General features: G+C 37.6%; 2 protein-coding genes across 2 annotated transcripts; both read right to left on the bottom strand.

The window, feature by feature from the left end:
- Nucleotides 1-31,165: 31,165 nt before the first annotated feature.
- On the bottom strand, nt 31,166-33,136 carry LOC149161561 (uncharacterized). The gene is made up of 3 exons (XM_089434917.1): nt 33,075-33,136; nt 32,111-32,900; nt 31,166-31,792 (listed from the first exon to the last, which is right to left on the bottom strand). The coding sequence occupies exons 1-3, from the start codon at nt 33,134-33,136 to the stop codon at nt 31,166-31,168; spliced, it is 1,479 nt and encodes a 492-aa protein (XP_089291043.1).
- A 12,454-nt stretch (nt 33,137-45,590) lies between these two features.
- Nucleotides 45,591-107,083, bottom strand: LOC149161562 (uncharacterized). The gene is made up of 5 exons (XM_089434918.1): nt 106,680-107,083; nt 106,349-106,433; nt 99,783-99,899; nt 46,183-46,276; nt 45,591-46,066 (listed from the first exon to the last, which is right to left on the bottom strand). The coding sequence occupies exons 1-5, from the start codon at nt 107,081-107,083 to the stop codon at nt 45,591-45,593; spliced, it is 1,176 nt and encodes a 391-aa protein (XP_089291044.1).
- Between the last annotated feature and the right edge of the window lie 37,096 nt (nt 107,084-144,179).

The raw sequence follows: 144,179 nt of genomic DNA on the forward strand, positions 1-144,179 counted from the left end.
CTTTAGGTATATGGAAAATTCACTTGTTATAACAAAAACCAACTCTCCATTAATCGATAAATTTTCTTACTTCTATGTTACACCTAAAAGAAAACATAGAGAGATGACTCTCCAGTTCCTAGGCTTTATAGCTAATTTCATTGGTGAGGCTACCTAATTAGTATCTTGAGATATTTTTCCAAGTAATATTGTTGGACCCCAGTACTATATCAAATACAAATATCACTTAACACTCCGTTATGTATAAAACCCTACAAACCATCACTTTTTCACTCAACCAATGAAATTATTTTATCTTTGCCTCCAAAGGAATTTGACTATTCTATCAATGTTTTAATAATCAGATTGGAATAATACTCCCATAGTAGTGGTACTCATAAACAAATAAACTTAAACAAAATTGTGTCACAATGATTGCATCAGTATGATTCTTAAGTAAACCTTTTTGAATGGAGTCAACAATATAGTGACTTTGGGTATATCTAAAAATAATTCATTCAATCTACTAATGACAATTCTATTTAAGTGAAGAATAATGATCCCATAAAATCTTCGGTAATCCCATGGCTTCAAATCAAAACATGGCCAATTTATAGAACCAACAAGGCCCCACTAGTTTAAATAACTAAGAATAGATCTAACCTAGTTAACACTAAAATCTAAAAGATAATGTGGTTGATGTTAATTTTGCACTCCACATTCTGAATACAATAATGAAAAAAAGGAGAAGTTTTGAAAATATTAGGTAATCACCTGAATATCCATATACCATATCCAAATGTTTACTTGACCAAGGAGGAGTTTAGAGACCCTCAATTGTAGATCACTTACATGTTTTGGAATAATAACTGCCCACACTTTCGATCTTAATTCATGGAACTATTTTCCAAAAGTAAATATGAAGACATTTGATGGTTAAGATCTCTTGCGGTGGGTTACAAAAATGAAACATTATTTCAATCTCTATGGTGGTACTAATATGGTCTTGTATCTAGATATTGAATGTCCAATGTGAATGTATTTAACAATGGATGGGATTTGAATATGACGATTTTCACCTAGAGAGAATGATCAGATACATCTGTGTTGCAATAATTTTCTTTAGAGGGTGCTTTTTCTTCTTAAAGGCCTCTCTCTCACACAAAATAGAGTTTAAGATGAAGTGTATTTAACCCTTAAAATGAAATAGTTCCAATAAATATGAGGATTATTGTTTAGATGATGAAGCAAGATAAATGGTCTCCAATCACATTCCTACATCATAAAATTGCAAAATTTCTTCTTCGTCGAATATTACCCCATGACTCTTATTTATAGGAAGAATACAAGCTCCTCAAAGGAATACTTCAATAAATCTAGATGATAATCTAATTTACATTAATTCTACACACCACATTTTGAAAACTACAATGATAAAACAAGGAGAATTTTGAAAATATTAGGTGATCATTTGAATATCCATATAACATATTCAAACGCTGACACAACCAAGGAGGAGTTTAGATACCCTAAATTTTAGGCCAGTAACACGTTTTCGAATAATAATTACCCGCACTTTCAAGATCACAATTCATGACACTATTTTCCAAAGGTCAACATGAATAAATTTGATGGGTTGGATCTCTTTGGATGGGTTACAAAATTGAAACATTATTTCTCTCTCTATGGTGTTACTAACATGGGCCTACATATAGATATTATATGTCTAATTTGAAAGTATTTACCAATGGATGGGATTTTAATATGATGATTTTCACTCATAGAGATTGATCGGGTGCATGTGTGTTGCAATAGTTTTCTTTAGAGGGTCCTTCTATTTCTTAAAGGCCTCTCTCTCTCTCTCTCTCATAAAATAGAGTGTATGAAGAAATTCCTTGCACCCTTCAAGGAAAGAGTTCAAAAAAGAATGTGGGTTATTGTTGAGATGAGAAATCAATATAGATGGTCTCCAATCACATTCCTACATCATAAAAATGAAAAATTTCTCCTTCTTCGAATCTTACCCCATGGGTCTATTTATAGGAAGAATAAAACTCCTAGAAGGACTACCTGTAATGTGAATCCTCATCATTTAAAGTGGGGATCCTAAGGTTTTACATTATTTTGATAGTCACTTTGCAAGAAAAATGTAGTATGCATGAGCTTTAATAGCCTAGAGATACTTGAGGTAGGCTTTGGTTCCTTAAATACACCAAATGACTCATATTCAAGTGTGTGAACAAGCTTGTGGGTATTTCGAAGGAAATTCCATGTAAGTCATGCAAGCTTCGATGAAGGATAGTTTCGCAAATTTATGAATACCCACTTTTCAAAGTTTTACGAAACTGTGTTGGGGTGTTGTAAGGTAGCGATCAAGTATCCTTGTTATGCAAAATTGATGATGATTTTTTACTATCACCTAAATATCATTGTGAGTAAAATTTATGTGATACATGAAATTTGGGGGTGGGGTGCTATGAAAATGGAAAAATACAAGTTGGGAAATATCATCTCAATTCTCACATGTTTTATATTAAAAAAGAAATCATGATATAATTATTGGAGTGTAATTGTTACATATTTTGTGTCCATTCACCAAGGATTTCAAAGAATTATATGAGAGATTCATGTAGAAGGGGTAGAAAATCACCCTTAAGGGGATTGCATGTATTTCACTAAAATATTATCACATGTCATTGCATGGATAATTTTTTTATCACCTATCATTATATAGAGAATTTCTTGGAAAAATTCCACATTAGTGTTATTGCATAATTCAATGCTATACAAGTAATTGACACCACACCACAAGAGGTTCATCCAATTGTGGTTTGTTCTCTCCAACCATCAATAAGGATTCGAAACAAAACAAGTTCTTCCACCTTCATGTGGGAAGCATGACCATGTAGTTCTCCTCATTCTAGGTAGCTAACCACCCAATTCACATCCTTATGGAACTATTTCGCTTAGAAAAATTGCATTTTAAAATATAATATAGTAATTATTGGAGGGAGTGGTAATATGCCCAAATACTAGTTTGTAATCATCATAAATGGTAATGGTATTAAATAAATAACCTACTTGGCACTTGTTTCTTATTTTTGGTCTTTGAAATCATCAAGGATAAACTTCCTATCCTAGTTATTGATGACCTCTTGGATGAGCATGAAGTTAGTTCTTTCAATAAACTTGAGCTTCTTTTTAACTACTAGTAGATTAGGTGGAAATAAGTAGACATGAAAAATGTCTCTCTTCATACATATGAAGGTCATTATGAGTTATTAGTGATTATTTTTGGCCTTTGCATTGTTCCATCAACCACTCCAAGCCTCATGAACAAAATATTTCACCCAGTGCATGTAGTTTTATACTCTTATTTTTAATTATATTCGATTTCACAACAAAACATGGGAATACTACATAGATAAAGTTGAAAAAGCATTGTGAGTCCAACATGATCACAAATTATTCATAAATTTTTCAAAGTGTGCTTTTGGGGATTAAAAGTTTGAATAACTAGGTCACATTTTATGTTGTGGAGGAGAACAAGTTTATTCTACAAAAGTTACAACTACGCAAGATTTTCCCCATCCTCAAACCTTGAAGAGATAACATGGATTCTTAGGAATTATGAGATACTATAGGAATTTTGTGATAAAAGCATGCAAATTTGTTTTTCCCAATATTCTCATTACTAAAAGATGATGACCTATTTTTTTAATGCGACCACTAAATATACATTTTTAGCTTTACAAGATTCCATGTGCAATTCTATAGTATTGATTATGTGAGCTTTCATTGAGAGAGTTTTCCTGGAATGTAATTACCAAGGTATATGTATTGGAGTACTATTCATGTTATGTTTACCCATATTAGGTTAGCTTGAGAAGGCCCATTAATAATGACTAGAAAATGAAATTATCATTAACATCATCCACATGCTTCTTGAATATCCAAACCCTTCTAAGGGGTATACATGGAAGGTAGATATATTGTGATATGGTCTTGAAAAGAATTATTCCTTAAAGAAAATAATGTTAGAGGAATTTCATTCATCACTTATAATAGGTCACTTTGGATTTCATACCATGTGAATGAACTAATTTCTAGTTCATTTGGGAGGGAATTAAAACCAACCGTTGGAAATTAACAAATAAATATAAGGGGGAAAGTGAAGGTACCATAGGCATTGCAACTTTCTATCAATTCCAACACACATATGAACCAAAATTGCTATGGATTTTGTAGTGGGACCTCTACAAAAAAACAATAAATATGTGATCATCATGGTAGTTGACCATGATGCTAAATATCCTCACCTTAGTTCCCTACCACATCCATTCACCCCCTCCATTCCCCATCTCTTCCCTTATAACAATTTTAAATTACATGGAATGCCTACTTCTAGGGTCTAAAATTGGAACCCTACATTCAATAGCAAAGATTAGTAGGATTTTCTTAAAATATTGGGTACCCCACTAAAAATAAGCATTGCATATCATGCGTAAGAAAACAATGAAAAGGAAATGGCTAAAATTTCCTAGAAGCATGTTTGATATGGTTTGCCTAAACAAAATCACATCAATCGGAACAATGACTTCCCCTTGTGGAATGGTTCTATAATACCTGTTATCATGGAGCTACCAAAGTTATCCAATATGAAGATGCTTATTGAAAAGAACTATTTTCATTGACTTCATATTTACAAAATGCTCGCAAAGTTAAAGTTGTGGATCACACACTCGACACTAGAGAATCCATTTTTTCCTCCTCAAGGACAATTTTGTTATGACTCAAAATATAATAAAGCAATAAAAAAAATCATTACTTTTAAATTAATTTGCAACAATGGGTTAGGATTTCTTCACCTTCAACCCTATAAGAAATACATCAATCAAATGATTTGACAAGTTTCCTACAAAGTGGTTCTTGTATCTAGTTGTAAGATTCATCAAATATTTCATTATTATTGTCTAATGAAGGTTATGGGATTTAAGTGCAAGGTGAAAATTGGCCTACCGAAACTTTATCAAGAGGTCTCCATTTGGCATCAACTAGAAATAGTTTTCAATACTAGAGAATATTTTCACTAACACATGATTGATGAAGTATTGATCTAGTGGAAATATACGCCACCTTAAAATGATACATGGGAACCAACCATGATCTGGAAACAATCTCCACATGTTTATCCTTAAGGACAATGACTCTTTGAAAGGGGAAGTGAAACTATTTTTCTACTCTAACCTCCCTATTTTATGTTATGTAGGAGTTAGTTAATTGTTTTATCTGACTATCCTAGTCAAATAAGTCCCACTGGATAATAGTGGATAGTTATTTAATGTGAAAGTGTCCACTTTATAAGGTCCAGTAGGTAGTTTTCACCCATCAATGACAAGACAACAAGTAGCTAGGTCTTTAGTTGTGGAAAAGCTATTCCAAGAGAGATGAGACTATGGAATGTTTATTTTGTGTTTTGTATTTAGAGCTTTGCTAAGTGAAAGGTGTTAGGTCCCTATACTACTAGTGTAACCCCTTATTGTTATTAGTACAAACCCCTTATTATATTGTTGTGCCCATGTAGTCCCCATATCGTTATTATTGTGCCCCATAGAAGCCCACTATTGTTATTATTGTGCCCTTCAATTATTATTGTTATGTCGGCTCTCATTATATTATGACCCCTTAGACTCCTATATATAGAAAGGAGGTCTTCTCATTTGTATCCTCTAAGAATTGTTTATTTGTGTAATGTAAAGGAGGTTTCCCCCTCGAAGAGGCTTATCTCTAAGGCATTGATCTATCTTTTCTATCCTTTTGTGAACTCGTTTCATAACATTTGGTATCAGAGCTTTGGATTCTAGGGTTTCACTGCTCCAAACAAGTAATCGTGGCATTTTCTCTATAATTTTTTTTTTGCGATGTTTCAGACGCTAAAAAAAACCCATTTGGTCCGAAATCATTCTGAACCTTGGGTCTGAATTTCATAGCTTTTCGTGCTATATTTGTGGAGATATGATCTAAGGAATTTCACCTTTTTGTAGACTCCTGAGTTACATTACAAACAGGTGACCTGGGGAAAATAGCCATAACTTTTGCTTTGAGCATCAAATTGAAATTTCATCAAAAGTTACAGAAAGAGGACAAATTGTAGTTTTCTGTGCATAGTTCTTAGATCCAAAGGGCGAAACAGTGACACATGGCACGTTGTACAAGTTTGCTCTACTGAAACATTATATAATGATGTCATCTTAGGAGATTGGGCCTAACTCTTTCTTGGAGAATCAAATTCTGATCAGACTTCTGGGGTTAGAAAGAGGACTCAGAGGGCTACTACAGGAGACAATTTCAGCACTTTGAGATTTGAAAGTACAAGGTTACAGTCATTTCAAGATTGAGCTCCTAAAATCAAGAAAATCCGATATGACGAAGTTTGATGGAAACGATCCAGTAAATTGGATACATAGATGGAGCAATATTTTGATCTACATGGTGTACAAATGTACAAAAGGGATGTGTTGCATCTTCATATTTAGAACCACATCATATTTTATGGATAAAGGACTTTGGTCTCATAAACAACTTGTTAGGTGGTCAATTTTCACGGAGGAAATGATAGAACATTATGAGGATACAAAGAGCAACACCTTCTTTATAGCATGATCCGAATTGGATCCATAAAGAGTAATCAAAAGAACCATGGTTGTACCAGGTCAGGATAGACTTCAAAGAATTCAGAAGAGTGACCAAAAACACCTCTAAACCAGTGGTAGTTGGTAGCAAACGTGGAACGACGAGGACCTTGGTCAAAGTGCACTAACCGAGGTCCATGGAGAGGCCCAGATTGTGAAATGAAGGGAATTTTTGATGCGCTAATCACACATCGCTCGGTGAAAACCATCAAAATGGAGAAGCCCCAAGTGCTCGGTCGTGTGGGAGCCAAGAAAATTGTGGGACAAAAGGTTAAGAGCTTAAGGCGGGACTCGCTCCAAAATCAGAGGTATTGATCGGGGGCATCCTTGGGCGGTAAGCAATTTTGGAGAAAGTGGGGCGATTCCACTCAGCGCCAACACGTGGCAAGTGGAGGAGAGAGAAAACCACCGCTCATCGCGCGCTAACGATCAAGCAAGTCAACCGCACGAAATGAGCGGATGGTGTTGGATCTAGGGGATCTAGATCTAACAGTTGATATCATGCCTGACGTTAAGACTAGATCTAACAAGGGAATAAGCCGCGATTTAGAAGAATTTGAGGTCCACTTTGATCGCCAAGGTGGCAAAAGACTCATTCCACGACGTAACGAAGAATTGAACTGACTAAGCAGGCTGGTGCAGTTCACAGGAGGACAAGTGGCCACTCCCTGTGAGCCTGATGATCACACCGAAACAGGGAGCTACAAATGTAGCTGCAAGCAGGCGATCCAACGGAGGCATAAGAGGAAGCGAACCACCATGAGCTTGAATGGCTTTAAAGCCATGAATAGAGAATAGAAAGGATAGAGGGGAACACCGAAGATAGAAGATAGAAGACAGATAAGAGAAGAGCCGGTGAAGCAAAAAGCAGAAAGAAGATAGAGGGCGAGGCTAACTAAAGGCAGCGTCGAGCACTAGAGAGCTTGAGAGATTCAAGCCATCTCTGATAGGATATTTCAGACCATAGAGGTCAAAGAGCTAGCAAGGAAAAGAGTCTGTGTACTCTAGTGGTTTGGGGAATCTAAGAACTACCCTGCCAAGCCAATCTATTTCAGGAAGACTCATATTGAGCTCCTTCATTGTAATTCTCTGCTTCAAGACATAATAAAATAAGACCACCACTGAGAGCTGGACCGGATATTTAGCCCTAGAGGATAGGGTGAACTCCTTATTAATTTCTTGTGTTCTTGTATTTGCTTACTGTATTTCTCTGTTGTTTTCCATTTCAAGTGTCTGTGTATCTGCAATCTGATCGATCCGTTGCTTTAGGCTGTAAGGTTAGACAAGCTTGTGTTGGTTTAATTGTTGAATGCTCACTAGATCAAAGCTAAAATTAGGAGAAGGAGAGTTGGTCGAAACTAATCCTGAGATTGGGAGAGTCTATCCTCAGAAGACCATGTTGGAGGAAGGTTCTGTAGGGCGAGACCCTCAATTCATATAAAGTTTCCTAGCTATAAATTTTATGGTAGAAGAAATGTATAGGAACTTTAGAAAGCATATGGATGAATATTCATCGGGTTCTAAACAAGATAAAGAAGAAGATGAATCTCATACCCGTGACCACTCAAAAGGAAAAGGGAAAGAGGAAAACTTTCTCGCACCTCCTAATAGCCCTGTGCATAATAATAAAGCATCCTTGATTAAGCTAGATGTTAAATTTGATTTGCCCACATATGACGGAGAGCTAAATGCTAAAAAGTTCGACAATTGGATTAGACAAATTGATGTGTATTTCAAAGTGCAGAACATCAAGTCAAACAAGAGCAAAGTTCAGCTGGCAAGCCTACGCCTAGGAGGCACTACCGTGGTTTGGTGGGAAGGTAGAATCCAAGCTGACATGAAAAGACATGGTAAGACCATCTCTGTATGGAGTGAATTTGTTTCTACCATCAAGAAATGATTCTATCCATTGGCCTACATGAAACAAGCAATGATGAGTTGGAAAACTCTTCGGTAGTTGAAAGGGCAAAGTGTGCAAGGGTATACTCAAGAATTTTGAAAGAGAACATTGATTCTAGGGATCTCATTAGACTCACCAGGGAATATTTTAAAGTACATTGGTGGTCTACATAGCTACATGAGGCATACCATCCTCATGTTTAATCCCACTAGTATAGATGAGGTATTTGTACAAGCTACTCATCTAGAGGCTAGAGAAAAGAATGGAAATCCAGAAGTTGAGGGACCATCCAAACCCACTACAAGCAAGAGTAAGGAGAAAAGAAAGCACAAGTGGAAAGAAAGGAAGGCTAACACTACACAAAAAGGTAAAACTTCATGCACTCACTGTAAAAAGGATGGGCATGATGATGAGCACTGTTGGATTCTTCATCTAGGGCTGAGACCTAAGAAGTCCGAGGGCAAGAAGAAGAAGACTACTGCAGCTATTCAGAAAGATTTGGGGTCAGACTCGCAAGATGAAACAATCATTGCAGCCAGAGGTATAAAAGGTAAGAATTCTAAAGCATCTACTAGTAATTTTTCTCAATCTATTATTGATGAACAAAATGAGAGAAAAAGACATGAGTTTTTCCATATTCGAGTTGTTTCCAAACATCAAAAGATTGATACTTTGTTTGATAGTGTCTCATAAGTAAATTTGATTTCTGAAGAAATTATAAAGAAATTGGGCTTAAGAACTACACCTCACAAGAAACCATACCCATTAGGATGGTTGAATGGTAAAGCACAACTACAAGTGACTAGACAGTGCAAACTCAAGTTTTCCTTTAGGTCAGCATTTCTAGATGAGGTTGAGATAGACACAATTCCTTTGGATATATGTGGAATTATTTTAGGGGGTCCTTACTTGTATGATAGAAAAGATATTTTCTATAGAGCTGAGAAAAAGTATCTACTTGTTAAATATGGAATCGAATACTTTGTAAGAGCTCATAAGCTTAAGAATAATTATACTCTCATAAATTCAAGGCAGATGAAAAGAATGATAAATTCATGAAAACAATTCTTACTAATGGTTGTAAAGGAAAAGAAACCTGATAAAACCAATGTATTTGAGGGCTGTAATGCTAAGCAAGAAGATGATATAGAAAAGATTGCTTCAGAGTATGATGTTCTATTTCAAGAACCTAAAGGTCTGCCACCCAAAAAGGAAATAGTACATGATATTATTTTGCAACAAGATGTTCCATTGCCTAGTATTGGAATGTATAGGTTGTCTGCTTTACAGAATGCTGAGATCGAGAAGTAGGTGTAGTAGTTGCTCGAGAAGGGGTTCATCAGGCCTAGCACATCACCATGTGGGTCACCAATCGTTCTGGTGAGAATGAAAGATGGCTCGTGGAGAATGTGCATTGACTACTGAGCACTGAATAGGATAGCAATTAAAAATCATTATCCCCTTCCTTGCATAGATGATCTTTTAGATCAATTAAAGGAAGTTGTTTATTTCACCAAGCTCGATTTTCACAGTGGATACCATCAGGTCAGAGTTGCAGAGCAAGATACATGGAAGACTGCTTTCAAAACAAAGCACGGATTGTATGAGTGGCTAGTTATGCCTTTTGGCTTGACCAATGCCCCTGCTACCTTCATGAGTTTAATGAATGATGTACTTAGACCTTTTCTTGATGATTTTGTTATTGTATATCTAGATGACATTCTGATTTTTAGTAAAATGTGGGAGGAACACTTAAAGCATGTTAAGCAGACATTAGATGTTTTGAAAAGAGAAAAGCTTTATGTTAAACTCTCCAAATGTGAATTTGGCAAAACCTCTCTAAATTATTTGAGTCACATAGTAGGGGGTGGTGAATTGAAAAGAGATCCCTCTAAAGTGGCAATCATTGTAAACTGGCCTAAACCCATGTTTGCTACAGAAGTGAGAAGCTTCTTAGGAGCAGCACAATATTGGAGGAAGTTCATCTCTAACTTTTCGTTAATTGCAGCTCCCTTACATGCTTTGACGGTATTAAATAAGGTGTTTCAGTGGGGAGGCAAACATCAGAAAGCCTTCGACACCTTGAAAGAAAATATTAGTACAACACCTATACTAGCACTGCCTGATCTATGAAGACCATTTGAGATCCAAGCAGATGCCAGTGACTATGCCATGGGAGCAGTGTTGGCACAGCAAGATAAACCCATATGTTATCATTCTAAGACTTTTAGTCTTGCAGTAGTTAACTATCCTACATATGATAAAGAATTATATGCATTAGTTCAGAGTGTGAAAAAGTGGAAATGTTATCTAATGGGCAATGAGATAGTAATACATACTGATCATCAACCACTTCAATATCTACACTCCCAAACTAAGTTGCCGCAATCAAGACATTATAGGTGGATGGGTTTTCTACAATAGTTTCATTTAGTCATCAGATATAAAAAGGGCATACATAAAAAAGTTGCGGACATGTTACCTGGACCCATTATAAATGCATCTACTATACTTAAGAATAATTTTGTACTACATGAAAGCTACATTGAACAATATGCTCAAGATATAGACTTTAAATATGTATATGCAACTTTGACTCAAGGCAAAAGGGTAGAAGAATTGGATTATCATGTGAAGGAACGACTCTTATATCATTGTGGGAAACTTTGCATTTCACAAATAGAAAGAGTAAAGATAATTAGAGAGGCACATACTTCTCTAATATCAGGTCACTTTGGGGTAGGTAAAATAGTTGCACAACTACAAAGATTTTCTTATTGGAAAAAAATGAATGAGACAGTTTCTAGATATGTGCGAGGGTGTACCATGTGTGCCAAAAGCAAGCCTAGTAATAGAAAACTAGGCCTGTACACTCCATTACCGGTTCCTTCTCACCCTTGGGAAAGTGTTTCCATGGATTTTTTTGGGGGACTGCCTAAGTCTAGAAAAGGTCATGATTATATGTATGTGGTTGTGGATAGGTTCAGTAAAATGTGCATTTTGATACCTTGTAATAAGAAGGTTACAGTTGAACAAATTGTAAAACTATTCTTTGAACAAGTATGGGTTCATTTTGGGTTACCCACTTCTATTGTATCTGATCGAGACATCTGATTTTTGGGGAAGTTTTGGTCAAGTCTATGGCAGCTGATGGACACCCAACTGAAGAAAAGCACAACTTTTCATCCACAAACCAATGGCCAGACAGAAGTAGTTAACATAACAGTGATCCAATTACTCAGAGGATATTGCAGCAAACATCCTAAGCTTTGGGATGAACACTTGTGTTATGTGCAGCATGCTTCTAACAGAGCAAAACATTCTTCTACACAGAGATCTCCTTTTGAAACCTTTTTTGCTTTCACACCAAGGTCTCCTTTGGATTTTGTCTTTGGCAAAGATACCATGGTTGATGGACACAATGAAGTGGACAAGGCAACTAGGTTCATTGAACAAATCTAGGAGATCCACCAGGCAGTACAAGAATAGCTAGAAAAGAGCCAAACCAAATATAAGGCAAGACATGACAAGCATCGGATGGAGCATAGTTTTCAAGTTGGCGACTAGGTATGGATGTATATTAACAAGGATAGGATGCAAGGTGAAGGTAAAAAGCTAAAGCCTATCAGGTATGGACATTTTAGGATACTTGAGAAAATTGGTGAAAATGATTTTCACCTTGATCTACCAGCTTACATGCACATCTACTCTATCTTAAATGGAGACTGCTTGAGATTGTTTGAACCTTCAATGATTGAGGATCCTGAAGAGCAAAGTCAATTACCTTCTATTAATGACCTGCTACCTGAATATTTGAATGAATAGCAGGAAGACATAGTCCTGTACAGGAAGATGAGGACAACGTGCAGAGGAGATGTTGAGTACCTCAGAATTGGACTGAAAGGTTCAAAGCCGAGTAGTGCAAAGTTGATTGAGATTGGGCAAGTGAGACAACAGTACCCTCACTTAGTCAATGCTTGAAAGAAAGTCAACTTTTGGTGGTCCAAAAGTTTTTTAGTGGGAAGGCCATGCTCTGAATTGAATCCATAAAGAATAATCAAAAGAACCGTGGTTGTACCAGGTTGGGACAGACTTCAAAGAGTTCAGAACAATGATTAAAAACACCTCTAAATCAGTGGCAATTGGCAGCTAGCGTGGAACAATGAGGACCTCAGTCAAAGCACATTGACCGAGGCCCATGGAGACTACGCAGGAGGTAAAATTAGCCCATGGGAGGCCTAGATCAGGAAACAGAGGGAGTTTTTGATGCGCGATTAGCGCTTAATCGCGCATCGTTGGGCGAAAACCCTCAAAATGGAGAAGCCCTAACAGCTCGGTCATGTGGGAGCCAGGAAAACCGTGGGACAAAAGGCTAAGAGCTAAAGGCGGGACCCACTCCAAAACCGGTGGTATTGATCGGGGGCATCCTTGGGCGGTAAGCAGTTTTGGTGAAAGCAGAGCGATTCCACTCAGCGCTCGACGCATGGCAAGTGGAGGAGAGAGAAAACTGCCACTCATCGCGTGCTAACAGTCGAGAAAGTCAACAACGTGAAATGAGTGGATGGCGTTGGATCTGGGGGATCCAGATCTGACAGTTGATATCACGCCCGATGGTAAGACCAGATTTAACGAGGGAATAAGTCGTGATTTAGAAGAATTTGAGGTCCTCTTTGACCGCCAAGGTGGCGGAAGACTCATTCCACGATGTAACCGAAGAATTGAACCGACTAAGCAGGTTGGCGCAGTTCGCAAGAGGACAAGTGGTCACTCCCTCTGAGCTTGATGATGACACCGAAATAGGGAGCTACAAGCACAGCTGCAAGTAGGCAATCCGATAGAGGCAGAAGAGGAAGCGAACTGCCATGAGCTTAAAAGGCTTTAAAGCCACGAACAGAGAACAGAAGGGACAGAGGGGAACACCGAAGACAGAATATGGAAGACAGAAAAGAGAAGAACTAGTGAAGCAAAAAACAGAAAGAAGATAGAGGGCCGAGCTGACCAAAGGCAGTGTCGAGCACCAGAGAGCTTGAGAGATTCAAGCCATCCCTGAGAGGATTTGTCAGACTAGAGAAGTCAAAGAGCTGGCAAGGAAAAGAGTCTGTGTACTCTAGTGGTTTGGGAAATCTAAGAACCACCCTGCCAAGCCAATCTGTTTCAGGAAGGCTCATATTGGGCTCCTTCATTATAATTCTCTACTTCAAGACACAATAAAATAAGGCCACCACTGAGAGCTGGACCAGAGATGTAGCCCTGGAGGATAGGGTGAACTCCTTATTAATTTCTTGTGTTCTTGTATTTGCTTACTGTATTTCTCTGTCATTTTCCATTTCAAGTGTCTATTTATTTGCAATCTGATCGATCCGTTGCTTAAATAACATAGACACACACCAGCACATGAGTCTGTAATACCTTCATTTAATAAATCTTTAAGTGAGGTCACTTATAGGGTGATTATCAGATCATAGCAACACCACACCAATTGGAAGAAAAAAGAGAAAAAGGGCTTTGTTACAAAGTGGAAAGAAAAATTATGGCAAGAAGGAAGTCTACCCCTCACAACTATAAAGATGGAAGTGTTGTTTCTCCTAGCCTTCCACAACCTACAAGGGTTACACCACAACAATTTGAAGAAAAAAGAGAAAAGGGACTTTATTACAATTGTGATAACAAATACATTAAAGGTCATAAGTGTGCTAAGAACAAAATATTTTACATTGATTGTGGAGAGGAGGAAGTAAAGGATCGAGAAATGTCAAAAGAAGAGTATATACACCAGGAACCAACCCCAGAGAAATAAGAAATGAATCCGGCCATATCTTGTAAAGAATTGGAAAGAATTACCACTCCTAAAACTCTCAAGATAGAAGGACATATCAAGAAGAAAAAGGTTCAAGAAGTGAAAGATCACATCTAGAAAGAAGAAATGAATCCGACCATATCTTGTAATGCATTGGATCGAATTAGTACTCCTCAAACTATCAATATAGGAGGACATATCAAGAAGAAAAATGTTCAAGAATTGAAAGATCACATCGAGTCTCAAGAAATCAATCCGACCATATCTTGTATTGCATTGGAAGAAATTACCACTCCTCAAACTACCAAGATAGAAGGGCATATCAAGAAGAAAAAGGTAAGAGTGTTAATTTATTCGGGAAGTACCCATAATTTTCTTGATTTTAAGATAGCCAAGGAATTGAATTGCTTCGTATATCCAGCACTGGAGTGTCAAGTGATGGTTCCAAGTGGAGAAACCATAAACTGCTCTGGAAAGTGCCATAATATCAAGCTATCCATGGGAGAATATGTATTGAATAGCCCAATTCTTTCCATTCCAATGGGTGGTGCTGATTTTTTACTAGGAGTCCAATGGCTACAATCTTTAGGTATGATAACTTTTAATTTTCAAGAACTTTTCTTGAATTTTTTTGGGAAGGAAATGAAGTCGAATTGAGGGGTATCGAAGGAAAACCTAGAAGGGTAATCAACTCTAACAACATGACAAAGCTTCTAAATAAAGAACAACAGGGTGTAATTGCACAATTATGTTCATTAGAGGATCCCACATCAAAATCATGTATTTCTCCATATCTCCAAAATGTTTTGGACAATCATTCCAAGCTATTTGAGACTCCCAAAGGCCTCCCACCTTTTCGTGATCATGATCACACTATTCATTTGATTCCACAAAATGTTCCTCCAAACATCAGGCCTTACATATATCCATATGCCCAAAGGAGTGGGAACTCATTCAAAACATGCAGAAGATCCCAGTTCAAACAATATTGCGAGAACTTGACAAGGAAAAATCATATTGGAACCTGAAGTAGTCACAGAACCGAGAAATCGAAAGCTACAAAATAGATCAATTTCAGAGTATCTCATAAAGTGGAAGAACGTACCTACTAAAGATTCCACATGGGAGGACAAGAATTTATACAGAAGCATGAAGAACTACTCAAACGTTGAGGACAACACTTTTTGAAGGAGAGGGGCATGTTAGCTCCCTATACTACTAGTGTAACCCCTTATTGTTATTAATACAACCCTCTTATTATATTCTTGTGCCCATGTAGTCCCCATATTGTTATTATTGTGCCCTTACATTATTATTGTTATCTGATATCTGATTATATTATGACCCCTTAGACTCCTATATATAGAAAGGAGGTCTTGTTGTTTGTATCATATAAGAATTGTTTATTTGTGTAATGTAAAGGAGGTTGCCCCATCGAAGAGGCTTATTTCTAGGGCGTTGATCTATCTTTTCTATCCTTTTGTGAGCTGGTTTCATCACAAAAGGTAACCTTGCCTTAAAAGGAAAGTGAAAAATTATTTCCTTTTCATTATCAATATACAAGGGTATCATACAAATTTTATCTTGTTGTTGTTTTCTTTTGGTTGTTTTGCAATTATTTTCTCTATACAGGTGGTTGTCTTTCAATTTTCAATGTTTAAGGAACACTACATTTCATGGAATGACAAAATGTATTGCTATATAATATCATTTCATTCAAGACATGGTAGAGCATGGAAAATTGATACTGAAGATAGTTGACACTTTGCATAATGTTGTGGATGCATTGACGAAATTGGTAAGTATAGGTAAATTCAAGCGGTGATGTAAGTCTATGGCTCTTATGGCCCTTAGTAGTTTACTCATAGCAAGATGCATTCTCCCTTAGGTTCTAGCAAGAGATATGAAAAGTTGGAGAATGTTTGGACATGAATGTCATACACATTCTAGTTGTGTATAAAAGTAATGATCTCAATAAAATTTCAAATAGTAGTATGGAATAAATGTTTAAAAGAATAGGTAACAAATAATCACTAATAATATGCAATGGATGCTAAACAATGGTAGGAAATTAATGGTGAGTTGAAAAATTGGGCAAATCAACCATTTGTCGTTTCCAATGTGGATTTGGAAAACCATAAATGGTTGATGAGATCATTATGTCTATTTATTGGGTGCTTGGGTAAGAGGAATGCGAGTGAGGATTTTAACTTATTGTTTTGCTGCTGAAATTTCTCTAGAACCCTTATATTGTTGAATACTCTTGCTTAGAGTATAAAAACTCTATAATCTGTTTTGAATAACATATCTAAAAACTCGATTATATATTTTGGATAATATATTGAACAAAGCAGAGGAATTTTTTTTCACAAAACATTTCCCCATAAAATTATTGTATAATAGTTTATAACATTTTTTTTTTAACTTATGATTTACAACTATATGTTTAAATTTTTCTAAACATTTTCCTCTCGGGAAAAATGCAATGTACATCTTCATTTCGTTTTATATACTAATGTAATAAAAAGTAATTAAATACTACACACACGAAAAAAATCATCCAACACATGTAAAAAAAATTAATTTAAATAAACATTCATAAATTAATTATATATAGAATTGTATTTATTCTAGAAAAATTAAATAATTATACATACCTCACTCACACCATCAACATTATCCTAAAACAATATTGGGGCGTCTCTAGAAATATAGATTTAGTTAATGTTATCATAAGGCCTTCGGTTGGATTAGTTAGAGCATTTGATCTTAATCTGACATAATGATATATTATGTCATCTATTTATTTTTGAAATCTTAATTTACCATCTTTAGAAAATCCGTGTATAATATCTACTTTATTTCAATGTTATCATAAAATGTTACATCAAATAAATTAGAATACTAATTTATAATAATAAGGTTTAGATTTGTAGTTGTTGGAAAAGCATTCACCATATGGCCACGACTCGTCTTCAAATGCGTGGGAAATTTTGTAAAATTTTATACATCTGGACAGAGTTGTTGGTCCTTTCGTTTTGATTAAAAAATATTATGGCGTTATAGCAACCAGGATGTCGCAACCAATCCATTTATTTAGTACACAAAAAAAATACGAACGGTGGGGAATTTAATGTGATTTGCGTAAGTTAGAAGGGAATAGATGATAAAGAGTGAAGATCATTTATTGGTTAGTTAATAGTTTGAAACTATTTTGAATTTAAGTAAATTTCATCATTATAAAATGTAAAAGTTTTGGAGCAAATTGATAGTTTTGCAAGTTGATGAGTTTATGTTACTAGTTGTATTTGGTATTAGTTTTTGGGATTGAGGTAAGTGTTAATATGTGTGATGTCTTTGAAATTAGGTTGTTGAGTTAATATTGTGATAAATAGTTACTATTAGGTTTATTTAAATGTTTTAAATGAAAGTGGAATAATGTCTTATTTTAAAATTTTCTTTATACATTTCATTTATATGAATGGTATTTACATTCTATTAATATTAACTTATCTTGTAATGAACATAATTATGTTGGTATCATAACTTAAGTCATCATAAAATAAGGGACATGGTTGTAGTGTCAATTTCATTATTGTTACATGTTTAATCTATTATGGTCTTGCATTATGTTACATTTTGGGAATGCCTTATAAGTGAAACTTTTCATGTAAATAGATATTAATATGAAGATGCTAGAACATAATGATTTTATTAAATGTTTAAGTGGACCATGATTTATATTTTGACTCTAATCAAACTAATCACATCAAGTGTGAGACTTCTATAGTATGAGGAGTGACTCACAAAGACATACTTATAGCACTTGTTCAATGGATGAATTTACCTTTTGTGAAATATGAAGCTATATGGATTGAGTGGGAAATGCATAAGTTTAAGGACCATTTTATTTTTTACAACATCAATAATATTTTTTGGGTGAACTTGCCAACAAGCTTGTAAGAATGTTTGTCAAGGTGTTATTATAGGCAAATTGCCCTTCAAAGATAGGGTTAGTTTTTGGTATAAAATCTCAATTAGACCTCACACCACTTGGATATGAGACTCATCCAAATTACAACCTAACATCCATTACAAAAATAATTTTATATGATGATGGAATATGTAGAGTGCAGTGTGTAGTATGAAGTTAATCTATGTTTTGAAATAAAACTATTCTAACCTATCCTAGTTAGGAATAGACTAATTAAAAAAATACAAAGTAAACCATAAACTTGTATTTTCACTTCCCAAACATTTAGCTATTAGAGAAAAGAATGAAATCATAAATGATCAATGATAGACGTGACCAAATTAGTCAAAAACAAGAAGTCATTCATAACCTCTTATTTACCAACTTCGAATAATGATACCAAAAGAATAATTAAAAAGAAAACCATAAACTTACATATGAATATTCCACACATGATTGATATAGCCTTACAATAGTAGATATGACAATACAAATATAGGGAATAGTCCACAACAAACATATCACAAAACACCAATGACTCCTCCTCCATAATGGTCCTAAATTTTCCGTCAAATTATCAAATAGTTCTAAAAAAATACAACAACCAACAACCCCTTCAACTAGGTACTCTTGGATACATATAGTCATTGAATTGCAATTGTTTCTTTAGAGTTGCAATTGTTTTTTAACTTCCGATTGGAATATCTAACTTTTGGAATTCTTTAGTTCTCTCTTTTCCTAAATTTGTACGTATGATCGAAAAGAAATAACATACTTAGTCCTAGGCCTTGTATTGAAAATAGGTGACCAATACTTCATGTTGGGAAGTAATAGCCAATACTACCTAAATAGTAGATTTTCTTAAGAAATTTTGTAAGTGGTTGCATCTTTAGTCATGAGGCTCATTTCTCTTTTGGTCTAGGTTCACTTCGCTGATGGACCCTTTTCATTTCCTAGCTTTCTTTATTTCGATACATGGGTATTGTACTTCATTGACATCGACAACATTATATATTAATATTCTTAGTATTTCAAAGGAACAAAGTACCTATGGGGAGACAAATATCAAAAATTAAAATGATCTCATAGTTCCCTTGGCTGAACAAGGGTGGTAAGGTTTTGCATTTGATAATTTCGCTATGTTAACCATTCAATTCTTGAAATCAATTCTTTTGTGCTAAGAGTGGGAGTGTTGTATGTTATGCTTAATAGATGATTCCTTTAATTGTATATTTTTAAATTTAAAACCCTTTTAAAAAATTAAAAAATTCTTCACATTAAGGGGAGATTTCCCTTTGTCATCATGAAAGAAAGTTTCTAGTGATATGATAGGTTGCAACCAAGGGAAGTTTAGGTTATGGATTTTGCTGCAAATAAAAGTATTTTAAGTGCAACATATCACAATGAAGAAAAATCATGTGTGATGCAAAGGATAATTTTACAAGTTTTGAAGCAATTTGTAAGGGCCAAAACAAATTTCTCAAATGTTGAGGAAAATGTCAAAGTAATCATTTGATGAGACAAACCAGCTTCAATGATAAAAGAACCAAGACAAACTTCATAACCAAACACTTCAAAATAAACAAAGACAATGTATAGTAATGTCCATGAAACTCCACAAACATCCACATAAAAGGAGCCCCATGCTCTTTTTTCCTCCCTCAGATGTTGAAGTAAAAGATAATAAGCATGATTCTTGCTAGTTGAGTAGAAGGATGAAGGAACATCTACTATTTGTTTGGAGAGATGAATAGACTAATTTAGTGGTTTGCAGTGAAATTAAAGCAATGATTATCATCAACTGAGAAACAATTTATAAAAGTCTATAATGAAATGTGGTAAAAATGTTTTTGGGAGAAAAATATATTTTCATTCATCTACGAAAGACCAATAATTCTCAATAATAGAAAGGAATTATAAAAACTTTATAATAAAAGTTTAAAATGATATTGGTAGAAAAAGAGATATTTACATTTATCCATAGATAAAAGCACAAAACCTTACCATGAGAAGTACCATTGTTTGACCCTATAACACTTAACATTTAATCATAACTGGTGAACTTCAAAATATAGTAGGTAAAAACAAAATATGCCCATCTTTCTCATTAGAAAACTCTAAAACCTAAAGATAATTAACAAAATATTAAACTCTACTTTAATATAAGATTTTGATTTTTCCTTATTATCGCATAATATTGTTTTGTTGTAGTAAAATATCACTTTATATTCTGTAGCAGTGTTTGTGTTTTTATATTCAAGAAAAAATATATAAAACCTATGTCTATTGTTGTTGTGAATTATTATGGTCTTTATGTTGAAAAGATAAGTGTTTTGGTTGGAAATTTTAGATAGTGTAATTTTTCGAAGGAGAATGTTCTTTTTATTAGAGATTTAAATTTTACAATCTTGCGTTTGGAGATTTGGGGTGTTAATTCCGGAGATCCTTTGATTGGGCTTTTTCGATATTAGATAGAAGAGGAGAGTATTGCTGACATGGAGCCGTCAAAGATGCTCCTTAATTTGAAAAATAATTACATAGACGATTAATAAGTAGGGAAGAGGTTGGGTCACTTTCTGGTGGAGGCCAACTTTCTGTTAAGGATTGGTTTGTTGGGATCCTTATTGGGTTGGGATAATATTTATGATCATAAACCTATATTTGTAGAATTGGGGGAGCTGAAAAATGAAGTTTCATTTTCATTTAAATCGACGATAAATGGAGGGTGTTTCTTTTGATTTTATGGGGAGGTTGGTATGGAGACATGTTAATACCTCCTAAGTTATGGATTAGATTATGGAAATATGAGAAATTTGAAGGTGCCACTTGTGTATTGGGTTAAAAAGAAGAAATTGGAGGAACATGGCCTGTTGGACTATATAGAAAGAGTGACTATATAGAAAAAGAGATATCTTCATTTTTTTTCAAGGGTTCATGAAGGAATTTTAATATATTTTGAAAGGGGTAGGGTCAAGATGCTCGAGAAAAGGAAGGAAGGTTTGATGAGGGAGGTGGAAATTTCTTGAAAACTAGAAAGAATGCCTCTTTGGATTGTGGATGTGTGAAAGAATACTAAGTATTTTCATAACTATGCCAATAATAGAAGGGTTTTAAATCACATTTGGGAACTTTTGTTGTTGGATGGGTTGAGGGCTTTGGTCTCTGATGATGATTTAGCTCAAGAAGGTGCCACTTATTCTTAAAGTCTATTCTCTGATTCAGGAATAAAAAATATCGAGGATCATATGCAAGTTCTCAAGTCTTATCCTAGCTTCCTTTCAAAATAGGATGTACATTGGATTAGCGGGTCGATATCGAAAGTGGATATTTTCAATATTATAAAACAAATTTTGAAGGAAACAATTTTAGGGTCCTAATGGCTGGACAGTGGATCTATTTCTACACTCTTTTGATATTATGAGGAAAAATATAGTGGAGGTAGATGAGGATTCAATAAGGGGGACTTACGTGTATAGTATCCTTAATTCCTCCTTTCGAGCTCTAATTCATAAAAGTGTAGATCCAAGGTATTTCAGTGACTTTGTCCTACATCTTTATATAACTTTTTGTATAAAGTAATTTCAAAATTATTAGCAAATATATTAAAAGTGGGGCTCTCCAAGTATATTTCTTCAGCTCAGATGATGTTTTTAAACAATTTCTTGATTCATAATGCTCTAGGTGTCATTGAGCAAGTAATGCATCCTACTAAAGGAAAGAAGATTCCCACTCTTTTAATGAGGATTGATTTAAAAGAATCTTATGATAAATTCCATTGGTAATTCCTTAGATTGGTTCTTTCGCAGATTGAATTGAGTTTTGATAGTGTCTCCTAGATTATGGTTTAGATTAGATTAACAATCTTTTTTTGTCTTGATTAGTGGAGAACCTTTTGATTCGCGATGGGAATTAGATAAGGGTGTCCACTATCTACTTTCTTGTTTCTTCTTATGATAGAAGAGTTAAGTAGGATGATCCAATAAGAAAAGGATGAAGGAAGAATTTATTGTGTGACAGTCGGAAAAGATCTATTCATTACTCAAATTTGTTGAAACCACTCAGCCATATTAAACACACACAATGGATTAACACACAATAATCAAACCAACAACACACAAAAGACAAACTAGTGGAAAAGGCAGAGAGCCATCATGAGGTCTCTCATATTCAAGTAATTCTCTCTTATTCAAATAATTTAATAATACATTTAAATACATGAGCAAGTGGTCTTAAGATAGTGCGTCTATTTTAGACTCACTTGGTTGAGATAATTTCTCAACTTACACACTAATTTAGGAGAACTAGTTGGAGAGAATCTCTCCTCCTAACTAAACTCCTTAGTTTGAGAAACTAACTCTCATGATTTAATTTAATTAATTATTTTATTTGGATTTATAATTGTTCTTAAGAGAGTGAGGCTAACATTCCCCCCGTCAATGATAAATCCAAAAAAAACAAGGAACAATCTTCCAAGTTCTCAAGTTGCTCCCAAAAAATCACTTTCCTGAAAAAACCACCAAATCTAGATGCTGAAGAAACTGCAATATGAAGAGACTATTAGTCATATGCATGACTAATTCATCTCGGAATGACGCTTGAAAACTCCATCATGTGTCAAGCCGCAAAAGGATCCAACTGTCCTTTGCTTGAAAAAATCATCCCGTGTCCACTGACACAATTTGATGAACACCCAGTGGCGTATTTGTTGATGATGATCGTCCACTCACTGAAGATGTCGAAAAACAACTCAATGTTTCTTTTTCTATGATGAAAGTTGCTTACTGTTGCTTTTGCTGTCGGTCGCCACTCGCGAATGAAGATGACCACTGGCTGCTTCGCTGATGTTGTCGATACTTTCAATATCACAACCACTTGTCAATTTCATTGACATTTCCCCCCAATTTTCAATTGAAAGGAGAGTCAATCATCTGCATTTGATATATGAACTCCCCCCACTTCAGGTGTAGGAGAGTTTCATTGGTGTACTCCCCTGTTCAACTGCACGAGAGTACCATTTTCATTTGACTGTTGGCTGCAATATGTGTGAGTGAATCAAATTGTAAAACTTGTACAATCTTCTAGTTGTGGATGACCATTCCCATGGATCAAACCGTGAATAATTTATCTTCAATCTAGCAGGATGGTCTTGTTTGCAACATTTCTCTAATGAATGATTCTACTTGCCACAATGGTGACAAGGATGGAGATCAAAACAGTAATCTTCCAGATGACCGGTTCATTGACAATGAGATCATTTCGGTTTGTCTGCAACTTGAGTTTTCATGCATTTATGTTTGTCTGCACTTTCAATTTGTGTGCATTGATGTCTGTCTGCAACTTGCGGAAAACTTGCTGAGGTGATATTTTCAAGTAATTTGGCACTGACGAACTAAATGGGCTTTGAATAATCAAGGATATGTAAGTTGTCTTCATCTTTGACATATCCCAAGCCGCGTCGATTTTGATTACTTTGGATTTCTTCCCATGGCTTGATGATGGGTTTGGAAGAAATGTGCACTGGAAAAAATTCAACATTTGAAGTTGGTTGGATGAATGAAGTCGAATGATCAGCTATCTTTGGATTGGTCAAAGACTTGGAAGCAACACACTTCTCTTGCAACTCATTTCTTTGTAGTTGCGACTCTAGTTGAAGGAACTCAATCATGTCATGTGCATGTTGAATATGCACATGAATATCAACAAGAGTTGCTTTGCTGATTTGTACCATACCTTCATTAGTTGAGAGGATCAAATTGTTAAGAATCTTTAACAACTAAATACTTGTCACCATGTGAACTTGTTTACTTTGAAGGCAGGCTCACTTGGTGTAGAAGTCGTGCATGAAAATTGTGCACTTGAGTTGATCACTGAAATGACAGGCTCGCTTGTACTGTTGCTGATTGTTGCATGCTTTCTTGCTTTCACACTTGCTTGCTTTCATGCTCGCTTGATGCTTGTAATATTTGTACTTTCTTGAACTCACACTCTTGATGGATCAGAAGAAGGGTGTCGAATACTATCGAAAATGCACCCAACAGAAATGCTTACAATGATTTGAATGACTCAGTTAAAAAACGATGGATTCACCTGGTTTAATTGATTCCCTCTCAATTCAAAGCATGATTGTCGGTTTCAACCGAGAATGCACCCTTACAATTTAGCTTAATTTGGCTTTGATTACAATCCAACATACAAATTATGTTTTCCAAGTTACAATTTTGTATTGAGCTTTTTAAAGAAGTGGTGCAAGTGCAATTGCCAAAACATTGTTGTTGAATGGCTGCAAAAATTGTTGATGTAGATGACAACTTCATTAGATGTGGCTGGAGAAATGTCTTGACTGGAGATGCTTGATTTTGTAGCATCCTTAACTTGATTTCTTTGGTTACATAATGTGAAATGTTGTAGCAACTTTTATCAAATCGATGATGTGATGCTTTGTGCTTATGAACTTAATTGATTATGGGAACTATAATTTCAGGAGCTTGATTGATGACTTGTAGATGTAAATGTTTCTTATGTGCATGTAGTTGTTTTGTTGAAGCATAAGAAAAAGAGCATTTTACAAAATCGACACAAGTCATGCACACACATACACATGATGTTCCTAAGATCCCCTTATTCAATTTTGGGCGGATCTAGGACACAAGCACTACAAAAATTATGTCTTTATTAAATATTGAAGTACATCAATTTTCACCTTCCTTCATCATGAAATAAATTGCGCAAACAATGAAAATGCTATGCTCCTTGAATCTTCTGGAAACACTAACTTTAGACAATAGATTTTCAATCTCAACATATCTACACTTTTTAAAAATCACTCATGTCTCCCATCTACAGCAATAAAACACAAACATATTCCTTCTCTTCATGCTCTCTATGAATATTGTGTCTCTCTCAACTCTATACGCAAAATTCTCTTCCTCTGGCTTTCAACTTCTAGTCCTCTAATTGCAAAATGTTGGAAGTTTCAACTCTTTTGGCTCCACACAATAAAATTTCACACGCCAAGCTCCACACATTCATTAAAAGTCTTGCTACAGGAAAATTATATTTCATTTAATATTCTGTCATCAAATGATCAAAGGCATTGAACACATCTCTTTACCGAAACAACTATACAACAAGAGATCTGCATTTACATTTGAGAGTCTATCTTCTTGCAAAAACCATTAGACACAATTATAGATCTGCGTCTGTACACTTCCCAATACCAATTAGGCAATGAGTAGGAGGAAACCACTGAATCATAGCTAGTGGCAGATTTCATTTTTCTTTCATTCTACATCAAAACCCTTAATTTTCACATACTCGTAATTTCTGGCTTGACTTCCTCTTATGTTAAGCAGCAATTTTTTGTGCATATTAGCAGCTTTGAGCCACTTTGGTTTGTCAAATACCAAATTTATAACCCCTGGAGTTGAGAAGACATACTAAATACTTTTCCATTAACTTTTAGAAATCTTATTTTTTCAACCAAAGAAATCTTATTTGGAGCGATTTTCTAGTATACACCCCATCTAACCATTAAACCACATCTTTGCGACTACTCTTCATCAACCCTACTTACTCACTTAATCATTGAACAACACTACTATTAAAATACTGACTACCACATGGAGTCTCTCGGTAGTTATTTCATAAGGCTAGCTTTTTCTTTCAATAAAAAGACCTTGGGCAGCTAAAAACTTCCCTAATGTTTAAATGGCTAGTAAGAGTAGCATTTTCATATAGGCAACAATTTCTGGAAGAAAAGGGAAAAATATTAAGCTGTAGAACTGAGAAGTTCTAATTTAGAATACCTGTGGTGTTGAAATCCTTGAGAAGTAAATCAGAAGAAATGAAATTATAATTCCCCGTCTGATTATCAGCATTTAACAACTCTGATAGAACTTTTCTGTTCTCTTTTACCATCCAAAGGGTGCTCCTCTTTAAATTTCACCTCAACCATGGTAGCGAAAACATCCACAACTACAGGCTCCCATTGAAGGCTTTGAATGAAGCCTCCTCCCTAGCAATAGCTCTCACGCGGTTCTCACGCCAATACAAGTACACAGCCTCATGTAGCTCTCAGGTAGTCAATATAGGTATGCAACCTCACATAGGTCTCACGTAGCTCCGATGCCACATGTTGAAACCACTCAACCATATTAAAAACACACAACAAATTAACACACAATAATCAAACCAGCAACACACAAAAGACAAACTGGCAGAAAAGGGAGAGAGCCATCATGAGGTCTCTCATACTCATGTAATTATCTTTTATACAAATAATTTAATAATACATTTAAATACATGAGCAAGTGGTCTTAAGATAACGTGTCTATCTTACATTCATTTGGTTGAGATAATTTCTCAACTTACACACTAATTTAGGAGAACTAATTGGAGAGAATGTCTCCTCCTAACTAAACTCCTTAGTTTAAGAAATTAACTCTCATGATTTAATTTAATTAATTAATTTATTTGGATTTATAATTGTTTTTAAGAGACTGAGGCTAACAATATCTTTTTTGTTCATGACGTTTTACTATTAGAATGGATTTTGTCGAGGACCTACAAATTTATAAGGACATTTTGGATTATTTTTACATTGTGCTTGGAATGGATGTCAAAATGGAGAAACCAATTTTTTTGACTAACAATATGGAGGAGGATAGCTTAAACCCTTTGAAGCATACTTTTACATTGTCTTCTAGCCATCTCAATGAAGGGATAAAATATCACAGTTTTTTTCTTAAAATTAAATTAATAGTTAGTGGTTGATTGGAAATGGTTGATAAGAAAGGTGGAAAAGCACATAAAATTATGATGTAGTCAGTGGGTATCGATGGGAGGCCACTTGATTCTAATTAAATATCTCGTTGAAATAATTCCTATTTACTAGAAAACCTTAGCTAAAATGCAAAAGGAAATTTTAAACTCAATTCAAAAGTTATGTTTTTTTTTCCTATGGAAGGATAAGGATAAAAAAAGAATTATTTTTCTGATCCATCGGAAGAAGATTTCCTTAACAAAATTGTTTTTTTTTTCTCTGCAAAACTAACTAACTATTTTATTATGTACAGGTGAGCATTACATTCAGAAAAACATGCTGCCCAGAGCCGACCGTGGCTTCCTGGGTTGCTTTACATGACTCAAAATTCGCCCTCGCAGGGGCAGCACCTCCAAACTGTACCAAAACATATAACAAAGAGCTGTTCCCAGATAATAACCAAACCACCCGTGCAAGGGCATCCAACAAAAAGACCTATAACCGACTTTGCAAGAATTACTACCCAGACTACAGTCGACTTGAACATGAACACTATCTGAAAATTTACAAACACAGATAATTAGCAAACTCCCAAAACCAACCACAACCCCGAACCCATACCAGACCTGAGGCAGAGCAGTGTTTGCCAGATAACGCTTCCGAGACTTAATCTTCAGGCTTTTCTTCAATGATTCGGCACCAGCCTGGCCCCTCAGGGATGCCCGCAATGGGATCCTGCGTGGTGGACGACAACTCCTGCTCTTGCAATTGAGTAGGGGCTTGCTGCAGCTCCATCTCTGAGTTGCCCTCTACAGTTGAGGGCGGCACCATTGGGATTTTCTCCCTCTTGCTCTCTGGAGGTGCCTCAGCTGAGACAGAATGGGTGCCTTCTTCGTTCTCCTCTGGTATCTTTGTGAACAAGACTGAGATATGAGCGTTGATGCCCGCATTCTCCCTCGAACTGCCCAAGGTGAAAATGACAGAACCAAATGCTGGAAGCATGGGCCCTCCGTCGATGGAGCCACCGGCCTCCAAGAACTGACTGGCTGGAATTGGTGTAGCTCCCGCCCTTCTGTAGCAATAGCAGCAACAGCAATGATGGTGGACATCTACTGCAGGGGGACGCGAGGGCTCTCCATGCCCAGTACCTCTCCTACACGGCTGCCTTTCCCGCAGTCGCACCATGGCGTCGGCTACTCCCCAATTCGTTTTGCTGCGGTCTCTCCTTGTTGAGCGCTGGCCCCAAATTGGTTTGAGGCCAAACTCAACTACACAATAACTAAGCCCAGGATAAACAATCCAGACGCAATCCTTGCCTGAGTAAATGCCTTCCTCCTTATCATCAAAATCGCCACACTTTCCTTCCCGACTCCACGTCGCTGGTTTGGTGTTCTGAGCCCAGAAAATCGACATTCCTTCCCTCTTAAGCTAGCTGACATTCCCTCGGGCTTTGTCCGCATTGAATACCTTCTGCAGGTTCTCCATTACTCCCTACGCTCGCATTCAAGACCACGCAGTGCGTATCCTGGGTTGGCTTCTCGGCGGCGAGGTGCCTTGATGAGCCTTGATCCTAACGTGGCGTCACATGCAGGGCATGTGGCTCCCCATGTCCTAGCTTGATGACACCCGCATTCGGGGAGACAGTCTCTCCATGGATCAGGCCTTCACATTCCTGAAGCTGGTGCCTGTTAGGAATGATATTCGTGCCTCCGAATAGAAGTGGGTGCTCGCTTTCAACTACAATGTTGGCTAGGAGGTCTGCAATTTTGTTGCCTTCTCTTTTAGTATGAGTAAAGGAAATGGCTCTGTTGTTGCTTAGATTTTGTGCAATGTCATTTAGCCTTGCTTCTAGTCTCCAACTGGGTGCCACTTTCCTTGCTTGCGAGCCATTCTGTATCCGGATGGCCATATTGATGAGAATCTAGGAGTCGCCTTCCACAATCAGGGGTTGAAGGTTGAGATTCCAGGCTTGAAGAAGACCCTGCCATAGCCCTTCCAGCTCTGCTGAGTTGTTGGAGTCCCACCCCATGTTCCCAAAGTAAATTTGCATAGGAGTGCCTTCATGGTCCCTCAGAATAACCCCAAATCCAGCTGCTCCTGGATTGCCTTTGGAGGCCCCATCAAAATTCAACTTGTATGAGTTTTTAGGTGGGGCCTTCCAATGGCAGTTGTCCAGGGAGTCGTTAATTGGTGTGCTATTATTGAACGTGTCTTGAGGTAACTGCAGCTGCCAATTTTCCAGGATGTTATTTTCAATGTTAGTGGATGGGAGATCTTCCTTGGTCCATACTTGAAGCGCCATTGTCTCTTGAATGTTCCTGTGTATCTTGTTCCAGGTTTCTTCAGAAAGGGATCATTTGTTTTTGAATATGCGCTAGTTTCTTTCCTTCCAGACATTCCAAAGGACGATCCCCGGGATGATGCTCCATAAATGGTTAAGGAGTTTGCTTTTGTAAGGATGCTTTGGCCATTGTCTAATCGAGTTGATAATGTTGTTTTCCCCTCTGCATCGTTTTTGGCATCTAAAACTGACTTTATTCCACAGTTGATTAGCTAAAGGGCAGGTATCCAAGAGGTGTTGTAGAGTTTCCTCACTTTGAAGGCAGTTATGGCAGATCGAAGGGCCATGAAAGTTGCGCTTTCTGAGCTTATCCCAAGTGAGTATCTTTTGATGTCCTACCAGCCAAAGGAAATGGGAGATTTTTGGCCAGGGACCAAGCTCCCATATCTTGCTCCACAAAGTGTCAGGAGGTTTGGGGATGCTGTTGATCACTTTGTAGGCTTCTGAAGTAGAGTAGGATCCCTTAGGTTGGTATCCCCATCTGAGGATATCCCCTCCATTATCCTGCCTTATACTTCTTTTCCTGAGCTCCATCCTCAGCTCTTCTTCCTTCCACGCATCTGTGTTGTTGAGAATTTGGTTGCTTTGTTTCCATTTTCTAAAACCGTGATCCACCTCCATTGTCCAGAATTGGTACACTTTTTCCTGTAGCTGCTCCTGCCTGTCTGGGATTAGAGAAGGGTGAAGAGTGTTTTGGAGTTTGGGCATTTGGTTCCAAGCATCAGTCCAAAACCTTGCAGTGTGACCATTCCTAATTTCCCAGAAGCTATGCTTTTGAATTAACTGATAGTGCTGCTTGGCAGAGTTCCATATAAGAGATCCTCTTTCGGTAGGAGTGAATCTGATGAGTTCTTCTTGAGGTCTATTTCCTGCCTATTTGGCCGTCCATATTTTGACCCATGGCTTATCTGGGTTGGTGATCCATTGCCACCAGATCTTGGCATTCATAATAGAATTGCTGTACTCAGGGTCTCTTAGGCCAATGCCTCCCTTGTCTTTGGGCATGCATACATTGGACCATTTAACCAGAGCCCATTTACGATTGGTGGCAGAGCTGCTCCAAAGAAAATTACGCTGCAAGTTTCTAATGCTTTTTAGAACCCATTTTGGTGCTGCTAGAATAGAGAACAGGTACAACGGCATAGCCTGCAAGACCGACTTGATTAGAACAGCTCGATTGGCTAAGTTGAGAGATTTGTAGGTCCAGAGGTTGAGACGGTTATCAAGTTTCTCAAGAAGGGAGCGCCAAGCTGGTTGCTTGATCGTTGATGCCGTGAGGGGAGCGCCAAGATACTTGGAGGGGAGGGAGGCAGAAGGGAAGCCCAAGATGCGAGTTACAACAGTTTTGACCGAAGGTGGAGTATGAAAGAAGAAGACCTGTGATTTAGCACAGTTGATATGCGTACCAGAGGCTTCCGAGAAGTCTTGGAGGAGGGATTTAAGATGGGTGGCTTCTTGAACAGAGGGATAACCAAAAAGCATGGTATCATCAACGAACTGCTGATGGGAGGTGGCCGAAGAGTTGTGCATGGAGATGCCTTTGATTTGATGAGAATGGAGCGCTTGTTTAATGTGGCGCCCTAACCCTTCAGCCATAAGAACAAAGAGAAATGGGGAGAGGGGGTCCCCTTGCCGGATACCCCTTGAGGGTTTGAAGGGGCGGGAGGGAAGGCCATTCACAAGAATTGAAAAGTGAGTGGAGAATATTAGGCTCATGATCCATCAGACCCAAGCGGTGCAGAAACCAAAAGCTTTTAACATATGATGAATATAGTTCCAACTTAGTTTGTCAAAGGCCTTGGAAAGGTCTAATTTAAGAAGCATACCTGCTTGCTTTGAGCACTTGAGAGAGTGAATGATCTCATGAGTGAGAAGAATGCCATCCATGATTTGACGACCTTCCACATACCCTGATTGCTCTGGAGAGATGAGCCCTGGAAGGAGGGATTTGAGCCGATTTGCAATGACTTTTGATATAACTTTGTAAATGACATTGCACAAGGCAATAGGCCTGAATTTGTCAGGGGTGATGGAGTCCTCCTCCTTGGGGATGAGAGTGATGAAGGTGGAGTTAAGAGAGGGCAGAAGCCAGCGCGTGGCTCTGGATTCTTCGACAATCTGCCAGACCTCCTCCTTGATCATGTCCCAGATGGAGTGAAAGAAAGTAGTAGTAAATCCATCTGGGCCAGGGGCCTTACCTTCTTTGAGTTGCTTCATTGCCTCATCCACTTCCTGGGGTAGAATGGGGCGCATTAGGAGTTCATTGTGTTCCTCCGTAATGAGCTTTGGAACATTGCGGATGATTTTGCTAATGGCCTGTTGCCGATCTTCTCTTTGCTCTTGATGGACCTATTGAAAGTGATTGAGGAGCACTTCCTCAATTTCCTCGTGAGTTTCTACTTTTTCCCCCGCTTGGTTATGGATGAAGGGTATATTGTTATGCATTCTTCGTTGAACTGTGGTTCTGTGGAAGAATTTGGTATTTCGCTCCCCCTCCTTCAGCCATCTGATCCGCGACTTTTGCCTCCAGTAGATTTCTTCTTGCTTCCTTCTATCCTCCATCTTGTTGTGGATGAGTCGCTCCTGCTCCAGGGTAGCTTCCGTGTGCCCTTCCGTTATAATTTTTTGGTGGAGGACTTCCAGATCCTGAGTTAACTCTTGCTGCACCTCAAAGATATTTCCAAAGGTTTCCCTGTTCCATCTTTTGAGGTGGCTTTTGAGAAATCTTAATTTTTGCTGAAATTGAAACATTTTTGCCCCTTCCGGGGGAATGAACGAGGCCCAGGTGGTCTTGACAAACTCCCTGAAAGTGGGATGCGTTAGCCAGAAACCTTCAAATCGAAAGGGTCTTCTGCTAAGGTTACCTGGTCTTTGCCATTGTAAGGCTATTGGCCAGTGATCCGATCCAGTATGAGCCAGGATGGCTGCTGAGAAGTCTCCTCCCAAGTGGACCACATTATCTGAGAGGAGGAAGCGATCCAATTTGGAGGCAATTTGATATTTGCCAGCCCTTCTATTGCTCCGTGTGAAAGTACCATTACAAAATGGCATATCTATGAGTGAGGTCGACTGGATAAATTCCTTGAAGCGATTGACTTCAGATTCCATTCTACTCCTCCCACCTATCTTCTCGTCAGCTTTAGTGATCATGTTGAAGTCCCCTGCAACGATCCAGAGTGGGTGTCTTCTGATGTTACTAAGTGCTTCAATCGTGTCAAGGAGCGCTACTTTACTTCCGGTGTCTTGCGGGAAGTAAACATTTGACAAATTACCGTGGATATTGGTGCCTACAATGTGAAAGGTCGCTTGTATAAGGTAGTGTGCTGCATGAAAATCTGAGAGGGATACTGCTTGGGTATGCCAAGCTATTGCTAATCCTCCTGAGGCTCCGGATGCATCTACTGCAACCGAGCGACACCCTGGCCAGGCTTTTGAAAGAATGCTGCCTAGCGTAGTACTGTTACACTTAGTTTCCTAGAGAAAGCAAATTTGTGGCTTTTCCTTTTTTATCATGTTTTTTATCATCCTGAGTTTACCGGGGCTATTTAGCCCTCGTACATTCCAAGATACTAGCTTCATAATTAACCATTGACAGAGGGCTTGTAGTACTTTGTCAACTTTTCATATCTACCTGAGTCTACCAGGATCTTCCCAATTTCTATCGTTCTTTGCAGATCTGTCTTCCTTCCTCATTTTTTTGTGTCCTTTGGGCGCAGATTTCCATCCCATTGGCTTCCTGGTTGTATCCCGAGTTGATGTTGATGATACGCCCGAGAGATGACCACTTCAAGCTTATCAAGTTGGTATTCTGAGATTGAATCATATGCTTTCCTTTTGCAGGCAAGTTCTAATTCCAGGATATCTAGACCATTCAGATCTATGCTCTCTGGCTCTTCTTCCATTATTTGCACCTGATTGCTATCTTCAATGCTGACCTCTGGGTGCTGAGGGAGGTCTGATTTTCCGTCAACTTCCATTTCCTTTTGGGTCTCTGCAGTATCGTTCTGATCCCGATTGAGGATGGAAGGGGTAGAGATGGGGGGCAGAGATTTGGGAGGGGATTTGGATGAAGGGGGAGGCGAAGAGGAGGATGGAAGATCAAGATTGGCATCAGCATTGGGAGGGGGTTCATCGGAAGATTGTCCAAGGATGTCAAAGCCGTTCTTGGTTACTGGGCCACAGGGTTTGTTGGGCTGGGGTTTATACCCATTTTGGGGCTTTTTGTGGGTGCGCTTCCTGCTTGAGACTTTGGTGAAGCCGCCCTGGGCAGGGGAATCAGAAGATTCAGGGTTACTGATCTGGACATTCTGAGGACAATCCCTAAAGAGATGTCTTAGGGCATGACATTTTCTACACCGAAATGGAACATGCTCATAGTCAAGGGGCTGGGTCCATTCTTCATCTCGATGGGACAGAGTGACTGACTCTGGAAGAGCTTCATTAAGATGTATGAACACACATATTCGAGCATAGAAGATATACTTACGAGATTTGGTTTCTTCTGCAGCCCTGATATACGTTCCCACCCCATTTCCGATTCCTCTGAGAATGTCCTCATCCCAGTATTCGTCCGGGAGAGAGTATAGTCTGATCCAAACTGGCGCCCATGTCAGATCTTCCTTGTCTGGATTAAATCTGGGGATCCATTCCCTCAGGTAAAGTCCAGCTGAGTTGAAAAAGTAGGGCCCTCCCATTAAGATTCTGTATTTGTCCTATAGGCAGAAAAAAATTGCTGTGAAGAAGCCTTTCGGTCCTAGCTGTAGGGTGACATCTCCTTTAGGTTTCCATTTCGCCGCTATCCAACCATTTAGGGCTCTCTCAGTAGGCCAGAACCCTATGAACTTCCCAATGAGGGCGTGATCTCGCATGTACTCTATTCTTCTATCAATCTTGTCTCCCGGCAGCTCGATTCATGGCCGCTCCTTAGCCACTGGTCTGCATGTTGTTGAAGAAATTTTCGGTCCTTCTTCAGGCTTCTCTGTTCCTTCTTGTGGATCGCTGCTATCTTCTTCCCGTCTTCCATTTTGCTTGATGTTAGTGTGCAGCCTTTTCCCCTTGTTCAGGATTTCTTTGTCCACTAAACCAAAGATGATGTTGTGGGCTGGATCATTCTGCGCCGGGGAGGGCCCTGACGCCCCCCCCAGTGGGTGTGCCATAGCGCGGCCTTACTGCTCTGCAGCTCTGGATCGCTGTAGAGGATTTCTCACTCTCGACGATGGTCTTGCCTGGTGTCCTGTCGGCACCATTGGAGGATCGCTTCAGAACCCTAGCGGAGCCCCTATCCACTTCGTATTTCCTTCCCAACAATTCTTCATTCCTTAACAAAATTGTTAGGAGGTCAAGGTTTACTTAATTTTCCCACCTTGTCTCAAGATTTGGATGCCGAGAGTTGTGGCATTGTTTGTTTGGCCAAATTATGTTGAGTAGATTAATGAAGAATAAATATCAGAAATTACTTTATATTGAGGATTGGTTGAGATATACTCCAAAGTTGGTATAAGGGATGTTGATGATCTCAAGGAATTTTGTAAGGGGTTTCTCTACTATTGAAAATTATATTTGTGGTAGATTGGTAATGGTAAAAATGTTTTGATTGGGCATGACCCGTGGTTAGCCTATATTCGTAGATACATGTCAATGGAAGGTTAGTTAAAGGATTAAATACAAGGGGATTCTTCATTCTTGTTGATGTGGTGAAGGATGGTATAAATGAGATGTGCAGTCAACATTGATTCTTTGTTGAAGAGTTCAATTTTTCAATGTTTCAAGAGGTGGAATGGGAACATTATTTTCATATTTTAAAGTAAGAAAGGATGGTAATAAATGATGATGAGGACAAAGTTTGATGGTCTCTGAATAAAAAAGATGGAACTATCATAGGTAGGGAGGCTTACAATGATCCCGATTTATGAAGGAATGAAATGAAATACATATATGGATAGAAACATAAGAAACAACAAAAACAAAACTTCAATTCATTAATAACAAAGCACGTAAAGTTGTTACATGTAAAATGGAAATAAACTAGCTCAAACAATGGTAGCTTATCTCTGAGAAGAGATGTGGCAGCTATATGCCTTTGAGTTGTGTTACAATGAGGCTTAAGGGTTTTGAGAAACCCTAACCCTAGGAGATGGAACTCTAAGAGTTTTAGGGCCCCATTGGGGTTAGCTGGATAACCAACTTCTGAGGGTTGTAACTTGGTCATATGATCTCCATTTTCCACATAGGGCCTGTTGTGAACCTTCAAACAATACCATTTAGGGGGTCAAATCATTTTTGGAAGTTCAAGAACCAAAAAACTGATAAAAGTAGTAAATTGTGTTATAATCAAGGAAACTAATGAAACCAGTTGGAGGTCCAAGTGGAATAGGCGGCTGGTCACCAATATCCACCTAGATCATACAAGGCCTTGATAAAGAGAAATCCAGTTTGTTCTGTTAAATGGTGGCACTACTATATATGGAAAGCTCAAGACTCATTAAAATGTAGGTTGTTTTTGTGGTTGTTGCTAGAAGGGAGAGTTCTCACATGGGAAAATTGTAATAAAAGAAGTTGGGAGGCCCCTAGTATTTTTGTTCTTTACTATCAAAATGCCAAGTCAATGTGCCATATTTTTGTAGATATCCCCTTTCTAAGAATGGTTTGGAATTCATTTTGTTGTTTTTTCAACATTTTTGGGCAATGTTTTAGCCAATGTGCAGACGCGTGTCTTTGGTTATGGGTTCAATGCATTAAGTCCTCCCTTTTAAAATTTATTCTTGTGTTTGTGATTTGGGAAATATGGTTGGGAAGACACAAAGTGTTGTTTGAGGATATTGTGGTAAATGCTCTTGATATCATTCATAAAATTAGAGTATCTTTCATTCAACAAGTGGGGCCTGTTAAGCATAAAATAATGTAGGTTGTTCGAGAATTAGATATTAATGATGGTTTTGTGTGTCTTTGTGTTTTTTTAATGGAGCACGTCAAAAGGAAAAATGTGGTGTTGGTGTTGTTATCTTTTTCCACAAAATCAAGTTTTAAAGTGTAAGGTGAGATTGGGTTAAGGGGCATATTTTATTGCATAATTGCTTGCAATGTGGTGTGCTTTAAGTATGGTAGTTTTTAATATTATTATTTTTAATCCAGACAGAGACTCCAAAATATTGGTGGATTGGTTCCATAGTAAGAGAGCGCGCAAAATTCTACGTCTTGAAGTACGAAAGAGGAAAACTAACCAATTATAAAAATAATTTGATGACTTGCAAGTATTATCTTCCAAAGAGGTTTTAGTGTTAAATGCAAGAGAATGCTTCATTTGCTAGTTTTTTCTCATTTGCTAGTTAGTATATTAATATATTATGCATCTAACTTAAGTTATTATTGTTTTTGTAAATATATGGTGAACAAAATTACCAAAATGAGATATTTTTAACAATTGTAAAATTGTACTTCTTTATTCAGTAATAAAACATGAAAATGATTTCTAAAGCATAAGGCGTTCTCCCTTTGAAAACAACTCCTCTAGATATCATTGTGTACAAGTATGCACCATAGCACCATTGGATAGAATGTTAGACTATTAAATATTTTTAGGCTGTCACATTAATAGTTAATAGTTAAAAAAAACTAATAGTTAGGGCACCTAATGGGCAAGTTAAGAAAGTAATCAAAAACTACTTCTTGCTGAAGTTAAAAAAGTAACCAAAAACTACTTCTTGTTGAACAGTTTCTTAACGGCTTAACCAGTTTATTCTCCTCTCAGTTCTACAAAAGAGGATTTCTCTCGTAGGGATTCGTTCATCCTTGTTCAACAACCATAAGTGAGGTAACACACCAGCTTTTTGGAGTTGAAAGAACTGGAGCGATTGAATTACTTCATGTGCTTCCTTTCTTAGAGGTTCCCAACTTTGTGAGGTGTACTCCCCTGTCAATTGTTGGGAACTGGTCCTATCACTACTTTGGTAATATCAACATCAACTCAGAACAAGGACTGCTAAGTATAAAACAACAAATATGTACATCTCTCTTCGAATAAACCTGCATTAATCTCATCACACATTCATTCATTCATTCTGCATTTGTTGCGCTGCAGTATTTGGCTTTCTTTCGAGTGGTTTAGACATTATTAAAATCATATAGTTCTTTTTGAGTTTTTGTGTTGAAAATGGAAGGAAAAGGAGAAGATGTTAAGCTTGGGGTGAACAAGTATTCCGAGAGGCAGCACTAGGGATTGCGGCACAAACGAGGGAAAAAGATTACAAGGAGCCTGGCCCAACTCCACTGTTCAAGCCCGAGGAGTTTGAGTCATGGTCTTTTGGAGGGTGGGTAGTGCAGAGTTCATGTTGAATTTCTTGTTTCATTACATCACGATGTTCACAGTCATGGGTGTCAAGAGGGATGAAAACGTTTGCAATAATTCTATTGTAATTCATGGGATTGCATCGGCCTTTGGGGGAATGATCTTGTTAGACCAGAGCATACATAACACACAGTAGATTTATACCCAGAGACTTAGATGGCAAAAGCAGAGAATAATTCACAGAGACAGACAAATGGAGAAACAACAAGATTACTTAGTCAAAAATAGCGGAATAGATAAAACAATCACTAAAGAACAGAAATCACTTTGCATTACATAACAGGGTTGGACCTTGGATTGCTTGCTTGGCCAGAGAAATTACAAATTTATAGAGGCAGAAGAAGGATCTAGAATCCTATATGTGATTCAGATGGAGATCTGGAATGATCTAGAAACTAATGGTGGTGTTAAGATCTAGAAAGATCTAGAAACTAATGGCGGTGTGGAGATCTAGAAAGATATGATCTAGAAGGATCTAGAATCCTGCGTGAATTTGGCTTCACACTTAACATTCTCCCACTTGAAGCCAAATATGAGTCATGAATCAAGTCACATTGAGTCCTACCATGCCTCTACATAACTCATGTTTATTTCGTGGTAGAATCTTAGTGAGCATATTAGTAGGGTTCCTATCTGTATGGATCTTTTCCAAGGATAACTGTTCTTCCTCTAGCACATGACATATCCAATGGTACCTTAAGTCAATGTGCTTGGTTTTTGAATGAAATGCTGGGTTTTCCGCCAAGTGAATGGCACTCTGACTATCACAATATAACACATACTTGTCCTGCTTTAGTCCTACCTCTCCTAGGAATCGCTGCATCCACAACATCTCTTTACAAGCTTCTGTTATAGCTATGTACTCTGCTTCTATTGTAGAGAGGGCTACTATTCTTTGTAACCTTGATACCCAAGATACTAATGCACTTGCAAATGTATACAAATAACCTATAGCAGACTTTTTGGTATCCATATCTCCAGCCATATCCGCATCTATAAATCCTTCAAGCACAGTCTCATCATGACCAAAACATAAACAATAATGACTAGTACCCTTGAGATACCCCAAAATCCATTTTACTACTTGCCAATGTTGTTTGCCTGGATTGGCAAGGAATCTACTTACTACTCCCACTGAATATGCAATGTCTGGTCATATGCATACCATGGCATACATCAAACTGCCAACTGCTGAAGAATAAGGAATCTTACTCATCTCTTCTTTCTCCTTGTCATCACTAGGACATAATTTAGTACTCAGCTTGAAATGGGTTGCAAGGGGTGTAACAACTAGCTTGGCATCCTTCATATTAAACCTATCAAGCACCTTCTTGATATATTTTTCTTGTGACAGCCACAACCTTTTGTTTTTCCTGTCATGCATAATTCACATGCCCAATATCTGTTGTGCTGGTCCCAAATCCTTCATAGAAAATTTGCTACCCAAATCTTTCTTTAACCTATTGATCTTATTCTTATCATGTCCAACAATCAACATGTCATCCACATATAACAATAATATGATATACTTTCCTTGATCATACATCTTGATATAGACACAATGGTCAGCTTACAACCTCTGAAAGCCATGTTCCAACATGAATGAATCAAATTTCTTTTAGCATTGTCGAGGTGCCTGTTTCAACCCATAGAGACTCTTCTTCAACCTACAAACAAGGCCTTCTTTGCCTTTTTCTATGAAGCCTTCTGGCTGCTCCATATAAATTTCTTCCTCCAATTCACCATGAAGGAATGTTGTTTTTACATCTAACTATTCACATTCTAGATCTAAAGCAGCAACTAGACCAAGAATGACTCTAATGGATGACATTTTAACAACAGGTGAGAAAATTTTAGTGAAGTCAATACCTTCTTTTTGGGAAAAACCTTTCACCACTAGCCTTGCTTTATACCTCTCCCTCTTTTCATCACCTTCATGCTTAATCCTATAAACCCATTTGTTTTGTAGAGCCTTTCTACCTTTTGGGAGGTTTACCAACTCCCAAATTTTATTTTCCTGCAAAGAGTTCATTTCTTCTTCCATTTCTTTCTTCCATTCTTTACTGTGCTCAACTTTACAAGCTTCTTGAAACAATTAGGTTCACCTTCATCAGTCAACAAAATATAGCTTGAAGGAGGATACCTTTGTGATGGCTTATGAGTCCTGGAAGATCTGCGAACCAACTGTAGTGGTGCATTATCAGGTTAAATCTCCTGTAAAGGTCCCTGCAAGATTTCTTGTTGTTCATCATTTTCCACTTGTTGTTCTTCATGGTCCTGAATTTGTTGTTCATTTTCTTGTATTGGTGGTATGTTTTCCTGCTGCTCTTCAAACCTGTCAATAACCTACTTGACCTCCAACTCACCTACAGTCCTCTTGAACATTTCTGACTCATTAAATATAACATCACTGCTTCTAATAATTTTATGTTTGACTGGATCCCATAAATGATAACCAAAATCTTCATCCGCATATCCCAAAAAATTCATTTCATAGATTTATCATCTAGCTTAGTTCTATTTTCTTTGGAATATGTACGAATGTTTCACATGCAAAGATTTTCAAGTGAGAATAATTCAAATTCTTACCAGTCCAAACTTCTTCAGGGATACCGCCATGCAAGGCTGTAGTTGGAGATCTATTTATGAGGTAGCAAGTGGTCCTGACTGCTTCAGCCCAAAAATTCTTCTCCAAACTAGAATTGGACAACATACTTCGCACCTTTTCCATAATGGTGCAATTCATCCTTTCTACGACACCATTCTGTTGAGGAGTACTAGGCACAGTCTTCTCACGCTTTATGCCAAACCTGTTACAATATTCCTTAAATGCATTTGAGAAATATTCTCCACCATTATCTGTTCTTAAACACTTGAGCAATTTGTTAGTCTCTCTTTCAACAACAACATGAAATTTTTGAAATATTCCAAACACTTCACTTTTACTTTTCATAGTATATGCCCAAACCTTCCTGGATGCATCATCTATAAATGTTACAAGCAATGATGCTCCTCCTAATGATTTGATGTTAACAGGCCAAAACACATCTGAGTGTACGAATTATAACATATTTTTCTTTCTGTCATGGCCACCTCTAAGGAATGAAACCCTTCTTTGTCTACATATATACAATGCTCACAAAGATTAAGATTGTAGGATTTCAAAATTGGTAATAAATTTTTACCAACAAGGATTTTTAAACCCTTCTTGCTCATGTGACCCAAACGATTATGCCACAGATCTGATGAATTTCCTTCTTTTGTGATAACAGCCAAATTTGATTTTCCTATAAGTGTCTTCAATGTGTATAATTTTCCTGTCTTGGGTCCTTTGGCCACGACCAATGCTCCTTTGCTAATTTTCTAGCCTCCTTTTCCAAAGTTTGTCGAATAGCCTTCATCATCCAGTTGTCCCATAGGGATTAAACTCATGCGCATTTCTAGTACATGCCTGACCTATTTCAACAATATATCTTGTCCATCTTTCATCTTGATCTGGACATCTCCCACTCTAACAATACTGGAAAAATTATTATTCCCCAAATGCACTCTACCATAATCACCAGGATTATATGAAACAAAACTATCTTTACATGGGGTTACATCGTGAGATGCCCCAGAGTCAAGGATCCAATCAAAGCCAATGCTAGATGTACATACACATGCAACCTCTACTGAAATAGTAAACAACACATCACCATCTGTGGCTACAGTAGTAGTCTCACCTTCATTTGTGTTGGATGACTTGTGATTTGTACTGGATGGTCATTGATCCTTTTGTCCTTTCTTCCAGAATCAACATTCTTTCTTCATGTGCCCGAGTTTGCCATAATGAAAGCAAATGATTTTTCCTCTCCTTGATTTTGATTAGCCTCTCGATCTTGATCACCCTTACAGGCCTCGATCCATTCTCCTACCACGATCAACTAGAGCTAGAGCCTCTCCTCCCTGGTTTTCCGCAATTGACTTGCATCGCAGCTCCTCATTCATTAAACTCTTGCTGACATCATCAAACTTTGGGGTCCCTGTAGTTGTTGAAGTGCTCATAGCTAAAATTAAATTTTCCCAACTATTTGACATAGAACACATCAGCAATATAGCTCTAATTTCATCATCTAAAATGATTTTAACAGAGGCAAGTTGATTAGTAATAATATTAAATGCATTCAAGTGCTCAGCAACTGAAGCGCCCTCCTTCATTTTGAGACTATAAAGCTTATTCATCAAGAAAACTTTGTTTGATGTCGTGTTCTTCTCATATAGATCATGGAACTTCTTCCATAATTCTTCAGCCGTATTTTCTCGAGACACATTGAAATAAACATTCTTTGCTAAATATTGGCGGATTGTTGCAATCACCTTTCTATCTAGCTTATTCCACTCTTCATTTGTCATTGATGAAGGTTTCTTTGTTGTGCCCTCAATCGGCAAATACCGATCCTTTAAAATCAGTATATCCTCCATCTGTGATTTCCATAGGGCAAAATTAGCCCCGCTCAACTTCTCCATATTTGTAATTGTTGTCTCCATTTTCAATCAAATTCACACCCCAAAACAGAAAAACTCCACCTAAAAATAAAACCCTAATTATTACTCTTTAAAATTTAGTAATAATGACCTTGCTCCTTTTAAAAAATCCCTTTTCAAAATTCCTGCTCCTTTTAAAAGTATACTTTTCAAAATTCCAACATATATTATATATTTTCATACTAAATATAAAAACATATATAATGTTTTAACCTTCTCACGTTTCACACATACATATTTTGGTTTGAGAAAAAACTTGACGTATACATGCAAGCTTGATGTAAAAAAAAAACTTACGAACACCACATTTCAACTCCAATCTCCACATATCTCCACTTTTCAATCTCCAGCAACACATACGGATCTCCACGTTTCAAACTCTAGCAACATGTTTCAACATAGGTCCACAACCTTCTTTTTCTTGCAGCAACTGTCGTTTAGTTCCAGCGTCCCTCAGCTATTTCCTGGACAGATCCCTTTCCTGGAGACTCTTCTTTGCAAGGATTTCTGATTTTATGGACAGATCCTTCAACAGCACCAAAGGTAACAACCAATGTTTTAATGAACGCTGCCAGAGCAAGGCGATGGTACTAAGCGGCTTGCACAGTGGATATTCGACCCTAGCTCCGATACTAGTTATTAGACCAGAGCATACGTAACACAGAGCAGATTTATACCCAGAGACTTAGACGGAAAAAGCAGAGAATAATTCACAGAGACACAGAAATGGAGAAACAACAAGATTACCTAGTTAGAAACAGTGGAATAGTTAAAATAATCATTGGAGAACAGAAATCACTTTGCATTACATAACAAGGTTGGGCCTTGGATTGCTTGCTTGGCTAGAGCAATTACAAATTTTTAGAGGCAGAAGAAGGATCTAGAATCCTGTATGTGATTCAGATGGAGATCTAGAGTGATATAGAAACTAATGGCGGTGTTAAGATCTAGAAAGATCTAGAAACTAATGGCGGTGTGGAGATCTAGAAAGATCTGATCTAGAAGGATCTAGAATCCTGCGTGAATTTGGCTTTGCACTTAACAGATCTTATGTCTTGTCTTTTGCAGAGTAGGAATTTCAGGTTGTCACATTAACCCTACAGTGACCTTTGGGTTTTTCTTGCCCAAAAAGTTGTCTCTGCCACGAGTTGTCTTCTACATGATATGTCAGTGTTTAGCAGCCATTTGTGGTGCTTGTATTGTGAAGGGCTTCATGGAAAGCGAGTACCAAATAGACGGCGAAGGTGCTAACTTTATGGCTCACGACTACACCAAGGGAGATGGCTTGGGAGCTAAGATTGTGTGAACCTTCATTTTGGTCTACATTGTTTTCTCTTCTACCGATGCCAAATGAAGCGCTAGGGACTCTAATGTCCTTTGCTAGCACCACTTCGAATATGGTTTGTAGTTTTTTTGGTTCACCTTGCCACAATTCCAATCACTGGAACTGGCATCAACCCTGCCCGAAGCTTGGGAGTCACCATCATCTACAACGAGTCTCATGTTTGGGATGACCATTAGATTTTGTGAGTCAGTCCATTCTTGGGCATTGGCTTGGAAACTATTTACCACCAAATGACCATTCGTGCCATTACCTTCAAATCTCGCTCCTAGAAACAGCCCAACATATTGGAGAGGAGGCTTAAAATTTAGTCTGATAGGTCTGTTAACGAATGTGTATTGTCATCAGATAAATGGTTTTATAGGGTAGATGATATCCATATATTGTCTTAACTGTGATTTAATCCAACGGTAGCCACTGGCAGATTTTTGTCTTATCGGTGGAGCGTGTTCTTCCTGTCACTGTGTAAACTAATGGACTCTTTGGTTGTTGTAAAAAACCTAAATTAAGTTGGGCACCTATGGGAAATTCCTTTATGCAATCTGAAGCCGAAAGGAAGGAGAAGAAGGGTCCGATGATTGATAATTGCTCATTGGGAGAGTAAAATTAATAAATTCCTGTCACTGTGTAAACTAATGGACTCTTTGGTTGTCGTAAAAAACCTAAATTAAGTTGGGCACCTATGGGAAATTCCTTTATGCAATCTGAAGCCGAAAGGAAGGAGAAGAAGGGTCCAATGATTGATAATTGCTCATTGGGAGAGTAAAATTAATTTTCTTCTTACTGGGAACATGCCTTTCCAAAGGAAAATGTTTGTGTGAGCATAGCATATTTATTCATGGAGAAGTTTAACTTGTTCATTAATGCATAAAAATAATGGGAATACTTACATAAGAAGTAACATGCATTATTCTGGCATTATATCAATATTACAACAACTAATCTTTAATTCAATTGGTTAATGATTTCTTCTTGATTGTGACAAGTAAGAGAGGGAGGATATGATGTTTAATATATTGTGTTGTTGAAATGATGGTTTGAATGGTTTATAATTGTAAGCTTTATTTTTAGATGATTTTAAATGAAAAGAAATAATATGGAAAAATTAGTGATTCTTATTATAAGAAAAAATGTTATTATAAGAAAAGTAAAATAAAATACCTAGATAATTTAATCTATGTTACCCCGATTACATTTTTATTATTCATATTTTTCATTATTTAATATTGAACTATTTTATTTCTATTCAAAAAAAATATGCAATTGTTGAATTATATTTTTAAATAACATTTTCCAAATAATATTATTTATAAAATTAAAACAATAACATTTCATCAATTCTAAATCATTGAATTAGTTGTATTCTATATGTCACGTCATGATTCTTCTCAAATTAATGTTTTATAGTGTTTCCTTTGCAACATCTAATACAATTACTAGTTATACATCAATCAAAAATAATCTCTCCCAACTACTTACGCTGATATCAAAATAATTACTAGTTATACATCAATCAAAAATAATCTCTCCCAACTACTTACGCTGATATCAAAATAATTGCCAGAGATACATCAATCAAAAGAATTTCTCTCCCAACTACTCACAATGATATCAAAATAATTGCCAGATATACATCAATCAAAGAGTATTTACCTCCTAACTACTTAGAATCGTATCAAAATAATTTATAAAGGTAATAAAAAATCATTTAAAACAAAACAAAAACACCACTGTCGAGAATGTTGACCTTCATTGCCGGCACAGCTGGTAGGGAAAGTTACGCCAGGAGTGCGTCTGCGATTGTGGTTGTCGTTGTTCATGTCCCTCAGTTTCGATACCCTGATCTTCCAAAGGATCGGAGCACATCCTCCCTTCTACGCCTCTTTTTAACAATATCTTCAGTGAATGAAGCGCGGTTTTCGCTCGGGAATTTTTCAATGGCGGTTTCCGGCATCGAGGAGATTCCGTTCCCGGACGGTGGTTATTCCAGGGCGGTTACTAGCTTCGTCAGAGCTTGCTTCCCCTTGTGCGAGCCCTGGACTGATGCGGAATTCTCTGTTACCTGAAGAAAATAATTCTACAATAATGGAAATCTCATCGGTATTACTGTCACCTACCAACTGTTTCGGCTGGACTCCCGTTCTGCAAATGGGGCAAGTCGAATGCGAATGAAACCACATGTCGATACAATCAATGTGAAAGCTGTGTTTGCAATTGGGTAGAAACCTCGCTTTCTCGTTCTCCTCGAATTCTGACAAACAGACGGCGCATTCGAGCGCCTCTTTGAAGCTCTGCGCTTTATACTCAAAGACGGGCAGAGCATCTACGACGCGCGCGTCTAAGCCCATACTGCGGAGGATCAAGGGATCCACGAGCGCTGAGGAAAATCTGCGGCGTAAACTGGTAGACGCTAAAATGACGGAGAATAAAAGCATCAAAATCGCTACGATGATGATCACTGTGCCGGCTATATATAACCCATTGCGGCCGGCTGTTAGTGGCACCAAGGGGGATAGAAATTCTCACCGGAAGGGGGCTCGCTGTAATTATACAAGAGGCCATTGTAATTCATGTCGTTGAAGGCCATGGCTGGTGGTGAATCTATCTCCGTGGGCATTGGCTATAAATATGGATGAAGATGGTGAACACAAATTTAGAACTATATTGGATTGTGATGTGTGCATAGCAACTTAAAAAACCGGATTATACATTAGAATATCAGAAATGAATAAATATAATGGATCGCACGTTAAAACGTCAAACAAAACTCCTATATAAGGACATACGGTTCAAAGGCTGGAAAAGGTTTACTTCTAACTATACCTTACAGAACTCATCAAGCCTGATGTCGAATTTCTCCATGCAACAAAATAAACGCCATTTCATCTCAATGGAAGGATGAATTGGTTTTGAGATATTTTTAAGTAAATTCCTTAACCACGCCAAATAATGGCCAACTACAACCTAGGGGTAACATGTATAATGATAGTACCGCGGGTTAGCATTTATAAATATAGTGCTTTAGCCTTGAATTTATGCGGATGATACGTGAAGATAGAAATTGGTAAAGATTATGGTGGAGGAGGATGGTGTGATAATGAAATGTTGTTATATAGTGATGATGTATAATGTTTTGGGAAATAAATTTATGAAGGAAAAATGGTGTAATATGGATGTGGTTATCAAGATGGTGTTATTATATAGTAACTATGTATAATATTTTGGAATACAAATATATGTAGAAAAATTTATGGAATATGGATAATTTTAATAAATGTAAAGAACTTAATATATAGTAATTGTGGATAATTTTTAGAGAATATGAAAATTTATATTTAAATACATTATGTAATATTGAGTATAGAAATATATAATATTTAAGGGTTTTTAGTGAATGCAATACATTTTAGTATACAAACTCAATGAATATTGTGGGTTGTATTTGAATTCGTGAGTTTTGAGAATTCTCAATGATGTGTTGAATCCCAATGAACAATATTGGGCGAATGTACTAAGTGCAACTTATCTCAACAAATGAGCTTTTCAGATCTGAATGAAAAATATTTAGTGAATATGTCATGCTATATTTGAATGGACACTTTTGGATAGGGTATATAAATTTAATACTCCATATTAAGCTTTTGAGATTGGTTAGGAAATCAAGTGGACAAATATGGATGATATTGGATGATATTGGATGAATTTAATAGAATTTGGATGGAGTAAATAGTTATCAATGCTCCAATTTAGGCCTATGGAATTAACTTGATAATCTTGAATTTAAGTATGATTGAAAAACCTTTCAAATTAGGCCTTCACAATGGTTTAACCTAGACCTATTACCCTGTGGACAATTATGGATGTAAATTTAACAAAATAGAATCTTCTTAGTGCTACCATGACTTTTAAGATTTACTGGATAACCCTAGATGACCCTAAGTAGATGTTTAGATAAATACCCATCAATGATTCAACATAGACCACTAAGAACTAAATATGATCCTTGATGAATTTATCACCCAAAAATGTGGTATCTTACTTTTAAGCCTAGTTGAAAGTATCATAACCTTCACAAGTCATGAATGTGATGCAATTTAATAACCTTCATAACCCACAAATTTATTGTAATACCTCTATTGATATGTTAAAGAAATCTCAACCAACTTAACAACCCACAAACCTAGCGTTACAAAATGACCTCCACACCCATAAATATTGTGCCACACAACATCCTTAATAAGTCTCAAGTGTAGTATATGTTAATATATAATCCTAGAGAACTTCATAGAATAAATACTTTTGATCTTTACTTACCTAAAAAATTAAGTAAAAGTGGCAACAATCTTAGCAATTCACAAACATTAGATAAATTCAAACCTTTCACAACTTTTTATGAAAGAAATATCCTCAATAATAACATTAAAATAAAAAATAACCATTGTTATTTATAAGTAAAGATAAATGTACCTCTTAATTTAAGTAGACAATATAAAACCATTAGTTTTAGCCTCTAACAAAGTTAGATGTAAGAGTTCATTGTTAGCTAACAATTAGAATTCTACTTCATCTTGCTTGCACCCTCCCCCACAAATGATGTTATAGGTTATCCTCTCAATACATAATGTTATGATAGCTATAGTTACCTTTCTAATAAAGGCATGTTACTTATTGGACAATATATGATAATTTTAAAGAAATAGACTAGCTACTCTCTATAATAAACTTTTCTAGATTTAACTAATTTTTCTTGGACATGTATTCTGTACTTCAACTTTTATTATCATAATGATACATTATTTTTATTTTAATAAAGATTAAATATATTATTAATTTTATATGAGTTTTTATATTTCAAAATTACTTTTATAATACAAATTCTTTTATAAATGTTTATTGGAGTTGAAGTTATTGGGTGGAATAGTTGTTATCTTCCCTAAGCATGTTAACATGATGAACTATAATGCCTTGATAAATATTGTTGTAATGGCTTCATGCATATAGAATTTGTTGTATTGGCTTCAAGCCTTATGAACCCTTATGTGAGTATATCTATGAGCTATCCTGGTATTAGCAGCCTTACTCTAACCCTTGCTAGTACTAATGTCACTTTAACCCTCAAACAAAAAAAACTAAATTCTTTTATTAAAAAAATTAAATAAAAAAATTATTATTTATTTAAATCAATTTAATTTTAAAATATATATTGAAATCTTATTTAATAAATTAATAAAAAAAAATTTAAAAATAGAACCTCGATTATTTATTTAAAATTTAAATTTAAATTATTTATATAAGAATATTATTTTAATTATTAAATTATATAAAAGGAGTATATTTTAATAGTTTTGAGTTATTGTAGTGGTGTGAATATGAATATCTTATTTTACAAATTTGACATCTAAGTTTATCAAAATTTTAAAATTTAAATTATTATTAAAAATAATAATATAAATATAAAAAACAAAATCTTTAAAATCAAAATGTTTTCTTGTAATTAATTTATTGAAGGTATAATCGTTACACCATCCTTATGATTTTAAATATCTGACAACTTAAAATTAACAGAGTGGTGGTAAGAAATCCGACAACTTAAATTTAATAGAGTCGTGGAAAGAAATGTGTAATGTTAAAGTAATTAACAGCTACCACGCCGACAATTTAAGGTCCACCAAAAATTATAAAATTCATATTTAAAATAGGATCTCACAGTCGGTATTTTATATTTAAAGTCAGCTGTTATAGGAAAGAAATATGATTTTCAAATATTTTTAATTATACAAAACAAGTTACATTGTCTATTCCTATTTATTATTATTAGATAAATATATAATAAAAAAATTATTTTTTTTTATTGTCCCTTAATATAGTGTGCACGCTAAGAAATAGGAAATCCATTCCAACTTCCTTCTTGTGTTTTAAGTATATTTTTTATAATATTTTATATAAAATAAATTTGATGCTAATTATATGTATTTATAGTGATGATGATCACTAATTATTAATTTGATTTTTGTAATTTAGTAGTCCTTTTTTTCTCCTTTTCCCTTCTTTAAAAGTATTAAAGAAAGTGTTTTATAGTAATTATAATTTAGATTAGTTAAAATGTTGAAAAGGTGGGTTTTGCTGTAATTTTTTTTTAATATGAAATTAATTTTAATATATGTAAATTATTTTAATAGTAATTTTTTTTTTTCAATTTTTTTTAGTGTAATAAAGATGACATATTTTTTCATTTTAATGCGTTTTTTAAATATACTAATATCAAATTTCATTATAGGTCTCATGAAAATGAATTTTTATATTTGTGATTTGCTTTTTGGAGAAAGCTATGTGGAGATTTAAAAAATCTCTATATAGTTTATTTCCAAGAAAGAAAGTACTAACACATTTATTTTAACAATGTTTATTTTCTTCTTTACATTCATCCAAAAAATAGATACAACTCATCTTTTCAAATAAGGGAGATAACTTCCTTATAATATCTTAATTTTTTCTCTTCTAATTGTTTATTGCACCACAATTTTTGCTTAAATTTCGATAGACTATTATTTTTATTATTATCTTTATTTTGCAAAATGATCATTGATTCTCCAATTTTTTAGCTAAGACCATATCCTTATGCCATCTCCATTTGAGATGAAGGTGGTTTTAACTAGAGTTTGAAGCAACTTTAGGACTTGCCTCTTGTGTTCCATGTTGTTTAATTTGATGTTGTACATTAGGTGTCTAGTGATAGTTGAGCTCTCAAGAAGGGAAAGACTTGCTTCTTTGAGGAGGATAGGGTACTATGTATTTCCCTTAATATTGATATCATAGGATATAGAATTATTTTTAATCTACTTTATCTTCTTCCATAACTCTCTAGCGATACTACATCCCTAAGCTTTGCATCCATATAAAATAATGGGAGTATTGTGCATGTCAAGGAGGAGGTTTTTCGTATCCCATATCAAAAGGTCTATTGAGTTAAAATTATTTTAAAGCCCATAATAAACCTTACACCCTCCATTCATCCTATTCTCGATTATATAATAATCTTGTTATGGTTATCGATTATGAATATTTGTATGAAGAAACATTCTCTGAATTTTTGTATTCAAGCTTCTGTGATCCATAATCAATTAAGCAAAGTCTTTCAGTTGAAATCACATAAGATAATTTTTTGGCCGACGCATTTTGAACCAAGAAGTGTGGTTCATCATCAAGATGAGGTGAAGAGGCAAACTATGGAAAAGACTTAAATAGAGAGCAATGTAGAGACATAATTTCATGTAAAGGCTGTATTTGAACAATAATATTTAAATTATAATATTAATTTATTAATATATTAAATATTTGTTACTTAATAATATTTGTTCTTAATATATTGATAAATTAATATTATAATTTAAATATTATTGTTCAAATAGTGTCGTTACTTGAAATTATGTCTCTATATTTCTCTCTATTTAAGCCTTTGCCATGGTCTGCCTCTTCACCTGATCCTCATGATGAACCACACTTGTTGGTTTGAAACGCGTCAGCCGAAAAATTCTCTTATGTGATTTCTACTGAAAGTCTTTTCTTAATCCTCCACATTATTGTTGTTATATATAAAAATATTATAAATTATTTTAATAAAATTAATTATCACTCTAAACGATCATACCTATATTGAAACCTAATAATTATATATAAGTAAGAAAACAACATATATATAAATTTAAGAAAACAACATAAAAATATTTTGAAAAAAATATTTTTTTCATAAGTTCTATTAAAATTTTAAATACTTTAATATTTCTTGTAGAAAATTATATATTCATAATGTTATCACTTTAATTTTCTATACTACTATTTTTTTTTGAACCGACCTCATTCCCTCACTCTATTATAGTGACGTTATTTATTCACCTTTACGTTTGAGCTTTCCTTATTTTTTATGTGTGTATATGTTATGATATAGTTTAAGTAATAGGAAAATGATTTTTTCATTTTTATTCTTTTTGGTTAATTTTGCTTAAAAATTGGTAGGGATTTTTAAGAATTACAAGTTAAGTTGTTTAATATACAAACTTTAAGTGTATTTAGAGTTTTTAGGGTATTGAATTTATTTATGAATTTATAATTCAATTTTAAACAATAAGAAATGACAATCTTACTCAAAATTATATAATTTATGTCAAATTTAATGTTATTATAATTTTATATTCGATGTTTGTTTATTTTCGGATATAAATTATGTGTATTAATTTAAATGTCCAAGGTTTTGGATGGATATTGTTAGTGATAATAGAGAAAAAAAGTTCTAGACTATTTGAGTTTGAAGGTCATGTTCTGGAACTCAATGTTTTCCAATGTGAGTGAGCTCCAGATAAGTAGGAGTCTTTATCCTCCAAGTTGTTGTGCTTTTCTAGTGTATTGATCACATTACTATATAATGGGGCTCTACGATTCTTGATGTGAGATGTAAAAATAATTTAATAAAAGTTCCTCATTAGAAAGTTATGTGATTTATCTAGCATCTTTATTTGTTTATGTTTGTATCAGAGTTGAGGGTGTCATGATTGTTATTTAGAGTTCACAACAAATAGATGTTCAGTTTTCAAGTGCAATAAAGACAATAACTAATTTATGAACTATTGGTAATTACTTTGAATGATATATATCTTGTGTTTAACATTCTTGGCTTATCATTAAGAAATTACACTTCATAAATTCAACCATAAAGCATGAAGACAATAGAGATCACCGTGCAAAAAATAGAACACAAGATTTACCCTAGGAAAATGCAATTGGGGGAATAACGCAACAACATTTTTCTTAAAGAAATTCTTTAGTTCAACAAGAGATACATCTAATGCAACTTTTCAACTATGAAATCAAGCATACTAGTGATGCTTATGGCAGACCTGGTCCACTACTCTCAATTAAAGCATCCAATATTCCATGAAAGTTGGCCCAATTTGCTTTTCCCTAGGCTAAAATTCAGCCTCTACAATATGCCCAAAAACTCAGAAATTTGGCCTTCTTCTTTGCCCAAAGATTTGGCCTTCCCAGAATATGCTACCTATAAAACTGCATAGAACACACGTGCGAGCTAGATAGAGAGATGTGAGTTAGAGAGAGAGAGAGAGAGAAAGATAATGTTCATCTTTTTTGTCCTTCTTGATTGTCACTTGGATGTCCAGAACTCGTTTTTCTTCTGTGAGGTTGAATGGTGCCTATGTGGAGGAGGTCAAATGCATTTATATAGTGATATGAATTTTGTGAATGGATTTGTCTCTTCATTGGGGCTGACTTAAGTTGAGGGATGACCAACTTAACTATTTTGGAGCCAAAAATTAAAAATTCAAATTCCGAAATTTTCTATTTTATATATGACATGAAGAACATGTAATACAAATTCTTTATACATTACAAGGGCTAAAATATAAATTATGAAGACTAACCATAGCTACAAAAATTAAACACTCCCTCTTAGCTTGGGAAGTATTCATAATGACTAGACAAATGTTCTTCATTTGAACAAAATTCTCTAAGAAGAGGTTATAACAAATCATTACGATAATCAGATCATAATTATGACAAATGACAATCCAATAACATCAACCATTTACAATAATTTGTGTTAGCACCTTAGACCTATGATATATCGTCACCATAATTTGGGTGAATTCTTCTGACAAATGATAAATGATCTACATCAACCAATCTCATCAATCAGTTCAATACTTCAGACCTATGGTGTTGTGTTCACCATGATGTGGGCTACTACTTCAAATGCATGGGATATCGTTTGTCATACAACTATTTGCCCTAATTCAGGTCGATACCAGACACATGGCATCTAGACTATTCTTGATCCACCATCATTTGGGTTAATGACACATGGTGATTTGCTAAAGTCCAAACTCTAGCTACAAAATCCATGACCTGATGCTAAATGAAAATGATGCTATAAAATCATTCTTCCTAATTTGGGTAATACATGACACCAGAAGAATATTAGTCCCCTAGACCATTCTCCCTAATTAAGTTCCATGAACTTAACACATGGATCAGCTCCCTAATGTGGGTCATAGTACTTCATAGAGGGAGAATGTTAGTCCATGTTGTTATCTCATTAACACTCCCTCTCAATGAGAGAGGCATTCTCAAAAAGTATAAGATTGTCTCTGTCATATATAAACTTCACATGGGATATAGGATTTGTCAAAATATCTACAATTTACTCATTGGTGGAGCCACACTGGAGCTTTAGCCCTCCCTTATGTACCATGGCACGGGTGAAGTAGTACTTGATTTAATGTGCTTCGACTTGTCATAGAAAAATGGATTCTATGTCAGCTTCACATAACTTTTATTATCACAATATATCACAATCAACTCAAGAACATGATTAAATAGTACTACGAGTAACTTCCTATGCCACACTACTTGACAACTTACCAATCTAGATTCAATATAATTTTCCTTGGCAGTACTAAGTATGACAAGTGCATGGTTCCTTCTCATCCATGATATCATAGTGTAGCCCAATCATAATAAGCTTCTGGATGTACTCTTTTGTCTTTAGCACTCCCTGCGTAATTTGCATTGGTATATCCCTGTAGCTATATCTCATTGTTTGAGAAATATCTCAAATAGTAATCAATCGTACCACACAAGTATCTCAATATGTTGTCTATTTCAATCAAATGATCATGTATAGATTCCAACTAGAACTCGTTCAACATGTTTACAACAAAGAAAAGGGATTCCCTGGTATTAACCAAATGAATTAGTTACACAATCAGCTTTTGGTATATTGATGGATCTACAAAATTATACTTGGAGTCTCTCATCTTTCTCAGATTTGTAACCATGGGAGTCACAATCAACTTACAATCCATCATACCACACTTTTTTAGGGTCTTGATAATATATTTTCCTTGACCAAGAAATATTTCATCGAGATTTCCATACTTCTAGCCCCAAATAATAGTGCATCAATCGAAGATCCTTCAAATAAAATTCAAAATCTAGCTCACTCTTACACCAAACAATTAGATGCTCCACACCTGTTAGAAATAAGTAATCAACATATAATAATAGAATCACTGGTTCATTCTTCTCAACCTTAAAGTACAGGTTAAGATCAACATCTCTTTTGGAGAAACCAAATCTTGTTATATAAGCGTCAATTTGTGTATACCATGCTCTCAGTTCTTTCTTTAGTACATACAAAGCTTTGTTTTACTTGTAAATGTGAGACTCTCTATCATGGGCCTTAAACCCTTGACATTTCTCTATGTACACTTCATCCTCATTAACACCATTACGAAAATCAATCTTTGCATCCATTTGATATAATTTCTAACCCATTGAAGAAGAAATAGAAATAATGGATTTGATGGTAGTGAACCTAGTAACCTAAGAAAAAATTTCATCATATTATTCTCCCTCTTTTTGGGAGAAACCTATACCCACAAATCTCACCTTGTATTTTTCAATGCGGCCATCCATTGCATGCTTGATATTTTATACCCATTTGGAGGACACCACTAATTTTCCTTTAGGTCTAGGCACAATATCCTATACATCATTTTTTATAATCTATTAGTATTCTTCCAACATTGGATCCTTCTAAACTTTCTAGCTAGCTCCTTCTTCATAGGTGGAAAGTTCGACATTAATAAGATTAGTCATCAATGCTGCATAATCAAAACACCTCTTTGGCCTATTTCTTTCCCTTAAGGAGACATGTGGTGTTGCATGTCCTTCTTCCTCCTACAAAGTGGATCTTAGCCAAGTTTCCCTCTTCCTAGTTTCAGGAACAATAACTAGGTCTAGTAGATCACTAAGCCCTTTTGGTTCTTCATGACGATTGATAGGATGTTTTGAAAATTTTGATGGACTAAAACCTTCATCTTCCTTGTCTCCTTCATGTTTTTCATCCTAATCAGAGTCCACGGAAACTTCCTTAGATTTCCAAGGAACCACATTCTCATCAAAGGTAACTTCCCTGCTAAATTGAACATGTTTTTATCATAGAACATGTATTATATATGCCTTTGATGACTCACTATAGCCAACAAATATCCATTTCTCTCCTAAATGCTTTAACTTCCTTCTGTTATCTTTAGATACATGAATATAAATAACACAGCCAAATATTCTCAAAAGACCATCCTGAGGTTTTTTTTTCCTTTGAATGATTCTTCAGGACTATTTCCTTCCAAAATTCAATGAGGTCTTCTATTTTTAATGTAGTCAATAGTCATCAATGCTTCAGTCCATAGAAACGTAGGCAAGTCTTAGTTGTGGATCATTTCCTTAATGGATTGTTCAGTGGTTCTATTGTTTGTTTTAGCAACTCCATTTTGTTGTGCATTATAAGGGACTATCAACTCCCTCTTAATCCAAAATTATTTGCAACACGAAATGATATCCTTGGATGAATATTCACCTTCATTATCATATCTCATTATCTTGATTTTAATTCACTCCAATTTTTTGACTTCAGTTTTGAATTCTTGGAACTTTTCAAAGGCTTTTTCTTTTGCTTACATGAAATAAATCCATTTCTTACAAATATCCTCCAAAAGGATTCACTTGCATTGGACCACATACCTCAGAATGGACTAGGTCCAAAATTTGTTTTGATCTACTTTCACTACTTGGAAAAGGATTGTTGATATTCTGTCTAAGCATGTACCCTTTACATACTCCTTCATGCTCTTCCTGCAAATATGGAATACATGAAACGATTTTTTTTAAGGCTGAAAATATTTATAATGAAGGTGAGCATATCTTCTATGAAAAATATCACATGGATTAATATCATTATGTAAACTACTTAAGTAGATTGTTTCAAAAGTCTATACAACCTTCTTCACAAAATCCAATCACTCTAGCAGAATCTATACTAGAGCCTTTGCACCAAACAAAAAATTTTACATCAACAAAGACTATTCTATAGCCTTTATCATCCAATAATGAAATTGAAGCAAAATTCTTCTTCAAACATGGTACAAATAATATGTGGTTACGATGAACATTATCACCTGATTCTAGCTCAATGGATGTCTTCCAAATTTGTTTGACTACATAATTGTTGTTGTCATGAATTTCCACGTTTTCAGAAAATCATATTTCCATTGTGTGGATTTCATAATCTCCCATCATGTACCTTGATTCACCACTATCTACTAGCCACAAGTCTTCACTATCTGCAATAGAACCAGTAAGGGCAGAGAAATAGAAGAATTACTTATTACTTATATTTTTTCTATTAGGTTTCTTTGGAAGTTCATAAAAATTTGTTGAGTGACATGTTGCTTTCCATTTCTCTTTTTATCATTTGACATTTCAAGACAATCATGTGTAAAGTGACAAAATTGGTGACAGTGATAGCACTGAACTCTTAACATGTCTCTATTTCCTAGAGCGGCGGATCTCCTTTCTTTATGTATTCTTCATTTATTTCTTCTTGCTTCATTTATTCTTTGAAAAGAAAATGTCTTTATTCCTCCACCTTTATTTATATGTGTTGCATATTCTTGAGAGTCACCCTCTTCAAATTTCTAAATTATTCCTCTTGACATGAGCCATGATTCTTCTTTAGTGCATGCAGTCCATAGTTCATAAAACTTTGGAGATTCTTTTCTAGCTCGTATTCCTGTTAAAAATGAGTCCCATGATTCTTGAAAATCAAAAACAATTTTAGTTACTAGTTTCTGTTTAGGTGTGACTACATTGATTGCTTGAGGTTGATCTCTCAATTGAGAAATACTCATGAAGTATGAGGCTATACTATCATTCATTTTCATCCTAACATCACGGAGCTCATTGTTCAAACTCATTACTTAATTGATATTTTTTATTCTTTACAATCCAATTGAGTCATCATACATTTTCTTTGAAGAGTCGAGTTTTGTAATATAACGGATCAAATGATCTCTATCATAATCTTCAATGATACTCATGGAGGTAACACCATCTTTCTCAAATTTTAATTTCTCTTCATCCTCTTCCAGTTCAACAACCTTTCCTTTCGTAATACCTAAGATATCTTCCCTTGCAAGAAGAAGTTCAATCCTTGTTCTCCAAGCCCTAAAATTTGTAGCTACTTGTGCAAATTGTTTCCGTCCTTCATGTGGGAGTCCATAGTCGTAGAAAAGCAGATATATTATAGATGTAATTCTTCCTTAATAGTGATATCTTATCAAAGCTTCTTCAATAGTGATATATTTATCCTTTTTGTCACCAAATATCGGAAATCATGTTGAATTTTCAAGTGAAATAAAGAGAAGCATTAATTTCTGAACTATTGGTAATTACTGCGAATTATATATATCTTCTTTTTAAAATTTGTAGTTTATCATTAAGAAATTATAATTCATAAATTCAACCATAAAACATAAATAAAACATAGATCACCATACAAAGAACAGAACACATGATTTACCCTAGGAAAAACCATTTGTGGAAAAACCCAACAACATTTTTCTTAGAGAAATTCTCTAGCTCAACAAGACATACATCTAATGCATCTAGTCAACTATGAGGTCAAAGAAACCAACAATGCTTATGGTCAAACCTGGTCCACTAGCCTCAAGTAAAGCCTCTAATCTACCTTTCAAATTGGCCTCTACCCTAGGCTGGAATTCAACCTTCATAATATGCCCAAAAAATAAAAAATTCAACCTCCTAGACTACCTATAAATTCATCCTGCCAAGAATATGCTGCCTAACACACTTCCGATAACATACATGTGAGCTAGAGAGAGATATGTGAGTTATACAGGGAGAGATAAATATGATCTACGTCCTTATTTTATTCCTTCTTATCCTTCTTAATATTTTCTTGGATGCCCAGAAATTGCATTTAGTAAGCATTTCATAAAGCTTATGCTCTCTTAGGAATTGCAATAATGTTACCAAATTCTCTTTGTTCTCTTCCTTTGTCTTTGAATAAACAAAAATGTGATCCATGAAGACTATGAAAAACTTATACAAACAAGGGACAAATATATTGTTCATAAGGCACATAATGTTTGCAGGTGCATTGCTAAGTCCAAAGGGCACTACCAAAAATTAGTAATGCTCATACATTGTTCTAAAGGTTGTTTCATGATCAATTTCTTCATCCTTTATGAAAACCTGACGATGGAAAGGGAAACATGGGAAATAGAAAATGGAAAGGGAAACAAAAAATGAGAAATGGAAATAGGGGATGAAGAAATATAAATAAATCCTAGGGTTTACTGCAGAAAGCCCCATACTCACCCTACAAACAAGCTAAGACTAGGTTTAAAGGAAAAAATCAATGCTAAGTTGAAGGTGAGAATGATTCTTAATAAAGATGAAGAGACCATGCAAGTTTCAAAGAGCAGAATGAAGGCCACCAAACAGATGAAAACAAAGTATGCAAACAGAAAAGGGAAAGAAACCCTAAAGGTTGTAAAACACATACATAAAGCTACCAGAAAGTTGACAAGAAGCCAAAACAAGTTAGACCTCCTTTATTAGGCTAAAGAAGCTATGGAGGAATTAGAATTTACCTCATTGGTAAACAAATATAAAAATCCCTTATTTTTGTGAACAAACCCTAATTATACCTCAACATTTTGATCGACTCCATTTTAATATTTTTTATAGTTCATTTATTTTTGATATGTTATTTTAATATGTCAAAGGGTTACTGTGGCTGAGGAAGCGTAGAGAATATGAGTCAACATAAGGAAAAAGATACTTAAAATAAGAAATACGTTATAGGGGGTAGCTGTTTAAAGGTTCATGTACAAATTTTGCTAAGAAGAAGGAATATGAGTTGCACTTCTAGATATCCAGCCTACAAGGGAGTGACTAGTTCCAGATGCTACATGTAACACCCTCATCCCACATTTACCCAAGTTAACTAGTTCGTTGGGGTAAACATGTGATGAGAGGCTACAATGACCTGATTCAAATGCCCATTTATTGTTAAGGAAGCGGAACCGACACACCACAACCAATATGACCTTCCACACATGCTACAAAACCTCTAGGAGCCAACAAACATTTCGAAGTGACAAACTGTTGAGGAAACTTAACATATTACTGACCTAGAGCCTCACTCACTCCCATGACATGGGTATCCATGTGACTAGGACCCTCTAGTCTCTGTCATAGCAAGGGCATGAGAGTGACTAGGCTCTCTTTCAGCTAGTTTAGAGCCATGACCTCACATTTTGTCCCACTTTTTTAGGGCGAGGACCCAGGACACTGCCCAAAACTCCATGAGACCTTTAAGAATGAAAATTAACATCGAGACAATGATACTGAAGAAAATACCTGAACAAAGAATTGACTGGACCCCTACTAGCCATGACAGGAATTTCATCAAACATGTCAGCAATTTGCATTCTACAGGTCATAACAAAAAGCTTGAGCATAGGGGTCTCATATTTATTTCAGAATTGCTAAGAAGCATTGATGCCTTATCATATATTGGATCATATATTCATTGTTCATTCATTTACAAGTCAAAAAATGATGAGAGCCATACATCATCATTCTCATAAAACATACTCATAACCAACATATAAACAAAAAAAATAATAACGATACGACAACAATAGAATTGAGATATAAACCAACACATTTACACATGAAATACCAATGATAATGAAATATTATTAATAAATACATAAGCCAACTAGGTTTGGGACTTCCATGAACCACCCGACCATAGATTGGCCAAGACAAATCTTTATTTTAGCAAACCACCCCTGTACCATATTCAAAGCATTAATGTGGGACTCATAACCAAAACTCAACCAGGGCTTCCCATGGCCACATCACCTCACCCTCATCAATAGAACGAAACTTTACTACAATATAGACCAGATCACTAGGCCCTAAACAAGCATGGATACCACTAGATTTCTGCACCTACACCATGAGGAATTTTCTTGTCTCCTAGTCTCTAGGCTTTGGCGTAATCCACACCGATCACTAGGCCCTAACTAAGACCCCACCCACCAAGCTTTATCATATATCCATCCATTCACTGGTTGAGGATTCCTAGGCCTGATCGGGGGCATCCACATCTAGTCTTTACCATATATCCTACAATTCACTGGTCAAGGGTTCTTAGGCCCACTTAGGTAACAGAAAATATGGCTCTATCGCAACCCACAATCCGACTCAAGGATTACTAGCCCAAGGCTTTACTGAAATCCATAGTCTGATTCAGGGATCACTAGGCCATGTGTTCTTTCTTTCAGTGACTGCCTCACACATTTTCAAATCCATATAGAAATGCATCTCAGCCAAAACCATCAGAACCCCATCACACCATGGTTACCCCAAAATAGCAAGGCAAGGATGAGGAATGTTGTCGCACCTAAAAAATCCATGCCAATGACAACAAGACAAAAAGGAACACACTTGCATAACCATGCATTTCGAATCTACTAAGGAAATCATACACGTAATTGGATACCTGCAAATAATCTCATTGTAGGTGATTTATCCTGCTCTTGCTTACTTGATCCTTGCTTTCCTTTTCCTTCGTTTCTTTCCTTGATCCAACATTGAAGTGCTCCAAGAAAAAATAGAAGTGTCCAAGAGTGAGAGAGAGAGAGAGAATATAGAGAGAGAGCTCCAAAACTGAACTGATAAAAAGTTACAAACTGATCCTCATAAGCCTTTTTACTAATGAGGACTCTAATTTCTTCAATTTTCCATTATTTTCCTCCTCACGTGCAACCTGTAACCTTTCAGCTTCCTTTTCTCCTAATTTACATAATTTTCACAAATAAATGCCAATTAATGCCTTGTGCCTTTCCAAAGCCTTTTCCATTAGTTTTTCTAATTTCCTTAGAAATAATAAACCAAATGAACACCCACACTAAGATTTCTTACCCAAAATTCATCTTGGAATAAGTGTCCCATAACATTGGTTATTATTTTTCCTTTATTAACTTTATTACATGGATTTTTCAATAGAGTTGTTATAGAACCCTCCCCTTGGTGCGGCACTATTGTTAGTATTCCATGACACCTACAACCAACAAGGAGTGTTAAAGGCAAAAGATACTACCCATGGAGCTTTATAACATATCTCGTTGTTGTATTTACAATGATCAACCTACTTAAACCAAACCAGCATAAGCATGACCACACAACAACATGAAAGCCATAACGACATCACACCCATACCACTTATTGGATCTTTATAACACGACTCATTACGGTATTTAAATCCATATACATATGTACATATACCAAAAACATCACACCAAAACATATGCTAAATTTTTTTCTCAACCAGCAAATAGAGAAGGATAAATAGCCCGCATCTAATCAACCATCTCCCATGTAGCTTTGGTTGGCTTGAGGGGGCTTGGACCCAGGTTTAGAGTTAGCTACACTAACCAACAAAACCCTATGCTACCAACCCTTTCGGCAACAACCCTCTTAGCATAGGCTACAGTCTCAACCGAGGCAATATTGGGGGATGCCAGAACCAAGCTTCTACATCTAGAAGGCTATGTGATGTGAGAGTAAAGCGTTTCTTCAGTTTAAGGCTTGATCCGACCTTCACAAATCCTTATCCTTAAAATCCCCAAACTTAAAGTAGTTTCCAATTAAAAAAATTTATGAGCTTCGCCCAAGGGTCTAATCATGCAAAACATAATTGATAATAGTAGATCGAGATCTTCACGGGGCAATTAAGACAACCTGAAAAATAATTGACATTCAACTAAGCATAAATATAGGAAACACATAAGTATACAGTTCATACATAGATTTTCTTCAAGTACTCTTTATTATTCTAGATCTTCAATACATATACATTTCCAACCCCACGCACATAGTTGTAGGGGCCCGCACACTCAGCTACGGACTTACCAACGTCTTCGTGCACACAACTGCAGGAGCCTTCCCCTTTTCCCAAATACAAAATAAAAAATATATCATCTCCTTCATTGATTGATTTCCTTAGACTCGCTAAGACACCCCTTTATATGCTTTTTCCCATTACAATACCATGGTTCGCAAACCATGGGCGGGGCTCAAAAAAACACAAAAACTAAGGAGATTTGACATTCCTAAAACTCCTTGACTCCTAATGACCTGCATGCTGCATGTTGCACTGCTTAGAATGCGGAGGGTTTACAATATCTTATCAAAATTGGACCTAGGGGACCCCATCCCAACAGGCCCCCAACACAAAGATGTGACTCATCCCCACATCACTCCACTGGTCCATTTTGTTTCTTTGTTTTCAAGCTGTTGAATGAAGACTTCACTGGATGAAACAATTTCGTGCATTATGTTGCTGCCTGTCAAACTTCTTCGACTAATTTTTCGGTAAACAGTCCTTTTGTTGCTAAGCCGACTGTCCACTACATTTTCTACATACTCTTGAGTGTGCCTTCCACAGTCTATGAGAGTTTACCTGGCTCTTCTTCCCAAGGCTCCATCTGTGTAGTGATAATATGCATCTAATTTCGCAGCTCCTCGATCTGTGCTTAGAGGGATGTTCCTTCTTTCAACCGAGTGAATCGTTGCACACATGTTAAGGTGTACATCATTTCCTTGATCTCATCTTATTACAGTTGCTTATACTGGATGGCTAATTCTGTCTTTTTCACCTATGCTTCCTCCTGCAGTGAGGCCCAAAGTTCTAGTGTTTCTTCAAATAATTGGCTACAGTTATTGATTGCAGCCATGATATTTTCCATTTATGTTCTGATGGCAAACCCATGTTGCTCTCAAATCTCCAGTGGCATGGTGGGCTTCAACTTCAATTGAAGCTGAGTAATTTTCATCTGTAGATTAAAATGAACATTCTCGACCTACACATTTTCCTCTTTGAATGCATCTGCCAACTGCTGCACTTTGTCTTCCAAAGCAGCCTCAGACTGAATTTGGAGCTCTGGAAGCTAACTGCATACTCTAGAAATGGCCTGCTCTAGCTGTTACCTTCTCGTAGCTTCCTCATCACAATCTTGGAGAGATTTGTGCTTTTCGTCACACAACTATTGACTAGTGATGCTCGCATCTTTGATCATCATGAGAACTCATTTCTCTCACACCTTAAGTTCATCTACTACACCCTAGTGTAGCTCATGAAATGCGTTCAGAGGGAGTGTTCCAAGGTTAACACTCACGTTCTTAATGTTGGAATATAATCCTAATACCTAAATTTATTTTTTATCCTAAGTTTCCTTGACTTAGCCACATGCACAAGAAATCATGTTCACACTTGGTTTTTGGTAAACTAGCTCGGTGGACCAACTTTCCTTGTTTTTTGCCTTTAAAGGCTTAATATTATGGAAATATTCGTCCAACCACTTTCATAAACCATTTAGATATCTAAGTCCATGTTCATAGTTAACCACACCTCATCCACTTGAGTTATTTGAGGATTGGCGCCCCACATGAAGATTCCCCCTCAAATCAAGGGATTTGGTCCACCGGACCATTTTAGCATGTTTTAAAGTTGCCTTCCTTGGGAAATGCACCCCTCCTCATGCTTTCCTCTACCTGATAGTTGGCATAGGTTGTCTTGAGTCATTGTTGCTATTTTAGGCATCCCTTTAGCTTTTCTTAGCCTTTTCTAGTTTTTTACTAGTTTTTTCCCAGATTTCTAGATTGGGCAATTTCTATATAACCACCTCCATTTGGGATTAGAGGTTTGGTTGGTCATGTATTACTATTATTAATTAATTAAATACATTGATTTTATGGAGAAAATTCTTTCTCTCCTCTCTTGAATATCAACAAATTACTTGTGTTTAATTTAACTAGAATTCTAGATCTATCGGAGTTTCTGCAGGAACTCTATATGGTATCAAAGCTATTTCGAATCTAGTGGATTGTACACGATTTTATTTGCAAACATAGATCATCAGGAGGTGCAACAATAAGGAATGGACCATCTCTCTCAACCCACAAAACTCGTTCTAAATCCTTTCAATTACTTTGAATGGAAGGCAGAGATTACTCTGCTCCTCCGAAGCAAAGGGCTTTACAGGGTAACAATGGGAATAGAGAATGAATCGACTTTTGTGGTGGATAAGATCAAGTATTTCAATAAATTAGATGAAGCAATTTGACTGATATGCCTATCAATTTCTAGAGAACTCCTCTTTCATGTCAACAGATCCACTACTCCCAATGTGGTCTGGACCACATTGGAAGGACTATTCAACAAGTAGGATGAAATGAGAGTGCATCAACTAGAGAAGGAACTCATATCCCTCAGTCCAACTAATTTCAACAACCTGCAAGAATACTTCACCAAGTTCAAATCCATCCTCGTTGAACTTGATGCATGTGGAGTCAATAAAGAGGAATACCAACTCATCCTTTTGATTCTCTCAAAATTAGGCCCTGAATATTTCATATTTGTATCGTCTTTTCAAGCATCTAAATTGAATCAAGAAAAATGGAAAATGCCTCCATTGAATGACTTAATTGTAGAATTGACTCAAGAGCAAGCTAAGTTAGTCCAAATGGGTGCCATCAAGCGTTCAAAGAACCAAGCACTTGTGGCTACTGATGCTCCAAAGAGCAGTGGAAGAGACAAGCAAAAAGGGAAGGGTAAATTTAATGAATCGAAGAATGAGAGACCTGTACAATCGTCAGAGAGCTCTTCTTTGCCTAAGGGTAAGAAGAATAAGGAAAGAACACTTTGCAGCTACTATTCAAATGGTTTTCATCCCGAAGAAAATTGCATGAGGAAAAAAATCAATGAGATGGCTAAGCAATTGCAGAAGCACAATCTCACTGTGCCCAAGAATGCAAAGAAGAAGGATGATAACAGAACGGGAGATGGGAGAGGGAGAGCACAAGATGGTCATGATTTAATGGCTGTCACATCCACTCCATCAGCTTGGATCCTTGATTTATGTGCATCGAACCATATGGCTGCATCAAAAGATGAATTTTCCTCCATCGAAGAAAGCACCAGATCCCTAATGTACTTGGGAGATGCCACACCTGCAAAGGTGTGCGGGGAAGGAATTGTAGACCTTGAAGGGGGCTGCTTCACAAATGTGCTTCATATTCCCTCCCTATCCACAAATCTTCTCTCGATATATTAGATCACTCATTCGGGCTCTGGAAGGAAGGTGGAGTTCACTCCGGACTCCGCAGTTATTACCAACATTTCCACGGGCTCATAGCTTGCACTTGGAATTGAAGATCACGATTCTCGTTTGTATTTCTTCTCCCACTTTGTTCCTAAATATATTAGCACTATATTTATGTCACAATCTAATGATATCAACAATTTATGGCATGAAATATTTGGCCATCTAAACTATAAGTATTTGCATCAACTCAACAAGGACAACATGGTAGAGGGATTGCCCGCTATTAAATTCACAAGCGATGTATGTCAAGGATGCATTCTTAGCAAGCATCCAGAGAAAAAGTTTGATAAAGGGAAGGCACATAGAGCTTCGTCACCTCTTGGGTTGATTCACAGTGACATCATGGGCCCATTCCTGTAGCCTTCAAATCAATAACGCTCGATATGTACTCACCTTGATAGATGATTTCTCTCGCTTTACTTGGGTATTTTTTCTAAAATTAAAATCAGAAGTATTTGAATTCCTTATAGAAATTAAAGCACTTGTTGAGAATGAGTTTGGGTGTAAGATTAAGATAATCCATACTGATAATGGGGGTAGTATGTCAAAAAATATGTGAAAAAACTTTGTATTGATGTAGGTATACATCTACAACACATAGTGCTATAAACACCACAACATAATGGTGTTGCGGAGAGGAAAAACTGGTCACTAAAAGAGATGGCAGATTGTATGCTACAGTTGAAATCATTAGCTCTTAATCTATGGGTTGAAGCTATTAATTGTGTAGCATACATTCAGAACCGCATTCCTCACAATGCACTCAAAGGCACCACTCCATTTGAATGTTGGACTGGTAAGAAACTGAAAGTGTTGCACTTTCACACTTTTGGTTCACGAGCATGGGCTCACATTCCGACAGATAAGAGGAAGGATTTGGAGCCTAAAAGTGTTGAACGTATCTTTGTTGGATATCCTGAAAGTGTCAAAGGATATAGATTGCTGGACTCTCACACTGAAAAAGTTACTTGTAGCTCAAAGTCTGAAGTTTGAAGAAGAATCATTGCATGATTTTTTAGCAGACCCTCCTAAGGAACTACTTGTTGCCACTGATGAGGAGGAGTCCGAAACTTCTTCTAGCACTTTAGAGCAGCCATTAGAGAAGCCTATTGGATCTGAATTAGAGGATGAGGATAAATTCATGGCTTCTCCAACTCATCTTCCAACATGGGCAAAGAAAACGCTGCAAGATGCAGGTGAACTAGTCCGTGATCTTGCGGATGCGAGAAGGACTAGATCACAATTTTTTGGGGCTCGTCAAGCCCTAGATTCCACCGAACCATTTCTTCCCATAAACTGATATATGACACTTGGTTTAGATCCATAGTCACACTCTGAGGATACTAGAAACCCGCTTTGGGAGGCTGCCATTGATGAAGAGTACTCTGCTCTCATGGAAAACAACACATGGGACTTGGTTCCACTTTCGAAAGGAAGAAATATTTTTCGATGCCGATGGATCTATCGAACAAAGATTGCTGTAGATGGTGAGGTCAGCAATTACAAAGCTAGACTTGTTTCAAAAGGATACTCACAGGTACATGGCATAGACTACACAGAGACATTTGCACCTGTTGCAAAAATGGACTCCATTCGACCAGTTTTAACCATTGTTTCTTCTCGCAGATGGGAAGTTCATCACATAGATGTGAAGAGTGCATTTCTTCATTGAGATATCAAGGAGTAGATATATATGGATTAGCCACAGGCATATATTCATAACACTTCCCTCATTTTCATATTAAATAAATCTTTTTATGGCCTAAAACAGGCTCCAAGAGCTGGATATGCAAAGATGGATTCTTTCCTACTTTCCATTGGATTCATTCGATGTAAATATGATCCTAACGTTTATTTGCTAAAACATGATGATTCCATTTTGTTGATAGTACTTTATGTAAATGATTTACTGATGACAGGGAACCTTACCTCAGCTATTGATTCGGCAAAATCAACATTGCACGACCGATTTTCCATGAAAGATTTGGGACTATTGCACTACTTTCCTGGTCTTGAAGCTTCTCAATCTACTTCATGGATCAAGATGGCATACTCTACATATGCATCAGATCTACTTGTCCACTTTCAGATGACAGAATCCAAGCTAGCTACATCTCCCTTTCTTTCAGGGATCATACTTGAGGATGCAGGTACTACACCTTTGGTGGACAGTACACTGTATCAATAGTTGGTTGGGAGTTGGTTGTATCTTACTCATGCCTGACCTAATATATCTTTTGCAATAGGAGTTTGTTCTAGATATATGCAAGAGTCCCATGAGCTTCATTGGAATGCTGCAAATAGAATCCTTAGATATGTGAAAGGTACTTCCAGTTTTGGTATCTTTTATGTTGCAGATTGCCCACTTTCACTAATTGGGTACACAGATTCTGATTGGGCTGGCAATGGTACAGACTACAAGTCCACCTCTAGTTATGTTTTCAGCTTTGGTTCATGGCCTTTTTTTTGGTCTAGCAAGAAGCAATCCATGATTTCCTTATCTACATCCGAGGCAGAGTATAGAGGTGCAATGAATGCAGCTACACAAGTTGTTTGGTTGCAGGGGCTTCTCTCCGAGTTTGGTATTCAGTATCCACTTCTGACTGTCATATTTTGTGACAATTAGGGGTCCATTCAAATATTGATTGATCTAGTTCAGATGTAGAGGAGCAAGCACATCGATATTCACATGCATTACATCCGTGAGTTGATCCCTGACCAAATCATATCACTGTAATACTACCCCACTGAGCAGCAGGTTGTAGACCTCTTCACCAAGTCTTTCACTGAAAAGAAATTTTTAGAACTAAGAGCTATGCTTGGAGTGGTGGATACAGCTGAGTAGGTCCTTCTGGCCACTTAGCCCTTTTTTCCTCCTTTTTTTTTTTTGGGGCGGGGGGGGGGGGGGTGCGGGGGGTGTTCCCACGAGGTTTTCCCTCTTTCTTCATTTTATGAGGATCTTTTATTTATCGTACTGCAGTACCTAACATGTCATCCTGGTCGGGACTCAGTTTAGATAAGTGAGTTAGGATGAAGGGGGGGGTTTGGAATATAATCCTAACATCTACATTTATTTTTTTGCCTAAGTATCCTTGACTTAGCCACATGCACTAAAAATCATGTTCACACTTGGTTTTTGGTAAACTAACTCGGTGGACCAACTTTCCCTTGTTTTCTGCCTTTAAAAGCTTAATATTATGGAAATATTGGTCCAACCACTTTCCTAAACCATTTAGACATCTAAGTGCATGTTCACACCTAACCACACCTCATCCACTTGAGTTATTTGAGGATTGGCGCCCCACATGAAGATTCCCCCTTAAATTAAGGGATTTGGTCCCCCGGACCATTTTAGCATGTTTTAAAGTTTCCTTCCTTGGGAAATTGAGCCCTCCTCATGCTTTCGTTGTGGCTGATAGTTGGCATAGGTTTTCTTGAGTAATTGTTGCTATTTTAGGCCTTCCTTTAGCTTTTCTTAGCCTTTTCTAGTTTTTTACTAGTGTTTTCCTAGTTTTCTAAATTCAACAATTTCTATATAACCACCTCCATTTGGGATTGGAGGTTTGGTTTCTCATATATTACTATTGTTCATTAATTTAATACATTGATTTTATGGAGCAAATTCTTTCTCTCCTCTCTTCAATATCAAAAAATTACTTGTTTTTAATTTAACTAGAATTTTAGATCTATCGGAGTTTCTGCAAGAATTTTACACTTGGGCGGCTGTGTGCTCTCCCTATCTTCATCATAATTCAATTGTAAATATCCATAGGACAGAGGTATAGTATGGAGCTCTGGCTGTACACTACTCGATGTCATTGGTTCTACGCTCGCTTGATACCGGCTCGCCTGAATCACCCTCGCTTGAACTTGGCTTGCTTGCATAATGCATGTATCCTCGTGTAATTCTTTAAGGCCCTGTTGGACCTTCGTCAATACTGATTGGTATTTCTCTTCAATTTTTCACAGACTTGATAGTATCCCCAATTTCATCAAGGCCCCCCTCAGTGGGGAGCATGGCCTCCAGGCACCTCTCACGTGCACCTCTCTTCTTACGTGCACCTCTCACACTTGTCTTCTACAGTCCTTTGAGAATAAATTGATAAACGATGTCCTTCAGGTCTACATAGGAGTATTTGCCACCCTTATCAGGTTCTTCTATATGCTTCTCTTCTTCTTGCTTGCGCTCTCATTCCTATGATGTATTCTTGTTTAGGTCAATGGTCACCTTCTTCTTTTCCTTTGGTGCATCCTTACTAGTCCCTGTTGCACCCTCTATAATGTCTCTCAGAAGGAGCCAATCAGTCGGCCACTGAAGGACTAGAAGCCCTTTAACACACATTGCATGCACTACAGTACTCCTTATAATTTTTATGTACGATAGGCCACCATAATCCTGCTCGCAGAATATTTTGTGTAGTTGTTGTTCATGCATAGTGTCCTCCAGCAACACCACCATGTGCTTTAGCTAGGATACCATGTCTTTCATATTCAGGCACATGTCAGCATAGAAATTCATCTAATCCCATCTTATATAAGTGTCCTGCAATCACAGAAAAATCTGCATCCCAGACAACTAATTCCTTCTTTTGTTGTGTCGTATGACCTTCAGGCACGTCAGTAGATAAAAAATGAATAATGTCTACAAAATGATCATCTGGAACTCTGATAGCAAAGAGCTTCATTTCAAGAAACCCTTAATCAATATTAGTGGGATCTTTGCCATTCTTGATCTGAGATAGGTGATCTGGTCCAACATTCAATCTCCCAGGCTTAACTATCACTTCAAAGTCATACTCTTGGAAAAGAAGGAACCATCTACAGATTCCACCCCCCCTGCAACACAGGCTTGTTGACCAGATATTTCAAAGCAGAATGGTCCATCTACATTTTAAAGTGCGCACATGGTAGATAATGCTTGAATTGATGTAGTGCGTAAACCATTGTCAATCCTCTGTGCTAAGTGGTTGAATATTTCCTCTCTGCCTTAGATAGTTTTTGACTGGCGAAGGCAATCAGGTGATCAATATCTTCTGCCCTTTGTTGAGTTAATATGGTTCCCAACATTATACAAGACGCATCCACTTGCACATGAAATTCCATCTTCCAGTCTAGGAATACTAGGATTGGTTCCATAACCATCTTTTCCTTTAGAGTATCCAAGCTCTTTTCATAGTCATCATCCCATCAAAACATAACATCCTTCTTTAAAAAATTCTCCATGGGCGCAGTGATCTACTTGTATGCCTTAATAAACTTCCTGTAGTAGCCACTATGATGCAAATTCGCGTGTAGCTGCTTCACTTTCCTAGATTGCTCCAAATTGATGATTACAACAATCTTAGTAGGGTCTACCATAAATCCCTACTTATAGACAACATGTCCCAAAAGTATTCCATAAGGTACACAAAATATGCACTTCTTCAAGTTCAAGGAGATCTAATACTTTCTACATGTATCTAGCATCAAGCGCAGGCTAGAGACATGCTTCTTCACTAGCACAAACACTATTCAATCATCGAAGTAGACTTCCAAAGAATTTATGAATGAATTCATTGAATGTTGTGACTACCACCCTTGAGAAGATCACAGGAGCATTTTTTAGTTAGAAGGGCATGATTGTATATTGGAACGACCCCCATTCTATAGTGAAGGTAGTCTTGCTTCTATCCTTTAGTGCAATCATAATTTGGTGATATCCAAAAAGTCCATCTGTGAATGAATAAGCTTCCTGTCCCCCAAGATTTTCTACAACTTCATCTGTAAACGACGTAGGGAATGGATCATGTACACATGCATCATTTAACTTTTGTAGATCTACACAGATCCTGTTATAACCCTTTGTTTTTTTTCTCCTAGACCATCATAGGACTGATCCATTTTGATTCTTCTATGGGCTCAATTATTCCTTCCACGAGCATGTTATTGAGTTCATCTCTTACCTTTTCCATGTATTTTGGGTTCAACCGATATGGGCACTCGTTAACTGGTTTCATGTATGTTTTAGGTCGATATTCATCATACCCAAGTGTCCTACTATCCGCTTCAAGTCAGAGATCTTAGTTGGAAATAAATATTGATATTTTTCTAATAATTCAACAACCTTATCCACTGTGTCTTCATCCCAATAGTCGCCAATGTTCACAAATTTCGGTTCTACTTCTGAGCCAATATTTACCTATTTTGTGTGCACTAGTTGTGAGATATCAGGGACCTCTGCATTAGGTCCAGCAACTTTGCGTTATCCTTATGACTCAAGGATATTAATATTCTATGGGTCCTCATCGCCTTCTTCCATAGTAACATTATAACATTCCAAAGCATGCTGTAGCTACGTACTATAGTCAGGTTGTATCCAAGTGATAGGATCTAAGGGTGTTTGAAAGATTGCTGCTTTAATCTCTTGAAGCACTTCATCAATGCATTCGAACCCATCTTCAAAACTAAAAGTCAACAATAAAATATCGTTCATTTCATCCCAATTAGCAGTCATTTGTTGCAACTTTTTCTCTAAATACCAGTTCCTTGGGATAACATCCAGGGTACGAATAAATATGTGCATCCACTCTGGTTAATGTACCTCACCCCATGCCTTAGTTCATCGAGCCAGATGTTCACGCGGATCATCCTTTCCTGTGTAGTTTTCAATGAGTTGGTTGTTTGTGTAGCCATATCTTAAGCACATCATTCTACGATATTCCTTCCAGTCAAAAAATTCATCCTTATGCATACCCCACCATCTTGTAAGAATAGCTCTCAACGCTAGATCTAAGGCCTGGAACTGATGCTCCTCTAGTATGCCCCTTTCAAAAAGGTCAAGAAATATATCGACATCATCCAAGCCATCATAATAAGGAAGCTTACATACCTCAGTAGATGTATAGTGTAGCAACTTCGTAAGCCGATTACATCGCAACATAGAGACCTCATGCAACCGATTATTCCAATTTTCTAACTCTTCATCTGAATCTGATTGGCAGAAACTATCCTTCTCTGAGTTGATCCTTCCATCCACAGTGGGATTGATCCAATCTTCCTTTCACACAATTAGTTTATATATGTGTTCAATGTCTTCGTGTTCATAATAATCATGTTTCGGTTCTGTGTATTGTGCACCTTCTACTGGATGCAACAGAATAATCGCTCGAAGATCATTCTTTTCAAATACCATGCTTTGCTTATTTAAATTAATGATTGCGTTCATGTCAAAGGCCAAATAAATCCTTAGCCATGCTGGGTATGGATTATTGTCATCTACTATCTCAATAACTTCAAAATCTGCCACTACTCTTGTGCCTTCAATACTACAGTTACTCCATGCAGGTGACCCATTGGAACTACCTTTTGTTGATTAACCATGTGTAGCTGAATTGGTGACCATTCTAACTTAGGCTTCCCCATACGTTCCCAAGTTTTCTTTGGAATTACATTAGCATCAGAACTCAAGTGTAGGATGACCAAGTCCATTTCAAAATCACCAATTTGCACTATCAACTGCATCTCCCTACTAGTTCTCTTCTTGCTTTGGTTCACATTCTTGACTACATGGTGTTCTAGTAACAGACTATCCTTGTCAGTGTAGTTATCTATCAGCTCTTACAGTCCTTCAACTACCTTCTGAGCCTGTAATAGCTTCATGTAGGTCTACAAAAATCATTTTAATACTGTGGGACCTGAATCCTACGTCGCAGTAATCTCCTTTCGTGGGAGTAGCGGTATCTGATTCTTAGATGTACAAGCGCCTAGATCCATAAAAAATTTGTTTTCCTCTATGAAAGTATCTTTTTCTCTATGTAAATCAAATTCAACATTCTTCTCACCGTCTTTTTGAAACCACAAATGTGATACTGGTTGTTTTCGTTCAACCTTGTCTTCACCAGTGGCTACACCGCTTCGCGTGACTATGTTGATACCGTGATCATTTTCGCGTGGCTCAAATCTCATCATTTGAATATTATGCATCGGCTATTGGTTCTTCTTCTCATGCATCTTTGCTGTTAATACCAAGCAATCTTCTATAACATGATCAAATTTCTGATAGTATTGACAAGAAGGCACGTGAAAAGTATTTTGGGTATCTAAAGTTGTAGCAAATGATCTGGCTCCGACCTTTTCCAACTCCTCCTCCTTGTTCTTTTTCCCATCCTTGGATTCCTCCACGAGCCACAGGTGAGCCTGGATCATTCTGCACGCGGTTTTCATCCTGCATTCTATAAAACAAAGTCTTGTCCATCATTAATTCATAGCTTCGACAATTCCTTTAATCATGACCAACCGATTTATGAAAGTCACAAAAGAGTTGTTTTGGAGACTATACAAACTTCTGTAATAGAGAAAAATCATTTGTCGAATTTTTTCCTGACACTTGGCAGATGCTACACCAGGCACTTGCACTGGTGCTTGATCTAGTGGAATATTCTAGCTTCAGTGGGTTGGGACCCCTCGCAATTATATAATCCTGGAATACAGTAAAGTAATATTTATGATGACCTTGAACCTTGCGTTTTGTGCACCAAACTTCATAATGTGTTTCCGATTTAACCTCCTTTGCCTTCTTTAGATCCTGCAACTACATATGTAGGCTTGCTAACTGTGACTGGACCTATTGAACTCCTATATTTATGTCTTCGAATGGTGAATCTTCTAGCTTTGTTGCGATCTCCAATGCTTCAGCCTCAGGCCCAATCTTTTGCTGAGATAACAACAATCTCAAGTGAGGTAATAGCGAAGCTATATACCAGTCCCTATGTTGTTCATATGAAATATGAAGATTATCTTGGCTCATTAAACACTTTAGTCACTGATCTATATCCCATGTGGACTCGTTAACCCTCTTCTTGATCTCCTTTATTTTGGTTAGACATTGAGCTTGCGACTTGGCTTCCTAAATTATGCATTCAGTGCATCCTTCGTGTTAGCTAACGAAGCAGTTAGATGAGTCACACTATATCTGATGTACCAAGTAAGAACTTTGTCTTGTAGTGCCATAATCAATTGCACTTTTTTCATGTCATCACCATTGACCTGCTATGCCTTCCACACAACTTCTACGACAAACCAAAAATGATCGAGATCCTCTAATCACTAACTCGTGAATACAACCATTTTCAGTGTATTCGCCATACTGAATAGCGGAGGTGGAGGTGGAGGTGGAGGTGGAGGCATAGGTGTATGAGGCAGAGGTGAAGGCAGAGGTGGAGTGGATGGATGCAGAATTCCATAAGTACCTTGATCTACTGACTATGTCACACCTCTAGACATATTAGGGTTAGTTCTTTCTTCTTCACTTTCAGACTCTCCCAATAAAGTTTTGTATTCACTTTCAACGAATTTGTCTAGATCTACTCTAACTCGGTTTCCACTTCGCATAGATCGAGTCTGACCTCTCTTAAACATCAACGTAAAGGCATAACCCCTTTTGCGCACAACAACATTTTAATCTAGGTCTTTAGTGACTTCAGGTGATTACCTCTCAGACCCTTGAAGAATCGGAGTTCAGCTTCACGTTAAGACACATATGTATCGATGGAAAATTCAGTTATGAGACATCCCAAGATATTGTCAATACAATAATCAATACCCCTTACAACCTTGTAATCACATCCTTCAAGATGTTTAACTAATTCTGGAGTCCACACAATAGGATCGTCGTGCTTCCACGTGGGTTTGATATCCACTAATTTGGATAACAACTCATTTAATTCGCAAGGGAACGTTGAAACGAAAACTTCATGCACTTCTATGTAGAGATACCTTTGTAACCAATTTTCTTTTGACAAGAGTGGATTCCAATTCTCCTGCTGCAAACTCATGCAACTTCCGATCTATCCACTTCTCGATTTATTTCTTAGTTGGTATCCATTTACACCATATCACACATCCCTCAGATAGATCTTGGTCCCTGCAACATAACCATTTGTTAGCTTGAGGGGGCTTGGACCCAGGTTCAGAGTTAGTTATGCTAACCAACAAAACCTTATACTACAGGCCCTTTCGGCAACAACCCTCTTAGTGCAAGTTTCAGTCTTACCCGAGGGAGTATTGGGGGATGCTAGAACTAGGTTTCTACATCCAGAATGCTATGTGATGTGAGAGTAAGGCGTTTCTTCAGTCTCATCCCTGATCTGACATTCATGAATACTTATCCTTAAAATCCCCAAACTTAAACTAGATTCCAATTAAACAGAGTTATGAGCTTTGGCTAAGGGTCTAATCATGCATAACATATCAGATAATAGTAGATCCAGATCTTCACAGAGTAATGAAGACAATCTTACAGATAATTGGCATTCAACTTATCATAAATATAGAAAACACGTAAGTATACAGTTCAGACACATATTTGCTTCACATACTCTTTATTATTCCGTATCTTCAATACATATACATTTCTAACCCTGTGCGCATAGCTGTAGTTTCCCGCGCACTCAATTGCGGACTTACCAAGGTCTCTGCACACATAGTTGCAGAAGCATTCCCCTTCACCCAAATAAAAAAATTTCTTACGCTTACAAAATAAAAAATATATCATCCCCTTAATTGATTGATTGTCTTAGACTCTCTTAGACAACCATTTATATACTTTTTCCCATTATGATACCATGGTTTCCAAGCCATGGGCATAGCTTAAAACAATACAAAAACTAAGGGGAGTTGACATTCCTAAAAACCCTTGACTCCTAGTGACCTGTAGGTTGCGCGCTCTGCTCCTTAAAATGCGGAGGCTTTACAATATATTATGAAAATTGGACCCAGTGGACCCAGTACCAAGAGCTTCATCAGGCCCAAAGTTCTTCCACTTCACTTTAAATTTCTCGATTTCTTGGTTCTGGAGTATGAGCATCTTTCTCTTCAATATAGACTTGACTGGAATTCTCCATTTGGTTCCACCTACAATGCATACTAGTAAACGACATGATCAACATCTTTAACATAATTCTTAAGCAATGGCACAAGGAAAACATTGTGGACTTTCACTATTGCGGCTAGTGCAAGTCAATAGGCTACTGGTCAAATCCTTGAAAGGTCTAAAAAACTAAGGTTCTAGCTTGGCACATGATCCAAATTGCAAGGGTCTCTTCTTTGGCTTGATATGAAAGCACATCTATTCCCCAACCTGAAACTCCTTAAACAACTTGTTCTAATCTGCATAAATTTTCTATCTGTCCTAGGTTGCCTTTAGATTCTTCTTGATTATCTATATTTCATGTTCCATCTCTGCCAACATATTCGGTCCTATACACAGCCCATTAACTAGAATACTCCAATTGATGGGAGTATTACAACTCTTCCCATACAATGCCTCAAATGAACTCATCCTCAAAGATTCCTGATACACATTTTTATATGAGAACTCAACCAGTGGAAGATACTCTTCATACTTCCATTGTTGATCACGAAATACATCCTCAACATGTCCTCCAATATCATTTTGACCCTCTCTGTCTGTCCATCTTTCTGTGGGTGATAAGTTGCACTGAAGGCCAACTCTTTCCCTAATCCTACAAACATCTCCTTTCAAAACTTGGAAGTGAACTTAACATCCCTATCTAACATAATCTTCTTTGGAACACCATGCAATCTCACCACATCTATGATGAATACCTGTGCTACATTGCTATCTGAATAAGTAGACTTCACTAGAATGGAAACATGTTACCTCCCATTTCAACTCTAGAATTGTAATTGTTTGTAGTAGTCCACCTGGATGCTTACACTCTACTTGTACCTACTGACAATCCAAGCATCTAGCCACAAACTCTACCATGTCCTTCTTTAGATTCTACTAATAATAAAATGTCTTCATCATTTTCAGTGTCTTTTGATATCCTAGGTGACTTGAATATGGTTTCACATGAAACTCTCTTAAGATAGTCTTCTTCAGCTCACTACTAGCTGGCATATATATCCTGCCACTAAATATGACTAGTCAATCTACTGTAAGATGATTGTCTACATTCTGACCATATGTACCCTGCTGTATAACAACCAAGGGTAAAACAACCAAAGAAGCCCTCTTGAATAGGGAAGGGCTCTACAAAACTGAATGGATCATTTAAAGGAGACGTTCATTCTATGAAAACTCCAAGCGGTCGGACCTAAACCCATCAAATTTGTGGAACTGTATCTGAGGCTATAGCATAATATGAATTCATCTAGGCATGTAGGGGGCTAGTTAAAGGGCCACCCCCTCATGAGGTCTGAAACATCTCACACACACACGGGAATCACTGGTACAATCTGCTACATAACTGGACCATCAAGTGTATGAATCACGAGCATGAAACAACCATGTCAAAGGGAAATGATGATTCCATTTACTTGATCCAAGGCACCGAATGAGACTGGAAGCCAAAACTAGGATACACCACCCTCCAAGTCATTCTTATGGAATAAATGAGTTGATGTTGACATAATAGGGCCCGCGATAGGTGAGGCAATGAGGATCCTCAACTTGGGCATGAGGGAAAATAGTAATGTGACTGATGGACTTACACCAGGGACAATGGAAAAAATGGGACTAAGGGACAAAGAGATGACTTCCCTTGTCACAGCATAAAGTTCATGGTTGACCTAGCATCAACTCACTCAACTCTGGAGGGGATGGGGGACAATATGACTAGAGGCCAAAATGAGAAACATAGGATGAACGATATTGTTATAGACATTTTTGTGCCTTACAGCTATAAGCATGAAATGTCCATAAACCAAGGGATCCTAAGTCCCTAAAGATGTTGTTCCAGCTCCTAAAGAAACAAGGTCAACAAATTACAGCTTCTCCCAGAAGTTCTCCACCAGAAACTGTTCAAAACTAGTCAAAACAGGATCATTTCAAGTGCTCCACTAGCTGGTTGTGTTGCAAAGCACCCAAATACACTGGCTAGGTGCGTTGCAACGCACTTGAATGCACTACCAGGGTGCGTTGAGCGGGAAATGACAAGTGGCAGAGTCATTCAACAAGGTGGAGAGACAATGGAAGCTTCCAGAATCTTCTCCAATGACACTTGCCTCACTGAATTCGACCAGTGATGAGTAAGAGGCTCTCAGTCTCCAAGTGGAAGAAGGAACTGACAAAGAGAAGCCACTAATCAACTCATGGGATGACTCATCCTCTTTGCATACATATATATATGGATCCCTCACCAAGAGATCCCGGACGCTGGAATTTTGTACATTGCAGAGAATTGCTGTTGGTTTTGTGATTGACATCAGAGTATTGGGTGATTTATGCTTTGTTGGAGGTGAAGAAGGGATTCTATGCTGGGAGGCTGATGCTGGATCAGGACTCATTGGTTGTAACTCCTCCTGGATCTTCTTGTTTTATCAATAAAACTACTTGAGTTTCTCCTACATGCTTGCATATCTGATGTGTGTTATATTTGTATGTTTAGCTTAAATCTGATCCTAAGATTTTTATGAACATAAATCTATGTCTTTGTGTAGTTTCTCTCTTCTGTGAACTTGCAGGAACTTGGTGACGCTGGGTAAGTGAGGGAGCAGATCGGTGGAAGCTGGCAAAGAGAGGATAGATTGGATCGAACAACTAGCGCAAGACACAGGTCGGTTCATCTTAATCTTCTTCGTTTATTGTTCATAAAGAAGAATACAAGAGTAGTTTTCCTTGTTTGTTTCTGAGGTCACTGTCACAACCCTGTGGGATAGGGTCGTTCTGAATAGACACTTTTCCCGAAAACAAAATGGCGACTCCGCTGGGGATCGTGTCTAGTTAGTTTATTTGTGTTTCTATTGTTGTTCATCTCATAAACTTAGGAGTGGTGAATCGAACTGCATTTGCCATTTACAAATTCAAAGTAGACATCTGCTACTCTAGTCCATTCACTGGGCCTATTTATGATCTGAACAGTTGACTCACAAATGATCTGATTACCCTTTGTGATAGCTCTCAAACCTCTTGTAAATCAACCCTCTGATTGTGCACATTTGATTGCTTTTATCCAGCCAAAAACCATAGATTAAACTGCAAACCGTGACCTAGAACCCGGAGACAATTCTCGTTTCTGCTTCAGCGCAGGCTCTGTGAAGAGACTCTACATTTCAGCACAGTTCCCGAGAGGGCTACCTGCGTTGCAATTCAGTTTCTCTGTTTAGCAGGTGCGTTGATCAGCCTAGCCCTGCCTAGCTGAGGTTCTTTGCTCATCTTTTCCAGTTTTGCCTCTGATTTTTGCAGCTTGTGATCAGTGTGTTTGTCTGTCTAAAAGCCCCTTTTCTTTGCCTTAATTCTGCCTCAGTTGTATAAAAGAAACTGTATTTGTTACGTCATTTACAGTTTCCCATTGCAAAAGTAAACTGGTCATACTGTCGCCCTTAGATCTAGATCTGTCGTAAGTATCGTTTTGATCTTAGGAGAAAGTTTGTTTGCTGTTGACAGTTGATTACGCTTTTACTTTTGCCTTTGGCTTGAATTTGTGAATTTCTAGTGTCGAAACAAGTGTTTACTTCAAAATCATAAAGTGTCGTAATCGTCTTTACTTTTTGATTTCAAAAAGAAGCTTGTTTGTGTTTTTCACTTGAAATCGAATTCAAATTTGTACAACAACTTTCTTTCTAGGCATCAATATTAAGAAAGTGAAAAACAAATACATGCACAAGTGCATTTGCATATTGACAGTTTGTATGGCTTGATTTAGGAAAAGTGCATTTACAGTGTGCTCTTTGCTCTTTGAGAAAAGATTGTGTCTTTCTTTTCCCCTTGTAGCTAGGATTTTCATTACTGAAAAGAGATAAAAGCTTGCTTATCATCTTTAGATTGCATTTTAGGAATTACATCTACATCTCATGGTGAACCCAAAAGGCAAACTTCATAAGAAAGATCAACCTAAAATAAATTCAATGAACTTAACAACGCTTTGTAACTTAACGCACAACATCTAGAGGTCTAGGCTAGAGACGTATTCCGGTGTCGTAAAGCCTGGTAACTGTTGTCCTCACTGTTGGTTGGGTGATTCCTCCACTTTGAGACAATAAGTGCCAGTACGGATTTGTGCTCCCACGTACCGTCGACTATATATTGGGAGACCCCTATAGGCATAAAACCTTTATCCATAGGAAGCCGTGTCGGCCGCCCTACTGATCGCAATGCACTGAACACAGCATTCGGGAAGATTGACCACCCGTACCCTAAAAGGTATTCTGCGATTTTGCGATTGTTTTGGCACTCCCTCTACCTAGACCTCCAGAGAAGTCCCTTTTGTTCCTTTTCAGACTCCTTAACGGAAAAGGTCCATCTGAGCACTTGTCACTTCAGGCTCATTAAAAATCGAAGGAGACCAGAGTCATCTTTTGTTTTTTCTCGACTCTTTAAAACTGAAAAAGCAAGTTGTGTCAAAGCGTGTTAAAATTTATTTTAAATGGAATATTCATACCCTTTTTCCTGCGTTGATCTTTAGGTTGAGAAAATGGAGCCTACCAACCAAGGAATTCCCCTTGGTGGAAATCCTAGTCCCTTCTCCTCTTGGGGAGATGTTGGTGCGCCCCATATGGCCACATTGTCGCTTCCAGGACTGACAATTGGCTTGCCAGTATGGCTCTTCTCAACCAATGTCGTTCAGAACACCACTATTCCTGAACAGTCGAATCAGCAATTAGACGAGTCCAGAGTTACCCACCAGCCTTCTACTTCCTCTAATTCTTCCTCTCCTCCTTCCTCTTCGCTTGACGGGACTGGTAAAGCTAAAAGCCAAGTTCCTAAGGAGAAGAAGGAAAAGAAGAAGAAAGAGAAAAAGAAGAAGGAGCCAAAGGCGAATAAGGGAAAACGAGTGTCGTCTAATGAAAATCCACACACAGCACCGACTAGGCCTAAATCGCCATGTGTCATTTGTAGAGGAGACCACTTTCACAGAGATTGTCCTTGCATCCCCTGGATACTAAGGGACTGGTCTCCTCGTTTGCACAATCCGGTGTCATCAACCTCTGGAGATCATGTTGAAAGCACACCGTCAACTAGTGAAAGTGAAGCCCCAGGACAAAAAGGGAAAGCTAGATTTCCTTGTAGACTGTGCGAAGGTGACCATGCCCTCCACCGTTGTCCCTTCTTAGACGAAGCTAAAAGAGTTTTGGATGATCATCCGGTTTCACCGTTACGACTTCCTCCTGGATATAAAAAACTCTTGCCGAGTCTATCACTAGTTGAGAATCTAGCTGGCCCGCTCAAGTGGTCGGCTGAAGCGTCTATCATTGAAGATAAACCAACTGAATCCATACCAGACGAAAGTCAAAAGGTCGAGGCGGCAGTTGACCCGGTATTGCCTTCAGAGGTTTTATCTTCGAATGATACAGTCACTGAAGAGAATAAGGATGACACCGTCCAAATTCTCTTCATCAACACAGACTCCGACGAACACAGGGGCAATCTACCCATTCCTTTACCGTAGGAAGGAAGTTCGTCAGATCCATACCCGGCCAACTACTCGGTCCCACCTCCAAGCAACCTAGTTGTATCCTTCGATTGGAATCAACTAGGCAGATCCCATTTGCCAGCAAGCATACCATTCCAAATTATCGTTCAAATATATAGAATGGTCATGGCTGGTACCATCATTGATGAGGGGGATTCTGTGAGTATCCTTTCCTCTATTGCTTGGAAAGCGCTTGGTTCGCCATCGCTGTTGCCTAAAATGAGAAATCTGACAGGCTTTGATAAAGGAACCAGTCGACCTTTAGGGATCCTTCCCGATGTGCCCATAACATTGAGAGGGAAGACAGTTCGCCTAAATGTCATGGTCATTCAAGGACCCTTGGATTATAACCTACTCCTTGGACGAGACTATATTTATTGCATGGAAGCCATCGTCTCCTCACTCTTTAGAGTAATGTGTTTTCCGCACGAAGGAAGATTGGTCAAGCTCGTGGACCAGCTTTCATTTCCCGGATCACGCATAGCAAATAGTCAAATGCCATCCCTAAATGGTCTCTTCACGCAAGAAATGTCTCAAGTCCTAGTCCGTCCTCCCGATGAGCGCGAGTAATTCGGAGGGATATGACTGAAACCCAGGGGGCATGCGTCCTGGTCTACTTCGGCAGGAAAACTTCGGGTATAGAGTAGGTTTCTGCGGGAGAATATGACTAGTCCATACCATGTCCGTGATTGGAAGAGGGGTTGTTCTAGAATAAGATTCTCTTGTCAAAGTTATGAGAGTTGGTTGATCTCGCCACTCACCTTTGTCTATTTCGGTAGACATCGCCGAGGAAGTGTTTTGTTTGCACCGCGAATAGAGCAATCTTTGGGTAACCTGTAAGAGGTAGTTCCCTTCCTGATAAAACGAATGTTTTGTCAGCTCGAATAAAGGGTGACCCTTCCTGATAAAATGAATGTTTTGTCAGCTCGAATAGAGGGAGACCTCGAAACTCTGTTTTATACCTGGGGGCATGCAAACCTTTTGGAGTGCAAGCAAAGGGCGACTATTTATTTTTAAAATTTTTAGGTCCTCCCTTTAAACCCGTAGGCTAACCCTTTAAACTCGTAGGATTAGTCGTCACCTAACTTGCATAAAGAAAGGATGTGGGGCAAAAATCTAAAAGTTGCCGTTTTATATGAGACATTCTTATCATATGACTGGATTAATCGAGCAGTTTTAGCACATAGTTCAAGCTCGTTAAAAAATAAACATAAGATCGAGCAAGTGTTTCAATCTGCATTTAAGCTCGTTAAAAAATGAACTATCCTCCGGTAAATAACCATTGTGAATGAAGCATTTTCAGCCATTAAAGCCTTGGTCGTGTTTGCACCGTCACCTCCACTTTTCCATTAGCCGATCATTCACCTCCATTTGATTGTTTACCCATTTTGAGGAACAGCTGCGAAGAGTGATTTCACTAGCCATCCTTGTGACACTGCCGTGATTGGAAAATTCCAAACCTTACCTGGAATAAGCTGCTACCCATTTTATCACTCGTTCCTCAAAAGACGAGTCTTCTTTAAGCTCTTTTCATCTGACTCGTAAAATATGAAAAGATTGCCAAGTTTTGGCCTTCCAGCTCGTTAAAGCGCAGGAAGCGCTATCCCTCCTCTAGATTTTAATCTTTTTTGGGCCTGATGGATTATTGCACAAAAAGATTGAGCGCTTGTTTTGTTCAGCTCGTTAAAACTATCGAAAATTCATCCCTTCTGTATTGTTTTATACTTTTTCGGACTTAAGGGATTAGATGACAAAAAAGGAATTCCAGAGTTATCTTTACGTACCTTTTTAGACTCTCTAAAAATGAAAAGGACTGAGTTATGTTTGTCGTTAAACTCGTTAAACACATTAATAGCGACAAACTCGTCTTTAGACGAGAACGAGTTTCACTATCGCTAGGCTCGTTAAAACATAGCGATGGGTTTGCCCGAAAAGAAAATTATAGAACAAGCATATGTTATCCTCCTCAAGCTTGACAAAAATAAAGAGGTACTGGTTAGCAATGACTGGGGAAAAATTGGGAAGAAACTCAAAGAATCTTTATTGGTAGCAAGTCGCTCTTGAACATAACACTTCCACTCCATTCTTGAGTCGGGTTGGGTTGTTTCATTCACCGGTCACATCACCATGGTCACGCCATACCATCCACATTTGGGGTAAATGCTACCAATCCATCGCATAAGTGTCGCCGACATGTTCAAGAGAAGTCATCCAGAGAAGTCACCCGTGTTCCATCCACTACCATACATTATACTCCATTCCTTCATGACTGCCATCCTGAACCATATATCATCAGATCATTTTCACCTCCATCAAAATCATTTGCTCCGTTCCATGTCATTGATGTGGGATTCATCAAGGCCCTCCTTTGACGGATCGCTTCTTGTCGACATCAGCTCATTATCCGAGAAGTTGATCTAGGAACACCCCATTCAGTACTTTGAAGCTTGCATGCCTCAATGGCAAGTTTCTCACTTCCGGCGACATGTATACATCAATGACCTTCGACCGAAAGATTTTGCGTGGTGTTCGATGCCAAGTCCTTTATTCACACCACGTGAACTGTACTGCAGTACCTTCAGGGTCATCATCCTTATCAGGGATTCCTCTCGCGCTTGTTAACAGTTTACATCATCGACTGGTAATCAAGCAATGTCTTTCCATGTTCGACTTCAAAACATTTCTCACATGGATCGACTTGTACTTCGAGTGAAGATCGGATGAGATTGAAGACCCCGGATCTAGTTTCATCCATCCGGGCTGCGATATATATTCAAGAAAAATAAAAACATTGACATGTACAGCATTGCAGCACAGATAATCATCCTACCAAAAGGATGATGACTTCATCAGAATCATCAGTCTACCATCAGACAATTGTCTGTCCTATGTACATGAAAATGAATTTATAAAGCTGAGCATGGGAATGCCTACCTCAGCTAGATCATGAAAACAGTATGAAAATAATGTATTGTATTGTATCTTATTACAGGTCTCCTCCCCAGCATTAGAAGAACTTCGGATCCTCCTAATAAAGCATTTCACCCGATAAACGGCCTCATACTTTAGGGGGCAACTGTTATAGACATTTTTGTGCCTTACAGCTATAAGCATGAAATGTCTATAAACCAAGGGATCCTAAGTCCCTAAAGATGTTGTTCCAGCTCCTAAAGAAACAAGGTCAACAAATTACAGCTTCTCCCAGAAGTTCTCCACCAGAAACTGCTCAAAACTAGTCAAAACAGGATCATTTCAAGTGCTCCACTAGCTGGCTGCGTTGCAAAGCACCCAAATACACTGGCTAGGTGCGTTGCAACACACTTGAATGCACTACCACGGTGCGTTGAGAGGGAAATGACAGGTGGCAGAGTCATTCAACGAGGTGGAGAGACAATGGAAGCTTCCAGAATCTTCTCCAATGACACTTGCCTCACTGAATTCGACGAGTGATGAGTAAGAGGCTCTCAGTCTCCAAGTGGAAGCAAGAATTGACAGAGAGAAGCCACTAATCGACTCATGGGATGAATCATCCTCTTTGCATACATCTATATATGGATCCCTCACCAAGAGATCCCGGAGGCTGGAATTTTGTACATTGCAGAGAATTGCTGTTGGTTTTGTGATTGACATCAGAGTATTGGGTGATTTATGCTTTGTTGGAGGTGAAGAAGGGATTCTATGCTAGGAGGCTGATGCTAGATCAGGACTCATCGGTTGTAACTCCTCCTGGATCTTCTTGTTTTATCAATAAAACTACTTGAGTTTCTCCTACATGCTTGTATATCTGATGTGTGTTATATTTGTATGTTTAGCTTAAATCTGATCCTAAGCTTTTTATGAACATAAATCTATGTCTTTGTGTAGTTTCTCTCTTTTGCGAACTTGCAGGAACTTGGTGACGCTGGGTAAGTGAGGGAGCAGATCGGTGGAAGCTGGCAAAGATAGGATAGATTGGATCGAACAACTAGTGCAAGACACAGGTCGGTTCATCTTAATCATCTTCGTTTATAGTTCATAAAGAAGAATACAAGAGTAGTTTTCCTTGTTTGTTTCTGAGGTCACTATCACAACCCTGTGGGATAGGGTCGTTCTGAATAGACACTTTTCCCAAAAACAGATATGCAAATATGGATGGAGTATTGTGACATGACCTAATGGGATATGAAACAAACTCCATGGATGCAAGGGTGACTCATCGGAGATGCTCTAAATAAGGGTGACTCGATGAGGCTGCCACATAGAATAGGCCTTGTGGGGACCATGAAAGCATGAGTGAATAATGATTACTCATGACAAAAGTTGACACGTGATATGACAAGAATTAAGGGCAAGCGGTCTCTAAGGTACAAGTGTCACATATGAAGAAATTTGATTTTGAGAGGTCACAAAGTGACCCTTCTTGGAAAAATGGCTTCTTGGTGAAGTATCAAATCATCAAAAATTGAGAAAGATCCGTTATACTACTCATGGAGAGATCTCCAATGCTGCTAATGGTTCGTCAAAATGAGCTATAGTTTGGTCGCAATAGGCGACAAAAAAATGTGGGTTTTCCTATAAAAGGACGTTTTCCCTCCAATTTGAATTCACTTTCTAAGTGAGCTATGGTGAATTCAGAGAGGAAGAAGATGCCCTATCTCTTGTGGAGATTGTAACAGATAAACCAACCATCGGAATCAAGATATTCCACTTTCAGGTAGGTGGCCTTACTCATCTCTTCAATTTCAAAGGTTTATTTCCTGATTTTTGGTTGCCTATAGCTCCCTCAGAAACCCCTGCTCCTCTTCTCCATCAAGTCACACTTTTTGGGCCCAAAATTATGATCTGGCTCACAAGAAAGAGGGAATATGCTGTGAGCTTGCAGGTTCTGGGTAGAAAACTTTGATTTGGAATTGAAAAGAGGGGTGGTATGTTGGCCTCATGTGGGTTGTAGGTTGATCAATGTAGGTCAATGTTTTCTTCTCTCAAATGATAAGACATGTGGTGCTTTGTAGGTATGGTAGAGTTGAAAATCAACTGGCATGAGCGAGATTTGGATAGCCCTCAATTTGAGATTCAGATAGATCAGGGGGGTTGAGGGGTGTTAGCTCACTACATGATTTTCATGTTGGTAGGGAACCCATTGATGAGGGAAGGTCAGCCCTTGATATCAAGGATTGTGAGCTATTGGGATCGAGACCAAGAGGTATTTTCATTTCAGGGACACAAGATTGAGCTCATATTATAGGAAATTTATTTCTTGACAGGACTCCCTACCCTAGGCGTGGTGGGGGATATACATTCGGTGTTGCCTCATGGGAGGAACATTACAAAGTTTATGTATTTCCATTGTCCACGAGGTGTATGTTTGAAGGGCACGACCATCCCGATCAGTGATGCAGATAGGCTAGAGACATGGGCTGTCACTGCAGCAGTGATATGGGTCTTGGTAAGCCAGGAATTCCACCACATCAACAATGGGCAGATGATGTTGTTGAGAGTTTTTTGGCAGGTACCTACTATGGGTGGGCCCAAATGATGTTTTCGTTGGTGAAACGAAAGTTAAGGCTATGTAGGAGGCAGGTGAGCCACGATTATGAATTTGGTACAGTGTTGTGTGCTTTCTTCTTTGAGAAATTACCCACCATCCGTCTTGGTGTACAGATCTAAGATGAGGGCCCATAGGAGCCTAGGATATGTTGCTGGGGGTAGCTACTATGAAGACGAGGAGGAGGGGGAGTTGGATGGGTGTTCTGACCTGAATTTTTCGCACATTGGGATCAGATGCCCCTCTCATTGATGATTATCCTTATAGCGAACTGAACTATCAGGGTGATCTTAACTTACCACTTCCATTCGGGTGAGCATGGGGACCAAATGGTAAGTATTAAGTTGCTAATTTTGTGGTGGATTTCATATTTTTTTCAAATGTATATGGTACTTAGTGTAAAATATGTGGTATGCAGTCATAGCCCTGGTAAAACTGGTAGGATATGCAGGACGGGCCATAGTGCTAGGTGCTGCAGATCAGGGAACATCATGATCAAATCATGGTCTAGAGGATAGTGCGCTACTCGCTGATCTACACCGTAGGTGTGAGGTACTCTTGACCAGAGTTTCTGAGCATGAATGGCATGATTTACACGATCGATACACAGATGAGTGTATCGGACTTCCCTCAGAGTGACAAAGGATCATGTTGTACATGGTGATGGCTGGTCAGCCAATATGTGATCTATGTGTGAGTGGAGTAGACCCGTTAGCGAGGGATCTGCTGGATAGAGCCTAGATATGGGGACATTTGGGTCCCTTTGGTTTTGATTTTTTGTAACATGCTATGGGCATGTCAGATGTATTTAGAGTTATGGGATCCAAACACTTATATGTTTTATGTGATGTATAATATGATTATGAATTTTTATATGACGATGATGGTTTGCAATCTGTTGTGTTTATTGTTGTCTTCTATGGTATACATGTGATAAATGCTAATATAGAATGTTATTTGCAATGGTATCTACATAGTTGTTTTGAGCTCTAGGAACATGACTGAAAGTGATGTTTTCAAATTCATGTACCAACAACTTAACTCGTAGATATTTTCTAAATAGGACTTGGTTATGCACATGATACACACCATTCAATTGCATGATAAGTAGCAAGGAATCTAAATGAACATGAAGATGAAGGATGTGATGAGTGAGGGCATTGACTAAAAAACCTATAGCTACATCATATTTTTCTTGGTTATTGTTGGTAGATCTAATGCACATGCCATTTGAAAGGACTAATGTATGAATGGGGGTAAAAGTGGCCCAGGCTACCGAGGCTAGATTCTTGGAGAAGCGAATCCCACCATCGACATAACCAATACACGGTGTGGATGATGGATCCATCTGAAAGGTGAGAAAGACAACAGAGGTGATGACGTAACCTACCTAACTTCGTCACAGAAATAATGACACACAAATCAAAGGGATATTCTATCATCAAAATTTCTTGCATTAGAGTGCATTGGGGGAATTAGGAAGGAGATGGCCTTCATAATCCTCCAAAAGATATGGTCCCTTACCTAAGTTCAAGGGTAATCAGGTGTAGACATGGCTTCCATGACATCCCCATTAGAATGGAAGATGGGAGGACAGGAGGAAGATTGACTAGATGATGTGGCGGTTGTACTTGGTGCATCATCCTGAGAAAGAAGGTTTACATATGCATCATCTGGAATTGTAGATGATGAGCTAGTAGATGGAAGATCTACGGATGTTGAGACCTACAATTTTGCCAAAATACATTCGATAGAAGCGCACGTAGAAACCTTAGAAAGGTTGTCTTGCAAGGAACTCAATCATGATGACAGGTAAAGGATATGGCCCATGGAGCTTGTCATCTCAACATTAGGGGGAGGGATCATGATGGTGGAACGATAGTCCCCTTGTTCTGATTTACTAGTGGTACCAGAATCCATGGGTAGAGGAGTAGGTGATCCACTACGAGTGGTCTCATATTCATGAAGCGCCTCAAGGAAATCATGAAATTCATCGAGATGAAGGAAACAATGGGAATAGTGACCATGCTGATCGCACAAGGCACAAGGATGATTTGTGCATAACGTTATGAGTTTTTTGGTGAGACTCGATAAGGTAACTTGGACCTCAGGGATATTTGACTGAGGTAAAGTTTCATGAACTAAAGGTTTGAGATGATGGAGTTTAGGAAAATTATTGGTGGCATGCCCGACAACTTTACACAAAGCGCATGGAGGTGACAACTTTGGGGATTTGGGGGCTAGAGGATCTTGTGGATCCCTGTCCTTAAGATGTTTCCTCTTGGTTTTGCCTCCCTGTCCAGATGCTTTCACAACAGGACTCGATTCCTGTTGAGGTTAGGATGGAACTAGAGTAGCAGAAGGGCCGTAGGGATAGGCTGAACCGGGGTCAAAGAATGATATGGTCATAGTTGACCAGGAAGATTGTTTGCAGGTGGATCAATGTACCAAACTGGGATCCCAAAATTCATATTAGGGACGACCAACGAAGCCATGACAGGGACATAAAATATTCTCGGAGGAGGAAACAAGAAAGGTATCTGGCCTGCATAGTACTATCCCGAAGGAACAACTCTTGGATGGTTGAGACCTCAAGGAACAGTTCCTGGTGGGAACATAGGAGAGGCATCCACAAACAGAGGAAGTCTTGGGGGGATGGATCTGGATGGCTCGGTTGAGATGGTAACAACACGGTGTTGAGGAGATGTTTTTTAATCAAATGTACCAGACTGCTTGTAATTAGCTTGTGATTTTTGTAACATGCAAACACTCAAAGAGAAAGGCTTAGAGGTGAGAGGGGGACGATCAGGGAAAGAACCCAACAATGAGGAATATTTGTAGACTCCAGGTGAAACGCCAGTTGGAGGAATGTTAGACTGCTTATTATACATTGATGAGATAATGGACTTATTGGAGGTCACAGATGTTAGCTCGCAGTATGTCAACTGATTGATGGTGATGATCTTCCCTTCACGGGGAAAATAGATCTTGCAAAAAACTGTAGATGCAGCGACTGACATGGCATAACTGTAACTACAACCTAAGAGAATGTTTTAATATAGAGGGGCATCAATAACCTCAATGCCTACATGGACTTTCTTGCCCACAAGAGTCACTGGACAATTGCGATACATGCCAAGAGGCTGGGAGAAGTGACCATCTCAAGCACGCAAAGTGATGGTGAATGGGGATAGTTCATGTGACTTAATTTGTTTCCAAATGACAAAAAACATCACAAAGGTGGTTTCACCTTCATCAGTAATGCATTGGGAGATGATGGCATTACGAAGTTAGACTAGTAACTGGAAAGAAACGGATGAAGGTAATGGGCGGGTGTTCTGATGTATCAACTGGGAAGAAAATCAAACAATCGTCGAAAGGATTTACTTTTCCAAAAACAGTTAGTAGAGCTTTCTTTTGATATGGGAACAACTAGAGGACTTCCAGCATCGACATGGTAGCAGGTGGTTGTGCCAAGTCGTCTACCATATTGTATGTATGGGTAGCTCAATTAGAAGTTGCGCTATAGTGTAATAGTCCCTTCGGGATCTTAGGGATTGACTCAACTTTAGTTTGAGAGATTTGTAACAGACCATTTGGTGTCGCAATAGGCTCAGTAGATGCTTTGGTTTGGGACTTAGTGGTGGAAGAAGTGGATGGCTTGTCATATTGACGTGACCGAGTTTGCAAGTTGATATCGGAGGTATTGACCTCATCAAAATTCATCATGAGGATCTGGTACTCACCATGACCAGAAGGTTGTGGGGGATGGGCTGCTTGACCTAGCTGAGGTTGATAAACAACAAATCCTTGATGGGGGAAGGATCTGTAAGCACTGCTAGTTGAGATGGTGCAAGATTCTTAAGCAATTGTTGGATGGGTAGTTGACTTCTAGAAGCTACTTAAGATTCCTACATTTGGCACATCTAGGTAAGAGAGGACACTCATGTGTATAACGGACATGTGCACCACAACATGCACAAGGCTTGTTTGTATGAATAACCTTGTTCTTCTTGGAGTGACTACCTTGCTTTTGGTCATTGGTGTTAGGATGGTTCCCCTAGGATTCAATAGGTGGATTACCTTCGTTACCCTAGTTACCCTAGTTACCCTTGCCCTTATTATTTTTTGTCGAATTTTGGGGATTGATCGCACTCTACTGTGCAAACACTTGACCTTGAGGGGGCACTGGTTGCTGGGGCAGAGGATTCATGTGAGGCTATGACACTGATGCTTAAGGGGATTGAGTGCTCAACTGTGCATAGGGATATGATGATAAAGGGGCAATGGTTTGGTAGACAGGTTGAGCATTGGTTGGCCCTGAAAAACTGTTGCTATCAGGAGGGGAATAAGTGTTGGAGGAACTAGTGCCCCTTATGAATAGCCATAATTTTACTGAGTATATGGAGAAGGAGGTGAAATGGATCCAATGATACTGTCAGTGGCGTGAGATGCCCCTAGTGGATTGGCACCTCCAGGATGGGGGAGGTCTAGAATGAAAGTATAGACATAACTTGATTCCACATAAATCAAGTCATATCTCATAGATGTTTGGAGAGATTCTTCCTATGTCTGAGAAAAATGAGACGTGACATCTTTGGAAATGCATGATAAAAGTCTCCTAAGAAACCAATCAAGCTAGACACAGTCTTTGAAGGGTGGGGCACAACATGTGCTCCTCATTCTATGCCATTCCTAATCATGATCATAATGATGATTTGAAGAGGACTAAAAGAATGCGGTCAAGAGCTCCGTACCAATGTCGTATCGGAGAGGTAACTGAAAATATGAGAGGAGCGCTTGTAGCAAGCATCACGATGAATGGAGTCATCGGTGATGGAATTTGATGAACACCACATATGGAAGGAGCAGACGTGATTGGTGGGGTCCTCTCCAAAATTACCCTCAAACTTTGGGATGTCGGAGGGGAGCTTAGTCGACATAGCTGGCCAACTAGCATCATGATGTATAGGGTTATTTATCAACTAGCCTAAATCTTGGAGGGTTAACCCAGCCATGAAAGGTAGCATTGGAGCTTCTGGAATGGTTCCTGGATGGTTCCACTAGATGTGACTACTAGCATAGAAACCAAGCCACCACTAGGTTGGGTTCCAGCACCAGCAGTAGGTCTAGACATGGTGATGATATGCAGTGCAGGAGGCTTGGAATGAGATGAGGAATTAGATGAACCAGAACAGGAGTCAGTATGGGGAATTGGGGGACTATGAACTCAGAGCCTACGGGGAGGAGTAATATGCCCAAGCGAAAACTATGGATGAAGGCCTAAGAGTCTCCGTGAAAAAATGCCTTGGTGGTGCAATGGTGTTAAAACAAAAGTGGCATGGAAATTGTGAAGGGAGATCAGCCAGATGTTTTTGTCTCTATGTGGGAAGATAACTTAATTAATTTAAGTCTTGGCTTGGCAGTGTAAACCAAGTGCCCTTCTCTTAAGGTGTGATTGTCTATTCAAATGTGTTTATTAATTAAACCTAGATCATGTTTGAAAAAAGAGAAAGGTTGCTGAAATAAATGGAAATTAAAAACATAAAATCAATTAACTAAACCCCATCCAAAATGGGTTTGCAAACATTGTGTTGGTTCATGGCGAAATAAACTGAAAACACACTAAAAAGGCATAGAGATCTAAGTGTCTATGTGATTGGGATGAAATGACACTATGCTATTGGAAAGTGGTGCAGCAACAATAAACATTAGGGGATTTTTGAGGTCTAAAATGGGCCTCCTAAGGAAATTATAAAATAATAGTGGAAATAATAAAATAAGATTAGATTACATCATCAAATTTTAGAGGGAAAAAGACATAACTATTTTTTCAACTCATATTTTCAACTTAGCTTCGTATGGGTTTACTCAAATTTCAAGCAGAAATAGTCATTGGATGCAGAATTTGATTCCTCATCCAAGTCGTACCCGGGTTGCATAATTTCAATGGACTCTGCTACACGAAAAATGAGAAATACATGAAAAATGTGATTGTAATCACACTTTTTCATGTATTTCTCATTTTTCGTGTAGTAGGTTCCATCGACATTATGCAAAATGGGTACTCCTTGGATGAGGAATTAAATTTTGCATCCAACAAGTACTCCCTCTCGAAATTTTACTAAAAACTTAGCGAGATAAGTTTAAAATACGAGTTGAAAAAGTAGTTTTATTATTTTATTATTTTTTAATCTTTGTATTTTTTGCTCCAAAAATGGTGAATCATCTCCCATGGTTGACATCATCATCTGAAATCCTATTGGTTATGATAAATTTTATTTTGGTTGTACATTTTTCTTAGGAGGCCCATTTTAGAACTCAAAAATCCCCTAATGAAACTAGGGGGGAAATCACTGCAAAAAGATAGGGAGATGGGTGTGAAACCTAGGGAAAATAGTGATACCCTAAGGCAAATGACCAAACAAGGTTTGAAATGAAGCTTTGGATGAAAAAAACCTATCTTTGAAGATTAGAAACAAGAAGGTATAGATCTGGAAAATATGGCTGAAAGCACAGTAGAAACTCAAACTTCTTAATCAGCTAAACTCCTCCTATAAAGGTGGAAGTGTACTTGAAGCCCTAAGTGGCTAAATTCCACTTTGATGAGAAAATCAGAGGAGATCAAGGCCTAAGCACGGTAAGATAGTAGTCAACCAACCTAGTAGAAAGCTCTCGGCAAAACCTAGAAATAGATCTGAAAAAATCCTAGAAACCCTAAAATCGCAAATACTGGCCTGATTCCCAGGAGATCGCATTTTTTGGGTTGTAAGGTGTGCTTTGGACCTCCAAATCGCACTTTTGGGGTAGAAAATTGCGATTTATGATCCTTGATTCCTGGTTGCCAAGTCTCGGAAAAATTTGTTGTCTTTGTTGCTGTTGGTTCTTGTGACCCATGGAGAACACCAGAAAACTTACAGAAGTTAGAAATTTGATGGATCTAGGGTTAGAATGATAGTAAACAACATTAAGAGACAAAAAAAAAATAAGAAAACCTAAGTTGAAAATTGAAAGTCACCTAGTTTTCTAGATCAGATGTAAAAACCTAGTGGAGTCACCAATTTTTTTATATTGTTTTCTTCTCAAAGGTGTAGGAACAAAGATCACCTAATACTGTGGATGAAAAATAGTATAAACAATATAAATGGTTGCTAAACATTGTAGATCTGCAACAAATGATAGAAACAAAACCCGCCAAAGTCCTAATCTATGCCACAATCATAGTTAAAAAACAAAATGAAATAGTAATAAATATGGGTAACTCCAATAATCCAATGGAAAGTAGATATACAAAGAATATATTTATTAAACATCACTTGTGAAGGGAAAAAGTACATTTTACCAGTCCCCCTCTATAGGATGGGTTCTTAGCTATCCTCAAATGTCTTAAGCTTTTGTAGAGTCTCTCTCCTTTATAATGTGTAAACCTAGCAAATAAAATTTTTGAGCTCAATAGGAACTCAAAATGGAAAAGCAAATGGTGATCGATAGTGATAATAATCAAAACCACAATACTGATCGCAACAATGAAAAATATCAAGAGTGAATAATGAATGGAAAAGCCTCCTAATTATAACAAAATACTATGTTATCCTCGAATAATGAGCAATAATAAAATATTATTAACCTCATTCTAGAAATAACCACTTGGAATATTTTATTATATTTGGTTAGGAGGGAAAAAGCATTTAAACTTTTATTTAGAAATAACAAATAAATAAATGATTTGTTTATGATCTGAAGAAATATTGTTATGGAATAATAAAAAAATAATGTTTTATTTAATTATTCATAAGGGATTTAGTCAAACTTGATAAGGAATAATAATTAATTAGTGGTAAATTAATTATTACTAGAGAAGAATAGGATAATTAATAATTTATCTATTTATTTTTCATAACTAGGTTAAACATGACAAGGAATATTAATTAAACAATGGTTTAACTAATTATTCCTAGAAGGTAATTAAACCAATATTTATTTAATTACTCTTCATGGATATAATTATAAATTACTTAACAAATGTGGTTTATTAAATAATTTCTCACAGTGACACCAATTTTACTATGGTAAAATTGGCCTTATGTGGTGTACTTTGATTCATATAGTAAATCCAGGCTAGATGGTTAAAGTTTTTTTAGAACACTGTGTATAAACTCCATAGACATGTCATCCTACTGACGTGCCTGTAATATCTGATGCTTTAAGTATGTCCCATAAGAACTCATAGCTATTATATGATTCACTTGTATCTGCCTGCTAAGAGCATCTACAACCATGTTCTATTTACCATTGACGCACCTAATATGAAATTTGAAGTCACTAAACATTCAAGTTCAGACGATCTAAAAAATATCTCAACCCATTATATTCACACATGAATATAAACCTCCTACCATGAAGATAGTGCCTCCACATCCTCAATCCATGAATGATTGTTACTATCTTAAGATCATGTGTCGATTAATTATGCTTATGCTCATTCAATTTTTGTGACTCGTAGTATACTACCTATACTTCCTACATAAGGACTCCACAAGGTCCTTTCTTGCAAGCATATGCACATACCACAAATTCTTTTTCTGTATCTGCAATCTTTAACACTGCACATTCCTCTGTCCATTCAGATTTCTTACCTTTCCTTTGCAATGATGTAATGGTATATGTAATGTGAGATTATCTCTAGATGGACCTCCTATAGTAACCTGCTAGCTGCATGGATGATCTTACATCATCCATGTTTCTAGGAGCTTCCCACTCCATGATTTCCCTTATCTTCTCAGGATCCACTATTGTACCTCCCTTGGAAGCAAAATGTCTCGAGTAATGTACCTCTGTCTGGAAGAAATTGCATTTTCTAAGCTTGGCATACAATTGATTCTCTCTTAGCAATATAAACACTGCTTCTAAATGATCAAAATGTACTTCCTCATTCTTAAAATATATCAATATTTCATCAATGAATAGAATAACAAAATTTTCTAGATAAGGATGCAACACACTATTCATCAAGCACATAAAGGTAGCTGGAGCATTAGGAAAACCAAATGGAACTACAACAGGCTCATAATTTATGTGCCTGGTCCAGAAAACTATCTTATAGATTTCCTCTTCTTTAATGTGTACCTGATGATATCCTAATATACAATATTTAACACTAGAGTGTTTGTCAACAATTCCTTCAATTGCTCAAAACTAGCTGCACAATCCTCTGCCCATTCAAATTTCTTACCTTTCCTTTGCAAAGAATTGATAGGATATGCTATGCGAGAGAAGTTCTTGATGAGCCTCCTATAGTAACTTGCTAACCCCATGAATGATCTTACATCATCCACATTTCTAGGAGCTTTCCACTCCATGATATCCAGTATCTTATCTAGATCCACTATTGTACCTTCCTTGGAAACAAAATGTTCTAAGTAATGTACCTTTGTCTAAAAGAAAATGAATTTGCAAAGCTTGGCATACAATTGATGCTCTCTTAGCAATATCAACACTGTTAATAAATGATCAGGGTGTTCTTCCTCATTCTTAAAATATATCAAGATGTCATCAATGAATAGAATAAAAAAAATTTCCAGTTAAGGATGCGACACACTATTCATCAAGAACATAAAGGTAGCTGGAGCATTAGTCAAACCGAATGGAACTACAACAAACTTATAATTCTCATACCTAGTCAAGAAAACTATCTTATAGATTTCCTCTTCTTTAATGCGTACCTGATTGTATCATAATCTCAAGTCAACCTTTGAGAACACTACTTCTCATTTCAACTCATAAAACTAATCATCAATCCTTGCCAACAGATACCTGTTCTTGATGGTTACTTTGTTCAATTTCCTGTAATCGATGCATAACTTGGGGGTACCATCCTTCTTCATCGCAAACAATACCATTGCACCTTGAGGTGATACACTTGGCCTAATGTATCCCTTGTCAAGCATTTCCTTCAATTGTAACATCAACTCTACTAACTTTGGAGTGTTCATCATGTAAGGTTCCTTTGATGTTGGTGTTGCCCTAGGTACCAACTCAATATAAAGGTCCACTTCTCTGCGAGGTGGAAAGTATGAAATGTATATTAAAAACACATCTTGAAACTATTGCAAGATTGGTTACCTTCTCAACACCCTTACATCCTCAACATCCTTACCTTTATTACTATAAATATGTACTACAAATAACACACACCGTTTTCTACGATTGCGCTTTTCCTACATATCTGTCACCATTCTAATTGACGTTTCTTTCTTCTTACCATGCAAGATCCTTTTTTCTTCATTGTCATCCAAGCACTCAATGGATTTGTCATAACAAATCAACTTTAGTCCTATTAAGATACAACCATTCCATGCCCAAAATCATACTATATGATCCCAATGGAAATACAATGATAAATCTTTGAACTTCAGCTTTCTCATCTTTAAGATAAAGTACACACCTCAATAGCTCGAGGAACTTATTCGTATACTTATCATCTATCATTTATCCCATGTTTATATCATATAAGTCATTACCCTTACTATCGTATTATGCTTTTGACAAGTACTTGTCACTGAAAATTCTCTTGAATTGATGCCAACTCAAGTACTCTATCCTGATGTCTCATACCCATTTCACATCTTCCCATCAAATGTCTACTTTCCCTTTGAGGTTGAAGATAACTATTTTGGCCTTCATGTTCTTTGTGAACTCATGTAGTTCAAAGAACTTATTCATCCCAAGCAACCGAGCCTTTGCAACCTCTGGCTTCTTCAAATATCCATCAAGCATAGGTGGCTTAGATTTCTTAAACTCATCCAGAAAATATTCCTTGTCACTCATCCTGTAAGGGTGATAATGATGATGATAATCATGCATGTCAGAACACGAACTAGGATAGTACCTCCATCCATCGCCTCTCCTATCTAGAGTATTTGAGAGCATTCCATCTTTGATCATGTCATCCCTATCTGACTTGTCTGCACCATGAGATCTACTTCCATATGCCCCATTAGTTTTTTCCTCTTGCCCATGCCTGATCCAAACTGGTCCCTGTCTCTACGGGTCTGACAAACTCTAAAGAATTACTACTTTGAATTCTGCTTGTTTATCTTGTGCTTAAATGATTCTGTCATTATCTTCTTTGCAACTCCTTATGTCATCCTTGAGGCTTCTTAATGTGTCTACTAAGTTAGAGGAATTCCCAACACCACGCTTATCATATAATCCATAGGGAGAGTCTCATAAACTATATTCTACCATCTTGCTACTCATATTTGATATTCTTCCTGCTAAGGATACCATGTCAACTAAAACAAAATATAAACATAATAAAATTACCTCGATATAGTTTGGGGAAGATATCTCTTCTGCAAGATCAAGAAGATTAGCACAATATATGTATAAACATAATCATAACAACATATAGATATCATCCTAACAATAGTCCAGTCATCAATGCATGACCATATCAACCACACATCATGACCTCATGCATGACAACGACAACCATGTCAATGTATGCATAACAATATATGTAGGACATGCATGCATACACCATACATTCAAACACAGACCTGCATAAATAGCGTATAACTAACTTATACTCATGATAAACACATCTAACATCAACACAATCAGCTTTCGCATGGTGACACCACTGCAACCATGGCCACCACCATGTGTATGCAACAAGTACCTAGACCACAAGCATAGAGAACGCATATGCAACCAACATGAAGGCATGACCAACGCACACTGCCCATCCAGTCCATGGGGTGCACCATGCTCTCATACCACTCTGTAACACCTTCCTCCCACATTTACTCAAGTTAACTGATCCACTAGGGTAAACATGTGATGAGAGTCTACTATGATTTCATTCAAATACCCATGTATTAAGGAAGTGGAACTGACACAACACAAGCAATTTTCCCTTCCAAAAATGCTACAGAACCTCCAGGAGCCAACCAATATTTCTAGGTGATCAACCCCTGAGACAAATTAACATTTTACTGACCTAGAGCCTTAATCGCTCCCACGAAATGGGCATGCATGCAATTGGGAACCTCAAGTTTCTCTTACAGAAAGGGCATGCAAGCCATAGGGGTCGTTTTCAGCGAATTCAGAGTTAGCGACCCCAGATTTTGTGCCACATTTTGAGGGCCAGGATTCAGGCCGCTCCCCAGAACTCCATGAGACCTTCAAGAATGAAAAGTAACATTAAAAATATGGTACTGAATCAAATACTTGACTGGACCCCTACTAGCCATGATAGGGATTTCATCAAACATGTCAGAAATATGCATTCTACGGGTCATAAAAACATATCTGAGCATAGGGGTCTCATACTTATCTTAGAATTACTAAGAACCATTGATGCCCTTATAGCATTAGCTTCATTATCATCTATTGAGTCATATATTCATTTTTCATTCATTTACAAGTGAAAACATGATGAACAACTTAAATCATCACTATCATGAAACATACTCATAACCAACATATAAATGACAAAACTAATAAGGATACAACAACCATAGAATCCACATATAAAACAATACATTTAGAAATGAGATATCAAGGAGAAGGAACTCTTATTAATGAATGTATAAGAAAACCAAGTTTTTGACTTCCATGAACCACCTCACCATAGATTGGTTGAACCAAATATTTTTTCCAGCTAATCACCCTCGTACAATATTCCAAGCATGAATGTGGGACTCATGACCAAAACTCAACCAGGGCTTCCTAAGGCTACACCACCTCACCCTCATGAATAGAACCATGCTTTACCATAGTCCACATCGGATCAATAGGCCCTAAAAAAGCATGGATACCACTAGATTTCTCCACCTACACCATGACAAATTTTCCTATCTCCTAGTCTATGCTTCCCCGCGATCATCACTAGATCAATAGGCCCAAACTGAGACCCCACCCTCCAGGATTTACCATATATCCAGTCATTCACCGACCAAGGATTCCTATGCCTAATCAAGGGCATCTACCTCTAGGCTTTGCTTGATATCCCTCCATTCATTGGTTGAGGATTCCTAGGCCCAGAGAGGTAACAAAAAAGCTAGCTTTACCGCAACCCATAGTCTAATTCAAGGGTTACTATGCCAAGGATTTACCACAATCCATAATCCGATTCAGGGATCAGTAGGCCATGAGTTCTTTCTTTCAAAGTCCACCTCACTCAGTTTTGAATCCATCCCGTAATCCAGATCAACCAAACACATGAAAGACCCTTCACACCATAGCTATCCATAAATGGAAAGGAAAGGATAAAGAATGCTCTCACACCTAGAAAGACCCATGCCAATGACAACAAGAGAACCAAGAACACACATGCATAACCATTCATGCGAAATCTAGCAAGGAAATCATACAATATGAAATTCAATACCTATAAATAATCCCAATGTAGTTGCTTGATCTTGATCTTCCTTGCTTCATCCTTTCTTTCCTTTGACTTCTTTTGCTTTCCTTGATTCAATGTTGAAGTGCTCCAAGAAAAACTCTAGGTATCCAAGAGTGTCAGCAAGAGATAATAGAGAGAGAGCTCTGAAACTGAACTGACAACATGTTACAAACTAATTATCAAAATCCTTTTTATTAATGAGCCCTTTAATTTCTTTAATTTTCCATTATTTTCCTTCATTTTCCTATTCACATGCAACCTATGTCCTTTCACCTTCCTTTTATCCTAATTTTCATTATTTTCATAAATAAAATGTCAATTAATGCCTCGTACCTTTCCAAAGCCTTTTCTATTTCCTTTGCCAATTTCCTTATCCATAATAAACCAAATAAACACATGCACTAGGATGTCTTTCCCAACATTCAGCTTGGAACAAGTGTCCCATAATTGTGGTTATTATTTTTGTCATTATTAACTTTATTACATGGATTTTTCACAAGGGTTGTTACTCTGCAATATAAGTATGACTTGTCCTTGTTCCATAAGAATAACATGAGATATGTGTAACAATTTCACAAGATACTTTCTCCAATGTTATTTGCCAAATAGAAATATGAATAGCTAAAAGGATAGGATCTTGATTATATTTTGTTCATTAAACTCTTATATATTGTAAATATTTTGTAGTTATATCTAGCCAAGTATATGGATCTTATCTTATATGTATTTTACCTATATATTAAATGAGAAATGAGGAAAATAGTTTGGAATTTGATGAAAAAATAGTTTATTGTTTGTGTGTTTTGAAAGCTTTATTAATTTACAGTTTTCCAAGGTTAGAAGATTTTAATTAGTGACACAAAGATTCATGAGATGGTATCTCTTAGTCTGTATTTTCTACATGTTTTAGTGTTTCCCCCTTTGTAATATCATTTTAATGCAATGCCTTATGATTCAAATATCATAGATTCAAATATTGGCACTCTTATCCCGTAAAGCTACTTTAGGATTCATTTCATATGCCCTAATGTAATGGATTGTTTTTCTATTTTCCTCTTTCAGCTACAACGATGACCTGAAATATCTATGATGTGCCATCTATCTTACCTTTGTCAATCCTTCATCACACACCCAATATCTTGGTAAGTTGCCTTAAAACCTAGCTTGTTGACTCCATTTCCCAATGGACTATCTTCCTCATGCCCAAACAAACCCTACCTCAACACGAATAAACTGAAGATCTAGCCATTGTGTGAATGTACATTCCGTTGCTAAATTTAGTGTTTAGACGGTTAGAGAGAGCCTTGTCTAGATTGAATGGGATATCCTTGACTCTGTAAAGTTGGTTTGTAAATTTTTTCATCTTGTTATTGTCTTCTCTTGGTTATTTTCCAATTATATTCTCTATATAATTGGTTGTGCTTCGATTTTCAAGGGTTAAAAAACACTACATTTCATGCAAAAAGAAACATATTCATATCTAGTACCATTTCATTTAAGACATGGTAAAGGATGAAAATATGATATTGAAGAAAGTTGACACTTTCGATAATGTTGTAGATGCATTGATAAAATTAGCAAGTGTAGGTAGATTTAAGTGTTGATGTGATTCTATGGCCCTTATGTCCCCTAGTAGTTTACTCATAATCTAATGCATTCTCCCTTAGGTTCTGGAAAGGGATATGACAAGGTGGAGAATGTTGGTACATGAATGTCATACACCTTGTACCTGTGTAAAAAAGTAGCGACCTCAAGAAATTCCAAGTAGTAGCATGGAATAACTGTTAAGCATAATAGGTAATAAATATTAATTGTTATGGGCAATGGATGCTGAAAAATGGTATGAAATTTATGTTGAGTAGAAACATTGGGCTAAATAATCATTAGTAATTTCCAACATGGAGTTGGAGAACCATAAATGCTTTCTAGTTCCATTATGCCTATTTATTGAGTGCTTGGGTAAGAGGAATGTGAGCATGGATTTTATCGTATTGTGACACTGTAGGAATTTCTATAGAACCTATATGTTTTTTATTCTCTTATCTAGATTATAAAAACTCTATGATGTATTTTGAATAATACATTGAGCATGTTTTGGAGAGTTTGTTTTTGGCTTCTCTTTCTCTTTTAAAAAAATAAAATCACCATAAAATCATTCTATAATGGTTTGTTATATATCTTTTTAATTATTTTCAACTTATCATTTATAATCATGAGTTTATTTTTTTCTAATTATTTTCTCTCAAAAAACCGCAATATACCTTTACTTTACTTTATTTTATTTTATATACCACCATAATAATAAATAATTAAATTGGAGTGCATTCATAAATACTTTATCTCTCTCTCGGAAAAAATTAATAATAGTATTCTAGTGATTTAAAATAAATTAGACATTTCTACATTATACTTACCTTATTCACATTATCATTATTATGCTAAAACAACATTGTGATGTCTTTAGAAACATATATTTAGTTAATGTGATAATAAGGCCATCGACTATATCAATTAGAGAGTTTGATCTTAATCTTTGAACATAAATATATCATTGTGTCATCCATTTTACTTTTCTAATATTATTTTAGAATCTTTAAAAAAATCTATCAGTTAAGCATAACATCTATTTTTAGTTGAATGGTGTCATGCATTCATATATTATTTCAATTGCTTTCTTATTCTTTGATAAGAGACGTGTCCTATATCAAGACGGGTTCTAGTTGATGCTCCATCAAATAATCAGAATACTAATTTATAATAATAACATTCACTCTATGGCCAACATTCATCTTGAAGCAAATGAATGGTAGTATATGTTATGGAATATTGTTTGCAAAATTTTATACATTTGGACAATGTTGATGGTCCTTTCGTTTTGATTAAAAATTATTATGGTGTTATGATATGGCAGGAAAAGATTTTTCTTTTAAGAATTTAATAGGTAATAAAGAAGGTTAGTTGGAATGGAACATGATAAATTTTGGTTAAGCAAGGGTTGTTCTAGTCTTTTCGTTTTGATTAAAAATTATTACGGTGTTATGATATTGCAGGAAAAGATATTTGTTTTTAAGAATTTAATCGGTAATAAAGAAGGGTAGTTGGAAGTTGGAATGGAAGATGATAAATTTTGGTTAAAGAAGGGTGGTTGGAATGGAAGATTATAAATTTTGGTTTTTTTTTGTGATTAAAAATTATTTTGTTGTTAGGATTAAAAATTATAATGGTGTTATGATATCAGGATTTTTTTAAAAACTATAATGGTGTTATGATGGCAGGATTTTTTTTTTTTAATTTAATTTAGAATAAAGAAATGGTACTTGGAATGAAAGATGATAAATTTTGAGAAATGTATTTGTTTAGGATAAAATAAAAAGAAATAGGTAATTTAATGTGATTTGTGTTGGCTAGAAGGGAATAGATGATAAAGAGTAAAGACTATTGGTTGGTTAGTGAATATTTGAAATTTTTCTGAACTCATGTTTTGATTAGTGATGATGAATATAAAATATAAAAACATTTAAGTAAGTTGATAGTTTTGCAATTTGATGAAATTATGTAAGTATTTGTTTTAGGAATTAGCTTTTGGGATTGATCTAACCACTGTAATATGTAGTATGCTTTCTATATTAGGTTGTTAAATCAACATTGTGGTAAATAGCTACCATTAGGTTCATGTATATGTTTTGGATGGAAGTAAAGTAATGACTTATTTTAAAATCTTGTTTATGTGTTTTATTTATATGGATGGTGTTTATTTTCTATTACTTTTAACTTCTGTTGTAATGAACATAATTAGGTTGGTATCATAAGTTGAGGCATGACAAAATAAGGCACATGTTTGTAGTGTAAATGGGATTATGGTCACACCATTTATCTATTATGGCCTTTCACTGTGCTATATTTTGAAAATGCCCCTTACATTTGACTTCTCATGTAAACAGAGAGATATGATGACACTATTACATAACATTTTTATTAAATACCTATGGAAAGCATGATTTATATTTTGAGACTAACCAAATTAATCATATCAAGTGCGAGACTTCTATAGTATGGAGAGTGACTCACATAGATATACTTATAGAACTTCCTCAATGGATAAATTGATCTTTTGTGAAATATCAAGCTCTATAGATAGAGTAAGAAGTGCATAATTTTAAGGACAATTTTCTTTTATATAACATTACTAAGAGTTTTTGGGTAAACTTTCCCACAAGCTTCTATGAATATTTGTGCAAGCATTGATATAGGAAAATCACCCTTTAAAATATGTGGGTACTTCATGGTATAAACTCCCAATTAAGCCTCATATTACTTGGGATATGAGACCCATCCATACTTTAGCTTAACATCCATTACAAAAATGAATTTTGTGTGAGGATAGAATACATAGAATGCAGTGTATAGTATGAAGCTAATCTAAATTATGAAACCAAACTATTCTAACTTGTCCTAGTTCTAAGGGATAGACTAATTAAACAAATAGAAAGGGAGTTGTCTTTAGTGCGACTTTTTGGACTTTTCGGTCGCACTAAAGACAACTCCAATAGATAGTAAACAAGTTGTCTTTAGTGCGACTTTTTGGAAGCTTTTCCGGTGGGTTTTTCTAGTCTAATTTCTTTAAAATCCTGCAAGAATTTATTGAAATCACAAGTTTGATGGGTAACCCCTGCACAATGGAAGTGCCCTAGGGGTTTTTGAGGGTGCTGAATCCATATATGAAGTAAAAAAACCAGTCTAAATAAAACAAATCAAGATTTCACCTCAGATTTTTCCGCCAAATTCTATAACAGAAAATCTAAACTCCTAAAGTAAATTATAAACTTATATCTACACTTTCAAAACACTTAACTATTAGAGAAAATTACAAAATCATAAATTATCATTATATATACATTGGGTAACTTAATCAAGAACAAAAAGTCGTTCATAACCTTTTATTTACGGACTAAAATTAAAAATGATATTGGTAAAAGAAGAGTATTTACATTTATCACAAAGCGATGGAAACATAAAACCTAATATAAGAAGTAATGTAATTTCGCGTGCACCAATCACTTCAAAGTTAATCATAAATACTGAACTTCAAAATATAGTACTTCAAAAAAATTATACCCATCTCTTTTATAAACAAATTAACATTTTAAAAGATCTAGAAAGTTTTTCAGGGGGAAGGGCATCCTCGCTCAAGAAGCAACTTATATAATATATACATTATCTGTACATCAGAATTGATATCAATATCAGTTGTAGGCAGGCAATTCAGCATACCGACGAACACAATGTTTATAACTAGCTTAGCATCATGGCTGCCGCAAGAACAACGAACACAATGTTTACAAATAATTGCAGAGCAGCGCATCATAGCGGCGAACGCAATGTTTACAAATAGCTGCAGAGCAGCGCATCATGCAACCGTGAATTGAACCCATCGGTGAATACCCTCCCTTCCATGCCTCTGTTTAACATTATCTTCACACTGAATGGAGCGCAGTTTTTGACGACTGCAATCCCCTGTGCGAGACGCCTGTTTTTCGCCCTAGAAGCTTTCAGACCTCCTAGGAATATCAGTGGTGGCTTCCGGCATAGAGGAGATGGTTAGTCCACTGCGGTTTCTGGCTTCATGAGAACTTGTTTCTCCTAGACCGAGCCCTGGACTGATGAGGAATTCTCTATTAGCTGAAGAAATCAATTCTACATTAACGGAAATCTCATCGGTATTATTGTTACCTAACCACTGTTGAACACCCGTTCTGCAAATCGGGCAAGTCGAATGCGAATGAAACCACATGTCGATACAATCTACGTGGAACCTGTGTTTGCAATTCGGTAAAAACCTCGCTTTCTCGTTCTCCTCGAATTCTGACAAACAGACGGCGCAGTCGAGCGCGTCTTTGAAGCTCTGCGCTTTATGCTCAAAGATGGGCAGAGCTTCCACGACGCGCGCGTCCAAACCCATATTGCAGAGGCTCAAGGGATCCTCGGGCGCAAAGGAAAATCTACGGCGTCGAGAGGAATTGGTCGATTCAGACGGTGCAAAGGTAGGTATGGTCAGCAGGTATGGCAAGCAGCATAAAATCAAAGAGAAGACGAACAAAAAAATCAGTACTACGAGGATCACTCCGATCGTCTGGGAGTTTTGGTTGCCGGATGTTGGTGGCGCCCAGGGGGATAGAAATTCTCGGCGTAAGGGGGGCTCGCTGTAGTCGTATATACAAGGAGTTTTGGCTGCCGGATGTTGGTGGCGCCCAGGGGAGATAGAAATTATGGGCGTAAGGGGGCTCGCTGTAATCATACAAGGGGCCATTGTAATTCCAGGGCGTCGGCCATAAATATGGATTCACGTCGTGGAACGCCATGGCTGTTGTTGAATCTATCTCCCAGGACGTCAGCCATTAATATGGATATGACGGTGAAAACAAATTTAAAACTATTGTAATGTGATATGCGAATACAAATCTCATATGATGTGCGAATACAAATCTCTAGTGTGAATTGTGAATTTTAGTTGGTGTAGGCTTTTTTTGTTTTTTTTTAATAAATGTGATGAGTCATCCTATATTTATTAATAGCAATTACTTGCCGTTATCACTCTTGCTAATTTGATAAGTTATAAAGGACTTTGAATTAAAATGAATTTTCCTTTGGCGATCACTGCTAATTTGAATTTGACGAGTAATGTATAATAGAATTTGAATTATAATGAATTTTCCTTATCTATGATAAAAATGAATAAAAAAAAAAAATCAAACAAAACTCTGACATACGATTGAAATATTAAAAAACATTACTTCTCTGTTCACCTACCAAAGTCATCCTCGCTAATGTCTAATTTCTCCCTGCTACGCCATAAACTCCAGTTCATCACAGTGGAAGGATGAATTTGTTTTAATATTTTTAAATAAACTCCTTAAGCACCCTAATTAATGTCCAACTAAAAACTAGGGTTAGAATAGTGTTTTTGCCTTGAATATACGATGATCATAGGTGGTGCTCGTTTGTAAAAGGATTAGTAATCTAAGAGTTTATGGCGAATATTAAGACGGTGGTAGTTGTTGTGGACATGTATATGGTGTTATTGCATGGTATTGATGAATAACGTTTTGGAACTAAAAGAAACTTACTTTGTTTAATAATAAATAATAAAAGAAATTGATGTTTAATAAATGTGATAAGGTTAATGTATATTAATCGTGGATAATTGTTAAAAAGTATGGAAGTCTATATTGAATAGGGTATGCAATATTGAATATATAATTATATAATATTTATTATATTATTATTATTATTGAGAATGTGATATATTTTAATTGATAAAATTCTAATTTGGTGTTATGTGTCTCTCAAAGGCATTTTACAATTGATTATAAGCTTTGGAAAATTCTTTGGTGTAAATTTGTGCAAAATCCAAACACATATGCAAGTGTTATTGGAAATACTTACGGTGTTTCCTTTGCAACATCTGGTGCAAATTCTAGTTTATATGTGTATATATGTTATCATATAATTTAACTAATAGAAAAATTGGTAGGGATTTTTAAGATTCACAAGTTAAGCTGTTTAATCTACAAAGTTAAAGTGCATATGGGGTTTTTTAGGTTGTTGAATCCATTTATGAATTTAAAAGTCAATTTTAAACAATAAGAATGACAATATTACCCAAAATTATATAATTTATCTTAAGGTTAAAGTCATTATAATTTTATATTTGATGTTTGTTTATCTTTGGAAATAAATTATGTGTATTAATTGAAATTTCCAAGGTTTTGGATGGACATTGTTAGTGATAATAGAGAAAGAAAGTTCTAGACTTCGTGAGATTCAAGGTCATGTTCTAGAACTCAATGTTTTCTAATGTAAGTGAGATATAGATAAGTAGGAGTCTTTATCCTCCAAGTTGTTGTTCTTTTCTAGTCTATCAATCCCATTACTATGTGATGGGGCTCGACGATGTTCGATGTGAGACGTAACCATAATCTAATAAAAGTTCCTCATTATAAAGATATGTGATTTATCTATAATATTTATTTGTTTACTTTTGTATTAGAGTTGAGGGTGCCATGATTGTTATGTAGAATTCACAACTAATATATGTTCAGTTTTGAAGTGCAATAAGGACAATAACTAATTTTTGAACTATTGGTAATTACTTCAAATGATATATATCTTATGTTTAACAATTATGGTTTATCATTAAGAAATTATACTTCATAAATGCAACCATAAATCATGACGACATTATAGGTTACCATGCACAAAATAGAACACGATATTTACAATAGGAAAACCTAGCTGGGGGGAAAATTCAACAACCTTTTTCTTAAAGAGGGTCTTCAGTTCAACAAGAGATACATCTAATGCAACTAATCAACTATGAAATCAAGCATACTAGTGATGCTCATGGCCAAAATGGGTCCACTACCCTCAATTAAAGCTTCCAATATTCCATGCAACTTGGCTTGATTTTCTTTTCCCTAGGCTAAAATCTAACCTCGCGAATATGCCCAAATACTCAGAAATTTTGCCTCCTAGTTTCCCAAAGATTCGGCTTTCCCAGAATATGCTACCTAGAAAACTTCCCTGAACACACATGTGAGCTAGAAAGAGAGATGTGAATTAGAGAGAGAGAGAGAGAGAGAGAGAGTGAGTGAGTGAGAGATGATGTTCATCCTTCTTTTTGTCTTTCTTGTCCTTCTTAATTGTCACTTATATGCCCATAACTTGTTTTTCTTTTGTGAGGTCAAATGCATTTATATAGTGATATTCATTTTGTTAATGGGTGTGTATCTTCATTGGGTTGGACTTGAATTGGGGGAGGGTGATCTTAACTCTTTTGGAGCCAAAAATTAAACATTCAAATTCTCAAATTTTCTCTTTTATATATGACATGAAGAACATGTCTTGCAAATTCTTCATACATTACAAGGGCTAAAATATAAATTATGAAGACTAACCATAGCCACAAAAATCACACTCCCTCTTAGCTAGGGAGGTATTCATAATGATTAGACAAATGTTCTTCATTTGAACGAAATTCTCTAAGAAGAGGTTATAACAAATCATTCCCATAATCATGTCATAATTGTGACACATGAAAATCCAATAACATCAACCATTTACAATAATTTTTGTTATCACTTTATACCTATGATATATCCTCACCATAATTCGATTCAATGCTTCTGACACATGTTAAATGATCTTCATCAACCAATCTCATCATTCAGTTCAATACTTCAAACCTATGGTGATGTGTTCACCATGATTTGGGCCAGTACTTCAAACACATGGGATATCGTTTAGCATACAACTAGTTTGCCTAATTCAGGTTGATAACTAACACATGACATCTAAAATATCCTTGATCCACCATCATTCAAGTTACTGACACATAGTGATTTTCTAAAGTCCAAACTCTATCTACAAAATCCATGACGTGATGCTAAATGAACATGATGCTCTAAAATAATTCTTCCTAATTTGGGTAATACATGACACAGGAAGAATTTTATTCCTCTAGACCATTCTCCCCAATTAAGTTCCACGAAATTTACAGATGGATAATCTCCCTAATGTGGGTCATAGTACTTCATAGAGGGAGAATTTTATTCCATGATGTTATCTCATTAACAGTCCCTCTAAATGAGAGAGGAATTCTCAAAAAGTATAAGGTTGTCTCTGAAATATACAAAATTCACATGGGATATAAGATTTGTCAGAATATCTACAATCTACTCATTGGTGGAGACATAATGGAGCTTTAGTCCTCCCTTCTGCATCATGTCATAGATGAAGTAGTACTTGATCTCAATGTGCTTTGACCTGTCATGGAAAAATGGATTCTATGTCAAATTCACAAAACTTTGATTATCACAATATATCACAATCAACTCAAGCACATGATTAAATATTCCTCCCAGTAACTTCGTATGCCACACTACTTCACAACTTACCAATCTAGATGAAATATATTTTTCCTTAGCAATACTGAGTATGACAGGTGCATGGGTGCTTCTTGTCCATGAAATCATAGCATAGCCCATACTAAACAAGATTCTGGAAGTACTCTTCTATATTTAGCACTCCCTTCCTAATCTGCATCGGTATATCCCTGTAGCTATATGTCATCATTTGAGACATATCTCAAATAGTAATCAATCATACCGCACAAGTATCTCAATATGTTCTCTATTGCAATCTAATGATCATTTATAGATTCCAACTAGAACTGGTTCAACATGTTTACAAAAAATAAAATGATTTCCCTAGTATTAACCAAATGAATTACTAAGACAATCAACTTCTAGTACATGGATGTATATACAAAATTATACTAGGAATCTCTCGACTTTCTCATATTTGTAACCATGGGAGTCAGAATTAACTTACAATCCATCATACCAAACTTATGTAGGCTCTTGATAATATATTTTCCTTGACCAAGAAGTATTTTGTCAAGATTGTGCCATACTTTTAGCCCCAAATAATAGTGCATCAATCCAAGATACTTCATATAAAATTCAGAATCTAGCTCACTCTTACACCAAATAATTAGATGCTCCAAACCTGTTAGAAATAAGTAATCAACTTATAATAATAGAATCACTGGCTCATTCTTATCAACCTTAAAGTAAAGGCTAAGACCAACATCACTTTTGGAAAAACGAAACCTTGTTATATAACTATTAATCTATTTATACCATGATCTTAGTGCTTTCTTTATTACATACAAGGCTTTCTCTTGCCTGTAATCATGTGACTCTCTATTATGGGCCTCAAAAACTCGAGGTTGCTCAATATACACTTCATCCTCAAGAACCCCATTAAGGAAATCAATATTTGCATCCATTTGATATAAGTTCAAGCCCGTAGAAGAAGCAATAGAAATAATGGATCTAATGGTAGTGTACATAGTAACCTGAACAAAATTCTCAACATATTCTTCTCCCTATTTTTTGGGACAAGTCTCTTGATGATGATTCATAAGATGTTATGAAATCTATGATGGACTAAAACCTTCATCTTCCTTGGGTGCTTCGTGTTTTTCATCCTGATCAGAGTCCATGGAAACTTCCTTAGATTTCCAATTAGCCACATTCTCATAAAAGCTCACATCCTTGGTAACTTGAACCTGCTTTTTGTTATCAGGAAATCTAGTGTCCACTCGGATCTGCTAGTCCCACTAAGACTGGTAGCTGTCTTAGAAACAACAAAAATAAAACCACTTTCGTTTTCCTTTATGAGAAGTAGATAAGAGGGGAATGAAGGACACCAACCTCAGTCTTGCACTTGGTTCCTTGCTTGGTTCCTCTCCCTTCTGACAGATCCTTGCCGCTTCTCCTTCATCTACCCAGCTTCAAAGAGCACCTGCGGGATCAAAGCAGCATAATACTATTGAAGAACAGAGATCTACAATCATAAACAATATAGGACTAGATGTATATTGACCACACAAATGAATATATCATCAAACATACAAGAATGTGGAGGAAAACTTGAATAGCTTTATTAATAATCAAGAATAGCAAAGAGGATTACAACCAATTGTTCTGACCCAATGTCATCCTCCAGCATGAGAGCCCTTCTTTCACCTCATGAAAATTTTAGATCACCCAACACTATGATATTCCAACAAGAAACCAATAGCACTTACAAGATACAAAATTCCAGCCTCTGGATCTCTGGGATGAGGGATCCATATATAGATGATTGCAAGGGGGTGAGTCAGCTTCTGGGATTTTGATTAGTGTCCTCTTTCTGATAGTTCTTGATTCCACTTGGAGATTGATGATCTCTTACTCATCCCTAGGCGAATTTAGAGCGGAAAGTGTCACAGGAGAAGTTTCTCGAAGATTCCATGATCATCCACCTTGCAAACTGTCTCTGCCATTTGTCCATTCTCGCCCATCACACCCTACAAAAGGGATTTTCAGTATGCATCGCACCCTTTTCACTCGGCAGGTGGGATGCATCGCACCCTTAGCACTAACCAACCTGTATGGTCGAGTTTTGACCAGTTCTGAGCAGTTTCCTATGGAGAACTTCTGGGAGATGATGTAATCAACTGAACTTGTTCCTTTAGTGTATGAAACAAAACTTCGAGGGACTTAGGAGCCCTTGGTTTATGGACATGTTTGATTGGGGTTGCAGTGCCCAAAAATGTCTATAACAGTTGCCCCCTAAAGCATGAGGTCGTTAATTTTTTGATGTCGGGTGAAATGCTTTATCATGACGATCCAAAGTTTTTTCGAGCTGGAAGGCGACCTGTAATAAGATACAATACAATACATTATCTTCATAATATTTTTCATGATCTAGCTGAGGCAGGCATTCCCATGCTTAGCTTTATAGATTCATTTTCATGTACATAAGATAGACAACCATCTGTGCGGGAGACTGATGATTCTGATAGAGTCATCATCCTTTGATTCGGATGATCATCTGTGCAACAACAATGTACATTTGATGTCTTTATTTTCCTGAATATATCGTAGCTCGGATGGATGAAACTAGATCCAGGGTCTTCAAACTCGTTCAATCTTCACTCAGAGTACAAGTCAATCCATGTGAAAGATGTTCTGGAGTTGAACATGGAAAGAAATCACCTGATTACCAGCCAATGTTGTAAGTTGTTAACAAGCGTGAGAGGAATCACCGATAATGATGATGACCCTCAAGGTACTACAGTACAATTCACGTGGTGTGAATAAGGGACTTGGCGTCGAACACCGCACAGAATATTTCGGCTGAAGGCCATTGATGTAAACCTGTCGCCGAAAGTGAGAAACTTGCCATTGAGGCATGCAAGCTTCAAAGTACTGAAAGGGTTGTTCCTAAGTCTACATCTTGGATAATGAGGTGATGTCGACAAGAAGCGACCCGTTGTAGGAGGGCCTTAACGAATCCCACATATACGACACAGAATGGAGTAAATGATTTTGGAGGTGAAAACGATCTGATGATATAGGGTTCAGGGTGGCGGTCATGAAAGAATGGAGCGTGAATGTATTGCAGCGAATGAGACACAAGTGAATTCTCTGAGCGACTTCTCTTGAACATACCGGCGACACTGACATGGATTAGTAGCGTTAACCCCAAATATGGATGGTGTGATGGACCAATGGTGATATGACCAGTGAATGGAACAACCCAACCCGACTTGGATGCGGAGTGAAAGTGTCATGTTCAAGAGTGACTTGCTACCAATAAAGTTTCTTTAAGTTTTCTTCCCAATTTTTCCCCAGTCATTGCTGACCAGTACCTCTTTATTTTTTTCAAGCTTGAGGAGGATAACATATGCTTTTTCTATAATTTTCCCTTCGGGCAAACCCGTTGCTATATTCTAACGAGCCTAGCGATAGTGAAACTCGTTCTTGTCTGTATGGACAAGCTTGTCGCTATTCAGTTTTAACGAGTTTAACGACAAAGATAACTCGGTCCTTTTCAATTTTAGAGAGTCTAAAAGGGACGTAAAGGAAACTCCAATAATCCTTTTTCGTCATATAATCCCTTAAGTCCAAAAAAGTATAAAATAATACGAAAGGGATGAATTTTTGGTAATTTTAACAAGTCGAACAAAACAAGCGCTCGATCTTTTTGTGTAATAATCCCTCAAGTCCAAAAAGATTAAAATCTAGAGGGATAGCACTTCTGGTCGCTTTAACGAGCTGGATAGGCCAATATCTTGGCAATCTTTTCATATTTACGAGTCAGGTGAAAAGAGCTTAAAGGAGACTCATTTTTTAGGAACGAGTGATAATTTTGGGTAGCAAATGATTCGAGGTAAGGTTTGGAATTTTCCAATCACGGCAGTGTCACAAGGATGGTTAACAGGATCACTCTTTGTAGCTGTTCCTCAAAAGGGGTAAACAATCAAATGGAGGTGAACGATCGGCTAAAACAGAGTGGAGGTGATGATGAGAACACGACCAGTGCTCAAAAGCTGATGATAATGCATTCACAATGGTTATTTACCGGAAATTGGTTCATTTTTTAATGAGCTTAAACTTTGGGGGAACGTTTGCTCATTGCTTATGTTTAATTTTTAACGAGCTTGAACTCCACATAAAAACTGCTCGTGCCAGTCGTATAATAAGGATGTCTCATCGATAGGTTCAATTTTTAGGGAGCTTGCACCATTCGAAACTTTGCTCCAGTGCCTCTCGCATGCAAGCTAGGAACGACCAACTACGCCCCTCTACTTAACTACCAAGATCACTACCAAGGTTAGGTAGGAAACTTTTTCCTTTACTTTGCCGGTGCCATGGTGGCCCCTACGAAGATTAATGGTCGATTTGACCATTCACCTGACCTAGGCAGTTGAAGTTAGCGGAATCATAGAGTTAACGTTAGTTGGTTGTTTCTCGCTTGCTCACAAGAGGTTTGCATGTCCCCAGGTATAGCGAAGTAGAGTTTCTAGGTTACCCCTCAATTTGCAGACAAAACGTTTGTTCTGTCGGGAAAGACCTACCTTTTAACGGAGGTATCTTATCCGGTCTAATCCCCTCTTCCTATACGGACGGGGATTGGACTAGTCATATATCCTTCACAGAAACCTACCCTATACCCAGAGTTTCCCTGTCGAAGCAGACCAGGGTGCATGCCCCCTGGGTTTCAGTCATGTCCTCCCGAATCACTCGCGCTCTTCAGGTGGATAGACTGGAGACTGATGAGACATTCCTTGCATGAAAAGACCATTTAGGGATGGCATTTGACTATTAGCTATGTGTGAGCCGAGGAACGAAAGCTGGTCTACGAGCTTGACCACTCTGCCTTCATGCGGAAAACACATTACTCTAAAGAGTGAGGAGACAATGGCTCCCATGCTATAAATATAGTCACGTCTAAGGAGTAGATTATAATCTAGAGGTCCTCGGACTACCATCACGTTCATGTAAATGGTTTTCCTTCTCAACCTTATGGGCACATTGGGAAGGATCCCTAACAGTCGACTTGTTCCTTTGGCAAAGCCTGTTAGATTTCTCATCTCAGGCATAAGCGATGGCGAACCAAGCGCTTTCCAAGCAGTTGAGGAAAGGATACTCATAGAAGCCCCTTCATCAATGATGGTACCGACCATGACCATTCTATATACTTGTGCAATGATGCAGAATGGTATACTAGCCGGTAGACGGGGTCTGCCTAGTAGATTCTAATCGAAGGAAACCACCAGGTTGCTTGGAGGTGGGACTGAATAGACGACCGGATATGACTCTGACGAAACTCCTTCCTGCGGTAAAGGAACGGGTAGATTGCCCCCATGTTCATCGGAGTCTGTGTTTATGAAAAGAATTTGAACAGTGTCATTCTTGTTCTCTTCGGTGACTGTATCATCTGAAGATGGACCTCCCGGAGACAAGACCAGGTCAACCGCCACCTCAACCTTTTGACATTCATCTCGTGTTGGCTCAGAGGGTTTATCTTCAATGATAGATGCTTCAACTGACCACAAAGGTGTGTTAGTTGGATTTTCAACTAGCGATGGACTCGACAAGAGTTTCTTGTACCCAGGAGGAAGCCGTAGCGGTGAAGTGGGACGGTTATCCAAGACTCTTTTAGCTTCATCCAGGAAGGGACAACGGTGGACGGCATGATCGCCTTCACACAGTCTACAAGGGAATTTACATTTTCCTTTTTGTCCAGAGACTTCATTTTCACTAGTTGACGGTGTACTCTCAACATGATTGTCAGAGGTTGATGACACCGGATTGTGCAAACGGGGAGACCAGTCCCTTAAGATCCGAGGGATGCAAGGACAATCTCGATGATAGTGGTCTCCTTTGCAAATGACACATGGAGATTTAGGCCTGGATGGTGCAGTGTGTGGATTTTCGCTAGACAATGCATGGTTGCTCCTTTTCGCCTCTGGCTCCTTCTTCTTCTTCTCTTTCTTCTTCTTCTCCTTCTTCTTCTCAGTTACCTGGTTTTTAGCTTTACCATCTTCATCAAGCGAAGAGGAAGGAGGAGAGGGAGAAACAGATGAAGTAGAAAGTTGGGGGGTAACTCTAGTATCATCTAGTTACTAACTTGATTGTTCAGGAATCACGGTATTCTGAAGGACGGAGGTCGAGAAGAGACATATATGCAAGCCAATCGTCAATCCTGGAAGTGACAATGTGGCCATATGAGGTGCACCAACATCTCCCCAAGAGGAGAAAGGACTAGGATTTCCTCCGAGGGGAACTCCTTGGTTGGTGGACTCCATTTTTCTCAACCTAAGACCAATGGGGGAATGGTGATATTATTCCAATTAAAATAAATTTTAGACGCTTTGACACAACTTGTTTTTTCAATTTTTGAGAGTCGAGAAAAAAAAAAGATGACTCTAGTCGCCTTCGATTTTTAATGAGACTGAAGTGACAGGTTCTCAGATGGACCTTTTCCTTTAAGGAGTCTAATAAGGAACGAAAGAGACTACTCTAGAAATATAGATAGAGGGATTACCAAACCAATGGCAAAACTGCAGAATACTTTTCATGGTACGATAGTCAATCTTCCCAAATGTTGTGTTCAGTGCATTGTGATCAATAGGGAGGCAAACACGGCTTCCTATGGATAAAGGATATAGCCTATTGTGGTCTCCCAATATATACTCAATGGTATGTGGGAGCACAAGTCCGTACTGGCACTTATCGTCTCAAAGAGGAGGAATCACCCAACCAATAGTGAAAGCGACAGTTACCAGGCTTTACAATGTCGGAATACGTCTCTAGCCTAGACTTCTAGATGTTGTGCATTAGGTTCCAAAGCATTTTTAGGTTCATTAAATTTATTTTACAGTTGATCTTTCTTAAGAAATTTTCCTTTCATATTCACCGCGTGATCTAGATGTACAATTCCTAAAATGCAATCTGAGATGATAAACAATCATTTAATCTTCTTTTTTCAATTAAAATCCTAGCTACTAAAGAAAGAGAGACAATATTCTTTCAACATAGAGCAGAGAGCACACACTAGATGTACTGTCCTAAATCAAACCAACAAGCAATCTAAATGCAAATGCACATGCATGTATTTTTTTCAGCTTTCTTAATGTGTGAATGACAAGAAGAATGCTAAGTACAAATCTGAATTATCTTTTCAAAGTGAGAGTACTAACAATTTTCTCTTCAAAAACGAAAGGAAGATAATGACGACACTTTACTATTTTGAATTGAAAACTGCTTTCGACACTTGAAAAACTACTAATTCAAATCAAATACAAGAGGAACTGTATAATCGACCACCAAGAACAATAGAATTCTTTTCATTGACTAAAAATGACACTTGCGACACTTTCAAATCAAAAGACGACAGTTTGACTATGCTACTACTTTGTAAAAGAGAACTGAAAATGACAGAAAATACATAAAAACATTCACAGTTCTTTGCACAATGGAGGCGGAATGATGGAAGGTAATGGGGCTTCCATGGTGGTATACTAATCACAGACAGCAAAACTCCTGAATAGAGCTGAAGAGAGTGAACACAGAAACCAAAATCTGAGGGCAGAAGAGGTCTTGTCTGATCAGCACACCTGCAACATAGGGAAAGTGCGATGCAGCGCACCTACTGCACACGGGAAGTGTGATGCATCTAGATTCCCATGAGTAAAAGGTGTGATGGTTCAGAGATGAGACTTCAACTGGGTTCCAGGTCACAATTTGTAGCTCATTTCTGGGATTTAGGGCTAGCAAGTGATGTACAGTAAATAGAAATCATAGGGGCTGATCTAATGAGGTCACTAGAGCCACCACTAGGGAAATTAGAAAGTTTGCAAATCAATTGTTCAGTTTATAAACAAAACCTGGTGATAGATTGAAGCGACATTGATCTACTTTGCACTTGCATAGCAAATGCAGTTTGAAGGCTAGCTGGCTTGACTGGAGGCTCCGTCTGTAAGTTTATAAAACAAACAAATATAGACGAACAAACAATCTATTCACTCCCCAGTGGAGTCGCCATTTTGTTATTGGGAAATCTAGTGTCCACTTGAATCTGCTAGTCCCACTAAGACTGATAGCTATCTTAGAAACAAACAAACTAAAACTACTTTCGTTTTCCTTTATGAGAAGTAGATAAGAGGGGAATGAAGGACATCAACCTTAGTCTTGCGCTTGGTTCCTTGCTCGGTTCCTCTCCCTTCTAACAGATCCTTGCCACTTCTCCTTCGTCTACCCAGCTTCAAAGAGCACCTGCGGGATCAAAGCAGCATAATACTATCAAAGAACAGAGATCTACAATCATGAACAATATGGGACCAGATGTATATTGACCACACAAATGCATATATCGTCAAACATGCAAGAATGTGGAGGAAAACCTGAATAGCTTTATTAATAATAAAGAATAGCAAAGAGGATTACAACCAATTGTTATGACCCAGTGTCATCCTCCAGCATGAAAGCCCTTCTTTCACCTCATGAAAATCTTAGATCACCCAACACTATGATATTCCAACAAGAAACCAACAACACTTCCTTACAAGATACAAAATTCCAGCCTCTGGATCTCTGGGATGAGGGATCCATATATAGATGATTGCAAGGGGGTGAGTCAGCTTCTGGGATTTTGATTAGTGTCCTCTCTCTAATAGTTCTTGATTCCATTTGGGGATTGATGATCTCTTACTCATCCCTGGGCGAATTCAGAGAGGCAAGTGTCACAGGAGAAGTTTCTAGAAGATTCCATGATCATCCACCTCGCAAACTATCTCTGCCATTTGTCCATTCTCACCCATCACACCCTACAGAAGGGATTTTCAGTATGCATCACACCATTTTCACTAGGCAGGTGGGATGCATCGCACCCTTAGAACTAAGCAACCTGTATGGTCCAGTTTTGACCGGTTCTGAGCAGTTTCCTATGGAGAACTTCTGGGAGATGATGTAATCAGCTGACCTTGTTCCTTTAGGGTATGAAACAACACTTCTAGGGACTTATGAGCCCTTGGTTTATGGACATGTTTGATTGGGGTTGCAGTGCCCAAAAATGTCTATAACACTTTTATCCAACAACATGTATTCTATATGACTTTGATGACTCACTATAGCCAATGAATATCCATTTCGCTCCTCAAGGCTCTAACTTTATTCTCTTCTATTTAGATACATGACTATAAATAACACAACCAAATATTCTCAAATGACCACCCTGGTTTTTTCCCTGTGAATGGTTGTTCAAGTGTATTTCCTTCCAAAATTCGATGAGGACTTCTATTTTTAATGTAGACAATAGATGTCTATGCTATAGTCCATAGAATAATAGGTAGGTCTTATTTTTTGATCATTTCCTTGATGGATTCTTCAATGGTTCTATTATTTCTTCTAGGAACTCCACCTTGTTGTGGATTATAAGGGACTATCAACTCCCTCTTCATCCAAAATTATTTGGAAAATGAAATGATATCCTTGGATGAATATTCACCTCCATTATCATATGTCAATATCATGATTTTCTTTCCCTTCAATTTTTCAACTTCAGCTTTGAATTCTTGGAACTTATCAAAGCCTTCTTATTTTTCTTACATGAAGTAAATCCATGTCTTATGATGCCAGCTCAGCTGCTTCGTCCCAACAAAGATGCATATTTACAAATTTTAACCGTGGACCTGTGGGTTATGGGCCCACATATATATTGGAAGCCTTTTAATAGGCAGATTTCATAAAATAACCCGCCCACAATGTTGGTCCCACTTTAAATGCATAAGACTGGAACCCAAATAAATTAAACCTATGTTGATAATACAACGGCTCCACCTGGCACATTAACCTGTATGCACATTCAAACCCAATTACCATCCGATCAGACACCCAACGAACGGTCTGGATGGCTGGAACTCAACGAGGTCTTAACCTTGTTGTATAAAACCTCATCCTGTCTGTTTTTGGAATTAATGGTCACGCTTGTTTGCATGTGATATGCATCCGATTTCGTTTCAATGGATGGTCTGATCACCTCCGGATTTAAACTCCTTTTAATGATTTCTTAGGTCTGGAATTGAAATACCAGTTATGGCTTTGAGGCCGTGTGAGAAACAGTGTCCTGCCTACGAAAACCACCTTTGCATTCTTACTAGTGCCCATGCATCTTCATTGCACGATGACCGTGGATCTCTTTCCATCAGATGACTATGATATTTTCTCCACCATTCCTCATTCGCCGTTATTATCCTTTGATCTAAATGATCCAATGGTTCACGTTCTTTTCTACCTGTGCTATTGATCCTCTGCATATTTATGGAATTCGCTTTAAAGCATAGTCTATCTCTGCAATACTCATTAAAGCACTCACATACTCCATACAACACTCAATCTATGATACAATATAAACATTGGATCACCATCGATCCTTATAGTGATCGATGGTTGATCAACAAACTCGTAACACAGAAATTAACTCACAGTAAAGGATATATCTGTAAACACAGACACACGAAATTCACAAAATATTTCCATTATATATATACAGAACTAGATTACAACCTAAGGCATTTCAGCCTTAGGCACAAGTTCTCCTTTGACTACATTGCATCCCATCTCTCTCCTCTCTCACAACACAGACTCTCTTTGTATAAGAAATTACAAAAGTCGTGGACAATCTAAGATCCAGAATTTCCTCCCTAATCGCTCAATCAAATCCCTAAACCTCTCTATATGCTTACATGGCAGATAATTACATTAAATTAAGTCTTCTAGAGCCTTATCAATTCCATTAAATTAGCTATTTTTTAATAGAATTTTCCCCGTTTACAAGGATTGTCCACGTTATCCCCATTCTTATCTTTGACTTTGACTTTTGATTAAGGGTGGTCAAATGCTCCTGCATTAGACTCCCGAGGTACAAAAATTTATGACCTCATGGTCATATGCTTCGCCATCACCCCCTAGCAATTCTACCCACTTCCTCAGTGGAACTGCCTTCATGACCTTTGCGTGAGTTGCAACAAAACCTCTGCAGTAACAATCTTCTCTACTACATGATACCTCACCAAGATTCTATCCTATCTTAGTCTTTCGGCATCTCTCTCATTCTCTCTTCTGTGAACCATTGGAGCACTTCATGATCTAGATTGCTGCAATCTTCTCACCTTCTTCTGAAGACCACAAACTCACTAGTCTTTAACATAACTGTACCTCCTTCTTTCACACACAAAATCTTCTTTCTTCTCGCAAGAAACCTTTTCCTGCTCTGATACCAAAAATGATGCTACCTCAGCTACTTTGACACAACAAATCTGCATCTTTACAAATTTCCCGTGTAGACCTATGGGTTATGGGCCCACATATATATATTGAAATCCTTTTAATAGGCGGACTTCATAACATAACCCAACCACAACGATGGTCCCACTTTGAATGCATAAGACCCAAACCCAAATAAATAAAACCCACATTCATAACACATCGGGTCCGCTCAGTACATTAACCTGCACGTACATTCAAACATGATTATCGTCCGATCAGACACCCAACGAATGGTCTGGATGGCCAGAACTCAACGAGGTCTTAACCTTGTTGTATAAAAGCTCATCATATCCAGTTTTGGAATTAATGGTCATCCTTGTTTGCACGCGATATGCGTCCGATCGCCTTTCAAATGGATGGTACTATCACCTTCGAACTTTAAACTCCTTTTAATGATTCCTTGGGTCTGGAATTGAAATACTGGCTATGACTTTGAGGCACCGTAAGAAACAGCTTACCACCTATGAAAACCACCTTTCCATTCTTATTAACACTCATGCATCTTCACCACGTGATGACCATGTATCTCTTTCCATTGGATGATTATGATATTTTCTCCACCATGCCTTGTTCACCATTATTATTCTTCAATCTAAATGATATGACAATTCTTGTTATTTTCTGCCTACGCTGTTGATCCTCTGCGTAATTATGGAATTCGCTTTAAAACATAGTCTATCTCTGCCATACTCATTAAAGCACTCACATACTCCATACAACACTCAATCTATGATACCATATAAACATTGGATCACCATCGATCCTTATAGTGATCGATGGTCGATAAAAAAGCTCGTCACACAAAAATTAACTCAAAGTAAAAGATATATCTGTAAACATAGACACACAAAATTCACACAATATTTCTATTATATATATAGAACTAGATTGCCATCTAAGGCATTTCAACCTTAGGCACAAGTTCTCCTTCGACTACATTGTATCTCATCTCTCTCATCTCTCACAACACAAACTCTCTTTATATAAGAAATTACAAAAGTCGTGGATCATCTAAGAGCCATGATTTCCTCCCACAATCACTCAATAAAATCCTTAAACCTATATATATGCTTACATGGCAGATAATTTCATTAAATTAAGTCTTCTAGAGACTTATCAATTCCATCAAATCAACTCTGTTTTAATAGAATTTTCCCCGTTTACAAAGGTTTTCCACGTTCTCCTCGTTCTCAACTTTGACTTTTGATTAATGGTGGTCATATGCTCCTGCATCAGACTCTCGACGTACAAAAATTTATGCCCTCCTGGTGATATGCTTCTGCATCATCCCTTAGCAATTCTACCCACTTCCTCAGTAGAACTACCTTCATGATATTTTTGTGAGCTGCAACAAAACCTCTGCAGTAACATTCAATTCTACTACATGATACCTCACCAAGCTTCTCTCCTGGCTTATTCTTTCGACATCTCTCTGGTCCTCTCTTCTGTGAACCATTGGAGCACTCCATGCTCTAGGTTGCTGCAATCTTCTCACCTTCTTCTAAAGACCACAAACTTCTCACCTTCTTCTAAAGACCACAAACTAACCAGTCTATCTTCAACATAACTGTAACTCCTTACTTCACACACAAAATATTCTTTCTTCTCATAGGAAACCTTTTCCTGCTCAGATACCAAAAATGATGCCAGCTCAGTTACTTTGACATAACAAAGCTACACCTTTACAAATTTCATGCGTGGACCTGTGGGTTATGGGCGCACATGTATATGACAGTCCCACTTTGATCGCATAAGACCAAAACACAAATAAATTAAACCTGCATTGATAACACATCGGGTTTGCTCAGCGCATTAGTCTGTATGCACATTCGAACGCGATTATCGTCCAATCAGACACCCAATGAACGGTCTAGATGGCTAGAACTCAACGTGGTCTTAACCTTGTTGTATAAAACCTCATCGTGTCCATTTTTAGAATTAATGGCCGCCCTTGTTTTCACATGATATGCATTTGATCGCCTTTCAATGGATAGTCCGATCACCTCCGGACTTTAAACTCCTTTAGTGATTTATCGGGTCCGAAATAGAAATATCGGTTACGACTTTGAGGCCACACGAGAAACAACTTCCCACATATGAAAACCACCTTTCCATTATTATTAACACGCATGCGTCTTCACCACACGATGATCGTGGATCTCTTTCCATCAGATGGTGATGATATTTTCTCCCCCATTCCTCATTCGTTTTTATTATCCTTCGATCTAAACGATTCGACGGTTCTTGTTCTTTTCTTCCTATGTCATTGATCCTCTACGTATTTATGGAATTCCCTTTAAAACATAGTCTATCTCTGCCATACTCATTAAAGCACTCACATACTCCATACAACACTCAATCTATGATAACATATAAACATTGGATCGATGGTTGATCAACAAACTCGTAACGTGGAAATTAACTCACGGTAAAGGATATATCTATAAACACAGACACACGAAATTCACACAATATTTCTAATATATATATATAGAACTAGATTACAATCTAAGTCATTTCAGCCTTAGGCACAAGTTCTCCTTCGACTACATTGTATCCCATCTCTCTCCTCTCTCACAACACAGAATCTCTTTATATAAGAAATTAAAAAAGTCACAGATCATCTAAGAACCACAATTTCCTCCCACAATCACTCAATCAAATCCCTAAACTTCTCTATGTGCTTACATGGCATATAGTTACATTAAATTAAGACTTCTACAGACTTATCAGTTCCAATAAATCATCTCTATTTTAAAAGAATTTGCTGTGTTTACAAAGGTTGTCCACATTCTCCTTTCACTTTGGCTTTTGATTAAGGGTGGTCAGATGCTCCTGCATCAGACTCCCGAGGTACAAAAATTTATGACCTTGTGGTCATATGCTTCTCCATCATGCCTTAGCAATTCTACCCACTTCCTCAGTGGAACTACCTTCATGATCTTCCCATGAGCTCCAACAAAACCTCTACAGTAACAGTGTTCTTTGCTACACGATACCTCACCAAGCTTCTCTCCTAGCTTAGTCTTTCGACATCTCTCTAGCTCTCTTTTCTATGAACCATTGGAGCACTCCATGCTTTAGGTTGCTGCAATTTTCTCACCTTCTTCTAAAGATCACAAACTCACCAGTCTTCAACATAACTGTACCTCCTTCTTTCACCCACAAAATATTCTTTCTTCGTGCATGAAACCTTTGCCTGCTCTGATGTAAAAAATGATGCCAGCTCAGCTGCTTTGACACAGCAAAGCTGCAACTTTACAAATTTCACGCATGGACCTGTGGGTTATGGGCCCACAGATATATATATATATATATATATATATATATATATATATATATATATATATATATATATATATATATATATATATATATATATATATATATATATATATATATATATATATATATATATATATATATATATATATATATATAGATATAGATATAGATATATATTTATCAGAAGCCTTTTAAGAGGCGGACTTCATAACATAACCCGACCACAGTGTCGGTCCCACATTGAATGCATAAGACCGGAAAGCAAATAAATTAAACCCGCGCTGATAACACATCAGGTCCACTTGGTGCATTAACCCATATGCACATTCAAACATGATTATCATCCAATCAGACACCTAATTAACGATTGGATGGCCAGAACTCAATGTTGTCTTAACCTTGTTGTATAAAACCTCATTGCATCTATTTTTGGAATTAATGGCCACGCTTGTTTGCACATGATATGTGTCCAATCAGCTTTCAATCGACGATCTGATCACCTCTGGACTTTAAAATCCTATTAATTATTTCTCGAGTCTAGAATTGAAATACTAGTTACGAATTTGAAGCCACATGAGAAACAACTTCCCACCTATGAAAACTGCCTTTCCATTCTTATTAACTGTTGCATAGCATGTTTTCACTGTCCCTGTACTCCCTACTCCTTGATCCTGGAGGACCTCTACAATGAATCCACATGCTTTTCCTTAATGGATAAAATCCCATTGTGTCCCTCTTCATGAGAAGATCATTTCGCTTTTGCACCATTTCCCTTGAAACTTTTGTTTTGCCCAATTTACAAGACTGGTACTAATGACCTTTGTCTTCCCCAGGTTGATGTGCAGAGATTAGCACTATTCCCCACGCCAATTGATGTGACTGAGGTGTATTCTAGTCATACCGGTCCTATTATGGAAAGTTTTTTAAATTAGAGCTGAAGCTTCCATCTCTAGAAGCTCCGTAACGAAAGTTTGGTAAATGGTTTGGCTGGATGGGGTCGAGGATGAAATTTTGGGCTCCTTTCCCCTATAATGATGGAACTACCTCAAGGGATAAGTCCTTATCCAATGAGAAGATGATCCATCTCCCATCCATCTTTCCTATATAAACCTCCCTTCTTCCCAAGCACAAGCTAGTTAGGATGTTGGCTGAGTGTGAGTATACTATTTTAATTTGAGAAGCAAGCTATTAGTTGTAGCCATCTAGTTGTGTGAGGGAGAAGTGTGTTTGGTTTGGAGTGAAGTCCAAAGGTAAGGGCCTTTAAACTATTTTTGTTTGAATCCATCATGAAGTGCTAACAGAAGTGTGTGGGAACCTAGTCTTGTCAGAGAAAGACTGCGATGTCAAGATGAATGGTTGTAATTTCTCTTTGATATTAGTATATGAAACTATCAATTGATTTCCTACATGATTTGTAATATTACATATTCGTGTCTTAAATCTTCTTGACTCAATAAGTAGGTTGAATTGCAATTTGTCTATTATTATGTTTGTGTGTTGTTGTTGCTTACTTGTTTCAGGAGCTTGAAGAAGGGAGCGAGAGATTGTTGGAGCAAACAAGCGAGGATATCATCAAGAAGGATAAGCAACCAAGAGGTAGGCTCTCTTGATGGATTCTAATCTAAGGAAATCTTGCATAGAATGTATCTGTTGTGGCTAGACTCATTATCGGGCTAGAGGAATATGTTTGTGTCCACACTTATAATTTTACTTAACCAAAAATTGACGACTCCACTGGGGAAGATCCATCTTTTTATTTGTTTGAAATTTCATGATTTTGTGTGAAATTTGCTAGTTTCACCATTTCCCTTTAGATATATTTGCTTTGCTTTGTTTACTGCTCTGGGTTTAAATTTCACAATAGCAAGTGTGGTCTCTGTTCTTGGAAATTTTTATTTTTTCCTTTGTTTTCTCACTCAGCATGGTTTTTTATCTGACAACCGTGCCAAAAAATGTGTTATGTTTGGAAACAATAACGCTGACCAGCCTCTGGTGCTTGTATTCAGTTAGGTAGTCTTGCCGGTCTCAAGGGTAAGAAAAAATCAGAATTTCTCCCATTCCAGTGCCATTGTGTGTTGGCCCTCAGATACTCTCCTTCCGCCAGAGGTGAATAGGATGCTTTGTTTGCTTCATTTTCAATTGAATGGGTGAAAGAGTCTCGTTTGTTATCTTACTTCGAGTGTCTCTTTTCTCTTTCCAAGCATAGATTACATTGCTCGGTTTGTTAATTGAAGCATTTATGTGTTTGGTTTGTTCGATTCACAGAAGAAGTTGCTTTTAGTTTCATTTATAATGCTTTGGATTTGATTGATGCTTGTTTGTTCGGAATTGTGAAAACTTTCATTTAAAGTGCTTTATGTGAAAGATTCATTTTGAATTTTATGAAAATAAGAACATCATTCTAGTTTACTTAAGCGAAAATATTGCATGAGTAGCATTATTGAGAAGCTAGAATTGCATCATCATAGGCATGGAAATGAAATGGAACTTCTTATGTTGTTATAGGAAGATTAAGTGCATTTAGGAGATTTATTAGTGAAATATTTCATTCTTCTATTGTTGCATTAATTTTGTGTTCTCTATCCCTCAATTAGTTATAACTTTCATCGAAGACCAAGATCTCTTTTCTCATATAGCTGCATGTAGGAGCGTTTGTCAGATGACAGTGGTAGGGCCTTGTAATTGAAACCTAATTCAAGATCAACCATTAAAATTTATTGAATTAATCTAAGGAAACATTGAAACTTAACACTCAAATTTAGTGTTCTAGGCTAGAGACGTGTTCCAACATCTTTAAACCTAGCAACTATCATTCGCTTCGCATTATACAACACTAGCACAGATTTTTGCTGCTCGTACCATCGAGTATATAATAGGAGACCCCTCGAGGCTGCAATCCTTTTATCCTTAGGAAGCCGAGTCGGCTGCCTCGCAAACGTGATAAACCAAACACAACATCCGGGTAGATTGCCTGCTCGTACTTCTCGGTTCGCTGGGAGGTATTTTGTAGTTCACGGTTGCCTGGTAATCCTGTTTACCTAGATCATCCAGAGCAGTTATTTTGGTGTTTTGAATCTTTAAATTTAAAAGATTGTCGAGCACTTGTCCTTTTTGTTGGCATTATGATGTATGTGTTGTACTTGATGGCAACCCACTTGTAGCAAAACAACTCACTTGTATATTGTAACTACATAAATGTACAGAAGTGATATCAGATGTGAAAGAATGCATGAAAACAATGTTTACAGATGTGATGAAATACAAGGCAACTTCAAGCAATCAGTTCAGAAAGTATAGTAGGTAAAAAACAAAGAATTGCAGATCAATCTTCATAGAATGAAGAAAAGAGAGGTATACGTAGGTTCACCATTGACCAAGATGCGTATATACACAAGTTCACTGTTTACAAGTCGCATATACGTACACCGCACTTTCATGGAAGGAAAAGTGCGTATACCTTGGAAAACTAAATTTTTGGTCCGAAATACTTGGTCCATGGTATTTTGATCCATGGTATTGGTCCAAGGTATCTTTTTCGAGGTATTGACCCCAGGTATTGGGTCTAAGGTATTGGTCCTAAATGTTTTTGGTCCATGGTATTGAGAAAGGCCAAAACTATAAAAGGAGGAGAAGATCATTAGGCCAAATGTGCAAGTATCGAATATCTGATGAAGTGTGAAGATCTAATATGTAGGTTATTGGCTTATGGTGTTGTGTTTGATCTAAACCAAGGATGAACCTGAGTGTTTGACGAAAAGATAAGAACTAATGATGAATCAATATCTTAAGGCTTGAAGTGAATTATCTTTATGTGGTTTGATCATATATCTGATATATGGTGCATGTTGTAGTTTGTAAATATGATGATCTCGGTATGAATAAAGTCTGGAATAGTTGTAATGTTTAAATCATCATTTACAAATATGTACGCAGGTTCACTTTATAAAAGAAGCATATACACGGTGGTTCTACATATCAAAGCAGCATATACATCATACATTTGATTTGCAAATCTATACGCTAGTTCGCTTTGAGGAAAGCATGTATGCACACAGGTTTGACACATGGAAGTAGCGTATACCTTTTAAAATATGTTTTAGTTGCTTCTGTTTGCTGTTGTAGTGTTCTGAATTTTGGCTTGGATTCTGGTTACTGTATTCTGGTGACAGTATTCTGAATGATTAGATTGATGGGTTGTCAAAGTGATTGATCGATTTGGTTGTGGTTGGTTCAAAAGGAGATTGGTTGATGTAGATATATTTGATGATTGAATGATGTTGTTGATGGATCCAGTCTGAAAATTTATGAAACGTGGTCCTTAGAAGAAAAGAGAAGGTTGTAGCCTTCTATAGGCTAGCACCTATGTACTAGTAAACATATCAGCTAGTACAACAACTAGGGGGTTGCAGCTCCCCTCCAGTAGAAGATGAAGAATGAGAGAAGGTTGTAGCCTTCTGCAGGTAGAAGCCTGAATACTGGTATAAGAATGCACCAGTACAAAAATTGTAAACAGAATTTTCTTATTATTAAAAGAAGACAGAGACAATTGCAGCAGGTGGTTTTCACCCACATTGGGTTTCCACCTTATATCTTGGTGTTTATGTGTGTTGCTTATGTGTGATGCTTTATTCTACTTTTAATATATTGTTTAATGAATTCCTGATATACTGATTAAAGTTTACTACATGATAATTTGGGTAAATCAAAAGATCACTGCATATACGCTGGTTTCATTAAGTATAGTTGCGTATATATGCTAGTTCACTTAGCAGAAGTAGCGTATACAAATCAGTTTTGAAAATTAAATTATTGATATGATAATACTAATTCACCCCCCCAGTATTATTTCCAACACTTTTGATCTTGTTTCAAATCGAAAGTGATAGAGTCACCTTTCGTCCTTTTCTCGACTCTTAAAACATGAAAAGGTAAAGTTTTTTTTCAGTGTTCTAAAATTAACTTCGCATGAAATATTCTTGGTAAATGTTATCTTCCTTAGTAATTATCTAGGGTCAATTCCAATGGCAACATTTCCAAAATCCAATAGTCCGTAGTTCCCCTTGAATGGGAATCCTGGTCCTTTTCCTTCTTTTGGAAATGCTGGTGCTCCTTATATGGCAACATTGTCCCTCCCTGGGTTAACCATTGGTGTACCTGTCTAGTTTCTTTTGACCTCGATGGTCCCAAGCATCTTGACTCCTGTCCAAATGTCCCCTTGATTCAAATCATGTCACAAAGATTCTAAGGTTGACGTCTCCCATTATTCCCCTATTTCTTCCTCATCCTCTTCTACTTCGCCTGGTGAAAGTTTGAAATCCAGTAACTAGGAGGCTAAGAAGAAGAAGAAGAGGTTAGATAAGAGAGAGGCAAATCGTGCAAACATTACTCCAAATGCACCCCCCGCCAACAAACCTTCTGATCCTTCATGGAATGTAAAATTCCCTTGCAAGTTGTGTAAGGGTGACCATCTCCTTTGAGACTGTCCTAACTTTCCCAAAGTCTTAGAGGTATGGTCTGAAGACCTGAATCAACCATCCCTGTCAACCTCTGGAGATCATTTCGATGCTACACCCTTGGCTAGCGATGGTACGAAGAAAGGGAAGATTAGATTCCCCTATAGATTATGTGAAGGAGATCATCTTCTTCACCTTTGTCCTCTTATGGATAAAGCTTCCAAAGTTTTGGAAACCCTGATAGCTCCTCAACCCCAACCTCCTGTTGGTTGTCATAGGCTTTCTTCTGACCCTCTCCTGGTGCGTAAAGAGATTGACTTGGATTCATCTCTTGTCCATCCTGATCTTCCTGGGAGAGAATCTCTTGTGTCTGTTCCCAACCAACCATTGGTTGAAAAGAGTGTCGACTTAGTTCCACCGCCAGTTGCTCACTCTATTTTGGAAGAGAGTGGTGATCATACTGCTCATGTTCTTCTTGTCTCCTCAGATTCTTATGAATCGAAGAGCGACACTCCCATCCCATTTGTTCAGGAGAGTCCTCCTTATATTGCTATACAGCATGGGGGAAATCATATGATGCCCCCACCAAGTAGTTCTATCATTTCTTTCGATTGGAGTCACTTGACATCTTTCCGCCTCCCATCTTATGTGCCTTTCCAGATTATAGTACAAGCCTATAATATGGTAGTACCTGACACTATATTAGATGAAGGTGCATCTGTTAGCAACATGTATTCTACCACTTCACAAGCTTTGGGCTCTCCACATCTTGTGCCTGTCACTCAGAATCTGTTGGCCTTCAACACAGGAACCATTAAACCTTTAGGGATCCTTTTGAATTTCCCTATTACTTTGGGAGGAAATACCATCTATATAGATGTGATGGTAGTCTAAGGTCCGTTAGATTTCAATCTTCTCCTTGGATGCGACTATGTTTATGTCATGGGAGCTCTTATTTCTTCATTTTTCAGTGTGGTTTGTTTTTCGCAAGAAGGGAGGATTGTGAATATTGATCAATTGTCTTTCATTAGTCACCAGGCACCTCCTTTGCAAAAATCATCCCCTATTGGCTCTTGCTTTCAAGCAGTACCTTCCCCGCCATAGGTTACTTATGTGGCTACCCGTTCCATCTCTACATTTATTGATGATCATAAATATGGTATTGTACATTATGTACTAGGGGCATTGGAACCCAATCTGTCTTTGGTACGAACTGACATGTATCCCTCCCAGAGTGTGGTTCTTCCATTAGTGAAGACCTCTTGGGAGCCATGTTCTCGTATGGTTCATGCACAAATGAATGAGGATAGTTCTTAGTCTTCTGTCAACCTCGTTAAAAATTAAACAAAGAGTATGAGGATAGCTCCTGGTCTTGTGCCAACGTTGTTAAAAAATGAAATAGATGTCTAAGGTTAGCTTTTTCCTATATCAACCTCGTTAAAAAATGAAGCACATCCCTTTTCCAAATCGAGTCTTTGATTAAGATATCGTAAAATCCTAGTCGAATCTTTCCAAGATCTCGAAAGTGAACCTTCATTCCATCGACCTAGTTGATTGAAATGAAGCTTGGGGGGCATGTACCTTGATTGAGTCATTATGCTGGGGGCACGCCAACTTATAGAAAGCATATTTTTTCATTTCGAGCTTGTGTAAACATGAAACCGAACCCAAGCATAGTTCTCCATGGTCCAAGCTTGTGTAAAAATGAACCCATGCACAATTTACATCTCGTGATTGTCATTTTTATCAACTAATTTATGCTAGATGAGCCTTGGTTGCTTCATTCCATTGCCACCATCTCTTGGGCTGATCATATGCTTTCACTTGGTTGTTACTCCTTTCCTGAGGGACTGCAGCGATGAGTGGTTTTGTTAGCCATCGTCTTGACCATTAGATGTTTTGAGCAGTTCCACCATTACTAGAACCAGTTGCTACCCTTTATACCACTCATTCCTCTAGGATGAGTCATGGTTCAGCTCTGTTCTTGACTCGTTAAACTTATATGAAAATATTGCTGAGTAATTTTTTCCCTTTTTGACTTGTTAATGAGAATAAAAAAGGGGGGTACGCTTTCAACTCTTTTCTGACCCTTTAACATCGAAAATATGGACGAGCCCTTGTCATTTCAAACTCGTTAATAGATGTGAAATGTTTCGCACCCAGTATAAGTTTATCCCTTTTTGGGTTGGAATGCACGACTTATGAAAAAGGTACTCTTTGACTGAAATTGTCATGCGGTTCTCTCAAGTATTGTTTTCTACCTTTTTGGGTTTGAGACACACAAATGTATGCAAAGGGACCATATGGAGTTTTCTTCTATGTGTCTTCTTCAAACTCTCTAAACATGAGAAATATATCGAGTTACACCTTTTTCGAACTCGCTAAATTATTAAATGACATCAAATTCGTCATCATGACGAACATGAAATTCTCCTTCCTAGGGCTCGTTAAACTTACTAGGTCAGATTCATACAAAGGATGAACTTACAATGCAATAATATGTTATCCCCTTCAAGCTTGCGATTAAAAAATAGTTTGGGTACTTGCCAAAAATGGTGGGGGAAAATTTGGAAATCTATCAAGTCGTGTTGGCAACTTACTCTTGAACATGACACTCTTTTCTTCGTGTCAAGTTGGGATATCCTCCTTTGTATCATTGACCTTCCTAGGTTTGGGCAGTTCATTTTTGCCTTCCATTGATCTCTGCCACGTCATCATGACCATCGATCCTATGGATCCAAAAGCTGCCAAACTTCTAGTTGTGTCACTGATATTTTCAAGAGTTGTCCTTCTGTAGTTACACTTACCTCTGTTTCTTTGTATCATCCAAAATCATTTTGCATCCTTTCATCTGGCACCGATTATGTGGGATACATTATGGCCCTCCTTTGACATGGTCACTTTTCATCAACATCAACTCATTATCTGGGAAGTTGATTGAGATACCCCCTTCTAGTACCTTAGAGCTTGCATGCCTCAATGGCAAGTTCTTCTCACTCGATGACAAGTTCACATCATTGGCTTTCAATCAAGTGATTTCATAGGTGTTCGACTTCAATTCCTGTATTCGTATTCTGTGAATTGTGTTGTGAATACCTTGAGAGCCATTGTCATTATTGGTGGTTTCTCTCATGCTTGTTAACAGTTTACATCATTGACTGGTAATCAAGCAACTTTCTAGCATGTTTGACATCAACACATATATTTGCATGCCAATATCTGTACTTTGATCAGGTCATGTTTGAGCGCAAGACCCTGGACTCAGATCACGAAAGTTTAGGTTGTGAAGTGGTGTGACATGGTTATGGTGATATGTACGTCTCTTTCAGATGGATGGCTATGACCAGACCATGAGTTATCGTATGTGATACTTCTCATTATTGGATTGTTACGACCATACCTTGGTTTCATAATGATGCTCTTTGACGAATGGTTGCGACCATACCTGGACCCATTTACATGATCATTCTCCAGATGGTTGCGTCCATGCCATAATTCATGTATCATTTTACAAAGATCTCAGTTTATGTATATGTATCTGTACTTGTTTGCAAATTTTCCAAAGGAAGACTAGTCCCCCGCATTGATTTGTAAAGCATTTCATCCCTCACTCTAATTCGGCCTTCACGCTTTAGGGGGAATCTGTTACACAACATTTTTTCACTGTCCCTATACTCCCTATTCCTTGATCCTAGATGTTATAGACATTTTTGGGCACTGCAACCCCAATCATAAATGTCCATAAACCAAGGGCTGTTAAGTCCCTAAAAGTTTTGTTCCAACCTCTAAAAGAACAAGGTCAACTGATTACATCTTCTTCCAGAATTTCTCCATGAAAAACTACTTAGAACTGGTCAAAACTGGACCATCTCACCTGCTCCATGGTCAAAGTGCACTGCATCCCACCTAAATACACACGGGAGGTGCGATGCATACTGAAAATCCCTTCTATGGGGTGCGATGGGCGAGAGTGGACAAATGGCAGGGTCAATCTGCATGGTGGAGGATAATGGAATCTTCCAGAAACTTCTCCTGTGATACTTGCCTCTCTGCATTCGCCCAGGGATGAGTAAGAGATCATCAATCTCCAAGTGGAATCAAGAACTATCAGAGAGAGGAAACTAATCAAATCTCAAAAGCTGACTCACCCCCCTTGCAAACATCTATATATGGATCCCTCATCTCAGAGATCCAGAGGCTGGAATTTTGTATCTTGTAAGGAAGTGCTGCTGGTTTCTTGGTGCAACATCATAGTGTTGGGTGATCTAAGCTTTTAATGAGGTGAAGAAGGGCTTTCTTGTTGAGAGGATGATGCTGTGTTAGAATAATTGGTTGTAATCCTCTTTGCTATTCTTGATTATTAATAAAGCTATTCAAGTTTTCCTCCACATTCTTGTATGATTGATGATATATGCATTTGTGTGGTCAATATATATCTGGTCCTATATTGTTTATGATAGTAGATCTATGTTTTTGGATAGTGTTATGCTGATTTGATTCTACAGGTGGTTTTTGAAGCTGGGTAGACGAAGAAGCGAGTGGCAAAGATCTATCAGAAGGGAGAGGAATCAAGCAAGGAGCCAAGCGCAAGACAGAGGTTGGTCTCCTTCTTTCCCCTCTTATCTACATCTCATAAAGGAAAACAAAAGTGGTTTTAGTTTGTTTGTTTCTAAGGTAGCTACCAACCTTAGTGGGACTAGCAGCTCTGCATAGACACTAGATTTCATGATAACAAAATGGTGAATCCACTGGGGAGAGATAGAATGTTTGTTTGTCTATATTTTTTTACTTTATAAACTTACAGACGGAGCCTGAAGTCAAGCCATCTAGCCTTCGAACTACATTTGCTACGAAAGTGCAAAGTAGATCAATGTTGCTTCAGTCTATCTCTAGGTTTTGTTTATGAATTGAACAATCGATTTACAAGCTCTCTAATTTCCCTCGTGGTGGCTCTAGTAACCTCTTTAGATCTACCCCTGTGATTTATTTACTGATTACCACTTGCTCGGCCTAAATGCCTAAACTGAGCTACAAACTGTGACCCAGAACCCAGTTGAAGTCTCGTCCCTGGACCATCGCACTGTCTCTTCTTTGGAATCTGGATGTATCGCACTTCCCGAGTGTAGCAGGTGCGCTGCATCTCACTTTCCCTGTGTTACAGGTGCGCTGATTAGACAAGGCCTCTTCTGCTCTTAGATTTTGGTTTCTGTGTTCACTCTTTTCAACTCTATTCAGGAGTTTTGCTGTCTGTAGATAGTATACCTCTGTTGAAACCCCCTTCCTTGCCATTATTCCGCCTCCATTGTGCAATGAACTGTAATTTTTTTTATGTATTATGATCCATTTTCAGTTCTCTTTACAAAGAAGTAGTGTAATTGAACTATCGTTTCTTGATTTGAAAGTGTCGCAAGTGTTGTTTTCAGTCATAGAAGAGAATCTGATTATTCTTGATAGTCGATTACACTGTTACTCTTGTATTTGATTTGAATTAGTAATTTTTCAAGTGTCGAAAGCAAGTTTTCAATTCCAAATTGCAAAGTGTCGTCATTGTCTTCATTTTGTTTTGAAAAGAAACTTGTTAGTAATGTCGCTTTGAGAAATAATTTAGATTTGCGCTTAGCTTTCTTTTTATCATTCACACATTAAGAGGCTGAAAACAAATACATGCATGTGCATTTGCATTTAGACTGTTTGTTGGTTTGATTTAGGATAGTGCATATAGTGTGTGCTCTCTGCTCTATGTTGAAAGAATGGCATCTCTCTTTCCTTAATAGCTAGGATTTTCATTGCAAAAAGAAGATTAAACAATTGTTTATCATCTTAGATTTCATTTTAGGAATTGTACATCTACATCACGCAGTGAACCTGAAAGGAAAATTTCTTAAGCAAGATCAACTGTAAAATAAATTTAATGAATCTAAAAATGCTTTGGAACCTAACGCACAACATTTAGAAGTCTAGGCTAGAGACATATTCCAGTGTCGTAAAGCCTGGTAACTGTTGTTTTCATTGTTGATTGGGTGATTCCTCCACTTTGAGACGATAAGTGCCAGTACGGACTTGTGTTCCCACGTACCGTCGAGTATATATTGGGAGAGCACAATAGGCTTTATCCCTTATCCATAGGAAGCCATGTCTGCCGCCCTATCAATCGCAATGCACTGAACACAGCATTCGGGAAGATTGAATGCCGTACTGTAAAAAGTATTCTGCAGTTTTGCGATTTGTTTGGTAATCCCTCTATCTAGATTTCTATAGCAGTATCTTTCGTTCCTTTTCAGACTCCTTAAATGAAAAGGTCCATCTGAGCACTTGTCACTTCAGGCTCATTAAAAATCGAAGGCGACTAGAGTCATCTTTTGTTTTTTCTCGACTCTTAAAAATTGAAAAAACAAGTTGTGTCAAAGCGTCTAAAAATTATTTTAATCGGAATAAACATCACCTTTCCTACATTGGTCTTAGGTTGAGAAAAATGGAGTCCACCAACCAAGGATTTCCCATTGGAGGAAATCCTAGTCCTTTCTCCTCTTGGGGAGATGTTGGTGCACCCCATATGGCCACATTGTCACTTCCAAGATTGACAATTGGCCTGCCCGTATGGCTTTTCTTGACCTCCGTTGTTCAGAACGCCGTGATTCCTGAACAATCAAGTCAACAACTAAATGATACCAAAGTTACCCCCCAACCTTCTACTTCGTCCAGTTCTCCCTCTCCTCCTTCCTCTTCACTTGATCAAGCTGGTAAAGCCAAAAATCAAGTAACTGAGAAGAAGAAGGAGAAGAATAAGAAAGAAAAGAAGAAGAAGGAGCCAAAGGCGAAAAGGGGCGACCAAACATTGTCTAGCGAAAATCCACACATTGCACGTCCAGGCCTAAATCGCCATGTGTAATTTGCAAAGGAGACCACTATCATCGAGATTGTCCTTGCATCCCTCATATCTTAAGGCACTGGTCTCCTCGTTTGCACAATCTAGTGTCATCAACCTCTGATGATCATGTTGAAAATACACCGTCAACTAGTGAAAGTGAAGCCCCTGGACAAAAAGGAAAATGTAAATTTCCTTGTAAACTGTGTGAAGGTGATCACGCCGTCCACTATTATACCTTCTTAGACGAGGCTAAAAGATTTTTGGACAACCATCTAGTTTCACTGTTACGACTTCCTCCTGGATATAAGAAACTCTTTTCGAGTTCGTCACTAGTTGAAAATCCGGTAGACACGCCATTGTGGTTGGCTGAAGCGTCTACCATTGAAGATAAGCCATCTGAATCCACACCAGAAGAAAGTCAAAAGGTCGAGGCGGCAGTTGACCCGGTATTGCCTTCAGAGGATCCATCATCAGATGATATAGTCACTGAAGAGAACAAGAACGACACCGTCCAAATTCTCTTCGTAAGCACAGACTCCAACGAACATGGGGGCAGTCTACCCATTCCTTTACCGCAGGAAGGAAGTTCGTCAGAGTCATATCCGGCCGTCTATTTGGTCCCACCTCCAAGCAACCTAGTTGTTTTCTTCGATTGGAATCTACTAGACGGACCCCGCTTACCGGCTAGTGTACCATTTCGAATCATTACTCAAATATATAGAATGGTCATGGCCGGTACCATCATAGATGAAGGGGCTTCTGTGAGTATCCTTTCCTCAACTGCATGGAAAGCGCTTGGTTCACCATCGCTTTTGCCTGAGATGAGAAATCTAACAGGCTTTGACAAAGGAACCAGTCGACCGTTTGGGATCCTTCCCAATGTGCTGATAACATTGAGAAGGAAAACCGTTCACATGAACGTAATGGTAGTCCAAGGACCCCTGGATTATAATCTACTCCTTGGATGCGACTATATTTATTGCATGGGAGCCATTGTCTCCTCACTCTTTAGAGTAATGTGTTTTCCGCATGAACGAAGAGTGGTCAAGCTCTTAGACTAGCTTTCATTCCCTGTTTCACACATCGCAAATAGTCATATACCAACCCTGAATGGTCTTTTCACGCAAGGGATGTCTCATCAATCCATAGTCCATCCTCCTAATGAGCGCGAGTGATTCGAAGGATATGACTGAAATCTAGGGGGCATGCACCCTGGCCTGTTTCAACAGGAAAACCTTGGGTATAGGGTAGGTTTCCACGAAGGATATATAACTGGCTGATACACCCGTCCATTTAGCAAAATGGGTTTAGACCGGAATAAGATACCTCTATTATAAGGTAGGCCTTTCCCGATAAAACAAATGTTTTTTCTGCAAATTGAGGGGTAACCTAGAAACTCTACTTCACTATGCCTGGGGGCATGCAAACCTTTTGGCATGCAAGCAAAGAGCGACCATTTATTTGTTAAATTTGTAGGTCCTCTAACCCTTTAAACTTGTAGGATGGTCGTTTCCTAACTTGCATAAAGAAAGGATGTGGGGCAAAGCTTTGAAAAAATGCCATTTTTATATGAGACATCCTTATTATACGACTAGATTGAGCAGTTTTAACGCAGAATTAAAGCTCATTAAAAAATGAACATAAGTAATGAGCAAATTTTCCCCCAGAGTTTAAGCTCATTAAAAAAAAAAATGAACCATTTTCCAGTAAATAACCTTCGTGAATGTATTATCATCAGCCTTTGAAGCCTTGGTCGTGTTCTCATCATCACCTCCACTCTGTATTGGCTGATCATTCACCTCCATTTGATTGTTTACCCTTTTTGAGGAACAACTGTGAAGAGTGATCCTATTAGCCATCCTTGTGACACTGTCATGATTGCAAAATTCCAAACCTTACCTGGAATCAGCTACTACCCGAATTTATCACTCACTCCTCAAAAAATGAGTCTCCTTTAAGCTCTTTTCAACTGACTCGTAAAATATGAAAAGATTACCAAGCAATTGGACTCTCCAGCTCGTTAAAGGGACCGGAAGTGCTATCCCTCCTTTAGATTTTAATCTTTTTGGACTTGAGGGATTATTACACAAAACAATCGAGCGCTTGTTTTGTTCGGCTCGTTAAAAGTACCGAAAATTCATCCCTTTTGTATTGTTTTATACTTTTTCAGACTCAAGGGATTATCTGACGAGAAAGGATTATTGGAGTTTTATTTACGTTGCTTTTTCAGACTCTCTAAAATTGAAAATGACCGAGTTATCCTTGTCATTAAACTCGTTAAAACCAAATAGCGACAAACTTGTCCATACAGACAAGAACGAGTTTCACTATCGCTAGGCTTGTTAAAACATAGCAATGGGTTTGCCCGAAGGGAAAATTGTAGAACAAGCATATTTTATCCTCCTCAAGCTTGACAAAAATAAAGAGGTACTGGTCAGCAATGACTGGGGAAAAATTGGGAAGAAAACTTGAAGAAACTTTATTGGTAGCAAGTCGCTCTTGAACATGACACTTTCACTCTGCATCCGAGTCGGGTTGGGTTGTTCCGTTCACTGGTCATATCACCATGGGTCCATCACACCATCCATGTTTGGGGTTAATGCTACCAATCCAGCATGTCAGTGTCACCGATATGTTCAAGAGAAGTCGCTTAGAGAATTCACCTGTGTCTCATCCACTGCAATACATTTACGCTCCATTATTTCATGACCGCCACCCTGAACCTTACATCACTAGATCGTTTTCACCTCCATTAAAATCATTTGGTCCATTCCATGTCATTGATGTGGGATTCACTAAGGCCCTCCTATGACGGATCACTTCTTGTCGACATCAGCTCATTATCCAAGAAGTCGATCTAGGAACAACCCTTTCAGTACTTTGAAACTTGCATGCCTCAATGGCAAGTTTCTCACTTCCGGTGACAGGTTTACATCAATGGCCTTCGAGCGAAAGACTTTGCATGGTCTTCGACACCAAGTCCCTTATTCACACCACATGAATTGTACTGTAGTACCTTGAGGGTCATCATCATTATCGGTGATTCCTCTCACGCCTGTTAACAACTTACATCATCGGCTAGTAATCAGGGGATGTCTTTCCATGTTCGACTCCAGAACATCTCTCACATGGATCGACTTGTACTTTGAGTGGAGATCGAACGAGATTGAAGACCCCAGATCTAGTTTCATCCATCCGGGCTGCGATATATATTCAGGGAAATAAATACATCAAATGTACATCATTACTGCACAGATAATCATGCAATCCAAGGGATGATGTCTCTACCAGGATCATCAGTCTACACTCAGACGATTGTCTGTCTTATGTACATGAAAATGAATTTATAAAAGCTGAGCATGGGAATGCCCGCCTCAACTAGATCATGAAAATATTATGAAGATAACGTATTGTATTGTATCTTATTACAGGTTGCCTCCCAGCTTGAAAAAACTTCAGATCCTCATGATAAAGCATTTCAACCAACATCAACAGATTAATGACCTCATGCTTTAGGGGGCAACTGTTATAGACATTTTTGGGCACTGCAACCCCAATCATAAATGTCCATAAACCAAGGGCTCTTAAGTCCCTAACAGTATTGTTCCAACCTCTAAAAGAACAAGGTCAACTGATTACATCTTCTCCCAGAAGTTCTCCATGAAACACTACTCAGAACTGGTCAAAACTAGACCATCTCACCTGCTCCATGGTCAAAGTGCGCTGCATCCCACCTAAATACACATGGGAGGTGTGATGCATACTGAAAATCCCTTCTATGGGGTGCGATGGGCAAGAGTGGACAAATGGCAGGGTCAATCTGCATGGTGGAGGATCATGGAATCTTCCAGAAACTTCTCTTGTGACACTTGCCTCTCTGCATTCACCGAGGGATGAGTAAGATATCATCAATCTCCAAGTGGAATCAAGAACTATCAGAGACAGGACACTAATCAAATCTCAAAAGCTGACTCACCCTCCTTGCAAACATCTATATATGGATCCCTCATCCCAGAGATCCAGAGGCTGGAATTTTGTATCTTGTAAGGAAGTGCTGCTAGTTTCTTGGTGCAACATCATAGTGTTGGGTGATCTAAGCTTTTCATGAGGTGAAGAAGGGCTTTCTTGCTGAGAGGATGATGCTGGGTCAGAACAATTGGTTGTAATCCTCTTTTCTATTCTTGATTATTAATAAAGCTATTCAAGTTTTCCTCCACATTCTTGTATGATTGATGATATATGCATTTGTGTGGTCAATATATATCTGGTCCTATATTGTTTATGATAGTAGATCTATGTTTTTAGATAGTGTTATGCTGCTTTAATTCTACAGGTGGTTTTTGAAGCTGGGTAGACGAAGAAGCAAGTGGCAAAGATCTATCAGAAGGGAGAGGAATCAAGCAAGGAGCCAAGCGCAAGATAGAGGTTGGTCTCCTTCTTTCCTCTCTTATCTACTTCTCATAAAGGAAAATGAAAGTGGTTTTAGTTTGTTTGTTTCTAAGGTAGCTACAAACCTTAGTGGGACTAGCAGCTCTGCATAGACACTAGATTTCCCGATAACACTAGAGGACCTCTACAGTGAACCCCGCATGCTTTTCCTTCATGGAGAAACTCCCATTATGTCCCTCTTCATGAGTAGATCATTTCCCTTTTGCACCATTTCCCTTGAAACTTCCTTTTTGCCCAATTTACAAGATTGGCGCTAATGAACTTTGTCTTCCATGCATCGATGTGTAGAGATTAGCACTATCCCTTGCGTCGATCGGTGTGACTGAGATATGTTCCAGTCATGCTGGTCCTATTATGGAAATTTTTTTAAATTAGAGCTGAAGCTTGCATCTCTAAAAGCCCCGTAACGAAAGTTCAGTAAATAGTTTGGTTGGATGGGGTCGAGGATGAAAGTTTGGGCTCCTTTCCCCTATAATGATGGAACTACCTCAAGGGATAAGTCCTTATCCCATGAGAAGAGGATCCATCTCCCATCCAGCTTTCCTATATAAACCTCCCTTCTTCCCAAGCATAAGCTAGTTAGGGTGTTGGTTGAGTGTGAGTATACTATTTTGATTTGACAAGCAAGATATTACTAGTTATATCCATCTAGTTGTGTGAGGGAGAAGTTTGTTTGGTTTGGGGTGAAGTCTAAATGGAAGAGCCTTTAAGCTATTGTTGTTTAAGCCATCATGAAGTGCTACCAGAAGTGTGTGGGAACCTGGTCTTGTTAGAGGAAGATTGCGACGTCAAGACGAATGGTTGTAATCTCTATTTGATATTAATATATGCAACTATCGATTGATTTCCTACATGTTTTGTAATATCACATATTCATGTCTTAATGCTTATTGACTCATTAAGTAGGTTCAATTTCAATTTGTCTACTATTATGTTTGTGTGTTGTTGTTGTTTACTTATTTCAGAAGCTTGAAGAAGGAAGTGAGAGATTGCTGGAGCAAGCAAGTGAGGACATCATCAAGCAGGATAAGTGACCAAGATGTAGGCCCTCTTGATTGATTCTAATCTAAGGAAATCTTCCATAGAATGTATCTGTTGCGTCTAGACCCATTATCGAGCTAGACGAAATCGTTCGTGTCTGCACTTATAATTTTACTTCACCACATTAACGCCCATGCATCTTCACCACGCGATGACCACGGATATCTTTCCATCGGGCGGCTATGATATCTTCTCCACTATTCCTCATTTTTCATTATTATCCTTCGATCTAAACAATCCGATGGTTCCCATTCTTTTCTGCCTATGCTGATCCTCTGTGTATTTATGGAATTCTCTTTAAAACATAGTCTATCTCTGCCATACTCATTAAAGCACTCACATACTCCATACAACACTCAATCTATGATACCATATAAATATTGGATCGCCATCGATCCTTATAGTGATCGATGGTCGATCAACAAACTCGTAACATGGAAATTAACTCACAGTAAAGAATATATCTGTAAACACAGACACACGAAATTCACATGATATTTCCATTATATATATACAGAACTAGACTATAATCTAAGGTATTTATGCCTTAGGAACATGTTCTCCTTTGACTACATTGTATCCCATCTCTCTCCTCTCTCACAACATAGACTCTCTTTATACAAGAAATTACAAAAGTCGTGGATCATCTAAGATCGATGATTTCCTCCCACAATCGCTCAATCAAATCTCTAAACCTCTCTATACACTTACATGGAAGATAATTACATTAAATTA

Source organism: Pinus tabuliformis, chromosome 5_2, assembly GCF_031772625.1.
Source record: "Pinus tabuliformis cultivar Carrire ecotype Pingquan chromosome 5_2, CPIR1, whole genome shotgun sequence".
In the NCBI taxonomy this organism is placed as follows: domain Eukaryota; kingdom Viridiplantae; phylum Streptophyta; class Pinopsida; order Pinales; family Pinaceae; genus Pinus; species Pinus tabuliformis.

Bases quoted from the DNA above. Each gene is read 5' to 3' on its own strand.
- LOC149161561 (XM_089434917.1), bottom strand. From the start codon at position 33,136: ATGAGGAAGGAAGACAGATCTGCAAAGAACGATAGAAATTGGGAAGAT. The intron at 32,901-33,074 runs GTAGATATGAAA...TAAGTGTAACAG, and splicing joins GAAGATCCTGGTAGACTCAG to TACTACGCTAGGCAGCATTC. The intron at 31,793-32,110 runs GTGCAGCAAGAG...CACTTTCAATAG, and splicing joins CCTTTGGAAATATCTTTGAG to GTCCATCAAGAGCAAAGAGA.
- LOC149161562 (XM_089434918.1), bottom strand. From the start codon at position 107,083: ATGGGTTTGGACGCGCGCGTCGTGGAAGCTCTGCCCATCTTTGAGCAT. The intron at 106,434-106,679 runs GTCTGAAAGCTT...TTCTTGCGGCAG, and splicing joins ACCACTGATATTCCTAGGAG to CCATGATGCTAAGCTAGTTA. The intron at 99,900-106,348 runs GTACAGATAATG...TCATTCTTGAAG, and splicing joins ATATTGATATCAATTCTGAT to GTCTCATGGAGTTCTGGGGA.